This window comes from Budorcas taxicolor, chromosome 21 (assembly GCF_023091745.1).
Source record: "Budorcas taxicolor isolate Tak-1 chromosome 21, Takin1.1, whole genome shotgun sequence".
Classification (NCBI taxonomy): domain Eukaryota; kingdom Metazoa; phylum Chordata; class Mammalia; order Artiodactyla; family Bovidae; genus Budorcas; species Budorcas taxicolor.
The window spans coordinates 53,039,103-53,183,281 of record NC_068930.1 but is presented as its reverse complement, the minus strand read 5'-3'; the positions used below and the strand labels follow the sequence as shown (position 1 = coordinate 53,183,281).

The window sequence follows — 144,179 nt, the reverse complement described above, 5'->3', positions numbered from 1 at the left end:
GTTTATCAGGAGGCAGGTCAGGTGGTCTGGTATTCCCATCTCTTTCAGAATTTTCCACACTTTATTGTGATCCACACAGTCAAAGGCTTTGGCATAGTCAATAAAGCAGAAATAGATGCTTTTCTGGAACTTTCTTGCTTTTTCGATGATCCAGCAGATGTTGGCAATTTGATCTCTGGTTCCTTTGCCCTTCCAAAACCAGCTTGAACATCTGGAAGTTCATGGTTCATGTATTGCTGAAGCCTGGCTTGGAGAATTTTGAGTATTACTTTGCCAGTGTGTGAGATGAGTGCAATTGTGCAGTAGCTTGAGCATTCTTTGGCATTGCCTGTCTTTGGGATTGGAATGAAAACTGACCTTTTCCAGTCCTATGGCCACTGCTGAGTTTTCCAAATTTGCTGGCATATTGACTGAAGCACTTTCACAGCATCATCTTTCAGGATTTGAAATAGCTCCACTGGAATTCCATCACTTCCACCAGCTTTGTTGGTAGTGATGCTTCCTAAGGCCCACTTGACTTCACATTCCAGGATGTCTGGCTCTAGGTGAGGGATCACACCATCCTGATTATCTGGGTCATGAAGATCTTTTTTGTACAGTTCTGTGTATTCTTGCCACCTCTTCTTAATATCTTCTGCTTCTGTTACGTTATACCATTTCTGTCCTTTATCGAGCCCATCTTTCCATGAAATGTTCCCTTGGTATCTCTAGTTTTCTTGAAGAGATCTCTCATCGCTTCCATTCTACTGTTTTCCTCTATTTCTTTGCATTGATCGCTGTGGAAGGCTTTTTTATCTCTCCTTGCTATTCTTTGGAACTCTGCATTGAAATGGGTATATCTTTCCTTTTCACCTTTGCTTTTTCCTTCTCTTCTCTTCACAGCTATTTGTAAGGCCTCCTCAGACAGCCATTTTGCTTTTTTGCATATCTTTTTCTTGGGGATGGTCTTGATCCCTGTCTCCTGTACAATGTCACAAAAATCCTTCCATAGTTCATCAGGCACTCTGTGTATCAGATCTAGTCCCTTAAATCTATTTCTCACTTCTACTGTATAATCATAAAGGATTTGATTTAGGTCATACCTGAATGGTCTAGTGGTTTTCCCCACTTTCTTCAATTTAAGTCTGAATTTGTTATGTATCTTTTACTACCAAAAAAAAAAAAAACTAATTCAGCTCATATATGTACTATAAGCTAAATGCTAATTCTCCAGAAGCAATGATTATATCAATATTCTTTTTAATCCCATGTCTCTGAATTCCTATCACTGTAATTCAGTAACAAGGAAGAAAAGCTGTGATCCAAGATAAAATTGACAAAGGAAAATAGAGAATAAGATAAAACAAGTTTTTTAAATTGAAAATAATTTTTATCAGATTGGATCTAGAAGATCAAGATGGTGGACAGAGTAGGAAGATCCCAAGCTCATCTTCTCCAACGGACCCACACATAGAACTACATATAGAATAACTATCTCTGAAAATGACTTAAAGGCTAGCAGAATACATTTTCTAAAATTAAAGATATAAAATAAAATGGGTAGGAGGGGCACAGAACCCACATCCTAGTACAGCAACCCACAACTAGGAGGGGTATCACAACTGCAGACACTAACCCTGGAGAGTAAGGCATCTGAGCCCCTTGTCAGGCTCCCTAGCTTGGGGCACTAGAACTGGGAAGACAAACCTTCACAAGAAGGATGGACTTAGAGAGTATTATGCTAAGTGAAATAAGTCAGAGAAATCATAAATACCATGCAATTTCACTTATATATGGACTCTACAAACAAGACAAAGGAAAACAAAAGAGAAACAGAGTCAGAGAAACAGATGACAAACTGGTGGACACCAGGGGGAGGTGGGTGGGGGTTGGGTAAAATAGGTAAAGGGGATTCAGAAGTAAAAACCTCCAGCTATCAGACAAATGAGTAACCAAGACGTAATGTTCATCACAAGCAACACAGTTGATAATACTGTCATAAATATGTATGGTGACATTTGGTTAAAAAACTTACAGTTGTAATCAATTCATAATGTATGTGTGCGTTAGTCGCTCAGTCATGTCTGACTCTTTGCGACCCCAAGGACTGCAGCCTGCCAGGCTACTCTGTCCTTGGAATTTTCCAGGCAAGAATGCTGGAGTGGGTTGACATTTCCTTCTCCAGGGGACCTTCCCTACCCAGGGATCAAACCTGTGTCTCCTGCATTGCAGGCAGATTCTTTACCATGTGAGCCACTGGGGAAGCCCATAATGTATATAAATGTCAAATCACTGTTTTCACTTAAAACTAAGATAATATTGTATGTCAACTATATTTCAAGTAAAAAATAAATAAAAGCTTTAAGAGTCAACCCTAATCACAAAAGTAGGAAAACATAAAATGAAACAGTCAGTGTTGAAATTAAGGAATTAAGTCAAATACATACTTGCAAACTTGGAGGACATCCTGGAATTCTTGACAAAGGAACTGTGTGGTAAAGGACAGAAGGATCTTTCCATATCTCAATCCTGAGAAGCAAGAGCTGAAGGGAAAGTCAAGGTAGAACAGTAGAAAAAATATAGGATTTTAACTAAGACTTTTAATAGTTTGGCAAACAGAAACTACAGACTACTGTGGTAGGTGGCTATAAGCAGGTTCAGAACATATAGGGAAATATACATAGTATGGAGAGTAGATTTTTTCATTAATATTTTCACCTTTGTGTTTACTGTGTTCATTCAAAAGTAAAGCTGGCAAGCAACTTTCATGACAGGAGGATTACCAACTGAAAGGGATATCACACTCCTCCAGTGCTGTGTAACTTTCAATGCATCTTCATGATAGTCCTGAAATATAATCAGAGCAGAGTCAAGTAAGATGCTAAGGCTTCTCTTCAGATGCAGCAATTTCCACCCAAAGAATAAATACAAATTCCCTTACTGAAGCTGTGAGTTCCAAACTTACCACCTCAGGATTCTGTGAGATTAAAACTATAAACTAGTCTCATATACTCTGCTAGGACTCTTTTCTCCTTTGTCACCACAGATCATATTATTAATAGCACAACCCTCCTTCATTTATAATCTAAAACCCCGTTATTCCTGCTGGAAATGCCACAGTGCTTTACAACCATCTCTTTCAAAGAGAGATCTCATCTCCTTTGTGAAATCCTCTTCTAATCTCTTCATTGCTAAATAGTCATAATCTTTGCAGTCTAAATTAGTGCTTCTTGGAAATTCCCTGGCAGTCCACAGCACTTTCACTGCCATGACCTGGCTTCAATCCCTGGTGGGGAAACTAAGATCCCACAAGACGCCTAAAATAAACAAGTGCTTCTTTTTTTTTTCTCTACTTGTGGCAAATGGGGGCTACTCTCCAGTTGCAGTGCACTAGCATAGGCTCCAGGCACAGGCGGCAGCAGTGGCGGCATATGGCTCAATAGTTGTGACTCATGGGCTTAGCTGCTCTGCCACATGTGTGATCTCCCAGGACCAGGGATTGAAACAGTCTCCTACACTGACAGGCGGATTCTTTACCACTGAGCCACTAATGAAGCCCCAATAAATGCTTCTTGAACTACCTGTGGTAAAATGCCATTTTTTTTAATTTTCTAATCCTTTGTGGACCGAGCCTTTTATAAAATGAAATTTAAATGAATTACCAGAATTTTTTTAAACATGTAAAATAGAAACCAAATTTTATTATAAATTTGACAGGCATATAATTTCCCTGTCAAATTCCTATAAAAGTTTCTAAAGCTTATTCTTAATTTCTGTACTTATATTTCAGCACAGCAGTAATAGTTCACACACTGCTATCAGTCTGCAGACTGCACTTTGGGTTTTTTCATTTTGCTTTCAAATTTTTATTTTGTATTGGAGCATAGTTGATTAACAATGTTGTGTTAGTTGCAGGTGTTTAGCAAGGTGATTCGGTTATTCTGCTCAATATTTTGCAATAACCTAAATGGGAAAAGAATTTACAGAATGCACTTTGAACAGCATGTGTCTAAACAACTCAGGGTTTAAATTAATGAATATTCATTTATTTGAAAAAAGCTGAAACTTGAATTCAGCATTTGTTTAAGCAGGACTCAGATATGAAAGGGACAGTAACTCTGGAAAGTAGACACTACATATATGTACAAAGGCACGGATGTGAGAAATGACATGGCATGTTACTGACACAATGAACTGAATAGCTCTTACTTGAGGGGCATGTACTGTGAGAGAGGGAACTAAGAGCCAGGTAAGGCTTACAGAGGGAAAGATAAGTGAGGAAAAAGCCCCAACTATTTCTAAAGAAGTACCATGATAGAATCAGTGTCTTTGAAAAAGTAAGCTGGGAGTGGACAGGCTGAGGAGGAACGTTACACTTACAGTGTTATATATTATACCTTTTTTCATGTCCTCCAGAGCCTGGAAAAGTGCTCAGTAGATGATGGATGTAAAGCATCTTCATTAAGTAGCAGGTGTTAAAAAATACTTGAAATTCTGTTAGAGGTACTAATTGAAAATATTCCATATTTACTACACCTGACTTCTAAAAGTTAAAACAAAAAACACTGTGCAGATACTTCACCTGTATAACAGTAAAGAACACTCAGCTTGGAAAGAGTTGATGATTGGCCAGCAAGAGATTTCAATGAATTTCTGAAAGACAAAAACAGACAGGAGTGTATTAACAAATTAAACAGAATAGACTACAATAGGGGGAAGCTGCAACTGAAATGAAAGCCGATCTGCCCCCTGGAACCCCAGAGGGATTCTAGGCTCAGGGATACCCAAGGAGCTGTCTCAAAGGGTCATTAAAGAAGGGAGTAGCTAAGGAGAGACAACCAGAAGACCTTAATACAGAAAAACTGTACCTAGTCAAATACTCCACATCTACCTTCCTCTTCCACCTCTACCCACAAAGCATACATGGAAGCCTAATATTTATCCCTAACCAAAAATTACAAGAGGATAACTCTCCTTTGTGGCAAAGATGTTCAACTATCAACCTATATTAACACACCTCCTTCTATAAGAGAGACTTGTCTCTAAGAAGGAAATGCTTAGCCAAACCACCCACCCCTTCTCAGACCCGTCTTGTATCTAGGTACTACCATATGATTAGTTTTAACCAATGGAATAAAACAGAAGTAATGGGTCATTTCCCTGCCAGGCAATGAAGTGTCTTCTCTATTCTCTCCTTCCCTTCCTTTAGAGGGAGACAGAAAACCACAAGGAATTTTAAGGATAGCAGAATCACAAAAAAAAATTCAGTACACCAAATCACAGGAAGGAAAGTTGCCTGCTGAGAAGACCCTCATTGGACGACTAAAGAAACAAAAAACTAAAATGCTTTTTTGTTAAGCCATTGAATTTTCAGGTTTACTGGTTTCAGCAAATAGCATCCTTACTAACGATAGCCCCTTTTTAAAAAAGGAAATAAGAAAAGGAGGGCACGGGAAAACATCAACAGAAAAATTAAGCTTTGGTTTTAGTGACCCAGAGGCAGGCCTTCCTCTTTGTGGCATGTGGAATATCAGCAGCCTAACAGTCGGCTTTCTATCCACCCACACTAAAGGAAAGCCTGACAGCTGGCATGTTCCATCACACATGCGTATTAAGACAAAGAACTAGGTCACTGGAATGGGAGGGACATGAATGATTATCACCAAGAGGTCAGATGTGGTAGATTAAATTTTTCTTGTAGTACCTTACCCTGTGTGGCCAATAGCAACTAGCACATGCTTTCAACTTTCAGCCAACAAATTTCCTTGTCCAAAACTGCAACTTCATTAGTTAAACTGCCTTCCATGATATCACAGACAACAGTTTTATCAAAAGTTTTGCTACTACATAACACAATTCACCATTTTCCCAGCCTCCTGTAGTGGTTTCCTTGCTAACTAACCACCAACCAGTTTCAAAGCCAATGGTATGTAATTGAAGTTTCTGTTATACCTGCACCCCATCCGAGGTATCCATTTTTAAATTAATCATCCTTTTCAAGCAAAATAGGCAAACACAAAATATCAGTAACATACAAAAATAAGCATATATTTCTCACTTAGAGAAATAAATTATTTAAGTCAATTGGGGCAGTTCTGTTTCAGGCTGTAGATCAAGTTGACATCTTTCCCATGTGTTTCTATCTAGGGCTCTACAGTGGCCAGCAGATGCCTGGGACCTGTTTTATTATGCAAAGATTGGAAACTCCCAGAGTGGCAAGTGGAAACATTAAATAGCTCATAAGGCCTAGGCTCAGAACTGGTGCAGTCTTCTTCCCAAGTTCTTCTGGCCAAGAAGTAAATATCTGCTGAACAATTACCTAATCTGTCACAATTCACTCTCTTGCACACAAAGATGGTGACTACTGCGCAGTAAAAGGTGATTAATATAAGAACCAAGACATTAAACAAAGATTAAATTTTGCAATCTGGTACAACATGGAGGGAACCTGAAGGTATTATGCCAAATGAACAAGCCAAAAAGAAAAAGACAAATACTATATGATTTCACTCACATGTGGAATATTTTTAAAAATAAACTGAACACACACACACACATGGATACAGAAAACAGATTGGTGGTTACCAGAGGGAAAGGGGAGTGGGGAGAAAACAAAATGGATAAAGAGGGTGTATGGTGATGGATGGAAACTAGACTTTTTGGTAGTGAGCACTTTGCTGTGCATGAAGTTGTCAATTATTACGTTGTACACGTATTATAAACCACTATTACAACATATTATAATGTTATAAGCCAATGTTACCTCAATAAATATATATGTAACTGTATGTGCGAATACACACACAAGAAAAAAACTTAAAATTACAATTAACTACCAAATACTGGTAGGAACTGGGGGAGAGAAAAGGAAGTAACTGAACTAAATCTTCATCTTTTATATAAAGTGGAGGAAATAGATGGTGTTTAATCAACCAAGGAGTGTAGGTAAAAGCATAACAATTCAAAGTTTCCTGAAGAACAATAAATTAGTTCAAATGTTTGTTTATGGGGGTAGGCCTAATAACTAGTGGCAAGGAATAGAAACTGTTGCTTTACATCAAAAGTACTGTTGTACTACATTTTTTTGTTGACATGTTCACGTATCACGAAAAAAAGTAATGAATTTCTACTAGAAACTTCTCCCTTAAAGGCTAGATTTTAGAGATGAGAGAATATTCCTATATATAAACTGACTACCATGGAAAAAACTGTATAAGTGAAAGGAAACTTATACTTTCATTGTGGTACACAAGTATGAGTCTCCCCTTTTTATTCAGTATAAGTGCAGAAGTAGTTCACATTGCTAGAGAATGCAGGTAGGCACTAATAAATTTAATATTTAGAAATTTACTTAACATCACTTTTGCCATAAAAAATTCTTAATATGGAAAAATTTACTTATAAAACTTAAGACTTAAGTGATCTGCTGTTACTCACAACATAGAGAACTGATATAAATACCACCCACCAAAAAGCATATAGGTACAACAAAAGGAAGATAGAAAACAAACACTAATAGATTATTTAAACAATAATTAACCCAAACTACAAATAAAACACAGGTCATTCAGGTCAACAATTCTTTCCAACCATGGCAGACATCACAAATCAAACATGGCACTCTGCCCAGTAACACATAGGAACAATCTCCAATTCCAAAATTCATCTCAATACAGTACTCCTCACCCTCCAAAACTGATCAGAGTTGGCAAATCAGTGAAACTTCTTTATCCTAGAACAAAGCAACACTTCAATTAAAGTTTACTACATGAAAATGTTTACTTCATTTCGCCTTTTCAGCATTTAAAAGGCTTAACAGATTTTTCCAAAGGTTAGATATTACATTGAAAATCTTGCCATAATTGAACATTAAGAATGTATTTCTTTATGGCGGAGTCTCGTAGCTACTCAACTAATATAACCTGGAAGTCTGATGGATATTCAAGCAGTAAGGAAAGGCAAAAAGACTGTCCAAACACGTTTCAACAGCTATTTAAAAGATCTGTTGACAGCTTAGAACAATTTTGTTCAATACAGAGTTCCACGCATTTCTGGATCAAAGGTTATTACTGAGCCATGGTATAGAGCAGATGAGCAGATAGATGCTGGCCCACATCTTGTTCTGAACAAAGTTCCTTCCTCTCTTCACCCAAATCCCCACATCCATCTGTCTAAGGCACTCCGCACATTACTATATCATCCTAAATTCAGCTAATTGGACTAGGGCAGGACACTTCACCTTAAAGCAAGCCAATCAAGAGGAATATGGTCAACTTTTTTGTGGCGTATCTTCCAAAATAATCCAGTGAGATCTTCACACGAATTTCAACTGGTGACAAAGAACAAACTTGCAAGTGAAAGTACATACTTGAACTAGAAGACCATGTAAACTAGTCAGGGCCAGCAGCTGGGCCCTATGCAAAAGCAAAGAGCAAAGGACGCCTGCTGAAAAGGAGAGACTGTGGAACAACTGGGCTTCCCTTGTGGCTCAGCTGGTAAAGAATCTGCCCACAATGTGGGAGACCTGAATTCAATTCCCTGGGTTGGGAAGATCCCCTAGAGAAGGGAAAGGCTATCCACTCCAGTATTCTGGCCGGGAGAATTGCATGGACTGTATAGTCCATGGGGTTGCAAAGAGTCGGACAGGACTGAGCGACTTTCACTTCCATGGAACAATTAGTTACTGTTTTTAGTTCTCCATCTAGTTCCGGTGAGGCTCAGGTGTGTTCCAATGTATGCATATGAATGGCCTCAAAACTCCCTAAAGTATCTCTAAAAAAGAAAATGAAAGAAAAAAAAATCCCCTCATTACATAAACTAGTTAAGAAACAAGGAACCCAATTAAAATGACTACTTAGAGACAGCACCCTTGCAGTAACTGTGGGATACTGCCCATACACAATATAAGCTGTACAACTCGTACCAAGATAACTAAAATCAGTCAATTACTGATCTTGACTAGAAGTCAAGGAACCTATTGGTTCTATCAACTTGCATTAAAGATAGCAATATTCAGTTTTTAATTACAAAAGGTACCTATAGAAACATTCAATCTCTTGAATTAAAAGCAAGAAAATAGTAATGCTATAAAAGTAAGACATTCAAGTTAAATCTCTTTTTCTTTCTTTAAACTCTGAAAGGAATGAATGAAAATACATATATATAAAATGGTTCAAGGAGTGGAACTGAAACACAGGAATTAGCTAGCAGGCCCTGCTCTTAGAACACAAAGTGGCTCCAGCCCACACATATAAAAGTTCTTTGGTTAAGAAGTTATAGACCGGCATCCTGCCAGATTTCTGGTTTTGCTTGAATCTGGTTATGTTTGCCCTACAGAATATTTTTAATGTGAAAGCTGAAAATCAAGACATTTCATCTTTTAAAAAGTTAGAATTTTAGTTTCTCCTGAAAAATTAGTAAACCTAGAAACACAGAGCCCAGTTTCCCAATGGGAAAAGCATCCTTTGGTAAGCCACAGTCCTCCGGACTACCTATTATGTTGCTGAGAACCCAGTTCTTCCCCTGTTGCTCCTGACTCCATTAGGATGTGCTGTACTTAGTCACTCAGTCATGTCAGACTCTTTGCTACAGAGTAGCCCACGCAGGTGGTGGCACCCCACTCCAGTACTCTTGCCTGGAGAATTCCAAGGATGAAGGAGCCTGGTGGGCTGCAGTCCATAGGAGTCAGACACGACTGAGCGATTCCACTTTCACTTTTCACTTTCATGCATTGGAGAAGGAAATGGCAACGCACTCCAGTGTCCTTGCCTGAAGAATCCCAGGGACAGGAGAGCCTGGTGGGCTGCCATCTATGGAGTCGCACAGAGTCGGACACGACTGAAGGGACTTAGCAGCAGCAGCAGCAGCCCACCAACCTCCTCTGTCCATGGGGATTCCCCAGGCAAGAATACTGGAGTCGGTCGTCATGCCCTCCCAGGGAATCTTCTCCACCCAGGGATCAAACCCAGTTCTCCCACATTGCAGGTGTATTCTTTACCATCTGAGCCACTAGGGAAGCCCAAGAACACTGGAATGGATAGTCTACCCCTTCCCCAGGGGAATCTTCCCAACCCATGAATAAAACTGGGGTTTCCTGCATTGCAGGCAGATATGAGCCTTTAGGATATGAGCTATCAATCTCTCCACTGATACAGATCTTCCAGTTCACAAACTTACACAATCAACTTGTGAGTGGCTTGGTTAAGATCAGTTCTGACATCAACAACATGGTACAACTATTAACAGGAAAAAAAAAAAAAAAAAGGCTCAGTCCTTTGTCCTGCATCCAGCTTAGCAGTGCAGACTTTTCCTACCCTAAAGTGTCCTTCAGTTCTTCATTTCTTTTTCCTGTAATACGACCATCCCAATCTTCCTCAGACAAGGGTGGAGAGAAAGAATCAAATTCTGTTCTAATCTCCCAGGAGGCTCCTGTGCCTCTAAGTAAACTTATGGATGCAGCTAATAGATAACTGGAAGGAAGTTACATCATCTCTACCAGCCAGCAGCGTCTGAAACTCATACCCTGCTCAGAAAAAAAAAAATTCTTTCAAAAAATGTTTGAATTTAGGCAACTTGCATGTTTACTGGTAGCCTTGAACATCTTTTCATAATGTAATTAAAATTTGTGTCACAGGTTTTTTCTGTATTGAAATTCCAAATGATTCAGTATAAGTTATATTTTCATAACTACTGTTTGGCAATGCAGAGAAAGCTAGATGAAAAATATATTTAATAACCTAATAACCAAACTGGAAAAAGCATTAACTTTAGCATGTTAGAAAAGGAAGAACATAAAAATATTGAATGTTTTTCTCCAGAAAAATACATTAACAAGAATTAAGGTATCTCTACAAAAAAATCAATTGTAATAAACATAACAAGAGAAACAGGACAAACACTTGACCATCAGCAGGCACACATATCACCCCACCAGGGTATATATCCATCTTGATGTTATACTCTTATCCATTATTTGTTGCCTGGGTTTCAAATCCAAATAAGCATGGGTAGTTGCTATAGTGACAATATGCCACTTTTGGAACCAGAAGCTTAGTACTACTGAGTACTTATGGTCTTCATAACGTCAGTACTTCCTCCCACACTTTGAATTATACATCCAACATTACACATTCCGACATTAAAACTTCACAAAATGTGATTTCATTCTGTCCTTTAAAGAAGTCAATTTTGTTACTTTCTCAAAAATAGTTTCCCCAAAATAATTTATAGTTTATGTAGTATAGTAAATGTCAAGAGAAACAACCTAAGTCATATAACATGTTAAGAACATACATACTCAAAACATGCTTAATGGATTAATATTAAAGATTCTGGCTTAATAAAATAAACAAATTGTACATTATTGAAATGTACTTTTTTAAAGAATTTTTTATGTGGACCATTTTCAAAGATGTGGACCAGTCTTTATTGAACATGTTACAATACTGTTTCTTTTTATTTAATGTTTTGGGTTTTTGGCCACAAGGCATGTGAAATATTAGCTCCCTAACCAGCACCCCTCGCACTGGACTACCAGGGAAGTCCCTGAAATATACTGTTTTTTAATCGTAACTGAGCATGATCATATCTTATTAATTCATGTCCTTAGCTCAATGTCATTAATAATAGTATTTCTACCATCGTTCATTTAATATGAAAATTAAAAGATTTTCATATTAAATGAAACTAAAAATTCAAAAGCAACACTAAGAAGCAGCATTTTATTTTATAGCAGATTGATGCAGAGGTCCTTCTTGACTTATAATGGGGTTCTGTTCCAACAAATCCATCATAAATCGAAAATACCATAAGTCAAAAACAATTTAATATACCTAACCTACCAAATATCACAGCTTAGCCTAGGCTACCTTAAACATGCTCAGAACACTTACATTTAGTTGGCTAAGTATCTGACACAAGACTATTTTATAATAAACTGTTTAATATCTCATGTAATTTATTGTACATTGTTCTAAAAGTGAAAAACAATTTTTTTAGAGTATTTGGTTGTTTACCTTGATATCGTGGTGCAACTGGGATATGTGGCTCACTGCCACTGTCTAGCATCATGAGAGAGTATCATACCCATATATTACAAACCTGGAGAAAATCAAACTTAGGTTTCTACTGAATGCACATCACGGTTTCACATCATTGTGAAATTAAAAAATCATAAGCAGAATCACCTACTTTGGAGACTATCTGTATTTTTATTTCCTTTAGGAACTATCCCTAATAATTAAAGATTAATTATTAGTGCTACCTAAGGCCTGTATCCACCTGCCAATGCAAAGGATGCAGTTTTAATCCCTGGGTCAAGAAGATACCTTGGAGGAAAACCCATTCGAGTATTCTTGCCTGAGGAATCTCATACACAGAGGAGTCTTCTGGGCTATAGGCTATGGGGAAGCAAAACAGCCGGACAAAACTTAGCGACTAAACAACAACAAGGAGAGGGTAGTTTGTTGCTAGTAAAACACTAAGAATAAGGAAAAATATCCTTCTCAAATCAATCAGAGAATATCTCCAGATCATCAAAGGGTCAGAGACTGGGAATCCTCATATATTGCTGTTAGGACTGGAAAATGATACAGTCACTATAACAACAGCTTGTAACTTTCTCCAAAAGTTATACATAGAACTATCATACAACCTATCGTTTTCACTTGTAGGTATCAAGACCATATGTCCACAAAAGACGTGCAAATGAATATTTAAAGAAATGGTATTCAAAATAGCCAAAAACTAGAAACCTAAATGTTCACCAGAGAATTCCCTGGCGGTCCAGTGGTTAGGATTTGGTGCTTTCACTACCAGTGCTGGGATTCAATCCCTTATCACGGAACTAAGAGTGGCCATAAATAAGCAAATAATGTTAATCAACTGGTAAATGAATAAACCATAAATAAATGAAATTCTATTCAGCAATAATAAAAGGAATTAATGACACAAGATCAAAAACATTATGCTAAGTCAAAGAAGACAGACATAAGAGATCGTATACTGTATGAGTCCATTCATATCAAATGTTCAGAAAAGTCAAATTACAGAAACGGAAAGTACATTCATAGTTGCCTGGAGATAGAAGTGGGGATTAGCTGTAAATGGGCATGTGGAATCTTATTAAAGAGATGAAAATGTTCTAAAACCGATTTATAGTCTTGGTTGTACCACTTGATAAAATAAATTATTAAGGTGTATGAATTGAATTATATATGAAATTCATGAATTATAGATGAAAAATATATCTCAATAAAATAGGATGTTTTCTTTTTTAAAGTCAGAGAACATTAGAGCTGCAGGGAACCTTGCCAGAACTTATACAAATGAAGAAAGTGAGGCCCCAAAGGGTTAAACACTTGTTTAAATGTTACCCAGCTAGATCCTGACGAAAGTAAAAAAGATCAAAATCCAGCCTTAGCCTCCTACAAAAAATAAAATGCCATGGAACTGTTTAAAATTACAATAATAGTTGCATAGATTTCTTTGTGAGGAGTTCTAGAAGTATCAAAATTTGAGAACCTAAAAGAATGTTTAAAACATAAAAATCCTAAGAATGTGATGTTCAGAAAAAATTTTAAAAAGCTAGAAAAACTCATTTGTCATTCTTTGAGGCTATATAACTTTCAAAATTGGTAATAAAAGAAAAAGAACTAAGCATTTTTTCTGACTGTCCAATAAAAGCTGTATTTCAGGGTAATGAAATGCTGCCAGTTTATGACAGAAAGCTTCTCCAATAGAGAGGAAGAATGCAAATTAATAAATGTAGATGGAATGAAAAAATTATAAATTATCATTTTGAAGCCCATAATAAAATTATGATTCAGGCAAGAATTATCAATTAGTATTAAGGCCATTAAGTGAATGGTTGAAGAGAAAGTTGGACATTTACAGAAAACATCACACCTCACAGATTACTTTGTTTTACAGAGACGTCACCAACCTAATCAAGCGGTTAGCATTAAATGTCCAGGTTTATTAGAACTTCAGGTACTAGAGTAATAAGCTAAACACCAAGAGAAAGTAGTCAAACAATCACAGAAAGGAAGATATTCTCCAGGACAATATGCCTCCTCTTAGCTAATCAGAGAAATTTAAAAAATAAAGTAGGGGTGACTACTCTAGATTGAGATTTTGAAATATCAACAAAAACAGGTGTGGTCCTTAATTGGATCCTGGTTTGGACAAGATGGCTATAAAGAATATTTGGGAGATAACTAGATAAACTTGAAGATAACAGAAGTTATCTTAAGTGTGATAACACTATTTTTGTTATATAGTATTGTTTTCAGAAATACATATTGAAGTACTTACAAGTGGCAGATTCAGATACCCATGGTCCACTTCAAAATATTTCAATGAATTTAAAAAATAAAAAATTCAAGTCCAAGTCTCAACTTCCTAATTCATTGCTGTTTCCATTACTGCTCATTAATTCATTCATAAAATCATTATAAGAATTACATAGAAAAATCTCTTGCAGACAAGAGGTTCAGAGACGTGCTCTACCACGAAGGAAAGCATTTTTTTTGTTGTTAGTTTTTTGTTGTTTTTACTGCTACCGAAAGTAAGACACGTAACTCAGAGGTAACAACTCAGTATCACAGGCAACAAGACACCAAAAGGCATCAAAGCATCACGAATGGAGAATTTTACCCTCAAAGAGCTAAAAACATCTTGTAGAACAGTTTCGTGAAGTTAATTACAAGAAAACTAGGCTGTTTCAAGATCATAGTTAAGGTTCTGAAGCGGCAGCCTCACTAATGCAATCTTCAATTGTTACATAAAATTACCTATTCCCTTCTGACTTCACTACCCTGTACATCCAGTTTACTACTTTCCAAGATGTGGTGAAGTTAACGGACACTCTTTCGAAAATCCCTCTCTCAAGCGAGGGCAGCCAAGCTAAAGAAAACCTTCACCATAACAACCAGCTTCTTTACACCTAGGGCTTCAAAACAGCGAACGCGGAGCCTCCCTCGAAGCCCAGAGAAGACGCCGATTATCAACTAGCAGATCTAACTCATTTGCCTTGTTTTCTCCTCTCTCTCTAAATCCAAAGGGTGGCGCTGTCCTCATTCCTTCCCCACACACCAGGTGAGCGCGCAGGTCCACTTCGAGGTCCGACCGAGGGGTGGCGGTGTCCACTGACGACTTCGGTCCGGCCTCTCCGCCGCCCCGGCCCGCGCGGCTCCTCTCCCTACCCAGCCCCTCCGTGTGAGCCCGCGAAAGCGCCCGCTCGCCTTCTCAGGGGCTCTCTCTCAGAAACTCTCCACAACACTCGGGGCAGGCGGGACGGCTAGGAAGGACACAAGCCAGCACTCTGGCTCTGAGCCCTCAGCCCAGAAACAGAGAAGCGTATAATGAAAAGCGTCGCGACCTCTCGCACCAACGCCAGTTAACGCCACTTCGACCGCCAGAGCCCCCAAGTTAACCGACTTGCAGACTTGACTGGACTGAGTGGTCTCTGAGAGACGGGAGAGGGCGCCCATCTGCCGGGATCACCAGCGCTTCCCGCCCCGCCCCACCGGCCTACGTGCGTCAGGAATCACGTGCCTCGTCTCCCTTCCCTACCGGCAAGCGGGCGCTCCCTTCTTCCGGAAGTCGCGCCCGGTCACGCCCAGTCTCCTCCCACCACCGGTGACGTCAAACTCAGCTCCTACCACTGCTGTGCCTCCGCCTCCAGGCGCGGGGAGGGCTCCCGGTTCCTTAAAATAAATCCTGCCGCTTCCGGGCTCATAACCAGTACAAGGGAGGGTTTTGAAGTTGCGGAGAGCGCAGGCCTCGGACGCGCGTGAGTAAAGTTTGACAGGCCAGAGGCTGGCCATCTGGAGGCCACCCCCGCATAGGCCTTTCCCCCTCTCCGCAACTTGTGCCGCACTTGGTTCCGCCGAGACCCACGACGGTTCCGCCCCCTTCTTCCTTGTCATTGATGTTGTTGTTCTTGTCAGTGCGGCAGCCCCGACCACCGGGAGCCCGAACCCGAGCCGGGGCCGCCCGGGTGGCGCGGTGGCGGCGGCTGCGGCTGCAGCAGCTGCGACGGCTGCGGGGGCTGCTCCGGGGACTGCGGGGGCGGCCGGGGACCGGCAGCCGGCGGCGGGGCCGAATGGCTCTGTGCGGGCAGGCGGCAGGCGCCGCGTCGCTGCCTAGCGAGCTGATCGTGCACATCTTCTCCTTCCTGTCCGCGTCTGACCGGCTCCGGGCCTCGGCCTCCTGCTCGCACTGGCGCGAGTGCCTCTTCTATCCGGCTCTCTGGCCCCAGCTCCGCGTCTGCCTCCGCGTCTCGCCCGCGGAGCAGCCACGGCTCGAATTCCTCATGCGCAAGTGCGGCTGGTTCGTGCGAGAGCTGCGTGTTGAATTCGCCGCGGAGAACTACCTGAGCGGCGGCGGCGGCCCGGGCGATGGAGGCAGCGCGGACGCCGGGACTGGCGGGGACGAAGTCGAAGCCCTGCAGCTCTCAGCCCGTTGGCTGGAAGTGCTGCGCACCTACTTAGAGCTGGTCCTGTGCGTGCTCGTCAGCATCCGGAACAACAGGTAGGCTCTTCGCAGCCCCTCCATTCCTCCTCCTCCCCACCCCCACCCCCGCCTCCACTTCCCGGGGCTCAGGGTCGTCTCCTTCCTCTCACCTCGAAATAGATTCAGTGTGGAAACGCCCCGCCCGCTTCAGCGTTGCTTTTTTCAGTGACTAGGGGTGTCAGTTCTAATCCGGCGATTTGCTTGAGGCGGGAGGACATAACAGGACTCATCCTAATACTTTATAAACAGTGATGGACTTGGTGTTTATCAGACAGCACTCCTGGCGCCTTCCAGGCACTGTCTCATTCATCCTTACGGCAGCAGTGGGATGGAGTTGACAGGCGCGGTCATTCATTTTACAGATGAGAGCTGAAGCTTGGAGGGTGAGGCCTGAGAATGAGTCTGGGGAGAAACAAAACTAATTTGTGTTTTTGTTGTTGTTTTATTCTGAACCTATCAGATCAAAATAGTTCGTGGTGGCAGAGGGAGTAGGTATGCCACAGGTTTCGCATCGGTTCGAGACTCTCCCGGCAAAAAAAGAAATCTTTGACAGCCATTTTCTTACCGGTAATGGCTTTAACTAGGCCAGGCACAAAGAGTAGGAGGAATTTTTTTTTTTTTTAAGGGATCGGGGTACTGCCCGATCATCAGGATTAGAAGGTCCCTCCCTTTTGCACCTCCAGACTCAACTTGTCCCCAGTGATTCACCTAAAAGTAGCACCATACAGCTTGGTGTTTGCGTGTGTTGGGGGAACTGGCCAGTGTCTGCAAAGAGTAAGCCCAAACTGTCCTGATTTTGCATCAAGACTTTACTGTAAATCTGGGGCTAGCTTCCTGTGTTCTGGCCCGTCGTCCTAATCGGTCTTTTCCATTTATCTGTCGCCCTCTCCAGGATCCTATTAACGTAGATTTTCTCTATCTGGACATTCTAACGAAGCTTAAAATTAAACTGTGAGGTAGAGGAAAGTTCATAAGTTCAAAAAAGGAACAACTTAGGTAGCAGTAGTAGTTTAGCAGTTTGCAAGTAGTTTCACATTCAGGATCTTATTTGATCCTTTCAGCCGAACCTGTGAGTTAGGACAGCTGCTATTATCCCTGCTTTATAGAAAGGAAACTGAAACATAACAGGGTCAAATAATTTGCACATTATTTCATACAGCATTGTTTTTCTCTGACAGCAGTGTACTTCCTTTTGCTGTAAATACATTATGTTGAACAGGATGGAGTGAATGAAGGTCCTGGTTATGCTAAGTGAGATGGATATATCTGTATTCCTAATTCTCTGAATCACAAGGGTGGAAAATAAGCATTAGCTGCAAGTTGTATCTGGAGCATGGCTGCATCATCCCAGTATGCTGTGTATTTTCCTAGCTTTTCACACCAAGCCATTTTATTTCCTCACTTTGCTTTTATGTGGCAAAAGAGGCCGTTTAAGGCCATAAGTTGGTCTTGATCATGTTGGAGACTTTCTGTCAGAGTTGGATGTGTGGCTGGAGGCCCAGCTGACCCAGAGATTAGAGTCAGTAGTGAGCACTTACTACTGATGATTCAATGGAGGGTAGAAGTGGGGTGGCTTCTTTATAGAAAGGAAACTGAAACGTAACAGGGTCAAGTAATTTGCCAGTATCAGTTAGATTTTTCTTGAGATTAGATAGCAGTTCTGAGCAGTCATTTAAAAATGCATGTCTTTTGTCCAAGTAAGAACCCACTTTACAAAGTTTTTATCTAGTTCCTTTTAACTGATTGGTTGGTTGGACAGGTAAAGGCAAAATAGTAATATATCACATCTTCCCTTTGTTGTTTAATTTTTCTCCGGCTCCCTTCCTCACCCCTGTCAATTTTTATTTTTTTAGCTGTGTGTGTTGAGGTAAAGTTGACAAATAAAAGTGAACCTACCTCTTCTTTAGCATCTCAATCTACTTGTCTGTAAGACTGCTCTCTAAATAATCTTTATATATTTGGAAAGAAAGTCTCAGCTTTATTTTTGAAAATATTTTGAGATACTCTACTAATATGGGAAGTACTAATAAGGATGTTAAAAATTTAAGTGAAACTAATTTTCTTTAGAGAAATTTGAAGATGTTTTAAACCAAGATGTTTATTTGATAACTCTGATAAAGCCTATTCTTATTTCCTTCATAATCACTTAAACATCAAACTCAGGCTCAATGAAGAATGACTCAAATGCTTTAGTGTTTAGTGTTCTTTGATTTTCTAAAACCATAAAATTCAGTAATTAATGAGAAAAATCAATATTTGACATTGTTCTTTACATTTCCAAGGTAAATGTTACAATGCTCTTGCCTTATGATTTCTACCATTTTTTAGGTAGAAGAAGAGGATATGAACCTACCAAGTCACAAACTTTATGCTTCCTCCTTTATGTTGAATTTCATACAATTCAAACTTTTATTTTGCTGTGTTTCAGTTATTTTCTTGTCTCTGAGTTAAAGAACTAAAACCATAACCTTGAATTGTGGGAACTTTTCAAGGGTACTGTTCTGAGATAATAATTGGCATTTTGTTTTGCTTAATTCCTGGGTATGCACATGTAATCTCAGTGATTGTAGCCACCTTACCAATTTCTTAGGTGTTTGGGACAACTGATGAGTATCAAAGAGGTACAGAAATGCCTCTCATAGTTCACTTCTCCAGAGGAGGCTAGGATACCTGCCTTCTTTATCAACAGTCAGAACGTAAATAAAAAATTAGTATTCAAAATACTAAAAAAGAAAAAAATAAGTACACATTCAACTGTATTGTAAGTTAAATCGGCTGAATTTCTTCTATAGGAAATTGTACTTAGAAGTTCAAAACAACAAATAAAAATATGCATTTTTAGATTTTAACCCGGCTGTCAAGTTGAGTACTACCTATTAAAATGCTGTTTTTCATACTCCTTAGGAAAAATGAGACTTCAGGGACAATAAGATTTATGATAATAGCTAATAGACTCAGTCAATAAAAATACTTATTCTTAATCAGTAAGCATAGGTACATTGTCAACATATGATTTATACTTTCCTGGACTATATAAATATTTTGCCTTTTAAGGCTATATAAATATGAGCCTTTTTGGATGAAATATTAATTGAGGGCAGTACTTTTCTAAAAGATGCAAGCCAGAGAGACTTTGTACAAGAGTGATTTTCTTGTTAAAATCTAACTACATGGGCTGGGGGGGAGGTTCAAGAGGGAAGGGACATATGTATATTTATGGCTGATTCACATTGATTTATGGCAGAAACTAACACAATATTGTAAAGCAGTTATCCTCCAATTTAAAAAAAATCTATCTAGATTGACCAGTTTTTTGACTGTGCCTGCTTATATACCCTCCCAGTAGTAGAACATTTATCAATAATTCTTAGATGGGGTCTGCTGACTTGGCACGTGCAGTCACAGAGAATCTTATCTTAATATTTTTTTCAACATCAGTATGCCAAGACCCAGCAATTGATAAGGCAATCTAAAAATACATCTTAAAATAGATTAAAAATTCTTTGGACATTTCCTATTACTATCCAAGAAGGTAGGAAATTCTTGAAGGTATTATCTCCAGCAACCCTGAGCCTTATTTTTCTTGAAATATTTTTCCCATCACAGAGCAATAAATACATGCAATAATAATATTTCACTTTTGAGAGCTAACTTTTCTTACTTGTTTTAAAACGCCCATTTGGAGAATATGTGTATTAAAATATACTGGGACTCTGACCAGTCCTTGCTGCCCAAGAGATAGTTGCTTTTAGAGAAGAGATACCTTACCTAACAGACTCCTCACCTTAAAACTGACAGATTAAAGTGACTCCGTGGGGATAGCTTCAAGGTCATGGAGCAGAAAGGAGACTAACCTGATGAAGAAACTAATCTCCTTGGAGAGCTGCTGAGAGGAATTAGGGCTCTCTCTAGTCCATAGGCAGAGAAGGCAATGGCATCCCACTCCAGTACTCTTGCCTGGAAAATCCCATGGGTGGAGGAGCCTGGTAGGCTGCAGTCCATGGGGTCGTTGAGGGTCAGACACAACTGAGTGACTTCACTTTCACTTTTCACTTTCATGGCAGTGGAGAAGGAAATGGCAACCCACTCCAGTGTTCTTGCCTGGAGAATCCCAGGGACCCGGGGGAGCCTGGTGGGCTGCCAGCTATGCGGTCGCACAGAGTCAGACACGACTGAAGTGACTTAGCAGCAGCAGCTAGTCAATAGGTATATTCTTCCAGTTACTGAGAACTGAAGATAGAGGATGGGAGATAAAACTCAACAAAAAGGTCATCAAAGTAAAATACTTTCCCTGTGTTACAAGAAGTGACTGAGCAGCTTTTGAGTGAAGGGATTAAGTGATCTCCATTTTAATATTTTAGTTCTGAGGCAGCCTTGGAAGAGCTCACCCAAGTTGTTGAATTTATAGCTGATTTAAGATGATAATTGTTAAAATATGGGGTTTTTTTCCCCCTCCAAATATTGAGAGTATACTATGTGCCAAGCAATGAAGACAAACTCCCTGTTCCCGTGGATTCGACATTCCAGAGGGAAGAGATAGGCAGAAGAAAGTAAACAAATAAAAGAAAGATTATTTCGATTGAGAAAGTAAAAGAGGGCTATGTAATAGTGACTAGGTGGCAACTTGAGATAGATTGGTGAGGGAAAAACCTTCTCTATAAAGGACATTTAAGCTGCTACATGAATAACAAGTCACCCATCTAAAGATTTGAGCAAACAGCATTCCAAGCAGAAAAAAAGAGTAAGCACCAAGGCTTTAGGCCAGCCAAATTTTTGGCTTCTTGCAACAGTAGGAAAGAAAGAAAGGCAGGACCATGTGAAGGGTGAGAGCAGTGTCACAGTGAGCTCTTAAGTATAGAAGGAGGACGGAATGGTGTTTTTTTATGAGAACTTGTGGAATAAAGTTTGGACTATATTCTAAGAATAGAAGTTACTGAAAAAATGTTAAGGGCAAGCATAAGGTGATCTAATTTGCATTTTAAGGCAATCATTCTGGTTACTGTGTAATGAATGAATAATCCTCATAAGAGGTGATGATAGCCTAGAGTATGATGAAAGAAAAGATTTTTTTTTTAAGTGGATGGATATGGAATATATATGTTTGGAAGTCGAGCCAAGAAGACATGCTACTAGGATGTAGAGGAAAGGAAGAATCATTTTTTTTTTTTACCATCTGTCTTTAAAACTCACTCAGTTTTCTTTCTTTCTTTCTTCCTTAGTACTGTTAAAATTGCCTTATAATAATATGTTAAATAACACTTTTAAATGTCAGTTTTATTTAAATAAACCTTTTTTAATTTTGTAACCCCTGGGATTTGAGGATGATGGTAATTCAATAAGTGGGGGCTTCCCTGGTGGCTCAGTGGTAAAGAATCCTCCTGCCAATGCAGGAGATGCATGTTTGGTCCCTGGGTCGGGAATATCTCCTGGAGAAGAAAATGGCAACCCACTCGAGTACTCTTGCTTGGAAAATCCCATGGACATAGAGGGCCTGGCAGGCTACAGTCCACGGGGTCACAAAGAGTTGGACACAACTTAGCGACTAAGCAACTACAACAGTTCAGTAAGTGAATTCATAAAGCAAATTCTGGAAAATTGCTTTTAGTTAATGGATCCTATGAAAGTTGATAAGGAATACTACCATAGGCCTATGACTTAGTTGTAGAATCTCTAAAGCTGTACCAATAGCCACATATAGCTAATCAAATTTTAAATTATTTGGATAAAATTAAAGATTTGGTTTGCTATACTAGACACATTTCAAGTGCTCCTTATGTGGCTGGTGACTACCATTTTGGACACCATAGAACAGAGCATTTCCATCATGGCAGGAAGTTCTGTTAGTCAGCATTTCTCTAAAATATTTGTCTTCTTTGTTTGATTTTGCTGTGGTCATTTATTAACATTTTTGAGAGGAGTAAATATGTTACTAAAAAGTATTATGTAAATGCAGACACATTTGATATCAAACATGAACTAAGAAGATAAGAATTGGTCTGAAAAAATTCATGCAATGATATAGATTAGCTTATTAGGTTAGAAAAGGAAAAAATTGCATTTTGTGACCTCCTGTACATCATTGAGAAAGACTTAACCTTGTTAATAATTGCATCTTTTTAAAGAATCAAGTTTGTATGTAGTCTCCTTTTTCATAGTTAATTAGACTTAGCTGTATTAACTCTAATTTAAGGTTATACTAAATAATCCAAAGAAATCTCAGAGAAAAATGAAGAGTTTTCAGTACTCTGCAGTTAGACCTTGGGGAGTATTTCTTAAGCTCACAGATGGTTAATATTGTTTTCAAAGAATTGCCCAACTAACGCACTGAATCTGTATGTATAGGTTTTTATAATAAGGCTATCAAAAATTGTGTTGATTGTTTGATTCATAGGGAAATTTTTACCCTAAGAAGAAACTAAGATCACTCTTTTCAGTGAAAAATTGTGTGTGGTTGTTTAATTTCTTTTTAAAAATTTTTTATTGATGTATAGTTGATTTAGAATATTATTATTAGCTTTCAGGTATTCAGCAAAGTGATTCACTTACATATTTTTTTTTCAGATTAATTTCATGCCCCTAATTTATCCCTCTCCATCCTCCTTTTCTGCTTTTGTAGCCATAAATTTGTTTTCTATGTGAGTTTGTTTCTGTTTTCTATATAGATATATTTGTATTATTTTTTAGATTTCACAAATGAGTGACCATTTTTTGAATTGATTGGTTTTTCTGATGTTGAGTTATGTGAACTGTTTGTATATTTTGGAGAGTAACCCCTTTGTCAGTCACATCATTTATGAATATTTTCTCCCATTCCATAGATTATCTTTTTAATTTTTATTTCTTTTTAATAGGTGGAAAATTGCTTTACAAAGTTGTGTTGGTTTCTGCCATCCAACAATGCACATGAGCCACTATTATTCATATATCACGTCCCTCCCCTTCCCCTGTCCCACCCCTCTTGGTCATCACAGAGGCCAGGCTGGGCTCCCTGTGTTACATAGCAACTTCTCACCAGCTCTCTTTTATACATGGTAGCATATATATGTTGATGCTGCTTTCTTAATTCGTCCCTCTGTCCTTCCCCTACTGTGTCCACAATTCCATTTTCTGGGTCTCCATTCCTTCCCTGCAAATAAGTTCATCAGTTTCATTTTTCTAGATTCCGTATATATGCATTAATATACGATACTTGTTTTTCTCTTTCTGACTTACTCTGTATGATGGTGGTAGTTTACTTGCTAAGTTGTGTCCAACTCTCGCCATCCTGTAGACTGTAGCCTGCCAGGCTCCTCTATCCATGGGATTTCCCAGGGAAGAGTGCTGAAGCGGGTTACCATTTCCTTCTCCAGGGGATCTTCCCAAGCCAGTGATTGAACCCATGGACCCACGTCTCCTGCATTGCAGGCAGACTCTTTTACCGCTGAGCCACCAGGGAAGCCCTCACTCTGTATAACAGGCTCTAGGTTCATCCACTTCACTAGAACTGATTCAGATTTGTTCTTTTTTATGCCTGAGTAATACTCCATTGTGTATATGTCCTGCATCTTCTTTATCCATTCATCTGTCATTGGACATCTAGGTTGCTTCCATATCCTAGCTATTGTAAATAGTGCTTCTATGGACATTGGGGTACATGTGTTTTTTTCAGTTACGGCTTTCTTAGGGTATACACCCAATAGTGGGATTGTGGGGTCATATGGTAGTTTTATTCCTAGTTTTTAAAGGAGTCTCCATGTTGTTTTCCATAGTAGCTGTATCAATTTACATTCCCACCAACAGTGCTAGAACGTTCCCATTTCTCCAAATCCTCTCCAGCGTTTATTGTTTGTAGATTTTTTGATGATGGCCATATTTCTTTTGCCTTAGGAGACATAGCTAAGAAAGTATTGCTACAGTTTATGTCTGAGAATGTTTTGCTTATGATCCCATCTAAAAGTTTTATGGTGTTATGTCTTATACTTCAGTCTTTAAATCATTTGGGATTTATTTTTATGTACGGTGTGAGGGAGTGTTCTGACTTCAGTTTACATGTAGCTGTCCATTTTGCTCAAGACCACTTATTGAAGAGACTGTCTTTTCTCCATTGTATCACTATATTTTTCTCTCCATTGTCTTAGATTAATGTCCATAAAAATTTTAGGATAATTTGTTCCAGTTCTGTGAAAAGTGTCATGAGTATTTTGATAATTGTTGTTCTTGTTGTGTGTTTAATTTTGTCAAGTGGAACTAATGTATAGCATAACCACATTTATTTAAGAAATTGAAAGCATGGCTTGTCTTTAACCAGTGCTCTGCTCATATAGGCCTTACATAAATTAAAACCAATTTGTCGAATTTCCCCAAAAACTTCCTGGCCTTCCTCATTGCAATCACTTGGATTTTTTTTCTCCTCCTTCACTTTCCTGTTTCATGTAAACCCATTACTCCTTGAAATTTGCTTAAGTCTGACCCACATATAAACTGTAGGTTTAAATTGGTAAGACTAAGTGAAAAGAAGCAGCAAGTATTATGTTGGTGCAAACATAATTGTGGTTTTGGACCATGAATTTTAAATCATTATAACTAGACTCAGACACATCTTTATTAATCAAAATAGGAACCATTACAATCAACACGTCTTTGACAATGAGAAATAAATTTGTTTATTCCTATAGCATAAAAATCCATGCTTCTGGGATTTAGGGAACTCTTGGAAAGCATTTTCTGCCTTCTGCTGGTTGTGGAAGCATTTTCCCTACAAAAAGTTGTTGAGCTACTTGAAGAAGTGGTAGTTACTTGGCTAGAGGTCAGATGAATTGGCAGATGAGGCAAAACTTCATAACCCAGTTCATTCAACTTTTAAAGCATTTGTTGTACAACATGTGGTCAGGCATTGTCATGGAAAACAATTGGGATCAGACTGGCAGCCGACCACCAAACAGTACCAAACAGTGAGCATGACCTTTTTTGGTGCAAATTTGGCTTTGGGAAGTGCTTTGCAGCTTCTCCGTCCAGCCACTGAGCTGGTCATTGGCCAGTTGTCCTATAAAAGCCACTTTTCGTCACATGTCACGATCAGATCAAGAAGTGGTTCCTTCTTGTGTAAAAAAAAGAGAGAAGATGACATTTCAAAAACAATTTTTTTTTTAAATTTTCAGTCAGCTCAGTCAGCTTATGTAGCTTTTTCACCTTTCCAGTTTGCTTCAAATGCCAAACAACTGTAGAATGGTTGACAGTGAGTTCTTCAGCAACTCCTCATATAGTTGTAAGAGGATCAGCTTTGATGATTGCTCTCAATTGGTCATCATCATTCCAATGGCCAGCCACTATGCTCCTCATCTTCAGGGCTCTGGTCTCCTTTGCAAAACTTCGTGAACCGAGACTGTACTGTATGTTGATTATCAATTCCTGGGCCAAGTGCATTGTTGATATTGTGAGTTGTCTCCACTGCTTCATGACCCATTTTAAACCCAAATAAGAAAATTTCTCGAATTCACTTTTTGTCTACATTTCTGTAGTCTAAATATAAAATACACAGCAAATAATTAGTCATAAGCAAAATACATAAAGCGAATAAACTAATGTATGACATAACCACATTTATTTAAGAATGCATTGGAATATCAAATGGCAAAATTCAGCAATGCAAAACTGCTATTACTTTTGCACCAATCTCATAGTACTCTGCATAAGGCTTCTTCCTTTCGTTTGCTCCAAATCACTGGTCTTATCACTGTTAACACTAAGTCAGGTAAATCAGTTCTTCTGTCCAGGAACTTGTCTTGTGTACTCTTCTGTTACATCTCTGAAATGGGCAAGGAAAAGGAAGGAAACTGGGGCCACACTTGAGCCATCTTTTAACCTGGTTAGTTATTCAGATGTTGCTGGTAACTTCCAAAAAGAATCTCATTCTTAGAAACCTCAAAAAATCAACTTTGGTTCAAGGCAAAGGAGAAAGGCACTCACCTGAGGCAAAAAAAACTTTGATCTGTAGCTTAGATCCACCTTCGCAAGCCACACACCTTCTCCATACCAAAGTCCTAGTAGAGTTACCACCGTGGTCATGGGGCTGGGTGAGCCCCAGTCATGTTGCCAGTACTTGCAGAGAGCTGAGGAGTATTTGTGTTCTTGATAGTTTGAAATCCTAAACTAGTTTTCCTAGAAAAACAGCAGTATTCAGCGACCGTTTATCTTTACTGAAGTATTTGAAAGGAAATGCAGTATATAGATGTCATTCATTTTATACTACACACTTCAGTATAAAATTCTGAAAATTATGGACCTATATATACCTTTAGGACTTCCCAGCCGGCACTAATGGTAAAGAACCCACCTGCCAGTGCAGGTAGGTGTGAGATGCAGGTTCAGTCCCTGAGTTGGGAAGATCCCCTGGAGGAGGGCACAACAACCCACTCCAGTATTCTTGCCTGGAAAATCCCCATGTACAGAGGAGCCTGGCAGGCTGCAGTCCATAGTGTTGCACAGAGTCGGACATGGCTGAAGCGACTGAGCACGCAGTACATGTAACCAAAATAACATTAATACACTTAACAAAACTGTCAGTAATTCTTCAGTCTCTCCTGATTTTTTAATTAGCCTTTTTAAAATAAAACCTTTATTTCCACGCCAAGAATCTAAACTCATGTACCTTTGTAACTTAACCACAGTAACTTTTCCTGTAACTGACACAGTACATATCTGATAGTTGAATGAGTAGAGAGTAGGAGAGCAGTCTGTAGCCTCCGTTTCTAAATTATAAATAACAGTCCGACTTCACTCTGGATCTGGATGATGACTTTGTAAAATAGGATAAAAAATGCAGTTAGTTGAAGAATATTATTAATAATACAATATTATTGCAGAATGTTGAGTTCCCTGTGCTATACAATAGGTCCTTATCGATTATTTTATATATAATATTGTGTGTTTATTAATCTCAAGTTGATAATTTATCCTTACTCTCGACATTTCCCATTTGGTAACCATAAGTTTGTTTTTGAAATCTTAGTCTGTTTCTGTTTTATAAATAAGTTCATTTGTATCATTTTTAATTAGATTCTAATACATATTAGATTTTAATACATATAGTAATAGCATATGATATTTGTCTTTCTGTCTTCATTTAGTATGATAATCTACATCCATCCATGTTGCTGCAAATGGTATTATTTCATTCTTTTTATGGCTGAGTAGTATTCCATTGTATATGTATACTTTGTCTTCTTTATCCATTCATCGGTTGATAAGACATCCAGGTTCCTTCCATGTTTGGCTATTATAAATGGTACTGCAGTGAACACTGGGGTTTGTGTATATCTTGGAAGTATGGTTTTCTCCAGATTATGCCCAGGAGTGGAATTGCTGGATCATATGGTAGCTCTATTTTCTAGTTTTTTAATTAACCTCCATACTGTTCTCCATAGTGGTTGCACCAATTTACATCCCCATCAACAGGTATAGGAGGGTTCCCTTTTCTGCACAGCCTCTCCAGCATTTATTATTTGTAGATTTTTTGATGATGGCTATTCTGACTGGTGTGAGGTGATACATCACTGTAGTTTTGATTTGCATGTTTCTAATAATTAGCAATGTTGAGCATCTTTTCATGTGCTCTTGGCCATCTATAGGTCTTCTTAGGAAAATGTTGAGCTGTATGAGCTATTTGCATGCTTGTGGATTGAATCAATTGCAAATATTTTCTCCCATTCTCTGGATTATCTTTTCATTTTATGATTTCCTTTGCTGTACAAAAACTTTTAAGTTTAATTAAGTCCCATTTATTTTTGTTTTTATTTCCATTACTCTAGGAACTGAATCCAAAAAATATTGCTGCAATTTATGTCCAAGAATGTTCTGCCTATGTTTTCCTCTTGAGTTTTACATTATTTGGTCTTATGTTTAGGCCTTTAATCTGTTTTATTTTTTTATATGGTATTAGAGAATGTTCTAATTGCATTCTTTTACATGTAGCTGTCCATTTTCATTTTTTCCCAGCATCACTTACTGAAGAGACTGTCCATTTATTCATTATATATTCTTGCCTCCTTTGTCATCAGTTAGGTCACCATAGGTGCCTGTGTTTATCTCTGGACTGTCTGTCCTATTTCATTGATCTATATTTACATTTTTGTGCCAGTACCATGCTGTTTTGATTATTATAACTTTGTAGTATAGTCTGAAGTTAGGGAACCTGATTCTTCCAGCTCTGTTCTTCTTTCTCAGGATTTCTTGGCAATTCATGATCATTCTTCAAGCTAAGTTTTAGAATCATCAGACTTTTTAGTGAAACTAAGGTTACTAATTTGGGAAAATATGTCATAATATTAAGAAATTATTTTTCATTTACTTAAATCTTTTTATCACTTTTGTGGGTTATACATTTCTTATTATAGTTATCCCAAACTTCTAGTTACAGATGTAATTCTCTAGTGGTTATGTTAAAAAGGAAACAGCAGACCCAAAATGGAGTCAGTTATGCTAAACCCCATGTCACCAAACTAAGACTTAATACCTAGCACAGCTGTGGTTTTAATCTGCCTCAGGCTTGTAACCTTTAATCAGTTAGCCTGGAATTACCAGGTCAGCATTAGTGAGGCAATCTGCCATATAGTCCCTTCAGTTCCCTTTAGGAGGGTGACTATTGCCTGGAATAGTGCATTATTTACTAATAATTTACTTTTTCTGCTTCCTTTCTACTTTGAAAGCCTTTCCTTTTCTGTATCTCTGCAGAGCTCCTTTCTGTTTCTACATAGGATGATGCCCAATTAACAACTCTTTTAATAAAGCTAATTTGATCTTTAAATTTACTCAGTTGAATTTTTGTTGTTTAACCATTATTATTAGCATTTAAGTATTTTTAATCTTCAGAATTTTACTATTTAGAAAAGTGTGTTTTGTAGCTAAAGTTATTTACAGATTTTTATATATTTTTTTTAAATTAACCTCTTAATGGTAAGCTCTATGTTTGATCACAAAACCGGAGGAGGTTCTCTCTATTTTAGTTAAAGAATATTTCTTACTGAGAAGATATCTCCAGGGCAGTGCCCCACCGCAGAACATTTAATGCACTAAGTTAACTGGTTTGGGAAATTTTAACTGGTTGGGAAGATTTTATATTATAGTTAAAATGTATATGAAAAAATATATATGTGAAACTTAGAGCTTGAATGTTCTTTCATATGTCATTTTGTTATTTATTCATCCCTAAACCTTTAAGGTAGGTATTATTATTACTGATAAAGAGTTGAATTCCAGCAACTTTAAGAAGACTTTTCTTTGAGTTCTGAACTACTTGTTATGCTTCATCTTTAAAGCTTATGCTGTTTTCTCCTATATCGCATTGTTTTTCATTGTATGTTAAAAGCAACCTGAAAGTACTTAGTTGGATTCTAAATGAGTTATTAAGGTAGAAACTTCTGTAGAATATCCCTTCTGCATATGTTTACTTTTAATATTTATATTTTTATGTTAATTATAGACAATCATTTTAAATTACTTTTCTTATAGGAACCTCCAGAAGTTTAGCCTTTTTGGAGACATAAGCGTTCTACAACAGCAAGGAAGTTTGTCAAATACATACCTCAGCAAGGTGGACCCTGATGGCAAAAAAATCAAACAGTAAGTTATATAGTTAATGGAAAGGGACTCTATAATAATAAAAATATTTTTCTGAGAGATTTTAAGATACTGTCCAAAGAGTAATGATATTTTTTTCTGAAAAGAACGTGTACCCTGGAAATGCCTTAACAATGAAATAGTGATCAATACGTACCATTCCAATCTTTAAGACAAAGAATTTGCTGTGTAATTATTGCTATTTAAAATTTAACTTCTCTACTTTACTTTTCTATAACATGAATTGTAAATCATCAGTCTTTTCTTCTCTACTGATATAAAATGCTCCTTTACTTGAAAAACATATTTCTATATGGGTAATATAGTTGGTGATGGACAGGGAGGCCTGGTGTGCTGCGATTCATGGGGTCACAGAGTCGGACACGACTGAGCAACTGAACTGAACTGAATATGTATTATATTTTTATGTGAATTTTAATGATAATTCTACTTGTGGGTCAAATGAGTGTACTCAGTTGCTCAGTCACGTCCAACTCTTTGCAACTGCATGGAATGTAGCTTGCCAGGTTCCTCTTGTCCATGGGATTTCCCAGGCAAGAATACTGGAGTGTTACCATTCCTTTCTCCAGGGGATCTTCCCGACCCAGAATTGAACCCATGTCTCCTGCATTGCAGGTGGATTCTGTGGATTCTTTACCATCTGAGCCACCTAGAGCTAAGTCTTAACAAGATTGTGTGGCATGTGCTTTCCTTACAGAATTCAGCAACTGTTTGAAGAAATACTGAGTAATAGTAGGCAACTGAAATGGCTGTCTTGTGGGTTTATGCTGGAAATAGTAACCCCAACATCACTGTCATCTCTCTCAAACACTATTGCCAACACCATGGAGCACCTGAGTTTACTGGACAACAATATTCCTGGTAACAGCACCCTTATCTCCGCAGCAGAACTGGAGCGATTTGTGAATCTGCGCTCACTTGCCCTGGATTTCTGTGACTTTACAGCTGAGATGGCTAGAGTCTTAACCGATAATAACCATGTGCCTTTGCAGCGACTTTCTCTCCTGGTTCACAATGTTTCCGTGATGCACAAGTCTCTGGACAACATGCCAAATGATGAGCATTGGAAAGCCTTGTCAAGAAAGAGCACCAGCCTTCGGGTCTATATTATGGCTTTTGATATCAAGAGTGAAGATATGTTAAAGATTCTGAAACCCAGTATACCACTAGAGAGGATTCATTTTGACAGCTACATCACTTGTGTTTCAGGAGCTATTGTTGATCTTATATCTAGGCAGTACGACAAGTTCCTCACTCATTTTATATTAATGAATGATGTGATTGACACGTCTGGTTTTCCAGATCTTAGTGACAACCGAAATGAAGATCCGTTGGTTTTATTAGCATGGAGGTGCACAAAGCTCTCTCTTCTGGCAATTCATGGTAGGTAACTTTTGTTTGTTATAGTTTGAATTTGTTATTATAGCTAAAACATTTTATACCAATAAAAAGATAGCACTGACATTTAGACTGTCAAAAACTCTTATAACAAGTTGATATGCAGATTTTTTATACTTTCTAACATGACTGAAGCAACTTAGCATTGTATGCACGCAGAAATGGCAACCCACTCCAGTATTCTTGCCTGGAGAATCCCAGGGACGGAGGAGCCTGGTGGGCTACCATCTATGCAGTCACACAGATTCGGACACAACTAAAGCGACTTAGCAGCACCAGCAACATGTGTATAACATGTATAATATATACCATGTATAACATATACCACTTACAAGTGGAAAGACACAGTTCTACCCTATTTTGTTCCAGCTCCCGTATTACTGTTTTTCTTTCACTGTGTGATTAATAGTATTTCACAAAAATGGCATTTGAAATTATCCAAGAAAACACACATATTCACTTGCAGTAGATACAGTTCTTCTTCTTAGAAACATAACACAGAAGGAAGAAGAAAGTATGATTTCTTCCATGCTCACTGCCTCATCTTCTAGATTCTTAGTATCAACATGTGAATTTGTAAACATTTTTTAAATGATGGTTCTGTTGGTTGAGAAGTGCTCTTTTCTTACTGGCAGGCCTTTCATCTGAATGTGAACTAATTTTTCACTTGGACAGAGTTCCTTTTATAAGTTAGAAGAACATATTACTTCTTTTCTGAAACTTGTAAGATATTTAGAAAATATAAAATCTGCATGAACAACTTAAATTTATTATGTTTCATTATTTCGAAAATTAATCTTTTAGCTGCATTTGAGTGTGGGAGTGTATCTTGCTTTTCAAGTTTTGCTTTATAATTTGGCCAGTCATTGGAAGTAATAGCAAAGAATAGATCACTATTGAAGTTAATAAATTAGGATTTTTTTAATAGGATGAAGAAATAGCAAGATATTTAAAATTAAGTTAATCTTTTTAAAGCTCCTTTTATTTCTTTGACTCTGCTCAGAGGCTTCTGGGATCTTAGTTACCCACCAGATATCGAACCCAGGCCCCAGCAGTGAAAGAGCCGAATCCTAACCATTGGGTCAACAGAGAATTTGCTAAAGCTTTTTTCTCTTATTAAGAAGTAAAACGTTATAACTTTGGACTGTGAAGTACTGTGTGTGTGTGTGTGTGTGTGTTTGTGTGTGTGTGTGTGTGTGCGCACGCGCGTGCGTGTACGTACGCATATATGCATGCACACACAGGGTGCTCAGTCACATCTCAACTCTTTGGGACCCCGTAGACTGTATGCTGCCAGGCTTCTCTGTCCATGGAATTTTCCAGGCAGGAATACTGAAGTGTGTTGCCATTTCCTACTCCAGGGGCTCTTCCTGACCCAGGGATCGAACCTGCGACTCCTGCATTAACACAGCAAATTCTTTACCACTGCACTACCTGAGAAGCACCATAGGAGATGACTTTTCCTAATGAAAAATACCAGCTTACTATGTATGGTTAATCAGAAGCTATAAAATTATACTTTAAATGTCTTCAGTTTTACTAAATGTGCTGATATCAGAATACAGTTACAGCACCTATCTTCACCAGCTGCAGTGATGTTCTTAGAGACAATATCAGACTTCCAGTCTTTTTTTTCTCTGAGCTAAACAATTACTGGGGCTTCCCTGGCAGTGGTAAAGAATCCACAAATCTCAGCATATTTTTAAAGGAAAAGGACCCCAAAGTGGTGAGATGCAAATTTGTGGGAAAGACAGATGTATAAAATAGACAAGATAAAATACAAGGAAATGACAGTGCTTGTCTTTTGCTTACTTTTAAGGGTACACAGTGTGGGCACACAACCTCATAGCCATTGCTCGTCTTCGTGGCTCTGACCTAAAAGTACTTGAAGTCACCGAAGAAAGCATCGATTTTGACCAAGGTGAACTGGCCGACCAGGATGTGGATCCAGTGCATAATCTTATTGAGCAGGTATCCCTGGGCCTCGGTCAGCCTTGGCATGCAGTCATGGACATCGAATCACTCAGTGTCTTCACTGAACCAAATCGTCATTTTTACAGAGAGATGCAGAGCTTCAGCGAAGACACTTAGCTTTTTTTTAACGTACAGTTCCTGTGGTTACATTTGCAAGTAGGGCCCTATTATGTTTGTTTGTTTGTTTTTCCAGTAGTGTGAATTAACCCCTTTGTGCTGTGTTTAATCAGTATTAGCTTTATAGAATTATATGTGTATATTCTACTTCTTGATCAAAGAACATAGTCGGGTATTGGTTTAGAAGTTCAAAGTGACCATGTATAGGGCTTTCACGGTTAATGGACTTGTTACCAGACCTTAAGAATATACAACCGAAGGTTGTCTGAGGTTGCTGGCTAACTATTTTTCACTGAGTTACTCTGCCTTTTGATGTTTTTATTCTTTGTGTGTCAGAGCTCAGGAGCCAAAATATTTTTATACATATATAGATATATATCCATAGCCTGGTGGATTTGTATGCAATGCACTGCATTCATTCATTCGGATAGCATTTCATTGATTTGTATTTGAAATGGAAGAAGGGAGGATACTATGATCCCAAATGAGTCATCTTTAACAGAAAAGCCAAGACTTTAACTTTCATTACATATATAATAGTCAATTATCATCAACTACCACTCTGAATTTTATATAGTAGCAGGTTAGACCATTGCTTAATCCTTTTTAAAATGGATTTATGTAAACATGAATACTCAAATTACTGGATTTTTCCTAACCTTATCTGACATAATTTAATTCATCAATTACATTATACATTCAAGTTAGCTTTTTAGCCCAGATTTCAAATAGTGGAGGAAGAAAGAAATAATATTCCAGGGTAAAACCTCCTAAAAGAATATCATCAAATCAGAGTTGTAAACACACATGCTTGCAAACAAACATTAGTCGTGAAATCCCTAGCAACAAGTCACTGGATTTTTCTCTGTCAGCGCACGTGTCAGCTGCCAAAGAATAGACTTAACTGAAGAAGTGCCCACATGCTGGCAGGGGCTGGCCCACTCTGGCCAGCCAGATACTGCTAGATTGTAATATTTAAGGTCGAATTTCGACCTGTGGTACACAGCTGTGCTGTGGCTCAGTCAGCAACCTCAGATCTCTGAAAAAAAAAACACAAAACAAAAAAAAGAAAAAAAAAACCATGCACCTGTTTCACTGTGAATAGTGAATGTAAAGGAAAAAAAGGAAAAACTGAAAGCTTGTTCTATCACAGGTATGAGCTGCTATGATAAATGAAGAACATTCCATGAAGTATGTTTTAAAACCTTGTTATATCTGAGAGGCTTTAAAAGCCGACTTAACTGTTTCAGGGCAACCGCGGTACAGACGTGGTCTCTGTGAGACTTCCACCTGACCCCAGTTTTAAGTGGTACGAATGTTGTGCATTTAATGTTAAAGGACAGTCTGCAATAATAAAGTAAGTAGCCAACGTGGGTGCCCAGCAGTGCTGAGACCTGGCTGCTCTATTGTAAGCTTTGGAAACACAATTTATGCAACAGATGTCCAGATATGATTCTATTTATGGAAAAAGTTTATATGTATTTTACAAATGGTTTTACCATCTTATATTAAAATGACCTTTTGACAGGTGTGCACTGTTTTGTCTCCAGTGAGCACATACCATGCGGATTTTTTATGTACATCAGTAGTGTGAATCCACTGGCACAGGGTGTGTAAATGCCAGATGTGGTGAGATTTTATCTTATAAATGTGATCAGATAAAATAACTCCTGACAGAAACTGTAAGGAAACCAGCTGAATGTTTGATCTGATGACTGATGTTGTATGGTTTATGTTAAATGTATATTCTTTTAATCAATGAATAAAGCATTAAAAAGTGATCATTGTAACATTTTCTTGTTCATGAAGCATGAAAACCTTTAGTGGTAAATAAACTACAGTAATCCTAACAATGTGTATAATCATGTTAGCTCCTGTTGGTAGTCTGGTGCAGCAAAGCTTAAATTTGAACAATTTGGAGACTTTTGATTTTTTTTTAAACTCACTGTGGCAAAATATAAACATAAAAGCAAACAGACTGGTTACCACCAAATCCAAGTGTATCATGTATTTAGAATACATTATTTATAGACTATAGGAGCGTACTTTTAAAAATTCTTCTACTGGATGAAAAGGGGAAAAAAAAAAATTTCAGTATTCCAGTACTAAATAGACCTTAACCTTCTATATTGCTTTAGTTTGGCTTTGTAATCTCCATTCTTGGTTGTTAAGACAAACAGCTGTCATTCCTTCTTCCTCTTCTAATCATTCCAGACACCACTTCTTCCAGGCACTGCCTCATCATGGAATAGTCTGGGGCTCACAAAGAACTGGTATTATACCTATTGCCCCCTCATTTCATGGGCACATCTAACTCCTCTGGGTGAATCAACATGTCTGTGCATTTAAAATACCAAAACAACACCTAAAATGTACGGGAAAAGAAAGTCAGTGAATATATACGTCTGTGCGAAAGTGAAGCTGTAGGCAGTTAAGCACTAGACTGGGGGTGTCGACCTGTTTCCCCCACTCAGCTCTGGCTAATGCTGCATGAGCAGAGCGCAGACTCGAGCCTCAGTTTCCTCATCTGGGATATGAGGGATTTGCCTAAAACTGATTCTTCACTGAAAGTTTCAGCTGCTGGTCTGACAGCTTATAGACAAATATTTATTTTCAAAACACAGCTTTACTAAACTATATGAAATTTGTATATCTAAAATTACTGTCCTATTTCCTCCACCACCCTGGGAATAGAGAAGTCAGGGAGTTGGTAGGGTGGGGCTTGGGAAGGACAGTGTGGTTACGATTGAACACAGAGATTCAACACCTAACTTGCTTGTGGCTTATCCAACAGCATGAACCAGACTGGGTTGTTATGGAGCTAGTAACATTAAATGGCACTAATGGAGTAACATACACTAGGTATAAATAATACCCAACAGTCACACCACATTGTCTGTATCCAAGCTTCCTGAGCTTTTTCATATGTTGACACATAGAAAATATTATGCAGCACACTGGTGTAACAGAAGGAATTGAAGCCCCCCCCAAAAAACACATTGTTTTCACTACATAATTAGAAAAATCCAGAAGGTTGATGGAAATAATTATTTGTATAGAACTTTCAAATAAAATCTTTTCAACTGTTTAACTTATAATCTATTAAAAATTTTAATGTTCCTACCAAGAGGAACACCCCACAAATGGATGATAATTTTTAAACCTTTCCATCCACATCAAACATGTATGCAGTTGAAATTATACTTAAGAAATCTAACAGCTCTAAATGTAATGGTAAGTGTAATGTTGAGCTTTCTTACGTAATATAAATTAATTTTCAAATTCAAGTGATTTTTTTCACTACAGGTTATTTCAAAATAATGATGAAACTCTAATTTGTACATACAGAACTCTGCTGCTAGCTGAGCCACTGTTCACACAGAAATACCTGATTTATACGAAAGCAATTCAAGGCCTGCAGGAAGCCCTGCTCCCACTTCCAGCCCCCAACACCCTCCTCTTCACACTCACCAGCTACGCTTGGAATTTCATACCTGGACTCCCCACCTGCTCTTCAAACACCTGAAGCATACTTCTTTCCCAGCTTCATAGATCCCCATTGTCCGTGTGTGAGCAGCGGAACACTGCATCCGGCAAGGGAGAAGTGGGTGCCTGGGTACAATTACAAGTACACACCACTCTGGTAAATACAATACCAGGGTGATCCCATGCCTACTATCATTCATTTATTTTAAAAATGCAATAAGCTCTTGATCATTTGGAAATTTTACATCATTTTCCCCCTTAAACCTATGTATCATATCAGTTATTAATTTGTTGCCTCAGCTCTGAATGCACCCTTCAATGTATGCTCTCCAATAATAGAACTCCTTTGAGTGACAACACACCTTTAGTCAGAACAGTGCTGTTCAGTAAGGGCCATGGGGGACATGGTAGAAGGCAGTTTATCCTGTAGGTTCCAGGGTAGGCAGCCTGGATGTAAGACTTCGGCATAGGATCGCCCGGCCATGGTCCCTGTGCTACCCTGCAGCCTCAGCCTGACTGTCCTTCACACAGAAGCCAGAGTTGCTGTACAGCTCATAGGCTGTGAAGCATGTGCTTCCTGCCTGCCCTGGACTCCCATTCCCTGCCCTGCATGTCACATGTGGCCCCCACACTGGCTCTGCAGGCCTCTCCATCCCTGGTGTCCACACTCCCACTGCACATGCAGTGCCAGTAGCTGCTGTTGGCCTCCTCCCCACCTGCACCCTGCTAAGCCTATTGCTTGCTGAGCATCTCCAGATTAGCTCAGGCCTTGTGGAACCAGTGATCTCTGCTGTCCTGGGGGCTGAAACATACCTTCACCAAAGCGGACTGAAGCCCTTCTGAGTCTGTCCTACTGTGAGTGGCCCCCTCAGCTTTAAGGGGCCACATACAGTTTCCTCACATTTTACAATTATTATCAGTAATAATCTTTATATTAAACTTTTACTGCTCAAACTACTGTGTGCTTTGTCTTCTGATTTGATCCAGACTGCTACATATATCCTTTTCAACTATGCCACAGCTTTTTATGCAAATCTAGTACTTTTGTCTATTTTCATTTTTATAAACAAGTGGTAAAAAATTTGTTTCACATATATAAGTAGATGAGAAGAGAGTTTTTTTACAGCAATGTCACTCATTCAACTTCTGAGTTTTCAGGACCAAACAAAGCACTGTCCTATTATCAGGTTATTTTATATAGGTCAACAGTTAAAAACAATCAATTATTCACTTACTCACCACTGACAACAATATCTCACTGTGTCTTTAGCTCCATAGGTTTGCACACCTTAGTTGAATGTATCATCATAAGACTAGAAGGTTAAAGGTATGTGCTGCTCATTTCATACATGGGAGAAGGGTTCCCTGCAAAATGAAGGAAAGGAGAACCTGCACCCTGTTCACAAGTTCTTTCTAGGCAGGATCGCAGTTAAGCAGTACATACATGCAAGGTGAATTCTGTGAATTTTCCTGGAAGCATACCTGCGTACCATTTGGAAATATTTTACCATATTCGGGGGGCTGGTGGTGGTGGTTAGCCACTAAGTCGTGTCCGACTCTTTTGCCACCCCATGGACTGTAGACCTCCAGGGCCCGCTCTCTGTCCATGGGATTTCCTAGGCAAAAGTACTGGCGTGGGTTGTCATTCCCTTCAAAGGGTCTTCCTGACCTAGGGATTAAACCTGTGTCTCCCGCATTCGCAGGCCGATTCTTTACCACCAGGGAAGCCGCTCAAGGGGTGTATCCCAGTGTGCAAACTAGCTTCTGTGACAAAAAATATTAACAGGCTGATTTCCACAGTATTTACAATGAAAAGTCAGCAGCAACCTCATGACCATTAATAGAGTTATTATGGCAAAGCCACACAGTGGAATACCACACAGTGGTCAGAATGAACTAACTTGACCTACATTTATTAACATGATGGATCTCAAAATAATGAGGTTAAAAAAAAAAGCCAACTTCTAAAGGATATATATGTGTGTGTGTGTGTATATGTATAAAGATGTTATTGATGTACACTTTTGAAAGGCAGGAAAAATAAACCTATATACTATACATAAACACATTTAACCAGAAAAACAAAAAACCACACTCTTCACGAGAGTACTTACCTCTACAGCATGAGGACAACTGTTATCGAGAACTTTTTTTTTTTCTTGAAAAAAATTAAGGCAAATGTTAAATTTGCTCTCTAGGTAAAGAAGTATTCTTTACATAATTGTTCCAGAAAACAACCTCAGCTATTTGGAGTATGGCCAAGAATCCACAAGTAAATAGAAAAGGTTTGTGGGAGATTATTCCCTGTACTAGAAGGCATCAAATTCAGTAGAGCCACTTGTTTCCTTCCAGCTCATTTGTTCTTATGTTCAGCATAATTCTGATAAGTCTGTTTGTTTCTTGGTCTCCAGTAGATTAGAAGTGGAGAAAACAAATGAGTGTGGAAGGCAGAAGTTTACAATCCTCAAAAAAGAAGATAACTAATTTTAAATCACTGTGAAGGGACTTGAAATAGGCCTAAACAACCCCATAACAAGCTTTAAATACAACATAATGATAAATGCAATGACCCTGAAACAATATAAAAATATATTCAAAATATCTCTGTAGTGAGTTCATAGAACACAATATATCTTGGAAATCTTTTCACACAAGATGGTTAAAATGAATACTTCTGTTTAAAAGAATGGATTTTAATCAAGAAATACTTAAGTGAAATTTTCTAAGAAGACACAGTTATTAGCTAAGAAATATCATGACTGACAGAAAGTGAATATTTACTGTGTACCAAGCATAATTTTAACTACTTCACAATAAAGTATTTTACATAGTTCTCATAGCAACCCTATAAGACAGGGTATTTGGAGACAGGGGAGAAAGGATAATTCTTTAGGGATATATTCCTAAAATATAGAGAAAAGTCCACACAACGACAAAGACCCAGGATGGCCAAAAATAAATAAATAGTTTTTAAAAAAAAAGAGAGATACTAATAGAGGTTTAAATACATTAAAAATTGCAAAAGCAACAATAGAAAACTTTAACTGGGATAAATACCAAACATGAAGAAGAAAGGAAAATGGGGATGAAAATAGTACAAGTACATTAAGTCCCAATTTTTCATCTCAAGGAATCAACACACATACAAATTAATAAATGCAAGTTCATAGATTATATGTATATCTTCTAAAATTCTAAAATCACCAGAATTAAAAAGAAAAAAAAAGTCAAAAGAGAAGAAAATGTCTAGGATGTATAACTGGTCATAAGGAATAAATGGGGAAAACTGAAATTGATCCTTAAATTCTATTATTTGATTTCTTCCCAGTTGTTTATATTACCTTAATAAAATGTATTTTTAAACTAATTATGTTCCTTTATTCTGGAATCCCAAAGTATTTTAGACCACTCAGCCGTATCAAGTCTCCTGCCTTTCACCATGCTCTCATCTGCCCCCTTAGTTTATTACCATTCTCTCTGTTATGTTTGATTTGCTTTCTCCTCTCTCCTGTCTTAAGCCAAGTCAAGTCTTTCCTACCCCAGGGCAAAAAAATTTTATTTACTTGATTAGAACATTCCACATTACTCCTCTTACATTTCTCTTCTTTCCCTTTCCAACTTAAAAAAAAAAAGTCTTTATTTCCTACTGAAGGCTGCCTTTTAATACTGAATATAATGATGCTTTTTGGTTCTCATTCTACTTATTATTTTATCCAAGCCTTTTCACATGGAGCCTTTCTTTTTAGCCTTTTTTCTATGGCAGGGCTAAGAATGGAGAGGGAGTGTAAATGCCTCACAAGGACAGCATTTCAAAGAACATCTGGGGAAATGCTGGTATGAAGTGTTCCAATTATAATGCATCACTGCTTTGCTCAAAAATATTTAATCTTCAGTCTCTTGGCACTGAAGGAAAAAATCCAAGTAAACAACTAAAACCAATCAACTTTTCAACATAAATAGTGTAATATTAGCTATATACTTAACTGCCTTTCCGGTCATAATCATATTAATCTGCAAGATGACTAACAACAGAATACAAACCCGAGTTACAGAGACGTTCTAAAGATACTGAGTTCAAAGCTCAAAATGATACACTGCCTCAATACAGCTATCTGAGAGTAAATCTCAACATTCCCCACTAAAAACAGTAAATATCTTACAAATGAAGAAAAACAAGAAAAAAATAAAGCTGCACAGGAAATCAGTGAATTAACTAAGAATATCCAAATTCTAAAATTTGCCATTAGACAATGTCCTGATTTTAAAATATGATCTTTAAGTGTATTAACTTTTTGCATTGGGTCATTCATGTCTATGTATAAGAAAAGGGCACAGTTTTGGTTAAGATAACTGAATGGAAAAGATCCCAAAAAAGTATTATTTTTAGCCTCAAAGCCATTGGTAGAAGTAAAAGAAACTAACTAATGGAACCATATTTATGAAAAAACTAGCTGATTTTATTATTATCAATGCCAATCAAGTCTTTAAATCAATCAAAATTTATTTAATTAGGCATAAAGTTACTTTCACATTTGTCCGCAACCATAGTAAATACAGTTCTTGGCATAAAGACACACAGCCTTTGGAGTTTAAAATATCCCCAACTGCAAGATTACATATATAAAACTCTCTTTATTGTTTATGTTATAGTGGATGAATTAAATTAAAATAATTATACCACCTAGAACAAAATAAAATGGAAATAATTTACTCATAAGATTCATATTTAAATCATCTTTATTTACAAAATACTATCCTGAGAATTATAATTCCATTAAGCTCCAATTTGAGCAAAAGTATAATCACTTAAGTAACAGCAGTTACTTAAACTGAAAATGAGAGAGAAGTCAAAATTACTTTTGAAGAGAGACCAACAATATGGTCAAATTTCTTGCGGTGGCTCTGGATGCTCAGTAGTAGGCTCATTTGAAGGTGGAATCAGCCCTGATGGGAACTCACTTCTACTTTCAGGATGTGGGGGTGGGGGAAAAAATCCAGCTCTCGGGGGAAGATAATGAGGAAAACCTCTTGGTGGATAGACATTTCTCACTGTTCAAAGAGATTGGTAAAAGACAGGTTTTAACTTTCAGCACCTGCACTGCGGCACCAATAAATCATTTGCTTATAACTTTCAGTACCTATCTTTATTTTCAAAAGATGACACCAGAATAATTATCTGATTTAACAAATGAATTTTTACAACATTGAGAAAAACATATGCTCTTCAACTACACGTGATTAAAGGGAGTATCACTCATTTTAGCTGCAGATTTTTGTCCTATGAAAATCTAACATCTTAACACTTTTTAAAAAGGAGAATTATTTCAAAATAGAGTAACTTACTCTCAAAAAACTTTCATGTAATGTAATTTTCACCAGACTTAAAATTAAGATCAGTAATTCCCAAATCTGACAGTATCCTAAAATATTTACAGTTATATAAAAAACTGTCTTGAAATTCCTCAAATAAAATTCATTTTGGTTCACTCTAAACTTTAAAGAGGAGGAATGAGGAAAAGAATGACTATCAGGCAAATGATAGGCTTTTTCCTAGTGTTTGTTAACCATGTATTTATTCTGCTGAAACCTGTAGTTCTAAATGGAAACAGATAGTCATAAAAGCAATAATTATTTCTTTTCTCAAATGTGAAGCTATGAGGAATTTTAATAAATTCAACAATTAGTCCAAACAGGATGATAAACACATTCTAGGTTTTAAATAAGTAGGACTACATGGGAGCTAATTATGAAAAAAAGATTTTAAAAGATTTTTTTTAATACTTTAGCCAGTCATTTTAATGCAAAAATATAAACTAATTATTTTTACTAATTGACCCAATTTCTGTCTAATAAGAAAAAATAATTTTAGTCTTAACATAAGACTGTTGCAAAAAGCCAATGATTTTCCTGATTACTGAAACACAGAAATAATTCTACATCTATTAAGATGAATCAAGTTGAAGCCTCATTACAGATGAGACCTCATTACTGATGGCTGGCAATCTTTCCAATTTGGAAAAATAATGCTATCCTTACAGAAGATGAGAAAAACTTTCCTCCATTGTATTACTACATGAATAGAAAGTAAAATGAACGTTTCTGATCTACTCTGTAAGACATATATAAAGCTTTATAAAGCATACTTGCGAATGGCGGAGGTGGTGGGCCAGGGAAATCCCTTGGTGGAAAATAATCTCGGGGAGCTCCATACATGCTTCCTGGAGGAGGTGGAGGAAAAGGAGGCCCTCTTCTTATGAAAGGACCCCTTGTATCCACTGGAAACAATGGAACTCTGACTAGAGGACGAGGTGGAGGAACAAAACCAGGTCCAGCTGCTTCATTTTCAGTGGGAACAGATGAATCAGGAACATTTAAATTCTACAACAAATTGACATAAGGCAGTCACTGCAATAGCAAAGTTTGCAATAGCTTTCCTTATAAATTTAGGCTTAGAAGAAGGCATCTAGGCACCTTGGCAGAAAGCAGTCTGTGATACCATAAAAGGCTCCAGAGAAAGATTCTGTTTTCTACATCAGATGGATTTTAGCTATCATGAATATTTTATTAACTTAACAGAAAACAGCTTTAACCAACAAAGCAATTGTCCAATTAAAAATAAAACATAAGAATGGCCCAAGAGTACCAAAATATACATTCTTTTATTAAGCATATACTAAAAAAAACTGCTTATGTTAATATTTTCAAGGTGACCAAAAACCAAGATTGTAAGCACAGTGAACAAAAAACATACTTTAAAACAGTCCTGGATTTAAAATGAAAGTCCAAGAGGGAATTCAAGTTCTTGTTTAACTATATAAACTAAATCAAGCCTTGAGTCTGTACATTGTACTTTATCACCATGGGGTACAATCGGAAAGGAAATAGCTATAATGAAAAGCATGAAGTACATTTGTCAAAAAGAAAGCAGCAGCTTTTAATCAAAAAACCAGATGCTGGCTAAATTACTATTCTAGTAAACCAACAGATTAGAAAGATCCTGAATACATGGATACAATTCCACTTTCAATACTTACACCAAGATCATCTCTGCTTTCATTCCTACTGGATTCCATTTCTGAAGATACTCCCCCATCTAAAATTAAAAGTTAAATCATGAAAAATACATGGTTTATCACACCGTTCTTACAACTTCAGATCACAAAGGACATTGATATCCCTACTCCCCTTGTCGGCACACAAGCCAGCTTGACACCAGCATCCTGCATCAGTGCCACAAGGACAGCTTGAGGTCCATGGAACTTCCGGCAGACTCAGAGTTCTGGAAAGGCATGTGTTTGTAGTTTCCCCACCACGTGCCTAGACAATCCTGCAAGCTGCATCATTAAGGAAGCTTCCAGGAGACAGCATTCCTCTCCCTCTCCCCACTTCCTTTTCCTCCTGCCTTGCTTTCCTTTCTTCCTCCCTTCTCTCTCATCTTTCCTTCCTTATTCCTCCATCACATAACACAGACTAGCAATTGAATTAGCCACTGTTTCTAAATAAATGTGCCTGGGCTTTATTATCAAGAACTGCACAGGCTCTGAGAACATAAATTTAAACAACCCTCTCTCTGACCACAACCACCTGTCCCCTCCCAGCCTTTTCATTACTCTCACTATACTTGTCCTTGGGTATCACTGAAGCTTCCAGTCCTCTGATCTCTCAATTTCCTCCTTTCCTCATTTCCTTCCCTAATTAGCTGATCTTGGAGACTCCATTGCTAACAGCCAGTCACTAGCATCTTTGTCCTATTGGCCATTTTTCACCTGCCTAGGATTCTTCTAGACAATCTAAGAGCCTGATTCTGTACTCAGAGTCCCCTGCCTCAAAGAGCTTCTGCTGGGATCTTCCATTCTGTTTCCTCCCTCCACCCTTTCTGCTAGACCTATCCTATCGGCAAGTCTCTCCCAACTACTGCTTTAAAATTAGATAGAAAAAGAGAACCCCCTTACAGCTATCGCTCCCCTTCACAGTCAAAAGTTCTTCTTTAAAAAAAAAAAAAAAAAGTTTTTCTATATATATTATTCAGAATTCCTCCCATTTTGTCTCTCAATTGTAACTCAATCTATGTGCAGCATAGAAATTACACTGAAATTACATCCCCCAAGATAAAATGTCTTTTTTTCCCCCTCAATTAAAATAGAACTTTCAGTTCTTATTGAATGTAGTTTCTCACACTGTTGACTATTCGCTCCCTCTTTCAACCCTCTCAGCCTTCAGCTTCCGGGAGGGCACCTTCCCTACCTCTCCTTTCTAGCTGTGCCTTCTCAGTCTCTTCAGTGGGCTCCACGACCCCTCAGGGGTGATCTTTTCAGAGCTCCACCCTCAGCCTCCTCTCCTCTCATTCTCTCCTTGAGAAATTTCACCCATTCTACAGCTCAAATTTGATGTGAACTACTACTGTACTTCCAGACGTTTAAGTCAGATCTAGATATTTCTCCCAGGACTTCTGAGTTTGAAGTGCCTTGCAGCTGTATCACAGGCGCAGCTAATTTAAGTTCAAAGTTAACTTAAAATATTTCCCATGAAACATTATACTGCTTCTTTCTTGCTCCTTGTCTCAGAACAATGAATGGCCCACATGCCTTAGCCAAGAAGCCAGCATCAGCCAAGACTCCCCCTCCTCCCTCATTCCATTCAATCTGAAGTCCTCCCAATTATATTATCTCTGTGTCTCTTCACATCTTTCTGTCTGCTCAGCTAAGTCACCACCATCATCCATGTAGATTTCTGTCACACTGTTCTAAAACGTTACCCTCTCTCCAATCTCAACTGCTCCCTCTAATCTATTTCCCATAACACAACCAGAATAATTTCTCCAAAATGCAGGTCTGATTTGATTATTCTCCATTTAAAACCCTTTAACGTGTTCCCATTATCCCACAAGTAGGTCCAAAATTTCTGAACAGGTTTGCAAGGCCTTGTAAACTATGCGCTGCTTACTTCTACACGACTTGTTTCAATATTCTGACTTCCACTCCATGCTACAGCCATATTTACAAGGCATTCCACCCTGTGTCTTTACATATGCTATTCTCTCCTCCCAGAACATTATCAAACATCATTCTGGCCCAGCTAATTCCAACTTTAATTCTCAGCTTATCCATCATTTCCTCCAAAAAGACTTCCTCGACAACCCCACATTCAAAACATCACCACCTCTCATCTAGGTTCGTGGCTCGTGGCCCATAAGCTCCCGTAACATTTTGCGCTTGTTACTTTTGTCACTATATAGTGCAACTGCCTACAGACCACAGGTATAAGGAATGCTGACCTCCTATTCACTGAAACACAGCAGCTACCACAGTGCCTGCCAAACGGTAAACAGTCTACAGATATTCAGTGCATCAGTGGCAGGGCTGAGGCACTAAACTGATCCACTAGCCTCTCATTTCAGTAAAGCCTAAGGATCAAGACCATGGCTCTGGAGTCAGACAGGGTATCAAATCCTAGCTCTAACAGTTCCTACCTGAGCTCTTTAGCACCTTTTTGAGCCTTGGTTTCTTCATCTGTAAAATAAGGGTAATACTATCTACTTTACAGGTTTATTGCAAAGATGAAATGAGGTCATTCACTTCATTCAATAAATGTTTACTGGTGTTTACTAGTGTTACTTAATGTATTTCTACCATTTCACACCACTTTCCTTCATGTAAATACCATACACTGATAAACCAATAACAAAACATTACATATATCTAAAAATTTTTCAGCTTATAAAATACTTTCACACACATTAACTGATTTAACCCTCATAAGATCAAGGGATTCATATCTCAGTTTTACAGGCATTACCCATCAATAACTCATGCTCTTTTCTTTGTTTTTGCTTATACTCTTCATTATTACTGGCACAGACCTTTACCTTTTAACTAAATTTTCAGATTCCCTAAAAGCAGCTCAAATGCCACCTCTTTCACAGAGTTTTCCCTGATCCTTCAACTATATGGGCATTTTCACTTTCTGTGAACATAATCTATTCTCTAATGGGACTTATCATTCTGACTAGTATCAGTCAAGCATATATATCTGTCTTTCTCCTCTATTAGTAATTATTAGCTCCTTAGAACTAAAAACTATACCTTACTATAATTGTATTGTCTACCATGTCATGCAGTGTACCTTCTAAAGTGAAAGAACTTAAAAATTACTTGCTAAATTGAATATTGTTCAATTGAAAAAAAATGAACAAAAATGTGAAAATTTTTAAATAGCATTAGTTTAGAATTAGATATTTAATCACACATACTTTCATTCACATTAAGCTTGAATTAATGGGGAGAACAATTTTAAACACCAAACAGAAATAATTATAATAACAGAAAACCAGGCCACAGGTCTCCTTCTTTGCTTATTATTCAGAGAAGAATGATTTTTCAACATAATACATATTCCAACTGGATAATTTCCCTCTCCTAAAATATACACCCTTTCCTGAGGAAATCTTTTACCCAGAAATTTTTCATTTTCTACTTTTAATCTTTTGTTATGTATTTCTAAAATACATTGGGTGTATGTAATTCCCAACTTCAATGGGTTACTCTGAGGTGGTTTAATAAAATGAGCCCCAGACAAATTGTTGGTTGCTCAGTAAATGTTAAATCTACCTAAGCATGAAAAATTTAAACAAGGTAACTGATTAACCCATCAACAGAGCATGCACTCAAATTATTTCTCTGATTTTCACATATCATTCACACAGCCTAATTTCTCTGATTACTACACAGGATTTGTGTAAAGTGGACTGGAAAAACTAGAAAATTAATCATAGAACACAGTAAAATTCACCACCATAGGTACACAGAATAAAGTCATTGCAATAGTGCTCAAACCAAGCACCAACACATGTGCAGATGCCACGGATGTGTACAAAACAGCAAGAAACATAAAACCAGGAAGCTCTCAGGAAAGAAACTGTGGCCTTAAGAGCTAAGCAGAAATCACAATTACATTAGTCCTTTATGCAGCTTCCAGTTCTTTAGTATGCCATCGTTACTAAAAAACACATATACAACACAGAATATTTCTTACCTGTTTTATCCAAAGAAGGCATATTAAAACTTCTGAGTTCTGCTGGTCCAGAAAGTCTACCAGAATTAGAATAAAATCCATCTTGCCTTTGTGGAAGAAGAACTAGATCAGGATATGGCTGGCCTAAAAAACATGTTTTTAAAATATCTTCATTAAAGATAAAAATCAAGTTTCCTTAAATTTAATACATTGAACATAGAATTTTTCTCTCTAAAAGACTTTGACACATATTCTTGGTAGACGATAGTAAACAATTTTAGGAAAACTACACACTTTACTTAAAGCAATAATTTTGCTTTTTAGTAAACACAAATATGACGACACCTTGGAGTTTGAAAGTTTCCATTACTACATATGCATCAGAATATATGAACAGAATTTAGTTACATATATATATTTATAGATAGATTTAACTTTAATTTTAATAATAGTGGAAGGAAGTAGATACATCAATAAATCAAAAAAAGGCTTCAAGGAGCTATCTACTAGTAAACAAAGAAAAGAGAGAATATGCTGTAAACATAGTAAGAAATAACAGAACTGATAATGATAAAAGAAATGGTCACCAGAGCAGAAACAGCATCAGTGAGGTCATCAAGTAATTAAATTTTCAGTAACTTCAACATTTTAGAATTTAGCATCCCTCCAAAACTACAGGGAAACATCTCTGACTCAACAGATGAATGGAAGGTTCACAATGCCCAAATTAAGGACATTTGGGCAGACACAAATTTAGGCACAGACTCTGACCCAAGTGCTTCTACAGTCAGCCTCCTTTGTCATTTATGATGACAAAATGGTAATAATTCATGGGTCCTTGTGTAACTCATCATTCTTGAAAAAATATAAGTAGTCTAACTCATCTCTGTTAGGTGACGGTAGACTTTGATTAAGGATGCTTTTGCCAATCTTCAAAAATACGGAAGAGAACATGACCAGCATCTGCCCATTTCTTCATCCCCAACCCCTGGTGGCCATTGGTCTACTCTCTTTCTACATGTTCCACATTTTCAGATGCCCACGTATAAGTGAGGTCCTGCAGTATCTGTCTTCCTCTATCTGAATAATTAGGGGTGGAAGTTCTTAAAGACACTGCTATGGTGGGAGGGAAGGGCCAGAAGTTTCCTTAAGTAACCAGATTCTGGCAAAAGTTAATACGTAATAATACTATTAAAAAAATATGGCAGAGGACAAAGGGGATAACTTTTTTTTAGCCTGTTTCACTCTCCCATTCTAATAGATACGGTCTCATACTACCTTCCATGACTCTCCTAGGTGAATATAATGTGAACTGCATACATACTTGTTATATGACTCAGTTCCTCGGGACCTTACAGACACATCTTTCCCACAAAAAGCCAAGGATACCATCTGACATCAACTGGAGTCAATGAAGAAAATTATATTTAATGAGTTCTCAAGGGTCAAGTGGAGAAAGAAATGGCAACCCACTCTAGTATTCTCGCCTAGAGAATCCCGTGGACAGAGGAGCCTGGTGGGCTGCGATCTATGGGGTCGCAAAGAGTCAGACACGACTGAAGCAACTTAGCATGCACGCATGCATTGTAGAAGGAAATGGCAACCCTCTCCAGTATTCTTGCCTGGAGAATCCCAGGGACAGAGGAGCCTGGTGGGCTGTAGTCTATGGGGTCACACAGAGTCGGACAAAACTGAAGTGACTTAGCAGCAGCAGCAGCAGCAGCAAGGGTCAAGGGATGTGACTTAGGAAAGAAAGATTCAGAGAGTCATAAAGGCTCATTTCCTCCCTCTTTCAGGGTTGTTGTAACCATCTGAATTAGCCCCATGGGAGAAAAGGCCAATACCAACCACAGGTCTAAACTGAGTTTTCCCTACTTTAAACACGGAATTAACTAAACGGCAGAATTTCCAACTCTTTCTTAAAACCAGGTCTCAAGAGACCATATCATCATTTTGCTTCTAAAATACATCCCCACAATATCAGTAACCTGAGAAATACAAGATTTTGCTCTAAGTATTCTGTTTTACTGACCATATGTTATACATTGTGCTCCTCTAGGAAAATAATCCACTCTTTAAATCTACCAGCTCTTATTATGTGCCAGGCATTAGTGATACAAAGTTGGTTTTAATACAATCTGTGTCCTTATGGTGATGAAACAAAAACAAATCATGTCTTAAATAAAAGGGCATACAAATCATATGAGAGATGGTCTATCTAATTCTGACTGGAGGAGTCAGAAACGGTGCCACAGAGGCGGCAAAGCTTGCCCCGAAAGAAAAATAAGAAACGACCAACAAATAAACAATGACATTCTAGTCAAATTCAAATGTACATATACATGTATAGTACATACATAAACACACACATATGCTCAATGTATTAAGATAAAGCTACATGGAAAGCATATGACCAATGAAAGACTAAAATACAAATAATTACATGAAGGGTTCCTTTCTCTTTTGCCTGCTTACCTTTGTTTTCTACCACCCTTCTCAGAGAAGGGATGATTAAAAAGAAAGAATGGGAGAAGGAAAAGAATCAGGGGAAAAAAAAAAAAAACAAATAAAAACGGAGGAAGAACCATGCAGAGCACAGTGAAGCAATTTCATAAAATAAAGATTACAATAAAATTCACAATGTCTAGTTTAAACAAAAATGTTATTCATCTCTTTTCATTCCAAAACAAATCTCAGCTTATAATAGTTCCTTCAGCAGCTTTAATAACTGGGGGTCTATCACATAACAAGAACATTAATGTGGTTGAGAAGAGAATTATACATATGGATAAAGGAGTTGCCTTTTTTAATTTCAATACTATTCACTAATCAAGTACAATAAGCATCTTTACTCAGAATGTGAAGAAATAATTTAATTTAATGATTAAGGAACTAATGGAAAGTAAAACTTCCAGAAAGTAGCTGATAAAACCAACAATATGGATAGATTACGCTCTGGAATAAAGAGGCCAATGGTACAGAAAAAATGTCTAAGAAACATACTTATGCAAATATGGACATTTAAGATAAAAGTAATATTTCAAATGGATAAATATACAGTATTAAAACAACTGTCTACCCATGGTGGGGAAAAACTCTTCAACTAAACACTAAAACCAAAATAAAATCCATATTAAAAACTTAAAAAAACAAAATTTTACATTTTTAGAAGAAAACAGTATCTTTTTGATATTGACAGGTTCTAAAGAAAAAAAATTCAGTAAAAATAAAAATGGATTAACTTCTCTTAAAAAAATAGAAAACTTTTGGTTTTTTATATATAACAATAACATACATAACAATAAACCAAGAAACTATTTATAAAAGATAGAAGATTAGCATCCAAAGGATACTAAGAATTCCTATTAAGCAAAAGAGAAATGGATCAGGCAATCTACAGAAGTAAATACAAATGATCAATAAACATAAAAAGAGGCTCAAGCTCACTAATAATGAAGGAACTGTAAAAAAATCAATCAAAGAAAAATGAGAAAAAATTTAACGCATATAGCTGGAAATACTTTTTAAAAGTTTTACATCAGGTATTGAAGAAACAGCTACTCTCAAATACTTCACACATAACCACTCTTGAAGACCAAGGGCAACATCTATTAAAACTGAAACTGTGTGTATCTTACTTCCCAGCAATTTCATAACTTGGACTCATCTCTAAAGAACATATGTGCAAAAATCAAGTGTTAACTTCAGCACTGTTAGTAATGGTGAAACACTGAAAACACCCTGAATGTTCATCAGAGGAAAATGGATAAGACTGGATATATATATTGTGATTTATTCATATACTTAAATACAGCAATTTAATAATAAATTTTTTATTAAAATGGAAAGAAATCAGGAACATGCTGACAAAAACTTGATAAAATAGAAATTTTAAAAAAATCATATTTAGACTATAAATTTACAAACATTAAACTGATGAGTGATTGTCTCTGGGAAAGAAGGTTGACCTTGGGAAAGGAAACAGAAGACTCCCTGGTGGTTCAGAGGGTAAACAGTCTACCTGCTGTGAAGGAAACAGAATAGACTTCAACTCATATAGTGTGCTGTTTATATTTGTTTTATTTACCCATTCTCTTTCTCTGACACACAGCTACACACACACACACACACACACACACACATATGTATATGTATATGAAACAAATATTAATATGTAAATTCTGGTAGGTGATAGGATTATGCTATTTTTTAACTTCTTGGTTTTTTTTTCTTTACCTGTAAAATGGGAATAGTAAATTTAAGAGTGTTAGAATGATTAATATAAAGCTCTTAACATATGGCACAAAGTATGCATCCCAAAGTAGATGTAATGATAAATTAAATTTTTTATAATTACAAACTATATTAAAAAATAGTATTGACTTGTATGCTTAGTCGCATACAACTCTATGCAACTGCATGGACTGTAGCCCAGGTTCCTCTGTCCATGGGATTTTCAAATGGAATGAGTTGCCATTTCTTCCTCCAGGGAATCTTCCTAACAAAGGGGTCGAACTCATGTCCCTTGAATCTCCTGCATTGGCAGGCAGATTCTTTACCACTAGCGCTACCTGGCAAGCCTATAGTATTGACTGCTGCTGCTGCTAAGTCACTTCAGTCGTGTCCGACTCTGTGTGACCCCATAGACGGCAGCCCACCAAGCTCCCCCGCCGCGTCCCTGGGATTCTCCAGGCAAGAACACTGGAGTGGGTTGCCATTTCCTTCTCCAATGCATGAAAGCGAAAAGTGAAAGGGAAGTCGCTCAGTCGTGTCCGACTCTTAGCTGGTCTCTTTCAAATCTATGATCATAAACTTCAACTGGATACTCAACATTGCCCTGTAATCATACCACATTTCACTGACATGTAAATTCTTTCACTCTCCTAAATGGCTACTGTGTACCTTTTTCTCCCTCCAAATCTCTGACAATCTCCTCCCTTTCTCTCCTATCCCAACTTAATGATCTTACACATCAAGGAACTTGATGCAACTAAATACACTCACTTACCCTCACCCAGCCTCCACATCTGTACCCAGTTGTTCCGCCTTCCTTCTACAAAGTTATTCAAACACTATCTAATTTCTTAATTACCCTCTGGATCCCACTCTTTTTGTATACTTTTATACCCTCTCCCATACATCATCAATTTCTCCTCTGATCTTAGATTATTCCCATCAGCAAATAAACATGTTGTAATGTTTTCTATCTTTAAAAACAAAAACATTGCTCCATCCAATTACCACCTCATCTCTCATTTTTATTAAAAGCAAATTTTTTCAAAAATTGTTTACATTTGTCCCCATATCTTAATCTTTCCTCTATCTACTCTCTTCAGGAAGACTGCAAAATTAAACATAGATTTTTCAAGTTTATATAACTACATATACCAGTAAGTTAGTAACCAAATGCTAATCATTAGAATTTAAAAAGGATCATTACACAAGAAAGTTGAAGTGCCACAAGAAATATATACTCCCCAAAAAGTGAGAGCCTCAAAATTTGGAAATAACTTTAAAGTAAATCTCATCCTTTAAGAGTAGAAAAGCATCACTATGGGTTTTAGTACACTTTTTCAGCTTATGAAAACTCCAAAATCTCAACAGGGAAATCAAAGTGAACCTAACTGAAGACAAACTATAATTCTATCAAATGCATCTTATCTGAAAGAATGTTTGCAATGCAGGGCAATGGTCTACACAAACATCTACAGATCACAGCCAGTAATGTAAAAATCTATGCCTGTATTCTTCAAACCGTTCTGATAAAGCTCTCCCAATTGTTCTGATCTGTTTAGCCTACTTTTCTCTCTCAAGGTAAAATTTAGAACTGTCCTCTTCAAGTTGGCTGTATATGTCTTCTGTTTAGCTCTTTAAAAAAAGAGAGATAAAAAGCAAGTTTTTAAACATGTAACACTGAAGACCACACTTAATTCATGATAAAACCACCAAGAAATAGCAGCTAAGTCTCTTTGCTACCCCTTACATAAAATATATTATCTAAATCAGTTAAAGATAAGCAGTGGCCAAAGAAAAAATGGAATACATACATACAAACATATTCCCTGCTCTTTGCCAAAGCTCAGAAAAGTACAAGGAGGAAAAATTATATAATTCACTATTAATGCATATCTCTCGAGTAGCACAAGATCTGCTGAGAATTAAGATTCTTATTCTTCTCTGCTACTTCTCTATTCCTGGAAAAAGAAATTGTGAGGCAACATAGAGGAATAAAAGGACCCTGAAGCTGGAGCACTGAAAGATCAAGAGGGGCACTGAGAGATTAAGAATACCAGAAAGTGGAAAAAAAAAAAAAGATAAAAACTGAAACTTTGTTTCATTAAAGTATCTGTGGTTTTATTTTCTTAATTTAAAATTTTACCAAAATATTTACATGAACTTAGACACAATTGCTATCTGTCTTGTTAGATTCATGAATATAACCATGTACATATGATGAATCATTACTGTGATTAATACCTGTACTATAAATTACTTAAAGATGTAATTCTCAAGGATCAGTTAAAAGACTAAAAGCCAAGAATCCTGCAGATTCATACCCTGACAGTCAAAAAGCTATCATTTAAATTTTAGCATTTCTTTTCTTATTTCAATTATGTTACTAGTACCGTAGAAACACACAGTTACTAATTACAGTTTACAAAAAGCATAAGAACATTTTAATAAGCATGTCTCTCAAAATGTATTAATAACTACTAAATGTGGGAGCAAAAGATGCAGAAGATATGGGTTCAATCCCTAGGTTGGGAAAATCCACTGGAATAGCAAATGGCAACCCACTACAGTATTCTCACCTAGAAAATTCCATGGACAGAGGATCCTGGTGGGTTACAGTCCATGGCGTTGCAAATAATCGGACATGACTGAGTGACTCAGCACGCACACATGCGGGAGTCAGATCATATTTTAAGACTTTCTAAAAACTTGTCAAGATTGCTTACTATGCACAGCTTTGTAAATAAGAGCAACTACAAAGAAAACAAGACAATTACTTAGGAAGAACTTAACAGAAAAACCATATATTTCTTTCTTCCAAAAAGTAATTTTAAAATTTTAAAATTATATTACCTAAATACAGTTTTAAAAACTAGTTATATAATAAGTGAAAATATGTCACAATAGTATTAATATAATCCCTCTGCCTAGATTCTATTCATGACCTCAATTATTTACCTTTCCTTGTATCCTTGTCCTTAAGAGGTAGAATACCTATCCTGCCCAATGATTCCAAATTCTGCTTTGTCAATCAAATGTCAGCTGTTGTGATTCAGAGAGGCTTCAAAAAGCATTTTGATGTTTTTGCTTTTCTACTCCTGAACTTCAAGGATGAGATCCTCACAGAATAAAGTTGTACTTCTTACACAATAAAACACTGAGCAAGGTAAGGAACACTGATGAAATTCATGTTGCAGTTAAATATTTATTAAGAATTTATAATGGGTTTGTTAATTACAGGACATCTTGTTAACATTTTAACTCTGATTACTTATGATGTGATATTCCTATCTAAATTCATAAAATGAACAAAAATAAACTGAAAATGGTTTCTTAACCTGAATGCTGGCTTACAGGTGTGCTCAAATTTTGAAACAATCATCAGGTTATATGCATAAAAATACTTTCACTTTATACGCACTGTATCCAGATAAGTTTTTTTTTTTAACTGTTGACTTTAAAATAAAGATTCCCAGAGAGCTGCAAAAATAATGCAGAAAGTTCCTGCATACCCTTTACCCAGTTTCCCCAAATGTTTACATTTTTCATAACTATAGTTCAATGTAATAACAGGAAAGGAAAGTGAAAGTGAAGTTGCTCAGTCGTGTCCGACTCTTTGCAACCCCATGGACTGTAGCCTACCAGGCTCCTCTGTCCATGGGATTTTCCAGGCAATAGTACTGGAGTGGATTGTCATTTCCTTCTCCAGTGGATCTTCCCGACCCAGGGATGGAACCCAGGTCTCCCGCATTGTAGACAGACGCTTTACCATCTGAGCCACCACATATTACTAACGTCTATAGTTCTTGCCATGGATAGATTTTATCATGAATAGATTTATGAAACCACCACCACATTCAAGATACAGAACTATTCCATTACCAAAAGGATCTCTCTCAGGCTTCCCTTTAATCACATCCACTCTCCTCCCTCTACCATCCCTAACTCACTGCATCCACTAATCTGTTTTCTAGTTCTATAATTTTGTCATTTCAAGGATGTTATATACATGAAGTCATATATTATCTGACCTTCTGAGGTATTTTTTTCAGTCAACATTATGGCTTTATGTTAGTCACTCAGTTGTGTCTGTCTCTTTGAGACCCCATGTATTGTAGCCCTCCAGGCTCCTCTGTTAATGGAGCTTCCAGGCAAGAATACTGGAGTGGGGTAGCCACTCCCTTCTACAGGGGACTTCCCATGCCAGGGATCCAACCCGGCTCTCCTGCGTTGCAGGCAGATTCTTAACCATCTAAGATCTATTCAAATTGTTGCATGTATCAATAATTCAACCTAGTTTGATTCCACCATAACCAGAGAACACACGATATGATTTCAATTCTTTTAGATTTGTTAAACGTTGTTTCATGACCCAGGATATGATCTATCTTGGGAAATGTTTCCTTGGGGCTTGAGAAGCAGGTCTATTCCGATGACAATTTATCTGATCCAAAACATTCCTCAGTATATCTCTTTAAGAAGACTTCTTAGTGGTTGCTCTAAGTATTACATAACTTACTGCTGTCAACATTTACCAGTTTGATTAAACGGTAGCTTGACCTAGAACAGGAAGTCCCTCAATTAAGTTTTTAAAATGAAAAAGGTGTGTTCACAATTGGATTTCGAAAAGAATGCTGTAAATAGTCTTCGGTTTTACTAACCTAGAACAGGAAGTCCCTCAATTAAGTTTTTAAAATGAAAAAGGCGTGTTCACAATTGGATTTCGAAAAGAATGCTGTAAATAGTCTTCGGTTTTACTAACATTGTATATTATATTATTTGCTCTATCAACTAGATTGAACATTATCTAGAATATCTCAACATTAACTATTAATACCGAACTAAATGTTCTATTACTCAGATAAACAGATTACACAGATCACTCAGTTCATCTCTCTCACTGTATAAAAGGACTGAGGTCCAAAGAGATAAAAACAAATTTGAAAAATCACATAAAAAGATTAAAGAGTGAAGATCAGTAATCAAATTTCTTAATTTCCAATCCAAATACTTTTTCACCTGCAGAATTCTGGACAGAGGCTATAGTCCATGGGGTTGGTTAGCTGCTCAATCGTGTCCAACTCTTTGTGATCCTGTGGACTGTAGCCTGCCAGGCCCCTTGGACTACGGGATTTCCCAAGAATGCTGGAGTGGGTTGCCACTTCCTTCTCCAGGGGATCTTCCCGACCCAGAGATCAAATCCATGTATCCTGTATTGGCAGGCAGATTCTTTACCGCTAAGCCGCCAGCAAAGCCCCAAATGTACCAGATGGGCTTAACAGCAGAATGGAAGTAACACTGGAAAGAGTCAGTAAACTTAAAGATAGATCAACAGAAAGTATTCAACCAAAAAAGTTCCAGCCTCAGCTCCTCACCTGGCTAACTGTTCTAACCTAAGACTGTCAGGGAAAATCCCTCTTCTGGGACTCAGTTCCCTTCTCTCCAGTAAGGGCACTGGATAAATTAGTGGTTTTTAAATTGAGCTATTCCTCAGAACCTCCTAGAGAGGTTTTTTTGGGAAATACAGATCTTACCTCCAGAGATCATGTTTAGAAGGTGTAATGACAACATCATAAGTCAACTATACTTCAATGAAATTTACAGAAAAACAAGGGCAGGGGAATGCGGTGAAACCCAGGTATTTGCATTTTTTTAAGTCCCCTCGATTATTTCTGATGATAAGCCAAGTTTGAGCATCACCACACTAGATAATGCTTGGGGGGAGAGGCAGAGCATGTGACAGGGACTCTTGGTACTGACAGCTTGTAAATTCTCAAAAGGAACATCCTTTACAAAAATATGAGATTTCCCTGGTGGTTCAGTGGTTAAGAATCCACCTTGCAATGCAGCGGACATGAGTTTGATCCTTGATCGGGGAACTAAGATCCCACATGCCTTGGAGCAACTGAGCCCATGCACCACAACTAGAGAGTCCATGAGCCATAAAGAAAGATCCCGCTAAGACCTAATGCTCCCAAACAAAACACTTTAAATATACATACATATGTGTGTGTATATATATATATGAAAGTGAAGTCACTCAGTCATGTCTGACTTTTGCAACCCCATGGACTGTAGCCCACCAGGTTCCTCCATCCATGGGATTCTGCAGGCAAGAATACTGGAGTGGGCTGCCATTTCCTTCTCCCAGGGACTGAACCCAGCAGAGGCTTTAACCTCTGAGCCACCAGGGAAGCGCACATGCACACGCACACGCACACACACACACACACGCACACGCACACGCACACGCACGCACGCACGCACGCACACACACACACACACACACAGAAAATATACACCAAAAGCTTGAATTCAAACTCCTTAAGAAAGGGGCTGTAAATTATTCACCTTTATTTTTATCACATCTGAAGTTTAAAATGAATGCTACTCAAGAAAAAAATCCTTGAAAGGAGGATTTCTATGCCACCTATTAACAGATTCTTAAGTTTGAAAGTCATAGCATATATATTTCTAAATATAAAAACAGTAAGAAAACTATTCAGCTTTCTTAGAATTATTTGGGTATTCATTCATTCAACAAATATTTACTGGGCAAATACTACAGGCTCAGCATTGTTCTAGGTTCTGGAGATATAGCAGTGAACTAAAGTGACACAAATCTCTGTTTTCATGAAGCTGATACTCTAATGATATCAAACAAAAGAAAGTAACCTCAAACCAAAGAAATTACCACTTCATACCACACACACACACTAACAAAGCAAAGGCTAATTGGAATTAAATGTTTTTTTAACCATAATATTCTTCCTTCTCCAACTCCTCAAGAAGCAATCTGAACTAGTATATTTTTTTAAATGTAACTAATTTATGCAAAGCAGGCATAGCTTGCTCTACGTAACAGTGTCTGTCCCTGAAACACTGTGCATAAATAAAAGTTTAGCAAACTGAATAATTTTAATAACGTTCCTTGGGCAAATAGAGGCTATAAGGGAATAACAGTTATTGCCTTACTTCAAAATATTCTACTGTGAGTCTTCCAGTAAATATATTTATCTTGACAATTAATCTAAGATATATTGTTCAAGGGTAAAAAGACAGTTATAAGAAGGTGAATAGCATAACTGCACAGCAGTAATGAAGGAATGGGTATACCTATGTTTATGAAAACGTATCAAAAAAGAACTCCCTAAAAGATATAAAACTACATTCTGGGAGGGGCATGCTTAAGATGACAAGGGGGATTTTTTTCACTTTCCTAATTATACATTTCTCCATTGTTCAAATTTTCTAACATAAATATAAACATGTATCACTTCTATGAGCACCAAAAACTAAAGACATTGCATGGTGGGGGTGGAGGGAGGACAGTTTTCTATAATGTGAATAATTATCCCTAATTATTCTCTTTGGAAATTTGTGTTACTACTGTTTTCTAATATGTATCATGGTTCTTCTTCAGACAGGGCACACATGTACTTCTCTATTCTTTCATTCCTGTATGTTGCACATACTGGCTGCCTTTCAAATATACACACTAACTATACTCATTCCATACCTGATGGAGGAATCATCATCCTACGATCTTGTTCCCAGGGTGGTGAAAGGGAACCAGTGTCAGACGATGCTCTGTGAGGATCAGTTAACCTATCAGAATTTGATTCTCCTCTTTCATTGGTAATTGGATGGTCCAGAGGATTCCCTGGGCCTCTTGAGCCTAATTAAAGAAGAAAGATACAACTGTTTTATCTAAAAAAGTATTATAAGATTTCTCATCAAATAAAATCCAGGCCTTTTTTGAAAGGCAAAACAATCAGATTCCAACCAAGTTTTCCTAAGACACATTAGACTATAATTCTATCCTACGAAAGCCATTTCTAAAACAAAAGGAAATATTTTGTCATATACATAAATACTTGCCTATAAAACTCATTCTTAAATGTTATTACTATCATTATTTACATATAAAGCCAGTGGTTAAATTGGAAATTATAAATACTAAGTCTGAAAAATAAGAGTAGAAAGTAAATAGCAAAGTAAAGGATTTCTATATCAGATGTAATAATTATGAGTTTTTGTTAATTAAACTAATATGCTAATAGTCAAAGGGTATGAAGCCCTTAAAAGAGTCATCTTAGAGGCTATATATCTATTTTAATAATTCTGCAACTACTCAAAGTATCTTTTAGAAATGTATTCATATTAACTTAAGAGCCGCTCAAGAAATGGCATCTTACTATTGTAATAAGTAGAGGCATGACTCTTCATGACTTCTGCCTCAGAAATGATTTTAACCAGTCTGATTACAAAATTTATATATGCCAAATAAATTTGGCTTTAAGTGGCTTCTGCTGCTAAGTCACTTCAGTCGTGTCTGACTCTGTGCGACCCCATAGACAACAACCCACCAGGCTCTGCCAACCCTGGGATTCTCCAAGCAAGAACACTGGAGTGGGTTGCCATTTCCTGGCTTCTACCAATTTTTAAATATCAAGTTCACCTCCAAAGAGAGCTCACAACTCTGAAAGCAAGTCTAAAATAAAGAGTTCCAAAAGCAGCGGCACTGTTGAAATAAACACTCTGAACAAGATAACACTCATTTGGATAAGAAAATCTAACATGCTGACATTTATAAAGAAAGAGAATCATTCCAAAGTTCCCTTCCTATGACCACAGAATGAATGGCACCTCAACTAATAATCCATACTCAATTAAAGTGAAAAACACAAATATAAAAAGTTTTAATATTAAATAACAAAATTTATTAATATTTCATCTGCCATTGAAGGGGGAATGAGGTCTCCTCAAAATTATATTGCCCAGAAAACAAAAGCTTATTTAACTTATCAAAGAACAACTTTAAAAAACAATTATTTTAATAGAAATCATTCTAAAATGCTCCCCACATTTCAGTACTTCCTTTAAGAAATAAAAGTAATCTGATAAGTAATATGGTAACTTGTACCAATCAGTATAAGCATTCTTTTTTTTTTAATTTTAGTAATTTTTAAAATTGTTCTATCTACTCTTGTTGTCAGGAAGCCAACTGACTTTTATGTCAGAAGGTCAACTTTTCCTTATTCCTTCTAGTTTGTTCATCCTTCTAGTCAGTTCATCAGAAGGAAAAAAAAAAAGGCTGGGAGAGCAGAAAATTAAATCAGTGAAAAATGTGCAAGAGTCAATTAGGCTGAGGTTGTCTAGAGTGAAAAATGGATCTTTAAAGGAGACATTTAAAGACTTTCTCCTGATTGCTTACTTCCAGAGGAAAAAAGTACAGGCCAAGTGACTATTTTAGGTGAAAAACTGCCAACATGAACATGCTAAAGGTCAAGGTTTTTCATTCAGTCCACAAGTTACATACAATTTACTCTAAACAGAAATTATTTTCCTTACACTCAACCTTACTCAAACATGTATCTCATCCAAACTTTCAAAAAAAAAAAAACAACAACAACAAGATAAGAGGAAGGAAAAGAAAGGTCATTCTTCTTTTGTGGGTCATAGAAACTTTCAGTTCAAAGCAACTCTTTTAAGACCTGCTGATAACTTACCTAAAACTTCTGTAGCTTTTCTAACAAACAATAAAACATCCTTGCAAATGATCTAATCACACTGTATCTTGAAAGTTATTTAAAAAGAAAGGAAAGTAATTTAAATAGGAGAGGCGAAATCAAAGGTAATTTTTACTGTTATTTCAAATTTTCAATTAACTACAAGCAATCCTTGACTTTTGTCATTCAACTTCTAGTGATTCACATTGGCAATTGAGCTAGTTTATACCCTTACTTTTAGGGCATTGTTTTTCAGACTGTTGGCTGCAACCCATTGTGGTGTATGAAGTTAATCTTAACTAGTATTCTTTCTTAATGAAATGGAATAGAACTGAATAGAAGTTATCAGAAAGCATCATAGATAGTAAGGGTAGTACTATTTCATGTGACTGGCTTCAATAACACTTATGTTCATGCGTAATATGACATGATATAAACACAAATTCAGGGCTAAAAACCTAAAGCTCTTGATTTTGGAATAAATATGTTTGAATTTTGCCACAACGCAAGGAAAAGTTTTAAAATAACTTGACAAACAAAATATAGTTGAGAGATCAAAAGAGGAAAACTCCAGATCAAAAGAAGTATACAGGTAACATCAGTGCTGATGAGGTAACTGCAGAAAGATGAATAGCTCATGCTTGGGCTTGAATGGCCCTGGAAATTCTCAAAAACACATAAGGGGGTAACAAAGCACACAATCTTGGGTCAGTTTCTCAAAGTATTAGCAAATGAAAAAAGGTTCCCAACAAAACTATGCCTACAAGAGAGCACTTCTGAATTCCTTATTTCTTAAAAAAAAAAATAGCTCTTTCACTTTTTGATTTTCTACAATAAAAAGATCATGATAATGAAGTAAAAACAGATTTTTTTAAAATTCTGTATTCCAATAATGCTTAATTAAAATACAATTTTATGCTGTTACACTGTTACTGTATTTCATGTATACTTTTATAAAATTATATATTATGTAGCAAAGGATACAGTTTTTAAAAAGATTTTAAAAGATGATATATCAACTCCCTGACCAAAATGTAATCCATTAGAAACAGGTTTCTAAGGGAAAAATATATTCAAATTAGATGTCACAGAGTTCCTTTTCCAAACAAAAAGTAACCCAAAGTAAGTGCAAGGAATGCCTGTATTTTTCAAAGGTTTACTTTAAAGATCATTTTAAAGATAAGTTGAGATGAAAATATAAAGTAAGGAAGAAATCTAGAGTAATAAAGATGTTTAAACAATATACCTCTTCCTCCTCCCCCTGGAAGCAAAGGTGAGAGTCTGAGTGGACCCTCCAACAAAGTTGGAGGGGAGAGAAAAGCTCTCATTTCAGGTGAAGGTCGACCCAATGGTGAGGGACCATATGGGGAATGCTCTGGAATAATTAAAACAGCATATTTAAATTCATAGTTTCAATTACCTACACTATAGATTAGAATCCTATCTCAGCAGTTACCATCGGGTCATTCTATTGCCAATTTAAATTTAATCTCTGTCCTAAATACTGAACGTGCCTTGAGTTTAGCTAATATGGGATAGAGCTATACATAGAACCATGTGTTTAAGTCTATCTACCAAACAGACACTTCAGTCAATAAAAACATCACTCTTCTGGTAACTAATACACTTGAATGATCATACACTATTAAGCAAAGGACACCATATTTTAGAGTTATAAGAGGATTTGAGGGGCATGAAGTTTGTTTGGTTTGGTTTGGTTTTGAATGGCAGTATGCTTCCAGATATTTCAGCTGGTGAGGGTTGTACCAATAGATGGGCTCTGTTTAAATCAGGGCCAGATAGGGCCTGTATTGGACTATGAATTATCCGAGTAAAGTTCAGATTTTCAAAAGCTGAAAAAAAACCCCACAAAATACTCTGAAGCATCAGAAATGATTTCTGATTTATCACCAGTGAAAACTCAGTTTTACACATCAAATAAATCACTTTATCTATAAACCATATGACCAAAAGTCTGATCATTTTACAAACTTCACCATTCTCAAATAATGGTTATACTTCCAAAGATCAAAAATCAACATTATCAAAAAACAAACAAACTTTAATGCCACCCAAAATAATACTTTTCAAAACATGCTAAATTTTATTATGTAGCTTATATAATATTCAAACGTAGTTATAACAAAAGATCAAAGCATTATTTACCCTGAGACATTTTTGCATTTGATTCAGATAAAAATTCTTTCTGTATAACTCCCTCAACTCCAGATGTTGTTCCTATTTGAAATTCATAACAATCTGCTATTTCTTAACATAGAAATACTTAATGAAACTGGACTGTCAAAGTGATTTTTATAACTTTTCAACAGTTATTCAAAGAGCAGTCTACCTACAGAAGATAGGTTTGTTTTTACTACCCTAGAAGCTTAATTCCAATTCAACCAAAATTATTTTGAAAAATGTAATAAACTATTTGGAATAGTATGAGATCATAAAGATGCTAACTCACTAATGAATGGACAGAAATATTAAATACATCTTCCAAATAACTGGTTCTTCTGGGGGTAATTAAAGCAATCAAAACTCAGATTAATACAGTTTTCCCACCTTTTTAATGAAGTTTTACATTATTTCAAACCAGCTGTTTTAATTCTTATTTTTAAAATTCAAGCAAATTCCAAAGAATGGTTAATATATAAACAGTCACAATGCTATTCCATTTAAACAATCTTTACCCATTCACTCTCTAAAAAAACAATGAGCACCTTACTATGTACCAAGCACTTTGCTTCCCAAGGAGCTCAAGGTACTAAACATATATCATCCTACAAAATGCCACTGAGAAAGCCATTATTCACAGTATTGCTAGAGAACAAAACTCAGAAACTTGGGAGACCACAAGAGAACTCAGATTTGAACCCTAACTCCAAAATCTAAAAAATTCATAAGGAGTAGTGTTAATTCACACTAATATAAACGGTATGTACAAAATATAATAAGTATTTTTTTAATGAGGGGTTAAAAAAAAAAAACTACCTCTGCCAAATGCTGTATTTGGAACATCAAGTGCATAAGGATCTTTTTCTAAAAGTTCAATTTTAAATTCTGTGTCAGTTAATCTGCAAATAAAGAACAAACATCGCTAAGTTACTTATCTAAGAGAAGCACTCACATTTCAAGAAAAATGCCACTATTATAAACTACTTTTTATTATCTCAATATCTACATAAAAGAAGCAGTTCCCTTAAAATTATTCTGATAGAAATACCTTTATATATCCCCCACTATTTATTTTAGGGTAACAGGTTCCTTTTGCCTCATGATAGTGATGTTTTGTTGAGGTTTGGAATTGTTTTGTTCTCTTTCAAAACTAGGCTACAAAGAATACTGTATCACAGAATCCAACTTTTAGAAAGATGAAGGGCCCTCCAAGGTCAGTGAGTTCAAAACTATTATTTTACAACTAAGGAAAGTGAAGTTAGGAGTTCAAATGATTTATGCAAAATTAAAGTACCAGGGTTAAAACTCAAGGCTCCCAGCTCTGAGTCATATAAGCTTTCCATTGTAGTGTTCCCCATACAATTTCAATCATAACATAAAACTGGAATCTGATTAATTCATCCTACTATTTTATTCCTTTCCAAACCTTTTGTCTGAAAAATATGACATTTTAAAAGAATCTTATTTCTAGCTCTATACCATTAGATCTGAAATAAAACATTTAATCATATGGCTTTAATTTTTGAGTAAAGACAAGAGACTAAAACTAATACTGGATAATGTTGATAGTACATTCTGTCAAGAAATTATGGGAAGACTTTTACAGTCTTCATAGAAAACCATTTACTCTTCCCTTCAATCGAACACTGTACTCTTTTATCCTCTCTTTCACTTTGTTATTGTAAAGCAATGCCATCCAATAGAATAAAATCGTGGAAAAAGAAAAATAAACATTCTATCCACTTATTCATTAAAGATGTTAATACTCTGCGAATTACCATGTCAAAGAGATTTATCCTTTCTATCTCCATCTCTTATAACCTCCTTCTACCCACCCCGGTTTAAACAAAAATTTTAAAGTTATACTTTTTACAAAAAAATCTATGAAAAGTTTCATTCTGTTACAGTAACCTCTAAGACAAGTGTTTCAAACAAAAAATCTAGTAAACTCTAATAGAACTAAGGTGTACTTTATTACTAGATATGTTCACTGAAAGTCTGTTTATCCTTATAGAAATATTAACTACTTAATAAAATAACAACTAAGAATAAAAGTCATAAGCAAAGTTTTTAAAGTATTCCTACTAAGATACTTACTTTTGTCTGTTGTGAGCATTTTCTTTCCTTAAATCATTGAGGTTTCTTTCAGCAGTCCGAGCTGCCAACTTAAGGAAAATAATATAAGCATACATAAATATCTCAATAATTGCATACAAATATACAAAAATTGCATACAATCACTTAAGTATGCAAGTATGCATTTCAGTAAACTCAATGTAAAAAAAATTTAATTTAGAAAATTATATCAAAAAGGAATGAGTTTCATACAACCAGATGAGCCTAAGGCTGGAGTTTAATCATGTACTTGCCAAGAAATGCTTTCAGCTAGATGTGAAGTCAAGGATTAGAATTACTTGGTGTTGTAAATATCCAAATAACATGACAAGAGCAATGGAAGAGGACCCAAGCTTAGGAATGGAGACTCAGAATTATTATGCGTGGCAACACTGGCAGTGGGACAAAGTAACTGTCTCTGAAAAGAAATCACTGTAATTCTGTGAAACCCTAAAGGTCTAAAAATGCTGGTAAAGGCCATTTTTTTAAATGGCTGAATATAATCAAAGCATGTTGCATGTTTATTAAGTACACAGCACTGTAGAGATATATTCCTTAGTCTTTTACATTTACTTAGAGACATTTTCATTTAATAAAAATCAGTACCGATACATATGTTACAAGAAAAAAAAGCTTATACCAAGAATATGCAATAAACCCAAATAGCTGTGGGTAAAATTAAGCTTGCATAGAATACTACATGTTTCCCTGTTATTCTGTGGACTCTCCAGAGTAGAAGCAGCGGAGTGTGGAACATCACACTTGCCAGATTAGTGCAGTTCACTATCCCATGGACGGAGGAGCCTGGAAGGCTGCAGTCCATGGGGTCGCTGAGGGTCGGACACGACTGAGGGACTTCACTTTCACTTTTCACTTTCATGCATTGGAGAAGGAAATGGCAACCCACTCCAGTGTTCTTGCCTGGAGAATCTCAGGGACGGGGGAGCCTGGTGGGCTGTCGTCTATGGGGTCACACAGAGTCGGACACGACTGAAGTGACTTAGCAGCAGCAGAGCAAATGTGAGTCACCAAAAGGTAGGTAAATTAACTCAGTCTATAATTTTGAACTGTACCTGAGTATTGACTTTAACTGGGCAAATATTCACCAAAAATATAGCTTAACCACATGTTAGCACTCAATGTCAAAGATTCCAGGTGTAAATCTTTTTCCGAATTATATAATCAACTTTGTACTAACAAAAAAGAACACCACTGTAACAATTTTTGTTAACAAAATACCAGTTCATTTAACTTTTAATGATGCAGAACTAAAATCATTTCTAAATGTTTGCTAATGTGTAACATATTTACTCTTAAACATATGGCACAAAAATGTGTAAAGTCAAAAGTAAGTTCTACTCTGTTTATAGTATAGTATATATTAAAGATATACCTACAACAAAGAAATATAAAAATAGACTGATGACAGTGATTCACACTTGAAAAATTTAAACCCAGAAGTTAGCAAAACTGTAATTTTAGTAAATAACCAACCATATTGTATTCTAAAACATTTATATTCAGATATTGAACACTTACAATATGCAAAAAAGATTCTATTAGGTACAGATGTTAAGAAGGAAAGCAAAACAGTCCCTCTAAGCTTAAATCTGTGGTAAGAACAAATACAAATAACCACAGTACTTGCCACAGGATACCAAAAAAAAAAAAAGAAAAACAAAGTACTATGACAATTCAAAGGAAGAGTAAATCTAACAGGATGGAGCAAAGAAATGCTCAACAGAGAAAGTAACACCTAAAATTAAGAAATTATTTATTACAGTAAAACAGTGGAAGCAAACTAAGAGTCTATAAAATGAAGAACTTCATAGAAAATATAAAACTTCATAAAAATATCTATGATATATTAAGATGTTATAAAACATTAATATGTGATCTTATTTTTTTAAACATATAATTATGTGCTTTATGTCTCAATGTATCTATGAAAGCATGGAATAAATTAAAGTACTACTGCTAATTACTTCTTTGTACTTTTCTACCTAGTATAAATTTTTGTTCAATGAGTATATATTATTTTTATAAAATATCTGTTTAGTTTGAGACATGAAGGGCATATTGTTTGCATGTTTTAATTTAAGGTCAATGTCATTATTTACTAAACAAGAATCTCAATGTATTGAAAAGAAAAAGTATAAGATTTGGAATCTAAAAAAAAAACCTATAAGACTTAGAATCTAAAAGGTCAATGTTTCAATCTCCAATCTTAACTCTCTAATCACATGACCGAGGGCTGTTTCCTTATCAGGAAGACCTGAATTACATTTATTGTGTGGACTGAGTAATATATGTAAAATGCCTTAGAGTACAGTACCTAGAATATATGCAATACTAATAAACATCAGTTCCTCTCCATCTTTAAAAAATAATTTGCATTTGAGCATTTAGAAAGGGGTGAAGAAGACTAAATTCATTTCCAAGACCAGCGTATTATTTCAATAACAAATCTTCACTTGAACCCTCATTTCAGAAGCATACAAAAGCTCAAAATTGGGAAGGATCCTGATATTCAACTTATCTAATTTCTTACTCTAAGCTGAAATCTCCATTCCAAGAAACATCCATGCCTAAAAATAAAAATATCTTCCAAGCTTCAGTACAACAGTGAAAATTTAACAGTTAACATTTACTGAATGCCTACTATATGTCAGGTACTTGGCTATCAGAATCATCTTATTTAATGTCATCACAATAACTCTGAAATAGATACTAATAATATCTGTCTTTAGGTAAGGAACAGGTGGTAGGTGATAGAACCAGGATATCAACCAAAACAAGCTGACTCCGGACCCCATATTCACCTACTGTGCAAATCGCTTCCCCTTGAAGACTTTGAGGGGCAAGTCTTTCAAAGGCCAGCTGTTAACAACAGTTCTTCATGTTAGAGAGACCACCCTGAGCATTACTCAAAATCTATATAGTTATCACTTCCTCATACAGTTCCTCCACAGCACTGACATGTCATTTCTCATGATGGTCTTTTTCTTACTGTGTAACAGGTAATTAAAAATCAGAAAATCAGATACCTAAATTATATTAATATAATTTTTAGAACTAGGATGGGCTTTAGATTATTACTTCAGCTAATCCCACTGTTTTACAGATGAGTAAACAAGCCTAGAGAATTTTAAAAATTTGTCCACAAGTAATTAGCTGGCAATCCACTGCCTGAAACAAGTCCATGAACATTGCCTCACCTCCCCCAGAGTATAAGCCCCAAAGAGTAAAGCTCCTTGCAAAGAAGTAATATGCTAAAAGCAGAGAAGGAAAAATCAGATTCTGTGAATAACTGTATCATAACAAAGTATTTAGTTCATAAGGGATGTAATTCCACTACTGGTGAAATTAAAAGAAACTGATTTTTTTAAACACTACCTTTTTTTCTCAGTTATAAAAGTGTACCTTTACACTGCGCATCTAAATTAGGAAAAAGAACAATTTGACAAAAAAGCCTAAGAAAATTTAAAACTTACCCAATTATCATGTGCTTTTTTCTCATGAGAAATAACCTAAAAAAGAAAAGTCATTAAAATACTACTAATAACTATTTTTTTTCTGTAAAAAACATTCATACCTACCACTATGATTTAATGTAAAACTCATAAACTCAAAAATTACTCAATCATCTCTAAAAAGTCAGCAAGTATTATTTTAAAGCAAATTTTCATATACATATGATCTACTCTATTATAGTTCTAAAAGAAAAACAAGGTAAAGACAACTGAAATTTTTGTCTGGTACATTTCTGTTTTACACAATAATCAATTACAATAGGAGGTACCAATTAAGAGACAACTAGCCAGACTGGTTATATATATATAGGACCCTAATGCTGCCACATGTTTATTTCTTTATGCAACTCAAATTCCCAAATCAGCAGTAGTTCAAATAGCAACTTTAAACAATGTCTCTTGGCCCAGAATCTTTGCTCCCTAGAAATGTTCCGCCACATGTGCAAAACCTCAAGAGACTAACTACATTCCTGCATCAAAACAGGTATGAATTCAAACAAATCACCACCGTTTTAAGTTACACACACACACGTACCTGTCCTTTATAAGAATGAACAGTTCTCTCCAACTCTTCCTCTAGATCTTTGGCTCGCTTTCTATAAAGAACAAGCAATTATTCTACTTAACATAAACTAAGAAATGACAAAACACACTATGTCTACTGAAAATATTAATTAATTTAATACCTAGACTGCTTTGTTTCATGGAACGCTAGAACTCCACATGTTCATCACCTTTGGTGGTGCTGGTTTAGTTGCAAGGTTCTAAAGCATATTTTTTTCCTGATATAATTTAAACATTAGGCAAGCTTTAGGAATACTACTACTTGAGTTTACCTAAGATTTAGATGGAATACTGGCTCATTTTCATTTTTAAGAAGCATACGGGGAGATGTATTCAGATGTCTATAGTCTTAATAGAACTCTAGGAAATTAAAGATCTGTGAGAAAGAAAATGCTATTACCTTTATAAGACTAAAAAGACTTAAAGTTCATAAAACTATAAAAAGACCTTATAAGACTAAAAACTTCTTTTGGATAAAATTCAAGCTTGCTCTTCCTAATGCAAAATGAAGTATCACAACTATTTGGAGTACTGCTGAATCTTGTCACTTATTTTCTCTAGGTTTTTATTATTTCTATTATTTTAGGATCGACTATTTCAGTAAGGATTGAGCTAAGGTAAAAACTAGATTTATGGTCTTATAAACACTTCTTCATAACTTTAATTAAGGCTTATTCTTCTTTTTGCAGCATACTTCTCAAATTGATTAATATTATATACATTCTTCCCCATGTGAACCAAAGAGGAAAGACCTTAAAATTAGTCACATTCATAAAATTCTTAACTTTAACATAATATAGGATTGCCCATATTCAAATCCAACTAATCTAAGAGATTTTGAATTACATAGAGTAAAAGAAAAACTTTTTTTTTCCTTTTTATATTTTCTGTATAATCACATAAGAGCAAGACATCTAAAGGAAAAATAATTAAATTAAGGGCGATTTTTTTTTTATTGCTCTATTATTTTTTTCTGCTTTTGGGCTTTTGTATGGATACTCTTCCTACCTCAAAAAGAAAGGGGTGAAATATATTCATACCTATAGGTCTCCAGCTCTTCAGCTGCATGGTTGATCTTTTCATCAGCTTTGGAAAGTTTCTCCTCTTTTTCTAATCGGTAATTTTCCTCCATTGTCAATTTCCTTAAAACAAAAAGTGTTTTATTTCTGTTATTGTATGTCATAAAATAATCAAAGGTATATTTTTAATTATATCATAACTGGTGATTTATTCTACTGCTTCCCATAAAGCAACCTGCAAATATCAATAAAGACATCACATGTAAGAAAAAAACAAATGTACCTGAGTGTGGAATTTAATATTATAGACTCAAATTGTAAAGCACATTATCCAATACAGTACTACTAATACAGAAGCTTTAAGAGTTCACCATTATCATTTATATTTTTATCACTGAAGAAAAAATGTTTCAAAATCAAATAACTTTCTTAAAATAAACTGATGAAATGCAACCCAATCATAAATTAAGAACTTTGAATAACCACATAGTGAAAGTGAAAGTTGCTCAGTCATGTCCGACTCTTGACCCCATGGACTATACAGTTCGTGGAATTCTCTAGGCCAAAATACTGGAGTGGGTAGCCTTTCCCTTCTCCAGGGGATCTTCCCAACCCAGGGATCAAACCCAAGTCTCCCACATTGCAGGTGGATTCTTTACCAGCTGAGCCACAAGGGAAGCCTAAATAATCACATAAGCTGAATGCAAAACATTTTTAAGCTTTTTTATTTGCCACTCAATGGAGTGACCAACATAATTTATTACCTGTGAAGTATCATCTCATTTTCTTGATATAGTTCAGTCATTACTTTAAGTTTCTGCTGAAGTTTTTGAGTTTCACTTTCGAACTCTGTATTTTCTGACTGTAAAGATGCTTGTTCAGTCTGGAGATTTTTAATACACTCTACAGAAAAATTTTTTTAATCGCAATTAAGGGAGCAAATATTTTGAGATATACATTAATATTTTATAAAAATAAAAATTACAAAAACTAATTATTAATAAACTAAATTCTTTCCAACAGAAAATCGATAAGATATTTTGTTCGCTTTAACATGTTAAGAACTATATAAATTATTATAACTTTTTTTATTATTTAAGGATTTCCTAAAAAATAATTCTAGAACCTTGAGTACTCTTTAATTCTAGCATCTAATTTTCAGTCTAGTAAACAAAGTCACTAAAATTCTCAAAGTTTTGGTGATGAGGATTTTGACGGCAAATACTTTAGCTTAATATTTCCTGTGAATCTCTCCTACATGATTAATAATGCATCTTTTTTTCCCTAATAAAAAGTTGTTTACCAATTAATACTTCTACCCAGCCTCTTTTTAAGCCAAAATTTTTATACATGTTAAAAATCAAGCCAGAAATTTGGATCTTCTGATAATGAATACCCCAAAGTCCTGCTGGCTTACACCAAATCAAGACTGGAAAAGAAAATACCAATTTTAGCTTTGTTTCAACCTAAAAGAATCATCAATGAAAATTAAAATAAACAATTCTAATTAATTATTATTATAAAATAATTAGTGGATGCACTAATTAGATAAATTATTTCTCTTTCAACATAACATAATTCAACTCCTCTAAGACTAAGGTGACATCTCCCCAGAAAATGGGTATGAATCACGACCATACCACAAATCTTGAAACAAGGCAAAATTCACTCTGCCTAAACAGGACAATTCCAAAATCATACTAACAATCATTAGAATTTTATTGATTTATGTAATGTTATATAATTATTCTAAAACATCTACTAATTAAATATACACACCAAAAAGATTGTTTAATACCTTAACATTAAATGATTAAATGTGCAAGAAATTGTCCACAGCTTGTCTTTCCAAGAAATTTTTAAATCTAGATCAGTAAAGTTTGTTGACCTTTGGCCTTAAGCCATTGCCATGTCATCTTAACAATTCTTAACAAGCCATTGTTAAGTCACTTAACTGACATTCATGTTGGACATTACTTCTTTTAAAATTGGATCATCTCTATTTAAAAAAAAAATTAAACCAACATTTAAACCTTCATTATATTTTTTCACTTCTACCTTAACTAATTTGTTTCAAATCCTCTGTATCTTAAAATAACACTGTAAATGATTACCAAAAACGGCAGGGTCAGAGGAGAAACAATTCAGAAGAAAACCTTTCTGTTCTGAATAGAAGATCAATTATAGAAATTTATCTTTCATGACTCCCTAAAATAAGAAAGATTTGCAAGAAGGGACACAAAGTCTCCAAATACTAGTTTTAGAAAATTAGTAATTTGCCAAGATACCATATTAAGTGATGGGGTAACTGGTGAGCAAATTCATTACTATCCTAGCACTTACTACAAGTTCCTCACTGAAAGCCTGTTAATGTACTACAATAGGGCTTCCTTGAAAGTAGGCTTCATATCTTTTCCTCTTGTAAATCTCCCATATAGGAGATTTTAGTACTCCCATATAGGAGTACTAAAAGTATAGGCTTTTAGTACTATACATTAGCAAAACTTTAAGTTAATATTAATGATTTTCAAAATTCAAAAATAACCCAACTACCAGTACCATGTGAATAGGGCAATGATAATTTTTCAAATAATCTGTACCTTTGGTGGTTCAACCTTTTCAAAAGATGTCTTATTATAAACACAGTTTACCTATTTTAGAAATTTTTGGAAATATAGATAAGTAAAAAGAAAACAGAAATCTGTCCATGATCCCATATTCAAAGAGAATCATGGCTGACATTTGAGAATGTCCTTCCATCATTTTTTTTGCTAACAGTTATGCTGATTTTTTTTTTTTTTTTTACAAAATGGAATGTTACTTACATCAACTTTTAAAATTTTGGAACATAACAGTATTTGTTCACTTTAGGAAAAAAAATGCTATCAGCAAAATTAAAAAACAAATCTTTTCAATGATAAAAAACATCAGTTCTACAGGTCTAACATCATTCCCATATATGTTAATATACTATGCAAGGACATTAGAGGAAAAAGCTGTACCAGAAAAAGATCTATGAAATATAGAAGTACCACTACTAAAAATCAAATTTGCAATTAACAAAGATTTTTTAATTAAGTTTTAATTTGCTACTTTTAAACAACTAAAACCATACCAAATATTTGACACTGAAATTAAAAGTACAGCTTTACATGTTTTTTTTTTAAATAATGCCATTGATTTTATATAAATATGGAGGAAACGATATGGCTTTACCAACAATAAAAACTCAGACTAACTTTTCACAAATAACCAACAAAAGTAAAAGTAAAAAAAAAAAAATCAAATTGTATCTCCCCATAATTGATTCAATTAATGTTCTGTTCTCTATAAGGAGACATATTTATTTAGAGAAACTTTGTAAATCTATAGATTATCTACCTGTAAGCTCTTCTTTTGTTTTATCAACTTCAGATAATTGAGTGTAAATTTGGTTTCTTTCTCCTTCTAGGGTTTTTAAAGAAGCTCTTAACTTCAAAGAATGGGAGAAGGAGAAGAAAAAAAGCAACATTAAACAATTATACCAAAACAAACAAAAATCTCAATATACCATCCTAATCCTTTGAAGCTCTTTTACACTCCAATGAAATTACTGCCCAGACTACACAAGCCAACAATGGAGTTTCCATCTTAGAAAGTTAGCAAAGTCATCAACACATGTAAATCTCAAAACAGGAATAAAGAAGCCAGTGATTAATGTTTGAACAGCAGCTGTTTGCTTTCAGCACATAAATTTTGATCAAAGCACCCTTCAAACTACATTACTGAAACTTCACATAGATCAATAAAGATCAGGATACCACTACCAGAATGAAAGAGAATAGGGATAAACCACAAGAAAACGAATCTAGTACATACTTCTTAAGATAAGATACGGGGCAACAGAATATTAGAAAACATGAGACCTGAGAATGAAGAACATCCAAAGAGGAAAGTATGGGAAAACATGTCGCAAACATTAATACAGTCCTTATCCAAAGAAATGAGTGCACACCTTGAAAATTTTTATTATAATAAATTCTAAAACCTAACAATATGGATATCTAGTTACCATAAAAAAAATAAAAAGCAACTGAAGAAAATTCTGATCACTTCTAAAACTTCTATCACTTATATGGTAACTATAAAATAGACATTTAAAACAGTTACTAGGATATATGGATTTAATCCATGCTTTAGTCGTTTCTCTATATTCTTATGTAGTAATGCAAACCTTAGCAGCATGAACCAGTTTCTTCAAAGCTCCTTTTGGTTGATTATCTATAATGAAAAACAAAATCATAATAACTTGATAAAACAGTACAATGCCACAACAAACAGCCAAATGATTTTATTAGTTCACTCAACTAGAGCTTTATAATCCCTTGTTACAATAAAGAATTTAACATAAGGCACAACGGGCTCAGACCTGCTCCCAGGAAGCTAAACCAAAAGAGCAAGGGAATTATCATAGTATCGTGTAACACGGTTCTTCACCACTAACTCCAAAAACAGAGTTAAAATAAGCATTTGGTAGTCACCTAAATCTAGCCCCCAGTTTCGATTATTCTTAGAATTCCTCATCAGACAAAATATGAGCAGAATTATATTCCAAATTAAAATAACATTAAGCATGTTTTCTCATAATAATTAATTACAAGATAAAGCAGAAGTAAAAAAAAGTACAAACAGAACTATATGTCTTTACTTTGGAGCATACTTTTCTTCCAAGACATTAATGTTATCATCAAAGAAAATCTTTAAAAAAATCACACCTTCTCCTTAACACATTTTTTACTGATATAAAGGACGGAGGGAGAGAAAAGAGAAAGGTTACAAAAGTCAGAGAAACTATCATTGGGGGAAACTCAATGAAGATACCTGAGACCTCTTTTGTACTGTTCTTACAATCAAAACAAGATGTTCTTTTTTAAAGTCAAAAGAACTGTTCTGAAAATATACTAAGTGGCTATAGAGAACCTAACTTTTGCTGAGTTTTCATACTGCAACCAGCAACGGCAATAGACTTTGGGATGGTCACAATTAAAGTACTGTCACCATATGAAGAATCTAAAAAAATGCATCCTAAGGCGTTCATTTATATAACACTCAATTTTCCAACTACTCACCCATCCATTTGATCAGCTTACAGTACAGGGGAAAACAGGCATGGAAAGAATTATGATGCAGTATGAAGACTGCTATGGTCGTGGTGGTGGTTTAGTCGCTAAGTCATGTCCGACTCGTGCGACCCCTTGGACTGTAGCCCGCCAGGCTCCTCTGTCCATGGGATTTCCCAGGCAAGAATACTGGAGTGGGTTGCCATTTCCTTCTCCAGGGGATCTTCCTGAACCAGGGATCAAACATGCGTATCCTGCATTGCAGGTGGGTCCCCACATTGCAGGCGGATTCTTTACCACTGAGCCACCAGGGAAGCCAAAGACTGCTATGATGTACAACACACAAAAAGAACAGAGGTGAGGAAGGCTGAGAGTCCATCTATCTGAGGCGCTGAAGACAGATTTACTGAAATGGAGCTATCCTAGCTGACACAACCACGAGGGATAGTGAGAGAGGAAAAGAATGTTACACAAGTATATAAAGAGTATTACAATAGCACATGGGAAACTAAAAGGATATACCAGAGCCAGTCATCATTTTCAGTAAAAGAAGATGAGCTATGACTTAATACCTAGGTACGCATCATTTTCTGAGTCACTCTTCATTTCCAATTCCAAGTTATCATCGTCTGCAATGTCTTCACCAAGTACAGCAGTCCAGTCTTTCATCTTTCGTAAGCGCTCTGTCAGAGACTTGACATTTACCAAAGGGGGAAACAAAAGAGGGTAATGCCTTATGCTGGCTTTACAACCTCTGAATGCACAACTGTAGTCTAAAAATCAATCCACATAGATAAAAGTACATGAGCTCTTACTCTCTACGCAGCATAAAATATGTAAATACTCTCAGAAACTAACATTTATTTACTATTAAGGTCTACAAGTTAAAAATAACAACTGGTTACTCTTAAATCAAACATGATGAGTGAAAACTGAAAGTGTCAGTCACTCAGTCAGGTCCGACTCTTCGTGACCCCATGGACTGTAATTCTCTAGGCAACAATACTGGAGTGGGTAGCCATTCATTTCTCTAGTGATCTTCCAACTCAGGTCTCCTGCATTGCAGGTGGATTCCTTACCGTCTGAGCTATGAAGAAAGCCCAAATCAAATAAATATAATACCTAGTAATGGCCCATTTTTTCTAAACGTATCACATGACTATACAGTAACAAAATATTTCTTACATGGTATTTCTCACCTGCCACAGTAAGAGTAGTCATTAACGTGAGAGTAAATTTTGTGTGAAGTTAAACAAATCCCCAAGTAACGTACATGATATATAAAAAAAGAGATTTCACAGATTCAATTTATTCAAGTAAACAACTAGTGGAGGAGATCAACTGACACAACTGACAAATAGAAAAAGAAATTGAAAACAGAATCTGAGTTGGAACATCAGAGGTTTTGCTACAGTACTTTTTGAATTTTCTTAGAGAGGCTCCTCTGTCCATGGGATTCTCTAGGCAAGAATACTGGAATGGGTTGCCATGCCCTCCTCCAGGGGACTGTCCCAACCCAGGGATCGAGCCCAGGTCTCCTGCACTGGCAGGTGGATGCTTTACTGTTGAGACACTGAGGAAGCCCCAAAAACATCCTTAGTAGTGAAGTAAATAGAGTAAATGTATAGCTTTCAAGATGACATCATCCACTTCACTGTGCAGGTTACAGAATGTTAACTGTACATCTTATTAGTTAATATAATAAACAATACTTGAGTATCTATTAAGATTTAAAAGTGTAGGCAGGAAAAACTGGTAGAAGGGAGAGATAAGAAGTAGGAAAAAAAATCAATAAATCTTAACAGTAATACCAATTATCTTATTCCTAATGGAGTTAAAGTACAATTAGATTTACTTAAAATATTCATCTCTGTGAAAGTACATATACCAGTTAATCTAGGCATTAAAGATATTCATATTTATATTCAATGCATATAATTTCATTTGTCCAATTTATAAAATTCTTTCCAACTCTTCTCATTAAGAAAAAAGATGGCAATCTTAAGATAAAAGCCAAAATCCAAAATCTTTTGTCTTTCTTCATTAAATATCTAGGCTAAAACAGAAGAGAGAAGAAAAAAGGACACAGAGAATGTGTGTGTGTGTGTGTATGTGTGTATACACACTACAAATCTACAAGTTTTCAAAGAACATTTGGCAACACGGATAAAAACACAGTGCAACTAGTAATGTTTGCCAAAAAGTACATCTCCTCAAAATAAAAGCTGCTAAAAACAAAATTTTTTATATTTCACAATTAGTATAAAGTTCTAGCTTAACTCAGTCATTAAACTAGCAGGGCTGTTTACCTTAATCTGATTTTCTTTATCACACAGAACTTGTTCCATATGTACTTTGGAGTCTTCAAATGTTATTTTCTGTTTATTAAGCTCATTCACTTGTTCTCTCCATTCTTCAGCTTCTTGTAAAAGCTAAAATTTAAACCCCAAAGAAAAAGAAAAGCAACTCTTATTATCTCATCATATTTATATGCAGGTACACTTATTCATGGGCTTCTCTTGTGGCTCAGCTGGTAAAGAATACACCTGCAAAGCGGGAGATCTGTGTTCCATTCCTGGGTTGGGAAGATCCCCTGGAGAAGGGAAAGGTTACCTACTCCAGTATTCTGGCCTGGAGAATTCCATGGACTATACAGTCCATGGGGTCACAAAGAGTCGGACACAACTGAGCAACTTTCACTTTCACACTTATGTATATAAGGTGTATCATTAAAAGAACCTCACAAAAAGAAGTAATTCATATTATTGTATCAAACTCAGGTGCAGATGCACTTATTTATATATACCTAGGTGCACCACTAATAAATAGGCTTCCCTGGTGGCTCAGTGGTAAAGAATTTGCCTGCCAGTGAAGGAGACCTGGGTTTGGTCCCTGGGTTGGGAAGATCCCTTGGCGACAGAAATGGCAACCCACTCCAATATTCTTGCCTGGGAAATGCCATGGACAGAAGAGCCTGGTGGGCTAGAGTCCATGGAGTTCCAAAGAGTCCAACACAACTTAGCAACTGAGCATGCATGCACCACTAATAAATATTATACAACACAGTGTGTTGCTAGGAAGGGTGAGAAAAAAATGAGGTGGTGGGGAAGAAGGAGTGTCATGAAGAAAGGAGGGAAGGAAGGAAGGGCTCCTTTTTTCAAAGAACTTTTAAAACGTGGGTTTTAAAGTAAAATAACAGACTTTAACATTCTTCAACTACTTACATGATAAATGTATATCAAATTAAAAGCTTTCTGAGACACATTTGTTAGATTTGGCCATTTCTTGCCATTCTTTATATCCCATATAACATGTCATACCTTATTTATATTAAAATTTATTTTTTAATCATGTGCTATTTTATGGCTAACTAACCTTCAGAAATAGCCTAATCTAGAATAGATCAAATTCTGCATAAACAATCTTTTACTATATAGACTTTTACAGAGGAGAACTTTCTCAACACGAATAAAAGGTAAAGACTGTCATAAAAGATAAACTTAACTACATAATGCTTAAAGTTTTACAAATCAAAAAATAACAGAAATAAAATTTAAAATTTAAAAACAAGCAAGTGACTAGAAAGAAATATTTATATATATCACAGGGTTAATAACTGTAATATGCAAAAAGCTTTTAGAAGTCAATAAGAAAAATAGGTCTCCTCCCTCAAAAACAGAACCAGCAAGTGATTTATAAAAGAATCAGCCGATATATATATATATGGAAAAAAGGCCAATTTTATTTAATCTTTAAAACTCTATTCTATTAAATAGTAATTACTGGGTTTCCCGGGAAAATCAAGGCTTCATCAGCATATTCCCTGGCACACAAAAAACTAGTCCTTCTCCACATATGTTAGTAAAATAAGACAATTTTGACAGATTAAAAATAAATAAGAATTGAAGACTAAAAGTTGGATTTGGTGACTGGCTGATCTTTAGTGAGTTACTAAGGAGACTGCATACATAGCAAGCAGTCTTATAAGGTTAAAGAAGGAATGTGTTAAAACATGGAGTCAGTGCATACAGAATAGTTTATTTCAAAAACTCTGATGACCAAAAGGAGTTAGATTAAAGCAGCTATAAAGAGTAAGGCAATCTAGATGAAATATTTTCAGTGTACAGAAGGTCACCTTTGACTATATTGGTAACAGCAAAAGTAACACAGGATGTATTGATACCAGCCACTTTCACCTGAAATCTACTAAGATGACAGTAAAAAGGTTTAAGGGGGAAAAAAAGCATAAACCCACAAGGAAAAAGACAAAATGTGATGAAGAAAAAGATAGTTCCAGAAGTGGAAAGTGATGGAAGCATGGTAAAAGACCAGACAATTCAAATCTAAGGCAGAAGATGGTTGAGTCTAAAAGTAGCGTTGACTTGATACAAACCAGGAAGGCTCATGATTTGGAGGTACAAGTACTAGTTTCTAAATGGAATGAAAAGAGAAGGACTACTCAAAAGTCTGTATGAAAACTAGTTAGAGAAAACCCCATGATCTCCCCACACATACATATACAAACACTCTAATTCTCAGGCCATCCCTCTCTCCCTCTGTCTTTTACATGCACAAACACAGGCATGTGCACACACACTTACACACACACACACACTTCTGGCCAAAGCCTGGAAGGTTATTCTCTGGAGAGCTAGAATCTGAAACTCTGGGACACCTGACCCAGGTAAAGGTGTGAGTAATAAGCTGTAAACATAATAGCATTAAGTGAAAACTGACTTACTGAATAGTGAGATACCAGACCTCCTTATTTCACTAAGCTGCTTACCTCAATGTTCACAAACAACCCTATACTTCCCCAAACAGGAACTGTGGAGGATTCATTCCTGTGGAAAATGGTATTTGAATACCAAAATGGATATACCCTAGGATATATGAAATACCCTAGCCAGATTACTGTGTAGCAAGGCCCACAAGAAACACACACAGGGCTTTCAACTAGATTTGGAGAGCCCTACTATTAAATAAACAGACACCCATGAATCACCAAACATCTTAGACAAAAGACATAGACTAAAGCAGACACAAAAGAACTTTAAGGAAACAAGGCAACTCAGGAAAAAAAAAAAATCAAAAAAGAGTGGGGAAAAAAAACATGACATCCTCAGCAAAGTAAGACATTGCATCCATGAAATCAGTAAAAAGTATAAGCAAAATAACAAAGAATTCTCACAAGTAGAAAATATCAGAGAACAAGTGAACAAAAGTTTCATAGTCATAAAGAAACCAAAAAAGACATTTTCAAATAATTTCATACATCATACAAAATACACCCCAAGTTGAACAAAATAATTCATGTAAATTTCCCAGAACTGAATCAAGAGCAAGAGTTTCCAGACACAGTGTAACCAACAAACATATGGGAAAAGACCCACACTAAGCCATATCATTGTGAAATTTCAGAGAACTGGAAGTAATGAAAGATACTAAAATTTTCCACAGGGGAAAAGAGTAGGTAACAAAAAAGGTTCAATAATCCAAACAGCACTTGACTTCTCACAAGTAAGTCTGGAAAATGAAGACAATAGAGCAATAATGTCAAAATTTCAAGGAAAAAAAAAATTGCAACTCAGAAGATATCCAACCAAAATGTTAACAGTATGAGAGAAGACACTGTAAGTCATGAAACTTCTTAAAAAGTTTCCTCCTATGCTTTTTCTCAGGAAGATAATCAAGGGAATTTACCACACAAAGTACACGCATGACACAGGAAATGGAAGATCCAACACAGAAGAAAGACAAGTCAAAGGATAGGGGTGAAGTGAAATCTCAGAACGGCAGAAATATAACAGACCTAGAGAACAAGTTCCTACTGAACCAGGAGGATGGAAGGCCCCAGAAAGTACTGCTTCAAGGGAAAAATGAAATTAGATTAACCAAAGCCTTTGCACACACAAAATATTTACATAATCTCTAAAAGAGACATTTATGATTGAAATACAGATAAATTACAGATAGGTATAAAACAAGACCATTATTAACTCTATGGCAAATAAAAAGTTGAGTGAAACAGAACACATAATCAGAGCACATCATGTGACTCAGCTGTGAACAATGTTTAGAAAATTATAAATAATGTTATCATTAAAAAAATTTCCCACTGAAAAATTCTAACTGTATTGGGAGAATAGTTGGAGAGCAAATATGTTTGGGTATGTGGCAGTGTCTACATATGTGAGGAGGAAGAAGACAAAAGTTAAATCCTTACTATATCTGCCACCACAACCGCTTCTGCCTTTAGGCCCCTAGCTGCAATAACTCTCATGGTATTCTCTGCTCTCCTACAACCTGGCTTTGAAGCTTTGTGCTAAATGCTATTTGCTATTATTATCAAAATGGTGAGTGTCCAGGCTTACTTTCACTCCTGGGGGAAGAGGGTTCCAGGAATATAGACCTTTGTATCCTATACAAAAGAGACACCATAGGATACATAGGAGATTGCCTTGCTCTTGTGGTTTCCGGAAATAGCCCACTTTTGCCCCTAGCATGAGTCAGTCATGAGTATGCCCAGAACATTTATAATTATATACTCACAAGTTGAGGAGTCCCTTCACAGTACAAACCTGTTTCTGGCTTTCTTGAAGCTGAGAATTTTCACTCAGAGCATCTTTTATAGCTATCTTAAGTCGTTCTTCATTCATCTGAAATATTTTGAAGGTTGTTTTGGCCTAAGTAAAATACAACATAATGAGATTACAAGAATTAGTTTAACAGCCCTTTTTTATACACACTCCTTGAAACATGGAATTAAAGTTTAAAACGTGACAGTATTAATAGGAGAGGCAGCATGCTATAGCAGAAAAAAGGCTGGCTTAAACTCAAGGTCTAGTCACTCAAGGCCTAGCTGCTCTGCCACTAACTTGCCACATGACTTTGGACAAATGATTTAACCTCTCATAACCTTCTATGTACTACCTGGCAACTTTAATTAACTTTCTATTGTCTCTTTTACTAGAACTTAAAATCCACAAGAGCCTTTCTGTCCATTTTGTCTACTAATATTAAGTGCCAATCACCTTCAACAGTGAACAGTATATACAGCTATGGCTCAATAAATATTACTCAATGAAAAAAATGAACTTTCCTCAGATACTCTGTATTTTACAGCTGTATCTAGCGCTTCCCTGGTGGCTCAGTGGTAAAGAATCTGCCTGTCAATGCAAGAGACACAGGTTCAATTCCACATGTCAAGGAGCAACTAAGCCCGTTTGCTACAACTATTGAGCCTATACTCTAGAGCCCAGGAGCCACAGCTACTGAGTCGACGTACGGCAACTTCTGAGCCTCATGCACCCAGAACCTGTGCTCTCCAGCAAGAGAAGCCACTGCACTGAGAGGCCCTTGCATAGCTCCTAGAGAATTAGCCCCCACTGTCCACATCTAGAGAAAAAGCCCACATAGCAGCAAAGACACAGCACAGCCAAAAATAAATAAAATTTTTTTAAACTACTTTTTAAAGTAGTTTAAAAATAAACTAAATTTTATTTAAAATTTTACACCTGTGGCGGATTCATGTTGATGTATGGCAAAACCAATACAATACTGTAAAGTAATTATCCTCCAATTAAAATAAATAAATTTAAATTAAAAAATAATAAAATGAAATACATTTTTAAAAAACTGTATCTAAATTCTAATATTTAATTCTTTAATCATAAAAGTAATAGCAAAATGTAAGTGATTTTTAAAGCAATAGCCCTATTAAAATAACTCAACTTACTTCAGCTACTTGTGATTTGAGGGACTTGGATTCATCTTCTAGGGACTGGATCCTTTTTGAAATGTCTGACATCTAAAAAGACAGTATCAATCAACAAGTATTTACTGAACTCCTCCAGTTTTCAAGATGCCATTTCTATCAAGTATATTATTAACCTAACGCTTTTGCTCCAAAAGTGAGAATTCAGATTAAGAAAACTTCACAGCTATATGTTTAAAGGGATTTTATATGAAAGTTATATAACAACAGTATTTCAACTCATCTTTAATATTTCTTAACACTTAAGTTATATATAAGAAGGCTACTAGCATTATATCTTACTAAATAATCTCACACACATTAAGACCATCCTTAAGACAGATTTTAAAATAAAGACAAATAAAGGGAATTTTAAGTTCCTAAAACACTTTCAGAGTAATAAAAAACCAAAACCACTATGTATGTGATTATTCAACTTAAATGATTTATGTGAGCTATTCCATAGTGCAAATAGAAAATTTCTGTAAGACTATGCAAGAAATGTAACATAATAATGTTAACTCTAACAAATGAAAAGAGCTAGAGGATCCAGAAAATTTTACTCTCCACTTTATAGCCTTCTGTATTCTTTGGACTTTTTTCTTTTTACAGTGCATGTAATGCTTTAACCGATATCATATAATTTTTTTTAACTCAATAACTTTCTTTTTCCTACAGTCTCCTCAAACACAAAAGTCCTACCAACTCATCTTGCTTCAAATGTTTAGATTTCTCTTCCTTTAACTCTTTTTCTAGAATGAGTATTTCATCTTCAAGTTCAGATTTGGACCCGGTCAGCTTTTCATAGAATGCCTGAAAGAGGAAGAAAACTTCATAAGACAGTCATAGGAATATTTGGTGAAGATAAGTCAGATAAATGTAATCAAATACACACACTGTAAGTTAAATAAGTCTAGTTTATATATTTGTTCATTTTTATAACACTGAAATAACAGCAATACTAGCAGGTGTTAGCAAACTTTTTCTATAAAGAGACAGTAAATATTTTAGGCTTGAAAGCCATGCAGTTTCTGTTCCGACTAAAGTCATATACATAAGTAGTGAGAAAGCAGAGACAACACATAAATGAATGAACATGGCTATGTTTCAGTAAGATTTTATTTACAACAACAGGTGGAGAGCTCAGAGCCTAGTTTGCCAGCTTCTGCTCTAAAACATTATAAAAGCAGCAATGAGAAAAAGTCCAATTTCATATAATTCAATACATAAAATCAAAAATAAACTCAAAAGACAATCAAGATAATATTCTACACTGAATTAAGACATATTTTCTGTGGCCTTTTTAATTTTAAATGATTAGTTATTGGATTATCCAATTGGAATTTAAATACTGAAATAAACATACCTCTGATATTTGTGATCCTTCAACAAACTTGTTAAAAGAAAAATAAACCAAAAGAATCAAAGAACTTAATGCAGGCCAAAATAAAAGTAAAATAAGTACATATTATATCATACTGGTTAAAAAGCATATTTACATATATTCATATATATATATAGTAAAAAAATATATATGCATGTATTTCCCCAAATTTGACTACCTGATTGTATGAGTTCTCTTACTTGAATCAAAATTACCCTGCTATTTGGATTTTATCTACAGATTCAAACAGCCATTTTTGTAACTGTACCACATTATAGTTTACATTCAACTATGTTTACCAGTCTTGAAAATAAACACCGTATGTTTCAAAAAACTACTAAAATTAGAGAAAAACTTCCAAAATATTCATTTTAAAGTAAAAATTCAATGCCTAAGAATAAATTGGTGTGCTGTATTTTATCCACAACGTTGCAAAGCTTAAGTAAACATATTTGCGCTTCAGTTTTTGTTCTTTTGTTAGCATATTAAATTCCTTGTGAAATTCTATTTTATTCAATCTAATAAATTACAAATTAAATAAATAAAATGTAGTAATTTCAACAAGTTCTTGAGAATATTAATCGGTAACATAAAGAAAAAAAAGGTTAAGAATTCAATTTTATTTGGAATTCAATTTATGACTTCCTTTGGACTCTACTAGGAAATTCTGATCCATATGCTTTGATGATTATAGACATCAGTGATGGAGAACGCCAAGCTAAACTGAACACATATACCGAAGATACGAAGTCCATCATTTTCTATTTTAATATTACTATGCTTTTTTACAACACTTACATCTCTAAATAGTAGCATGACACTCCTATTACAAACCCTCATCCGTCATAACTTAGCTAAATGACAGATTATCACACTTTGCTTCCTTATTATTAGCCAAATCAAACCTGGCTCAGAGAGACCCAACTTTGTATTTCTTCCAAACTGCACATTCAGTGGCATCATGTTGGTACCTTAAAATTGGTCATGGTAGGAGTATTTACACAACAGAACTCAGCAGGTATTACAAATAACGGCTCCTACTTTTTAGATACCAGCACATCATTGTATGTAACATTCTAGTCAGCTCCTAACCCTTTGATGAGGGAAAGGCAAGAACTGCCTCAACTTACATAATTATTATTTCAAACTATTCCTAAATTTATGAAAGTAAATTCTATTTTTCCTTCCTGGAGCAAACTGAGCCAAAAAAAGAATGATTATCTTAATATATTTCCCAGAAATGAAGAATTAAGAGCTTCTATATAACTCTAGATGACAGTCAACCGAATACGCTTCACTCAAAACAAATCATCAACAAAGGCTCAAAATTTTAAAATACCTTATGCTACTTATAACATTTTATTTCTTATATTTAACTTAAATTTCTTTAAGTTTTAATACCCAAGAAATGTGAGTTTTGAGAAGATACATGACTTTTAAAGTTTATGTCATTTAGAAAGAACCTTTCCTTTAACTTTTATAAGTATCTATTTGTTCTTACCTCCAAACTTTGTGCTTCTGTTGACTCCTTCTCATAGCTGGCATCCTTTAAAGATGACTCTAAGCTTTCATACTGAAAGAAAGCAACACTGTAAGTAAAAGTACTATAAATTTTATTCCAAACTATACCTGCCCCCTGACCCACCAATTCCATGAAAAGCAACACTAAAACCTCACTGCAGAAAGACAGCATCATCCACAGCTTCAAATTTACCACAATAATTTATATTATAATATTATTGATACTCAACATGGAAAAATCCGGCATTCAAGAAAACAAGATCTGAGTGAGAATGAAGAGAAAAAATGAAGAGAAAAAGACAGTCTTAGAGGGTTCAAGTAACAGAGTTCTCCTTCAGACAACAAAATAAGTAAGCTTAATATATAAGAGGAACTAAAAGACAATCATTGAGCCAAAGAAAAAGAACTACAAAACGAGCCACACAACCTTTAGAACCAAAAAAGGCAACAGATGAAATTAAGAAGGTTTAAAAGGTGATTGGGCATAGGTGACGGAGAAGGCAATGGCACCCCACTCCAGTACTCTTGCCTGGAAAATCCCATGGACGGACGAGCCTGGTAGGCTGCAGTCCATGGGGTCACTAAGAATCAGACACAACTGAGCGACTTCACTTTCACTTTTCACTTTCCGGCATTGGAGAAGGAAAAGGCAACCCACTCCAGTGTTCTTGCTTGGAGAATCCCAGGGACGGGGGAGCCTGGTGGGCTGCCATCTATGGGGTCGCACAGAGTCGGACACAACTGAAGCAACTTAGCAGCAGCAGCAGCAGGCATAGGTGAAGACAATCAGTAAGATGGAAGCTAGATCAGAAGAAAATATCCAGACTGAAGTGTGAACAAAAAGATAAGAAATCCAGAAAAGAAATAAGAGATATGTGGGATATAGTAAAAAGCTAAAATACAAGTATCTGGAATCCCAGGAAGAGAAGAAAAAACAGCAAAAACAGTATTTGAAAAAGTTATGATCAAGAGAATTCCAAAACAAATAAGACATTAAGCCACAGATTCTGGAACATCATGAAGCCCAGGGATGAATAAGGGAAGACACCACATCCATACAGCTAGTAACACTGTTGAAAATCAAAGATAAAGAGAAAATCATAAAAATAGGCACACAGTTTCTTATAAAGTTATATACTTCCTGCCATATGACCCACCAATTCTAAGATACTTACAGAAGAGAAATAAAAACATATACCCACACACAAAAAAAGGTAAAATGATCATAGCAACTTTTTTCATAATAGCCAAAAGATGGAAATAACCACATTCAGAGGTAAAGGGATAAAAGAAAATGTGGTATGTTGATATAATGCAAATTTACTTTCAAGTTAAAAAAAAAAACTACTATATGCAACCTAGTGAATCTCAAAAATACAGTACTATCTGAAAAAAAGCCAGACACAAAAAAGTATGATTTCATTTACAGAAACTTTAACATAGACAAAAACTAATTTATGGAGATAGAAATATAAACAGTGGTTGCTGGCAGGGGTATGGGACTGAATGAAAATGAGGACAAGGGAAATACAAAGGTGATAGAAATGTTTTATGTATCAATGAGGGAGGTAGATTCCTGGGTGAATACGCCTGTGAAAATAAAAAGAACTGCATATTTAAGAATGTCCATTTAACTACTGAAAACTATACTTCAAGTTTTGAAATTGAAAGAGAAAAATAATTCAAAAAAAGACATAACACTAAATTTCAATAAAACTTATAGCTGACTTTGACCCACAAACAACATGTCAAGAAAAAAAAAGTAAAATGAGGTGTCCCCAAAGTGCTTAAAGAAAATAACTGCCAACTCAGACTTCTATAAAGAACATTATACAAAACAGAGAAATAAAGACATGGTCAGACAAAAACTAAGAGTTATCGACAGTATGTTACAGAAAAAGAGAACAGGAGGTCCTTCTATCCTTTAAGAGGAAAAAAATCACCTCAGAGGGAAGCTGGAAAGGAAGGGAAGAATGAAAAGTAATGGAAAGAATAAATGTGTGGATAAATCCAAATGAATCTTGACTGTCTCAAAGAATAATAAAATTATTTGGGGGTTTATATAAACATAAAGGCAAAATATAATGCAAAAGGCAAAATATAATAGATAAAAGGGGGCAAGTGGAATTAAAGCATTCTAAGATCTTTGCACTATTCATTAAGCAGTATTATAATAGCATAAATTTATATTAGAACTCAATAATTTAAAAATATACACTACAATCTCAAACATAACCATTAAAAAAATAAAATCCATAACTAACAAACCCACTGATGTAGAAAATACTGAATTAGTTTAAAACTGTTTCAATCCAAAAATAGAAGAGAAAAAGGCATGTGGGACAGATGGGTCAAATAGAAAAATAGTTAAGACGGTAGATTTGACCTCTAATAAATTAGAAATTATATTAAATGCAAATGAACTAAATAGTCTAAATAAAAAGATTTTTTAGACGGATTAAAAAAAGAAAAACCTATTTGTATGATGTTCAAATCACTAGCTATGAGGGAAATGCACATTCAAACCTCACTGAACAACACTATAAAGTCAACCATACTTCAATAAAATTTAAAAAAACAAACACTTCATTGAGACAACACTTCACATCTGTTAGTATGGATATAATCAAAAAGACATAATAACAAGTATTGGGAAAGATGTAGAGAAAATGGAACACTCACAAGCTGCTGGTGGAAATATAAACTAGCACGGCCACTGTGAAACACAATACGGCAGTTCTTCAAAAAGTTAAATATAGATCCAACAGTTCTACTCCTAGGTATATACCCAAAATAACTTAAAATGTATATTCACACAAAAATTTGTACAAGAATGTCCATAGCAGCATCATTTATAACAGCCAAAAAGTACAATAACCCAAATGACCATCAATTGAAAAATGGATATGTCAATTGTGGTAAGGAATATTACTTGGCAAAAAAAGATATATACAGCATTGATATTTACTACAACATGGATGAGTCTTGGAAACATTATGTTAGGTTTAAAAAGCTAGTCACAACGAAGCACATGTTATATATATCATTCCATTTATGTGAAATGGAATCCAGAGTTGGCAAGTATAGAAACAGAAAGTGGGTAAGCGGTCTAGAGTTCGGGAATAGGGGAGATTGGGTGAAGGGTGACAGCTAAGAGGTGCAGGGCTCCTTTAGGGTGTACAAAGTATGTTCAAAAACATTTTGTTTTTGTATTTTTTTGGTTAGTAAATAAACTAAAAGTATACTAAATATACTAAAGTATACTAAAATATACTAATTATATAAATATTCATTTGTATAATTTAAATTGGTGAACAGTATAGTATGTGAGTTATATCCCAACAGAGCTGTTTAAAAAACTACTATAATAGTTTCAAAACCCTCAGATACCAGGGAATAAATCTAAGAAAAGATGTGCAAGACCTCAACACAAAAATGTATAAACAACACTGAGAATTTTAAAAAGGCATAATTAGAGGGATATACCATGGTCCATCAATAAATACTCAACATTATAAAAATGTAAATTCTTTTCAAAGTAATCTATATAGTCAATGTAATCCCAAATTCCTAGCAGGCTATGTGCATGTATAAACTGATGAAGTGATTGAAAATTTATATGAAAAGACACAATCTCGAAAAAGAAGTCTGGTGATTTACACTGTCAGATAGCAAGACAAGCTAGGTAGCTTTTAAAAAGCATGGTATTGGTGCAAAGATATAGACATATATGCTGCTGCTGCTGCTAAGTTGCTTCAGTCGTGTCCGACTCTGTGCGACCCCAGAGACAGCAGCCCACCAAGCTGCCTCGTCCCTGGGATTCTCCAGGCAAGAATACAGAAGTGGGTTGCTATTTCCTTCGCCAATGCATGAAAGTAAAAAGTGAAAGTGAAGTCCCTCAGTTGTTGTCCGACTCCTAGTGACCCCGTGGACTGCAGCCTACCAGGCTCCTCCATCCATGGGATTTTCCAGGCAAGAGTACTGGAGTGGGGTGCCATTGCCTTCTCTGATATAAATATATATGTGTGTATAGATGCATATAAAATAGACCAACAGAACAGAAAATATTATAAAAACAGACTCAGATATACACAGTCGCAAGATTTAAGACAACAACACTATAGGGGAAAGATGGCCTTTTAATCAATGGTACTCGTATATTCAGCAGCCATATGAAAAATATGAAATACTAACCACTAAATCATACATCAGAGACGCAATTCTAGATGGATTAGAGACTGAGTAATTTGGGGTTGAACTGAGTTTCGCCTCAATATGTGTTTGTTGAAGCCCGAATACGTCAAAATGTGACTGTATTTGAAGACAGGCTTTTCAAAGGGCATTAAGTTAAAATCAGCCCGTAGTATTAAGATAGGCTCCCATCCAGTCTGACTGGTACCCTTACAAGTGAAGGAAATTTGGACACAGAGAGACATCAGAAACGCGCACCTGCACAGAGAAAAGACAATGAGAAGAGGCTAAGAGGCTGGCGGTTATGTCAAGACGACAGGCCTCAGCACAAACCACACCAGTCACCACCTTGATCCTGGACTTCGAACCTCCAGAACCGTGAAAAACTTAATTTTTATGTAAGTCATCCAGTCCGTGGTATTGTGTTATAACAGTCCTATCAAACTAATAAAAAGACTAAGTAAGAAAAGTAAAAAAAAAAATAGTTTCTGAAAGATAACACAGATGAATATCTTCATATTCTTGAGTAGGCCAAAAAAAAGAAAAAATTTTAAGTAGGAAACAAACAGCAGTCATCATAAAGAAAAGATTGACAAATTAGACTGTTACAAATAAGAACTTCTGCTTACCAAGACACCACTTGAAATATAAAGGCAAACCACCGAGTAGAAGATATTTGTAATACATATATCTGACAAAGGACTTGTATCCAAAATATAGGAAAAATATATATACCAAAAGGAAAAAGATAACCAAAGATTTTCAAAAGATAAAAGATAATTTTTAAAATGTGAAAAAAAATTAACTGGGCAACATGAAACAAAAAGGATATATCCAAATGGTCAATAAAACATCAAAGGGTGCTCAACCTCATCAGTCTGGGAAACAAAAACCGAAATCACAATGAGACATCACTATGCACCAATCACAATGGTTACAATTTAGACTGGTTATATGAAAGCAACTGAAGTCTCATACTTTGCAAACAAAGCATTAATAATCTTAAACTTACACAAAAATACCTGCACTGTAAAGTAAGGATCCTAGAGGATCCTAACATGAATGTCAACATTTTCAAAAATGTCTTACCTCCTTTTGAACAATGCTAAATTTTTCAAGCAGTTTACATTTTTCTTCAATCAGTGTAGAAAGTTCTACAGCAAGCTTTTTCTCTCTCCCTAAAAAAGAGTTAACGTTATCATGTTTTTAAGTTTATTTAATTACAAACAACAATGATGTGATCTAAAATAGAAAAAAGAGCTTACCCACATAAATCCGGCTTCTAACCTGAAACAAATTTTTAACAAAAATTACATTAAAACAAACATACATTCAGGCAAATATAACTTATTTAACTGCTACTGACAACTTAAAGTGTTTCTTATTACTTTTAGTATAAACATAAGCTACCCAAAAAGTGTTCTATTTCCATTGAGAAAATAATGCTACATATTAAGTCCCCCCATTGAAGATTCACATTTATTAGCATAATAAAGGCTCTGAAATAACTCTACCTTAAAAATACCTGTTTCATTTCATTTAGCCCACTGCTCCTCAAACATATTTGACCCCAAAACAAACTACTTAAAGAAGCCCCTATCATCTCCCCTAGTACTAATATCTAAAATAACACAATTTGAAAAATGTTACCATGGGGCCATGGATCTGCTGACTATAAAGTAAAAAAACTTTTTTCTTCTTTAACCTCTCTTTCAAACAATGAAGGGAAAATTTCAATTTATAAGAGGGTCAGGCTTAGGACTAAAAACAATGGGGACATGCCTGCTCCCCCTTCACTGCCCAAATGGCCCACAAGGGCCAGAATAAACAAGTGCTGCCGCTGCTGCTGCTGCTGCTGCTAAGTCACTTCAGTCGTGTCCAACTCTGTGCGACCCCACAGACAGCAGCCCACCAGGCTCCCCCTCCCTGGGATACTCGAGGCAAGAACACTGGAGTGGGTTGCCATTTCAGTACTGAGAAAAAAAAGCAATGGGGACTTAGATAATCTACACAAGATATACAAGAATAAAATTAAATGAAACAAGATTTAAAAGTCAAGGTACAGTATAATTAGTTAGATGAGGAACAACTAGTGAACTGAAACAGATTCAGAAACTATCTCAAAAAGTAACAGGAGGAGAAGGAGACGGCGGCGATGAATCTCTTATAAATGGTGCCAAAGCAGGACCCGAAGCCTTAATTCCAGGAGGTGAGAGAGTGCTGTGCTTTCATGGGCCTCTTCTTTATGAAGCAAAGTGTGTAAAAGTTGCCATAAAGGATAAACAAGTAAAATACTTTATACATTACAGGGGTTGGAATAAAAATTGGGGTGAATGGGTTCCAGAAAGCAGAGTACTCAAGTACGTGGATACCAATGTGCAGAAACAACGAGAACTTCAAAAAAGCCAATCAAAAGCAGTATGCAGAGGGGAAGATGTGAGGGCCTGCCCCTGGAAAGAAGACTGCTGGGCTGCAGCAGAAAAACGCTGACGTGAAAACAAAAAGAACAAACAGAAGACATCTGGAAATGGAGCTGGTGGCAGCACTGGGGAGACACCTCAGCCTCCCTGCAAGAAAAGGGCTCGAGTAGATCCTACTGTTGAAAACCAGGAAACATTCATGAGCAGAGCTGAAGTTAAAGATTCCTCAGGAACTGAAACCATGGCTTGTTGATGACTGGGACTTAATTACTCAGCAAAAACAGCTCTTTTCTCTTCCTGCCAAGAAGAATGTGGATTCCATTTTAGAGGATTATGCAAATTACAAGAAATCTCGAGGAAACACAGACCAGATAATAAGGAGTATGCAGTCAATGAGGTTGTGGCTGGGAAAAAGGAGTACCTCCGTGTGAGGCTGGGCACTCAATGCTCTACGAATCTGAGGCGCCGCAGTACGCCGAGATCCTTGCGGACCACCCTGATGCACCCAGGTGTACGGAGCGCCACGTCTCCTGAGACTGTAAGAATTGGAGCAATGTTGGCCTATACACCTCTGGATGAAAACAGCATTGCCTTATTACTGAATTATCTTCACAGTTTCCTAAAATACCCAGCAAAGAACTCCGCAACTCTGTTTCGTGCCAGCCATTATGAAGCGGCTCCCCTGAGGACCATCGGAAAGCCGTGTGAGGCACCTGCACCCACCCACATTTGATCTCTATGAACACCTCTTTGTTTCTTAGTCCTTCTCTTGTACAAACAATGTACTTTGGAAATGTTCGTGCATAACAAAATTGATGTCTGTTTTCTGTTTGATTTTAAACAGAGAAAATAAAAGGAGTTACAGCTCCTTTTTTCTTTCCTTTTTTTCATTTCAACGTTGCTGCCAGTGTATTCAGTGATGGACAAGAGAGAGACATACTGTAGAGTGTTTTATTGCTTAGTTGACAAAGCTGCTTTTGAACACTGGTGGTTTCTATTCCTCTGACACTACGCACCTTTATAATATGTGTTAACGCTATATGACACAAATGCTCTGATTCCTAGTGCCAAAGGCTCAATTCAGTGTACATAACTGAAAACACTCATCCATTTGTGCTCCCCTTTTTTTTATGGTGCTTAAAGTAAAGAGCCCATCCTTTGTGAGTTATCCATCCATATTGTTCTCTAGGCATTTTATCTTTGCTCAATTGCTGAAGAACGGTGGCTTGTTTCATGGTTTTTGTATTTGTGTCTAATGCACGTTTTAACATGATAGACTCAATGCATTGTGTAGCTACAGTTTTCTGGAAAAGTTAATCTTTTAGAAATTATTTTTCAGATCTTCAATAAACTTTTTCTTTAAAATTAAAAAAAAAAAAGTAACAGTAAACCATTTTAAAAAAATGGAGAAAATATTGTTAAAGAGATAGGGAAGTGAGAAGAGCCAACATCTTAAACAGCAATAGTCCCAAAGAGAAGAAAAAAAAAACATGTATAATGCAGAAAAAACTTCTCAGAATTAAAAAATATAAAAGATTTCATATTTAAATATTTAAGATAATTCAAAGAAGAAATAAGAAAACAGTCAAGCCTAAACAAATTATATTGAAATAAGGATATCAAAAGCCTCTTACAAATGAATAAGAATCACACTGACAAGAGACCTTTCAATAAGTAACATTAGATATAAAAAGACAAGGAAGTAAAGGATTTTAAAGTATTAACAGGATGAAAATTTAGACCCAGAATGCTTAACTCAAACAAATTGCTGTTCCAGCATAAGAACTTAATTCAAACATCCTCAAGCATACAAAAGTTTTACCATACAAAGACCAATACTAAACACAATATAGAAAGAAGTATCCAAATATGAGAAGAATTAAATCCAGGAGACCCTACAAGAGATACATCAATTATTGATGATCAAATATCTTGGTAATATTTATTGTTGTCTTCAAGGATGGAGAAGGGGTGGAGAGGAAAGTAAAAAGAAAAGAGAAATATTTTTAGAACTAAAATTCAAGATTATACCAACATGAAAGTAGTCTGGAAAGTGAAAGAGACCAAGGGATGTGAGAGTATGCTAAATAAGGTTCTTGTCTTCTCACTAGGAAAATTTACTTTATGAATGCAGAAAGAACTGAAAAGAAATATATAAAAAGTGGAATACATTAATAAAGTATGCTAGGAGAAAGTGGTCCAAATACATCAGTAATCAATAATCATAACATGTAGATACAGTAAACTCAGTGAAAACACAGAGATTTTTTGGATTAAATATTGTTAAAAATTCATACAGAACTGAATCACTTTGCTGTATGCCTGAAATTAACACAACATAGTAAATCAACTATACTCCAATAAAATAGAGAAATCCGTAGAGTACATACATTAAGTAAAAGACCACAGAAAGACTGGAAAATATAAGGATGGAAAAAGACACAATAAATATTACCAGAAAGAAAACTGGTCTAGCTGTATTAACATCAGATAAGAAACTTAAGACAAAAGCATCAGTAGAGTTACAGAGGGTCACTAAATATTGACTAAACAGTTAACCCACCAAGAAGAGATATAGCAATTCTAAACATATACCCACCTAAAACAATATTCTCAAAGTACGTAAAGAAAGAATTGAAAAAACTATAGAAAGTAACTGATAAATCCATCATGACAGTGGAATTCAGCCAACTTCTCTCTATTCTTGATAATGAAGGAAACAACAACAAAAAGAGCAAGAATATGTGATACATGAATTATCAAATTAGTCAGTTAGCAAGACTGACTTAATAATGGATGGATATGGAATGATACACATGTACTTGTTTTCAATAATACTCCGTGGAATAGAAAAAAGAGCACAGAAAAGGTCTACATCCACGTGGCACTCTCATACACAGCATGGCAGAAAAATGGGAAAAGGAAAGACTATTCAATAAACAAAGCCGGGAAAAAGGTTATTTGAGGGGTAGGGTGAGGAGGATGGGGAATTACAGACTCGCTACCCTACACCAACCAGAAAATTAACTCAAAATGGATCAAGCACTTCTGTGCTAAATGGAAATTGTTTTCATTAAGAATTTCTACTCATCAGAAAACATCTTAAGAACAATGAAAAGATGTTTCATACTGGGACATCTGTAATAGACATAATCAACAAGGATATCATCAAGAATACATAAGGAGGGGATGGGAAGAAGGCTGAAGAGGGAGGAGATATATGTGTACTTATAACTGATTCACTTTGCTATACAGCAGAAACCAACACAACAGTGTAAAGCAATCAAACTCCAATTTTAAAAAGTTTTTTTAAAGAATACATAAGAAATTCCTACAAATGAAAAGAACAAACTACTCAAAATAAAAAGGGGCATAAGATATAAACAAAATATTTCCCTGAAGAACAAATACATATGGCCAGTAAATAAAGTTTTCAATCTCCTTAGTGATCAAAGAATACATCAGAACCATGGTAAGATACCATTCAAATGGCAAAAATAAAGAATTTCAACGATAATAACTGTTGGAAAGGACAGAGATCAAATGGATCTCTAGGACCTCTTATATATTGCTGTTGGGAGTATAAACTAGTACAGACAACTGGAAAAGAATTTAGCATTAGCTTTTAAAAGTAGAACCTCCAGCATGCACTACACCAAGTAAATCTCAGACCCAGTATATTCCCAAGAGAAACTTACAAATACACAATAGGAGACAAGTATAAGAATTTATACAGCAGCATGATTTGTAATAGAAAAAACCTGGAAACAACTCAAAGGCCCAAGACCATAAAAAATATAAATTAACTGTAGTATATTCTCTCGATGTAATATTAAAACAATCAAAATGAACCAAAAATATGGATGAATCTTAGCAAAATAGGATGGAGTAAAAAAGTTCCAAACCATGATATTTGGCATGAAACTAAGCAAAATTACTATACTTCGGAAGGATATATGTATTTAATACATGAGACCAAGATAAATTTTTTTTGAGGCATTGGAATATCAACACAGGATCTTGAACAGGATTACCTCTACTTCAGGGAGGCAGGGGGATGAAATGAGGAGGATCATCTAAATATAAGTGACGGTCAACGTCTTTGATTCCAGTTGGGTGGTTTAATCACAGATGTTTAGTAGACTCTTAAAAATAAACACCACCCCAAATAATAAGTAAGAAATAAAGGCAGGGTTTTAGTATTAGTATGGAATACTCATGTAAAGGAATTTTTTAAAATTTCAGCACTTTAAAAAATTCCTCTAGGGATTTCTCTGGCAGTCCAGTGGTTAAGACTCCACGCTTCCACTGCAGGGGAGCATAGGTTCTATCCCTGGTCAGGGAACTAAGATCCTGCATGCGGCATGGTGCAGTCGAAAAATGAAATTAAAAAAAATTCCTTAAAATCTATACTCAGTTTCTAGCAGCCACACATTAACACAAGTAGCCCACAAAATGATAACCTGTTTCCTTAAAACAAAAGATACATTTCTCATATTACTTATTCAACATGAAGACTGAATGTTCTCTTAGTATACCTAGCATTGATTACTTACCGACCGAAAACTTCTCCATAAAAACAAGAGAACAGCAAAAAATCCAACAATAGTTGCACATATCACCAATTCCCATGGAAAACCATACAAATTGGATTGTCTCATATCTTCAGGCAATGCTGCCACAGCCTTCAAGACAAAGAAAATTAACTTGTTAAAAAGTTTTGATTACAACACACCAGATCTTCAGCACCTTTATCATGGTGTTCCCAGCCCCTAGAACTATGATGAAAATGTTTGTTAAGTCACTCGGTCTACAGCATTTTTGTTAGAGCAGCCCTGTCAGACTAAGACATAAACATAAATACAAGTTTACATGTAAACACTAACAAAACCTGTATCATAAAATTATCTGTTATTAACCACTATCACCAAGAGATGAAGGAAAACAGTAGGGTGAAATGTAATGATTTTTAAACCAGAGTTCTACAGAGATGCCTGAAAGTGAGAGTAAGAGGCGAGAAGGCCAAAGAAAGAAGCTGAATCCGATGCTCTTATCCTGATTCAATCAGTTTAGGTTTTTTCCATAGAGTATGGTGAAGTCGCTCAGTCGTGTCCAACTCTTTGAGACCCCATGGACTGTAGCCTACCAGGCTCCTCAGTCCATGGGATTTTCCAGGCAAGAACACTGGAGTGGGTTGCCATTTCCTTCTCCAGGGGATCTTCCTGACCCCAGGGATCAAACCTGGGTCTTCGGCATTGTAGGCAGACGCTTTACCGTCTGAGCTAAGAGCATTATTTCTTAAAAGAAACCGCAGAATTAGAATCCCAATTCCCCGTCCAGGCTTAGATGTCCTTTCAAGCAACGCGAAGTTTCAGCACTTAAAAGGAACTGATTTCACAGGATCAGTCCTCAAGTTTCTCACAGTCGGGGAAACCACGTGTCACCAAAATAAATAACATGACCGAAAGGCTAATTCATTTTAGAAAATTCACCTTTCTAAAGTCCTGCTAAGCATAAGCAAATGCTCTCTTCACCTTCCGGATCTCCAGGTCTCCCTACACCGCATCAGAACCCGCCCAAGCACCCTAGGACCTAGCTACTGCCCTGGACACAGGCCGCAGCCCCCCGGCAGCTGAGAACTGGCTTCAGGACCTCCGACCACTGCGGCTCAGACCCCCAGAGTCTGCAGCTTCCTTCCCCGGGAGGCACCCGCGACCCCTGGGCCAAGTAACCCTGATCGCGCCTGGACTCACCCAGCGAAGCTTTGCCAGGACCAGCCCCAGGTACGGCTGAGGGGCACTCCCGGGCCCCGCCATAGCGCCAAGGCTGCTCTGGCAAGCAGAGCCGTATCCAGGGCCTGCCCGAACCACAACAAATGAACAGAACACGCAGCGTTCGGTCCGGAACCCAAACCTGCACCGGGCAACCGGATCAGACCACTGCGGAGCCAGCTACAGGGGGGTGCTGGAGATGAATGGCGCCGCCGTGCCTCGAGCACCCAGAGGTTTAAACCCACCCGGGCGAGTCTGCGATCTGCACTCTCCTTGCCACCCTACCCCGCGGTTTGCTTTATTGGCTTCCATGTAAGATTTATCTAGGCCCGGGGGGGAGTGGGGGGGGGGGAATGGATCTGCTGCTTTATTAAAGTTTAAGAACTACTGATGAAACCATGGCTTTAGAATCTGAATCCCTCTACCATACCTCTATGGCTCCCTTCTCTTATCTGTAATGGGAATAATGCTGTTTAAACATGGAGGGCAGATGTTCAATAGAGGTAACTGTTTCTACTATTCCTCTTTCAAGGAGCATGATACTATAATCACTGCCTTTCCACATTACTTCTTTCCCTAGCAAGTCTTCAGCACAAAACAGCTGAAGGCTTTTGCAGCTGCTTCTGTATTTTACCTTACTCGGGGTCAATTCATCTTCACTGTCATCGAATGAGGTTATTTTTTGTTACCAGGCCCCACATATCAGTCAATCACATAAAAAGATAAAAGGGGACTTCCCTAATGGTTGAATGGTGAAGAATCTGTCTGCCAATGCCAGGGTCACAGGTTCAATCCCTGGTCCTGGAAGATTCTACATGCCATGGGGCAACTAACCTCATTGTGCCACAACTACTGAGCCAGATCACCTAGAGGTCTTGCTCCACAACAAGGGAAGCCACCACAGGGTGAAACCTGCTCACAATGAAGAGAAGTCCCTGCTCACTGCAACTAGGGAAAGCCATTACATAGAAATGAACATTGAGGGCAGTCAAAAATAAAGTTTTTTTTTTTTTAGGTAAAAGGTAGGGGAATAGTAGAAAAATATCCTTTTTTTAAGAACAACCAGAAGTTTGATCAGGTTTGAGTCTTTCCAGAGTTAATTCCAAAACCTCTATTGGCAAATCTTTCTTTTTTCGGCCATTTCTATCTAGAAAAATGCCCTTTTATATCTATTCTCCTTTTTAAAATCATTTTTATAACTCTGATCCATATATGCTATCTACAGATCATTAAGCTGTATTATAAATAAACCTTATACCTTTTCTATAAAACTCAACATTCAGAAAACGAAGATCATGGCATCTGGTCCCATCACTTCATGGGAAATAGATGGGGAAACAGTGGAAACAGTGACAGACTTTATTTTGGGGGCCTCCAAAATCACTGCAGATGGTGACTGCAGCCATGAAATTAAAAGACGCTTACTCCTTGGAAGAAAATTATGACCAACCTAGATAGCATATTCAAAAGCAGAGACGTTACTTTGCCGACTAAGGTCCGTCTAGTCAAGGCTATGGTTTTTCCTGTGGTCATGTATGGATGTGAGAGTTGGACTGTGAAGAAGGCTGAGCGCCGAAGAATTGATGCTTTTGAACTGTGGTGTTGGAGAAGACTCTTGAGAGTCCCTTGCACTGCAAGGAGATCCAACCAGTCCATTCTGAAGGAGATCAGCCCTGGGAATGATGCTAAAGCTGAAACTCCAGTACTTCGGCCACCTCATGCGAAGAGTTGACTCATTGGAAAAGACTCTGATGCTGGGAGGGATTGGGGGCAGGAGGAGAAGGGGACGAGAGAGGATGAAATGGCTGGATGGCATCACCAACTCGACAGACATTCGTTTGAGTGAACTCTGGAGTTGGTGATGGACAGGGAGGCCTGGCATGCTGCGATTCATGAGGTTGCAAAGAGTAGGACACGACTGAGCAACTGAACTGAACTGATAACTTTTCTAAAAAAAAAAAAATACCCTTTACCCTGATCTCTACCTCTGCCTTTCCCTACATTACCCGTTACCAGATAACAGAATTGTGATATCACTATACATAACTAATGGTAATTTTTTAAAATTATTTCTGTTTCTGAGAAAAAGGAGTATTTGGACACACAATACTGGGAAGAAATGGATACATGTATATGTATGGCCAAGTTCTTTCTCACTGTACACCTGGAAACTCTCATAATATTGTTAATCAGCTATACCTCGATACAAAATAAAATCTTTAAAAAAAATTTTTAAAAGAACATGTAATGTATACACACACACATACACACACACACAATGGAATGTTATCCATTCATAAAAAAGAATAAAATGTTGCTATTTGCAATATGAGTAATTAGCGAAATCAGCGAGACAAAGAAAGACACAGGACATTTTCACTATATGCGGGATCTAAGAAATAAAACAAACTAATGCAACAAAACAGAAAGAGAATCAAGGTTATAAAGAACAAATCTGTGGTTACCAGTGGGGAGAGGGTAGGGGGAAGAGGCAAGATAAGGGGAGGCAGGTAAGAGGTACAAACTACTATGCATAAAGTAAACGACAAGCGGAAGATATTAAGAAGAGGTGGCAAGAATACAACAGAAGAACTACACAAAAGAGATCTTCATGAACCAGACAATCACCATGGTGTGATCACTCTCACTCACCTAGAGCCAGACATCCTGGAATGTGAAGTCAAGAGGGCCTTAGGAAGCATCACTACAAACAAAGCTAGTGGAGGTGATGGAATTCCAGTTCAGCTAATTTCAAATTCTAAAAGATGATGTGAAAGTGCAGCACTCAATATGTCAGCAAATTTGGAAAATTCATCAGTGGCCACACGACTGGAAAAGGTTAGTTTTCATTCCACTCCCAAAGAAACGCAATGCCAAAAATTGCTCAAACTCCTGCACAACTGCACTCATCTCACACGCTAGTAAGTGAAGTGAAGTGAAAGTCGCTCAGTCGTGTCTGACTCTTTGCGACCCCATGGACAGTAGCCAAACAGGCTCCTCCGTCCATGGGATTTTCCAGGCAAGAATACTGGAGTGGGTTGCCATTTAAAGTTGCTCAAAATTCTCCAAGCCAGGCTTCAGCAATACGTGAACCGTGAACTTCCAGATGTTAAAACTGGTTTGTAAAAGGCGGGGGAACCAGAGATCAAATTGCCAACATCCCCTGGATCATTGAAAAAGCAAGAGAGTTCCAGAAAAACATCTATTTCTGCTTTATTGACTATGCCAAAGCCTTTGACTGTGTGGACCACAATAAACTGTGGAAAATTCTGAAAGAGATGGGAATACCAGACCACCTGATCTGCCTTTTGAAAAACCTGTAGGCAGGTCAGGAAGCAACAGTTAACTGGACATGAAACAACAAACTGGTTCCAAATAGGTAAAGGAGTATGTCAAGCCCGTATACTGTCACCCTGCTTATTTAACTTTTATGGAGAGACATCATGAGAAACGCTGAGCTGGATGAAGCACAAGCTGGAATCAAGATTGCCAGGAGAAATATCAATAACCTCAGATATGCAGATGACACCACGCTTATGGCAGAAAGTGAAGAATTAAAGAGCCTCCTGATGAAAGTGAAAGAGGAGAGTGAAAAACCCAGCTTAATACTCAACATTCAGAAAACTAAGATCACGGCATCTGGTCTCATTCAGTTCAATTCAGTTCAGTTGCTCAGTCGTGTCCGACTCTTTGCAACCCCATGAATCGCAGCACGCCAGGCCTCCCTGTCCATCACCAACTCCCAGAGTTCACTCAAACTCGCGTCCATCGAGTCAGTGATGCCATCCAGCCATCTCATCCTCTGTCGTCCCCTTCTCCTACTGTCCCCAATCCCTCCCAGCATCAGAGTCTTTTCTAATGAGTCAACTCTTCGCATGAGGTGGCCAAAGTACTGGAGTTTCAGCTTCAGCATCATTCCTTCCAAAGAAATCCCAGGGCTGATCTCCTTCAGAATGGACTGGTTGGATCTCCTTGCAGTCCAAGGGACTCTCGAGAGTCTTCTCCAACACCACAGTTCAAAAGCATCAATTCTTCGGCGCTCAGCCTTCTTCACAGTCCAACTCTCACATCCATACATGACCACAGGAAAAACCATAGCCTTGACTAGACAGACCTTAGTCGGCAAAGTAACGTCTCTGCTTTTGAATATGCTATCTAGGTTGGTCATGATTTTTCTTCCAAGGAGTAAGCATCTTTTAATTTCATGGCTGCAGTCACCATCTGCAGTGATTTTGGAAGCCCCCAAAATAAAGTCTGACACTGTTTCCACTGTTTCCCCATCTATTTCCCATGAAGTGATGGGGCCAGATGCCATGATCTTTGTTTTCTAAATGTTGAGCTTTAAGCCAACTTTTTCACTCTCCTCTTTCACTTTCATCAAGAGGCTTTTGAGTTCCTCTTCACTTTCTGCCATAAGGGTGGTGTCATCTGCATATCTGAGGTTATTGATATTTCTCCCAGCAATCTTGATTCCAGCTTGTGTTTCTTCCAGTCCAGCGTTTCTCATGATGTACTCTGCATAGAAGTTAAATAAGCAGGGTGACAATGTACAGCCTTGACATACTCCTTTTCCTATTTGGAACCAGTCTGTTGTTCCATATCCAGTTCTAACTGCTGCTTCCTGACCTGCATACAGATTTCTCAAGAGGCAGGTCAGGTGGTCTGGTATTCCCATCTCTTTCAGAATTTTCCACACTTTATTGTGATCCACACAGTCAAATGCTTTGGTATAGTCAATCAAGCAGAAATAGATCTTTTTCTGGAACTCTCTCGCTTTTTCCATGATCCAGTGGATGTTGGCAATTTGATCTCTGGTTCCTCTGCCTTTTCTAAAACCAGCTTGAACATCTGGAAGTTCACGGTTCACGTATTGCTGAAGGCTGGCTTGGAGAATTTTGAGCATTACTTTACTAGCATGTGAGATGAGTGCAATTGTGCGGTAGTTTGAGCATTCTTTGGCATTGCCTTTCTTTGGGATTGGAATGAAAACTGATCTTTTCCAGTCCTGTGGCCACTGCTGAGTTTTCCAAATTTGCTGGCATGTTGAGTGCAGCACTTTCACAGCATCATCATTCAGGATTTGAAATAGCTCAATAGGAATTCCATCACCTCCACTAGCTCTGTTCATAGTGATGCTTTCTATGGCCCAGTTGACTTCACATTCCAGGATGTCTGGCTCTAGATCAGTATCACACCATCGTGATTATCTGGGTCGTGAAGATCTTTCTTGTACAGATCTTCTGTGTATTCTTGCCACCTCTTCTTAATATCTTCTGCTTCTGTTACGTCCATACCATTTCTGTCCTTTATCGAGCCCATCTTTGCATGAAATGTTCCCTTGGTATCTCTAATTTTCTTGAAGAGATCTCTAGTCTTTCCCATTCTGTTGTTTTCCTCTATTTCTTTGCATTGATCACTGAAGAAGGCTTTCTTATCTCTTCTTGCTATTCTGTGGAACTCTGCATTCAGATGCTTATATCGTTCCTTTTCTCCTTTGCTCTTTGCTTCTCTTCTTTTCACAGCTATTTGTAAGGCCTCCCCAGACAGCCATTTTGCTTTTTTGCATTTCTTTTCCATGGGGATGGTCTTGATCCCTGTCTCCTGTACAATGTCATGAACCTCATTCCATATCATCAGGTACTCTACCTATCAGATCTAGGCCCTTGAATCTATTTCTCACTTGTACTGTATATATAATCATAAGGGAATTGATTTAGGTCATACCTGAATGGTCTAGCAGTTTTCCGTACTTTCTGCAATTTAAGTCTGAATTTGGTAATAAGGAGTTCATGATCTGAGCCACAGTCAGCTCCTGGTCTTGTTTTTGTTGACTGTATAGAGCTTCTCCATCTTTGGCCACATAGAATATAATCAGTCTGATTTCGGTGTTGACCATCTGGTGATGTCCATGTGTAGAGTCTTCTCTTGTGTTGTTGGAAGACGGTGTTTGCTATGACCAGTGCATTTTCTTGGCAAAACTCTATTAGTCTTTGCCTTGTTTCATTCCACATCCCAAGGCCAAATTTGCCTGTTACTCCAGGTGTTTCTTGACTTCCTACTTTTGCATTCCAGTCCCCTATAATGAAAAGGACATCTTTTTTGGGTGTTAGTTCTAAAAGGTCTTGTAGGTCTTCATAGAACCGTTCAACTTCAGCTTCTTTAGCATTACTGGTTGGGGCATAGACTTGGATTACTGTAATATTAAATGGCTTGCCTTGGAAACGAACAGAGATCATTCTGTCATTTTTGAGACTGCATCCAAGTACTGCATTTCGGACTCTTTTGTTGACCATGATGGCTACTCCATTTCTTCTGAGGGATTCCTGCCCACAGTAGTAGATATAATGGTCATCTGAGTTAAATTCACCCATTCCGGTCCATTTTAGTTTGCTGATTCCTAGAATGTCGACATTCACTCTTGCCATCTCTTGTCTGACCACTTCCAATTTGCCTTGATTCATGGACCTGACATTCCAGGTTCCTATGCAATATTGCTCTTTACAGCATCAGACCTTGCTTTTATCACCAGTCACATCCACAGCTGGGTACTGTTTTTGCTTTGGCTCCATCCCTTCATTCTTTCTGGATTTATTTCTCCACTGATCTCCAGTAGCATGTTGGGCACCTACTGACCTGGGGAGTTCCTCTTTCAGTATCCTATCATTTTGGCTTTTCATACTGTTCATGGGGTTCTCAAGGCAAGAATACTGAAGTGGTTTGCCATTCCCTTCTCCAGAGGACCACATTCTGTCAGACCTCTCGACCATGACCCACCCGTCTTGGCTTGCCCCGTGGGCTTGGCTTAGTTTCATTGATTTAAGACAAGGCTGTGGTCCTAGTGTGATTAGATTCACTAGTTTTCTGTGAGTATGGTTTCAGTGTGTCTGCCCTCTGATGCCCTCTTGCAACACCTACCATCTTACTTGGGTTTCTCTTACCTTGGGCATGGGGTATCTCTTCACGGGCTGCTCCAGCAAAGCTCAGCCGCTGCTCCTTACCTTGGACGAGCGGTATCTCCTCACTGCCGCCCTTCCTGACTTTCAGTGTGGGATAGCTCCTCGAGGCACTCCTGTGCCCGCGCAGCCACCGCTCCTTGGATGTGGGGTTGCTCCTCCCAGCTGCTGCCCCTGGCCTCGGGCGCAGGGTGACTCCTCTCGGCCGCCGCCCCTGAACTCGGACACCAGGTAGCTCCTCTTGGCAAAGAGGAGTTACCCCATGTCCAAGGTCAGGGGCGGTGGCCGAGAGTGCCAGGCTGTGACGCCACAGGAACAGCCGAGAGGAGCTACCTAAGTCCGAGGTCAGGGGCGGCGGCCGGGAGGAGCTACCTCGCATCTGGTCTCATTACTCCATGGCAAATGGATGGGGAAACAGTGTAAACAGTGACAGACTTTATTTTGGGGGGCTCCAAAATCACTGCAGATGGTGATTGCAGCCATGAAATTAAAAGACGCTTACTTCTTGGAAGGAAAGTTATGACCAACTTAGATAGCATATTCAAAAGCAGAGACATTACTTTGTCAACAAAGGTCCATCTAGTCAAGGCTATGGTTTTTCCAGTAGTCATTATGGATGTGAGAGTTGGACTATAAAGAAAGCTGAGTGCTGAAGAATTGATGCTTTTGAACTGTGGTGTTGGAGAAGACTCTTGAGAGTCCCTTGGACTGCAAGGAGATCCAACCAGTCCATCCTAAAGCAGATCAGTCCTGGGTGTTCCTTGGAAGGACTGATGCTATACTATATCCAATACTTTGGCCACCTGATGTGAAGAGCTGATTCACTGGAAAAGACCCTGATGCTAGGAAAGATTGAGGGCAGGAGGAGAAGGGGACAACAGAGGATGACATGGTTGGATGGCATCACCGACTCAATGGTCATGGGTTTGGGTGGACTCTAGGAGTTGGCGATGGACAGGGAGTCCTGGCATGCTGTGCTTCATAGGGTCGCAAAGAGTCAGACACAACTGAGCAATAGAACTGAACTGAAATGAAACTACAAAGATATACTGCACAGGGAATATAGCCAATATTTTATAATAACTTTAAGTGGAATATAATCTATAGAAGTTCTGAATCACTGTATTTTACACCTGAAACTAATATTATCAGTGAATCTCATCTCAGTAAAAAAATTTATGGTCAGTTGAATTTTAACAGCAGTACCTATACAAAATCAATGAGGAAAGAGGGTCTTTTCAACAAATGATTTTGGGACTAGTGAATATCCACTTGCAAACAAATGAAACGAAACCTATACTTTATATTACATATAAATATTAATTTAAAATATATCACAGACCAAAATGTAAGAGCTAAAACTCTTAGAAGGAAGCACTGACGTAAATCTTTGTGACCTTATGTTAAGCAATCATTTCCTGGATATGACACCAAAAGCATATAGCACCAACGGGAAAAAAAATAAACTAGATTTCATCAAAGTTTAAAACTTCGTGTTTCAAAGGTCACCATCAAAAAAGTGAAAATATAATCCACAAAATGGGAGAAAACATTTGCCAGTCATGTACCTGATGAGGAAGGTTCTAATATTGTGAATGTATAAAGACCTCTTATGACTTCAACCGTAAAAAGACAAATAATCCAATGTTTTAAATGGTTAAAAAAAAAAAAAACTGAATAGATATTTCTACAAAGAAGATAATGGTCAATAAGTACATGTGAGGTTGTTCAACATTATTAGTCATTAGATGACTGCAAATCAAAACCACAAGGTACCACTTTACACTGTTGTTAGTTGCTAAGTCACGTTCGACTCTTTTGTGACACCATGGACTGTAGGACTGTAGCCCGCCAGGCTCCTCTGCCCATGGGACTTCCTGGACAAGAATACTAGAGTGGGTTGCCATGCCCTCCTCCAGGGGATCTTCCCAACCAAGGGATCAAACCCACATCTCCTGCACTGCAGGCAGATTCTTTACCACTGAGCCACCAGGGATGCCCACACTCATCATTAGGGTGGTTGTATAGGAAGGGAAAAAACATATTGGAGAGAATGTGTGAAATTCAGCTCTCATAAACTGCGGGTAGGAATGCAAAATGGTACATCATCTGTGGAAAACAATTTGGCAGTTCTTCCAAAAGTTAAACATACAGTAAATATGGCCCAGTAATTCCACTCCTAGGTATACACTCAAAAGAACTGAAAATATTCATTTAAAAAGCTTGTACATGAATTTCCACAGCAGCATAATTCATAACAGTCAAAAAGCACAAACAACTCAAATATCCATTAAACTATGAACATTCAAAATATTATATGTCTAGTGCAACATGGATGAATTTTGAAAGTGTGATAAGTAAATGAAGCCAGACACAAAAGGCCACATACTATATGATTTAATTTACATGAAATGTCCAGAATAGACAAATTCATAGGGATATAAAGTAGATTAGTGTTGGCCAAGGTATGAAGTAGGGATTAAAGATGAGGTAGTAATTGAACAAAGTAGGGAAAAACCACTAGACCATTCAGATATGACCTAAATCAAATCCCTTACTATTATACAGCGGAAGTGACAAAGAATAAGAAGCGGTAGCAAGAATACACAGAAGAACTATACGAAAAAGATCTTCATGACCCAGATAATCATGATGGTGTGATCACTCACCTAGAGCCAGACATCCTAGAATGTGAAGTCAAGCGAGCCTTAGGAAGTATCACTATGAACAAAGCTAGTGATGGAATTCCAAATTTGATGAGCTATTTCAAATCCTAAAAGATGATGCTGTTAAAGTGCTGCACTCAATGGACCAGTCAATTTGGAAAACTCACCAGTGGCCATAGGACTGGAAAAGGTCAGTTTTCATTCCAATCCCAAAGAAAAGCAAAGCCATGATGAAGATAGAAGCGAGGAACAATCTCGATTATGGTGAAGGTCAGTCGTGTCCGACTCTTTGCGACCCCATGGACTGTAGCCTACCAGGCTCCTCAGTCCATGGGATTTTTCAGGCAAGAACACTGGAGTGGGTTGCCATTTCCTTCTCCAGGGGATCTTCCTGAGCCAGGGATCAAACCTGGGTCTTCGGCATTGTAGGCAGACGCTTTACCGTCTGAGCTAAGAGCATTATTTCTTAAAAGAAACCGCAGAATTAGAATCCCAATTCCCCGTCCAGGCTTAGATGTCCTTTCAAGCAACGCGAAGTTTCAGCACTTAAAAGGAACTGATTTCACAGGATCAGTCCTCAAGTTTCTCACAGTCGGGGAAACCACGTGTCACCAAAATAAATAACATGACCGAAAGGCTAATTCATTTTAGGAAACTCACCTTTCTAAAGTCCTGCTAAGCATAAGCAAATGCTCTCTTCACCTTCCGGATCTCCAGGTCTCCCTACACCACATCAGAACCCGCCCAAGCACCCTAGGACCTAGCTACTGCCCTGGACACAGGCCGCAGCCCCCCGGCAGCTGAGAACTGGCTTCAGGACCTCCGACCACTGCGGCTCAGACCCCCAGAGTCTGCAGCTTCCTTCCCCGGGAGGCACCCGCGACCCCTGGGCCAAGTAACCCTGATCGCGCCTGGACTCACCCAGCGAAGCTTTGCCAGGACCAGCCCCAGGTACGGCTGAGGGGCACTCCCGGGCCCCGCCATAGCGCCAAGGCTGCTCTGGCAAGCAGAGCCGTATCCAGGGCCTGCCCGAACCACAACAAATGAACAGAACACGCAGCGTTCGGTCCGGAACCCAAACCTGCACCGGGCAACCGGATCAGACCACTGCGGAGCCGGCTACAGGGGGGTGCTGGAGATGAATGGCGCCGCCGTGCCTCCAGCGTCCGTGCTGACCACCCGGGGAGCTTCGCCACCCACCCCAGGTTACGCTTTGCGTCCCTAAGATCCGAAGGTTCAAACCCGCCCGCGCGAGTCTGCGATCTGCACTAGCCTTGCCACCAGTTTTCATTCCAATCCCAAAGAAAGGCAAAGCCAAAGAATGTTCAAATTACCTCACAATTGCATTCATCTCACACTCTAGCGAAGTAATGCTCAAAATTCTCCAAGCCAGGCTTCAACAGTACGTGAACCTTGAACTTCCAGATGTTCAAGCTGGATTTAGAAAAGGCAGAGGAACCAGAGATCAAATTGCCAACATCCGCTGGATCATGGAAAAAGCAAGAGAGTTCCAGAAAAAATCTATTTCTGCTTCATTGACTACACCAAAGCCTTTGACTGTTTGGATCACAACAAACTGTGGAAAATTCTGAAAGAGATGGGAATACCAGACCACCTGACCTGCCTCTTGAGAAATCTGTATGCAGGTCAAGAAGCAACAGTTAAAACTGGACATGGAACAACAGACTAATTTCAAAAAGGGAAAGGAGTACCTCAAGGCTGTATGTTGTCACCCTGCTTATTTAACTTATAAGCATCAGGAGAAATGCTGGGCTGGATGAAGCACAGGCTGGAATCAAGATTGCCAGGAGAAATATCAACAACCTCAGATATGCAGATGACACCACCCTTATGGCAGAAAGTGAAGAAGAACTAAAGAGCCTCTTGATGAAAGTGAAAGAGGAGAGTGAATAAGTTGGCTTAAAGCTCACATTCAGAAAACTAAGATCATGGCATCTGGTCTCATCACTTCAAGGCAAATAGATGGGGAAAAAATCAAAACAGCTAGAGATTTTATTTTTGGGGGTTCCAAAATCACTGCAGATGGTGATTGCAGCCATGAAATTAAAAGATGCTTGCTCCTTGGAAGAAAAGCTATGAACAACCTTGACAGCATATTAAAAAGCAGAGATACTACCAACAAAGGTCCATCTAGTTAAAGCTATGGCTTTTCCAGTAGTCACATATGGTTGTGAGAGTTGGACTATAAAGAAAGCTGAGCACTGAAGAACTGATGCTTTTGAACTGTGGTGTTTGAGAAGACTCTTGAGAGTCCCTTGGACTGCAAGGAGATCCAACCAGTCCATCCTAAAGGAAATCAGTCTTGAATATTCATGGGAAGCACTGATAAAGCTGAAACTCCAGTACTTTGGCCAACTGATACGAAGAACGGACTCATTTGAAAACACTCTGATGCTGGGAAAGATTGAAGGCAAGAGAAGGGGATGACAGAGGATGACATGGTTGGATGGCATCACCGACTTGATGGACATGAGTTTGAGCAAGTTCCAGGAGTTGGTGATGGAAGGGAAGCCTGGCGTGCTGCAGTCCATGGGGTCGCAAAGAGTTGGACACAACTGAGTGAACTGAACTGAACTGAAGGGATGACGTGAGGCAAGAATTGGGACTGATTACTAATAAGGACAGGGTTTCTTTTTAGAATGATAAAAGTATTCCAAAATTGTGGTGATGGTTGCACAACGCAGTGAACATACACCAAAAAAAATCACTGAATTCAGCATTAAAAATGGGTAAATTATGTTATCTGATTATATCTCAATAAATTATTTATCTAAAAAATTAAAAAGTAGAGCTGCTGCTAAGTCGCTTCAGTTGTGTCCGACTCTGTGCGACCCCATATACGGCAGCCCACCAGGCTCCTCCGTCCCTGGGATTCTCCAGGCAAGAACACTGGAGTGGGTTGCCATTTCCTTCTCCAATGGATGAAAGTGAAAAGTGAAAGTGAAGTCACTCAGTCCAGTTCGATTCTTAGCAACCCCATCGACTGCAGCCTACCAGGCTTCTCCGTCCATGGGATTTTCCAGGCAAGAGTACTGGAGTGGGGTGCCATTGCCTTCTCTGAAAAAGTAGAGCAATGTTGTGCAATCCTAGGCCCCAGGCTAGTTTTGTGAGAATAGTGTATTTAGCCAAAAAAAATCATCCAGGTGAAGATATTGTTCACACAGTAGAACAACTTGCACAAAATTTGGCTACCCTCGTATTTCCCATTCAGTATCCTCTTCTCTGCTTCCCAGGTGTCTCAGTGGTAAAGAATCCGCCTACCAGTACAGGAGATGCAGGTTCAGTCCCTGGGCCGGGAAGATCATCTGGAGAAGGAAATGTAACCCACTCCAGTATTCTTAACCTGGGAAATCCGGTGGACAGAGGAGCCTGGCAGCTTATAGTCTATAGCGTCACAAAGAGGCAGACACAACTGAGCACGAGCACACCCTCTTCTCTATCCTATAAGCCAAGTCTGTCACCTCTCCCTTACACTGTGCTCCTTGTTTTGTTGTTCTTACATCTAACCTACATCCTTCTATCAGGAAGATCTATTTAACCCAAAAGTCTAACCACTGAAATACTTTGAAGGCTCTCCAGCACCTACATCACTTGGAATCTACTTATGTCTCCAACAAGCATCATTGCTATTGCTCTCTGAGCCCGCTTTACCATGCTGTTTTCATTGCTTGCTTAGGCTATTCACTCAGTCTGCAGAGGCTTTCATAATCACTCAAGAAAATGTGCTCTCTCCCACCCCTCAATTTCCTCAGCACTTTGTATGTATGCTTCAGTAAGCACTTTCTCCATTTCTACCTTGTACTGTTTCTGTCTTCTCTCCCTTAACTGACAGGATGACAGCAGTGGCCCAGACTATGTCTTAGTCTATTTAGACTCTCCATATAACTATCATCTGTATTTACATTTATACATATACAGACACTAGACACACTAATGAGTAACTGAATACCAAGGCAACGGAACTGTTTAATTTACATAAGAAACAAAAAATTGTAACTGCCCCAATATTTAAAGGGGCTTTTGACATTTCTAGAGCAAATAGTTTTTTTAAAAAAAATACGGTGACATAAATGCCCCTAAACATGTCAACAAAGACACTTGTAAACAGTTACTGAGAAAAATCCCTGCAACCTGATTATAAACTGAACCTTAAAAAACGAAAAAGAAATTGTGAACACTGGGAGCTCAATATCTCCAGATCTTGACGTTAACACGACCGTTTACATTAACAAGATAGAAAGAAGCGACGAACAATCTCGCTTATGGTGAAGTCACTCAGTCGTGTCCGACTCTTTGCGACCCCATGGACTGTAGCCTACCAGGCTCCTCAGTCCATGGGATTTTTCAGGCAAGAACACTGGAGTGGGTTGCCATTTCCTTCTCCAGGGGATCTTCCTGAGCCAGGGATCAAACCTGGGTCTTCGGCATTGTAGGCAGACGCTTTACCGTCTGAGCTAAGAGCATTATTTCTTAAAAGAAACCGCAGAATTAGAATCCCAATTCCCCGTCCAGGCTTAGATGTCCTTTCAAGCAACGCGAAGTTTCAGCACTTAAAAGGAACTGATTTCACAGGATCAGTCCTCAAGTTTCTCACAGTCGGGGAAACCACGTGTCACCAAAATAAATAACATGACCGAAAGGCTAATTCATTTTAGGAAACTCACCTTTCTAAAGTCCTGCTAAGCATAAGCAAATGCTCTCTTCACCTTCCGGATCTCCAGGTCTCCCTACACCACATCAGAACCCGCCCAAGCACCCTAGGAACCTAGCTACTGCCCTGGACACAGGCCGCAGCCCCCCGGCAGCTGAGAACTGGCTTCAGGACCTCCGACCACTGCGGCTCAGACCCCCAGAGTCTGCAGCTTCCTTCCCCGGGAGGCACCCGCGACCCCTGGGCCAAGTAACCCTGATCGCGCCTGGACTCACCCAGCGAAGCTTTGCCAGGACCAGCCCCAGGTACGGCTGAGGGGCACTCCCGGGCCCCGCCATAGCGCCAAGGCTGCTCTGGCAAGCAGAGCCGTATCCAGGGCCTGCCCGAACCACAACAAATGAACAGAACACGCAGCGTTCGGTCCGGAACCCAAACCTGCACCGGGCAACCGGATCAGACCACTGCGGAGCCGGCTACAGGGGGGTGCTGGAGATGAATGGCGCCGCCGTGCCTCCAGCGTCCGTGCTGACCACCCGGGGAGCTTCGCCACCCACCCCAGGTTACGCTTTGCGTCCCTAAGATCCGAAGGTTCAAACCCGCCCGCGCGAGTCTGCGATCTGCACTAGCCTTGCCACCAGTTTTCATTCCAATCCCAAAGAAAGGCAAAGCCAAAGAATGTTCAAATTACCTCACAATTGCATTCATCTCACACTCTAGCGAAGTAATGCTCAAAATTCTCCAAGCCAGGCTTCAACAGTACGTGAACCTTGAACTTCCAGATGTTCAAGCTGGATTTAGAAAAGGCAGAGGAACCAGAGATCAAATTGCCAACATCCGCTGGATCATGGAAAAAGCAAGAGAGTTCCAGAAAAAATCTATTTCTGCTTCATTGACTACACCAAAGCCTTTGACTGTTTGGATCACAACAAACTGTGGAAAATTCTGAAAGAGATGGGAATACCAGACCACCTGACCTGCCTCTTGAGAAATCTGTATGCAGGTCAAGAAGCAACAGTTAAAACTGGACATGGAACAACAGACTAATTTCAAAAAGGGAAAGGAGTACCTCAAGGCTGTATGTTGTCACCCTGCTTATTTAACTTATAAGCATCAGGAGAAATGCTGGGCTGGATGAAGCACAGGCTGGAATCAAGATTGCCAGGAGAAATATCAACAACCTCAGATATGCAGATGACACCACCCTTATGGCAGAAAGTGAAGAAGAACTAAAGAGCCTCTTGATGAAAGTGAAAGAGGAGAGTGAATAAGTTGGCTTAAAGCTCACATTCAGAAAACTAAGATCATGGCATCTGGTCTCATCACTTCAAGGCAAATAGATGGGGAAAAAATCAAAACAGCTAGAGATTTTATTTTTGGGGGTTCCAAAATCACTGCAGATGGTGATTGCAGCCATGAAATTAAAAGATGCTTGCTCCTTGGAAGAAAAGCTATGAACAACCTTGACAGCATATTAAAAAGCAGAGATACTACCAACAAAGGTCCATCTAGTTAAAGCTATGGCTTTTCCAGTAGTCACATATGGTTGTGAGAGTTGGACTATAAAGAAAGCTGAGCACTGAAGAACTGATGCTTTTGAACTGTGGTGTTTGAGAAGACTCTTGAGAGTCCCTTGGACTGCAAGGAGATCCAACCAGTCCATCCTAAAGGAAATCAGTCTTGAATATTCATGGGAAGCACTGATAAAGCTGAAACTCCAGTACTTTGGCCAACTGATACGAAGAACGGACTCATTTGAAAACACTCTGATGCTGGGAAAGATTGAAGGCAAGAGAAGGGGATGACAGAGGATGACATGGTTGGATGGCATCACCGACTTGATGGACATGAGTTTGAGCAAGTTCCAGGAGTTGGTGATGGAAGGGAAGCCTGGCGTGCTGCAGTCCATGGGGTCGCAAAGAGTTGGACACAACTGAGTGAACTGAACTGAACTGAAGGGATGACGTGAGGCAAGAATTGGGACTGATTACTAATAAGGACAGGGTTTCTTTTTAGAATGATAAAAGTATTCCAAAATTGTGGTGATGGTTGCACAACGCAGTGAACATACACCAAAAAAAATCACTGAATTCAGCATTAAAAATGGGTAAATTATGTTATCTGATTATATCTCAATAAATTATTTATCTAAAAAATTAAAAAGTAGAGCTGCTGCTAAGTCGCTTCAGTTGTGTCCGACTCTGTGCGACCCCATATACGGCAGCCCACCAGGCTCCTCCGTCCCTGGGATTCTCCAGGCAAGAACACTGGAGTGGGTTGCCATTTCCTTCTCCAATGGATGAAAGTGAAAAGTGAAAGTGAAGTCACTCAGTCCAGTTCGATTCTTAGCAACCCCATCGACTGCAGCCTACCAGGCTTCTCCGTCCATGGGATTTTCCAGGCAAGAGTACTGGAGTGGGGTGCCATTGCCTTCTCTGAAAAAGTAGAGCAATGTTGTGCAATCCTAGGCCCCAGGCTAGTTTTGTGAGAATAGTGTATTTAGCCAAAAAAAATCATCCAGGTGAAGATATTGTTCACACAGTAGAACAACTTGCACAAAATTTGGCTACCCTCGTATTTCCCATTCAGTATCCTCTTCTCTGCTTCCCAGGTGTCTCAGTGGTAAAGAATCCGCCTACCAGTACAGGAGATGCAGGTTCAGTCCCTGGGCCGGGAAGATCATCTGGAGAAGGAAATGTAACCCACTCCAGTATTCTTAACCTGGGAAATCCGGTGGACAGAGGAGCCTGGCAGCTTATAGTCTATAGCGTCACAAAGAGGCAGACACAACTGAGCACGAGCACACCCTCTTCTCTATCCTATAAGCCAAGTCTGTCACCTCTCCCTTACACTGTGCTCCTTGTTTTGTTGTTCTTACATCTAACCTACATCCTTCTATCAGGAAGATCTATTTAACCCAAAAGTCTAACCACTGAAATACTTTGAAGGCTCTCCAGCACCTACATCACTTGGAATCTACTTATGTCTCCAACAAGCATCATTGCTATTGCTCTCTGAGCCCGCTTTACCATGCTGTTTTCATTGCTTGCTTAGGCTATTCACTCAGTCTGCAGAGGCTTTCATAATCACTCAAGAAAATGTGCTCTCTCCCACCCCTCAATTTCCTCAGCACTTTGTATGTATGCTTCAGTAAGCACTTTCTCCATTTCTACCTTGTACTGTTTCTGTCTTCTCTCCCTTAACTGACAGGATGACAGCAGTGGCCCAGACTATGTCTTAGTCTATTTAGACTCTCCATATAACTATCATCTGTATTTACATTTATACATATACAGACACTAGACACACTAATGAGTAACTGAATACCAAGGCAACGGAACTGTTTAATTTACATAAGAAACAAAAAATTGTAACTGCCCCAATATTTAAAGGGGCTTTTGACATTTCTAGAGCAAATAGTTTTTTTAAAAAAAATACGGTGACATAAATGCCCCTAAACATGTCAACAAAGACACTTGTAAACAGTTACTGAGAAAAATCCCTGCAACCTGATTATAAACTGAACCTTAAAAAACGAAAAAGAAATTGTGAACACTGGGAGCTCAATATCTCCAGATCTTGACGTTAACACGACCGTTTACATTAACAAGATAGAAAGAAGCGACGAACAATCTCGCTTATGGTGAAGTCACTCAGTCGTGTCCGACTCTTTGCGACCCCATGGACTGTAGCCTACCAGGCTCCTCAGTCCATGGGATTTTTCAGGCAAGAACACTGGAGTGGGTTGCCATTTCCTTCTCCAGGGGATCTTCCTGAGCCAGGGATCAAACCTGGGTCTTCGGCATTGTAGGCAGACGCTTTACCGTCTGAGCTAAGAGCATTATTTCTTAAAAGAAACCGCAGAATTAGAATCCCAATTCCCCGTCCAGGCTTAGATGTCCTTTCAAGCAACGCGAAGTTTCAGCACTTAAAAGGAACTGATTTCACAGGATCAGTCCTCAAGTTTCTCACAGTCGGGGAAACCACGTGTCACCAAAATAAATAACATGACCGAAAGGCTAATTCATTTTAGGAAACTCACCTTTCTAAAGTCCTGCTAAGCATAAGCAAATGCTCTCTTCACCTTCCGGATCTCCAGGTCTCCCTACACCACATCAGAACCCGCCCAAGCACCCTAGGAACCTAGCTACTGCCCTGGACACAGGCCGCAGCCCCCCGGCAGCTGAGAACTGGCTTCAGGACCTCCGACCACTGCGGCTCAGACCCCCAGAGTCTGCAGCTTCCTTCCCCGGGAGGCACCCGCGACCCCTGGGCCAAGTAACCCTGATCGCGCCTGGACTCACCCAGCGAAGCTTTGCCAGGACCAGCCCCAGGTACGGCTGAGGGGCACTCCCGGGCCCCGCCATAGCGCCAAGGCTGCTCTGGCAAGCAGAGCCGTATCCAGGGCCTGCCCGAACCACAACAAATGAACAGAACACGCAGCGTTCGGTCCGGAACCCAAACCTGCACCGGGCAACCGGATCAGACCACTGCGGAGCCGGCTACGGGGGGGTGCTGGAGATGAATGGCGCCGCCGTGCCTCCAGCGTCCGTGCTGACCACCCGGGGAGCTTCGCCACCCACCCCAGGTTACGCTTTGCGTCCCTAAGATCCGAAGGTTCAAACCCGCCCGCGCGAGTCTGCGATCTGCACTCTCCTTGCCACCCTACCCCGCGGTTTGGTTTCGGCCAGGCCGCGGCGGGGAGGCGGGGTCGCGGGGGGACTCAGTTAATTTCCCTTCCTTCTTCGCGCGAGGTTCGTAGACGTGTCCCTGTCTTTCTCTCTTAAAGGGGCCGGCCCTCTACCTAGAAAGGCTACCCATCCTTGGAAATCGAGGTGCTCGGGGCTGAGAGAGAAAGATTCGGCCTCCGGCCCTGAGTTGTAGCGCGAGCCGCAGACATCCCCAGCGAAGGTCAACACCACGGCCCAGAAATCCCCACCATCGGGCTGGCGGCTGCTAGACTTCTCCCGGAGGCCCCTCCGGGTCGCCCGGCTGGGTGAGCGCGACGCGCCTCTGCCCGGCTGCCGGCGCCGGGCCCAAGCCCAGCCCCCAACGCTTTCATCTCGCAGCCCCGCAAGAGCCTGCTGTCCGCACCCCACAGAAGCCTTGATGGCGTCGTACCCCGGCGGAGCCCGCCGGCCCAGGGAATCCGGCCGCCGTCTTCATTCCAGTCACAAAATGGCTTGCGGGGCCCGGGCCTCTGCGTCCTGCCAACCATGTCCGGACTTTGGACAGGAAGGCGCTTTGGGTCAGCTGTGATCTGGGCAAAGTTTAACCTCTCCCACGCAAGAGAATATCTATCGGGCTTTCGGTGCCCAGCGGAGGGTTCCAGGGGCTTACTCACTTTTACCTGAGTTACCTGGGCACTTGCTGTGCAAAACTCTTAAAACTCCATGAGCTCCTAGTTACCCAGACGCCAAATCAAACCCGTATGAACCTCAGCTGGCCGCGTGTTCTCTGAAAAGGGGAGCTAAAAGTAGCACCTTGCCCTCTAAATTTAGGACCCTATATTTAGGTCTGTTGAATAAAATGCCCAGGGATGGACCTGTTCTTAGAGATGGGTTTTATAACGCATCTCTGCATTTTCCAACTGAAGTCCTCGTTGAAGCAACCAGAAAAGGAAGGAACGGGTACGTCTTCCTTAACAAATCACCTGAGAGAACTCAGCAGTTGAACAATATGTTAGTTCCTTAGAAAACTTCCCTAATGTTAAGGTCCAGCAGCAACAAAAGCATTGTGCCATAAAGAATCCAAAAATGGTCCAATTCACGGTGGAAGATTTTCGGAACCAAAAATGCCGCCTAGATTTTCGGAACTCTCATTTGCCACATCAGCCTAAGGAGTTTCAGGAACTATCAGTAGCAAAGAACAGCAGAAATTGCTTAATAATTCTCCATATTTAAGGTATTACACAACCTTCATATGTGTTGGACAGTATATACTCTAAACTATGTGTATAGCTTATTAAGTCAAACAGAAGCCAAACTAAAATTCTGTCTTTAAAATTTAAAAGAATCTTAGAACAAAGTATGCCTCTAAACATTGTATTACTGAATGAAAATTCTTCAGTAAATCTGAACATTTTCTGTGAACTCCAGAATTACTTTCAGCTTTCAGGACTTATTTACAACCTAAAACATTTTTTCTTAAGTCCCTTTGCTCTCCCAGACACAGTCTGTGCTCTTTTCTAATTTAACAGTAATTACCATTACAAATAGTAAAAACGTAGATCAGGGACAAAAGGATAAATGAAATTTTTTTAAAATCTACAAATTTCCGCATGGCAAAAACAGTAAACCTTAAACTCAATGCCAGATCCAAACCTAATTTCTGGACGCACTTAATAGTCATGTTGAAACTTACCTCTTCCTCTAGATCTTTCAGTTCCATTTTTTAAAAAGTTCATGTTAAAATATCCTAATATGTAAGTGAAATTCTAATAAGTACCGCATATCTTTGAGAAAGATTTCAGGTGCTAATACATCCTGCACTTTTCTGTTTCTACAATGACTGTGATCCTGTTTTGACACTTGTGTGGTAAAGGGGTGCTATAGGTGGACTTGTGACTACCAACCCATAATCTAATTTCATGGACAAAACTCCTTGTCAATTTTTGTCTTTAAATATCATGCAAGTACTACTCTCTTAAAATCTACAATTGAAAAGAGAAATCCTGGATTAGGTAACTGATAAAAATAAAACTTTTAACATATACAGTATATGATTTTTTACCATATTTACATTCAAAGTTTGTTCTCCTTAAAGTAGATATGGGATTTTGCCACTTATATAGGCCTACCTAAAAGGAAATGGAGAACATACGCAGTTAGTGTCTGTGACAGCTACAAGAACCCATACAAGAACATTGGAAACATGCTAACCAGTAAACTTGGTCCACAATCCAGAAACTGATTTCCCTTATAAAGGGCCCTGTTGCTAAACTATAAATACTAGTTACTCCCTTTTAATTAAACAGCCAGTGTCACTGGATATAAGATCTAGTCTTTCAAAAGAAAGTCAAACATGCTGAGCCACATCCTCATTCTCTAATGATGTAAGAGTTTGTACTCAAAACGTGTTAAATCAGGAGCTACCTGTTGAACAAGAGTTGGGTAATTTCCATTGTTTATTCCATATATATAAATGGAGCATTCTAGTTAAGAATATATAAATGTTAGAACTCAAAGAGCCTCTTCAATTTTAAAATAAAGTAGATAAAAGTGGTGTTGATTCCTATTACTTAATTTTTTTAAAAGCTTTTTTTTTTTTTTTACAAAATCTAACTGAACTTATCAACAAATAGAAACAATTTAGGCAAGAAAAAAAGGAAACCCTTTCACCTAAATTTATGGGTGCTTATTAGACACATTAAGATTGTTAAAATTCCTGGTCTGGCAGGAACTCTTCAGAATATTTAGTCCAAACGTTATGAACTTAAAGCCATATAGAGGCCAAACAGTTGAAATAAGTGTAGGGAAATGAAAAATGCATGTCTACTCAATACAAGCACTATTCAGCTTGAACTTCTTGTTGCTGTAGAAGAATGGGAGACTATTACAGTCTTCTACTTTTTCAACAGAATGCAGAAATCCAGATTTTTGTATGAATGCACATTTTAAATGCAGGCAACTGATTCATGTTTTACACAAAGCTCAAGCCAGTCTATGACGTGCCAAGCCTGTCATACAATCTCTGATATTAGAGTTTTAAATTGAGACTTCCCCAGAGAATAAGTGACTTTCCAGGGTCACAAGATAATTAATACATTTAAAGTCAAAATTTTCATGTCTAAAGAATTTCAAACAAGATGTTCATATAAAATGTATTTGACAAAATTTACTGAGTCCACAAAAGTAAGTGTACTTAGCACAGCATATATTAAATAAGCACTTAACTATATATGAAAGGTTAATATGGTATAGCAATAAATTATTTTTTTAATTTAGTAACTTCACTGGTATAATTTATGGGGAGATGACAAGTAAGGGCTATGTCAGTAGGACATACTAATAAGTAGAATTAAATACGCAGTTGAAAGTTTTATTATAACTATTTTAGAAACTTCATCATCATTAGTTTTTATTCTCTCCTATGCTAGAGCAGATTTCTAAGTAATGTTTTTAACCAACATCTTCAACACCAAATCATACTGAGTAAATTAATCATTTCTCTGAGCTTATTTACTAGGTAATGTCAACTCTCCGAAACCCACCAAAGAAAGTGAGGAGGAAGCCTCTGAAAGCAAAACAAGTTGTGTCATTAAGCCTAGTTTTCACAAATACTCTTACAGTCAGTGGCACCTGGTCACCTTAGCTAGAAATCTGATAAATTTTCCTATGTTTTCCATTTTCTCCTTGCTACTTTCAATCAATCACAAAATCCAGTGAATTCTATCTGCAAAAGATCTAACTAGTTTGTTCTTCCAATCATTTTAATAACCACTATCAGACACTTGCTGCTGCTAAGTCGCATCAGTCGTGCCCAACTCTATGTGACCCCATAGACAGCAGCCCACCAGACTCCACTGTCCCTGGGATTCTCCAAGCAAGAACCCTGGAGTGGGTTGCCATTTCCTTCTCCAATGCATGAAAGCAGAAAGTGAAAATTGAAAGTGAAGTCATTCAGTCGTGTCTGACTCTCAGATACTTAGTCAGAGGTTAAAAAATATGGCTAATAGGCCAAACTCAACCCACAGAACATTTTATCTGACCTGCATGGTATTTTTTTTAGTCTGAATATTTGCCAGCAACTAAAAATTGGGAGATTTCAAGCTTCCCTGGTGGCTCAGTGGTAAAGAATCCACCTGCCATTTTTCACAGAACTAGAACAAAAAAATCTCACAATTCATATGGAAACACAAAAAAATAGCCAAAGCAATTGTGAGAAAGAAGAATGCAGCTAGAGGAATCAACTTTCCTGACTTCAGACTATATTACAAAGCTATAGTCATCAAGAAGACAGTATGATACTGGCACAAAAACAGAAATATAGACCAATTGAAGAAGATAAAAAGCCCAGAGATAAACCCATGCACCTATGGATACCTTATTTTTAACAAAGGAGGCAAAAATACACAATGGGGCAAAGATAGCTTCTTCAATAAGTGGTGCTGGGAAAACTGGACACCTACACGTAAAAGAATGAAAGTAGAACACTTCCTCACACCATCTTAAGTCTCTTCAGTCATGTTCGACTCTTTGAGACCCCATGGACTATGGCCCACCAGGCTCCTCTGCCCATGGGGATATTCCAGGCAAGAATACTGGAGTGGGTTGCCTGCGCCCTCCTCCAGGGGATCTTCCTGACCAAGGGACTGAACCCACATCCGTAATACCATACACAAAGATAAACTCAAAATGGATTAAAGACCTAAATGTAAGACCAAAAACTATAATACTCTTAGAGGAAAACATAGGCAGAACACTCTATGACATAAATCACAGCAAGATCCTCTATGACCCACATCCTAGAGTAGAGGAAATAAAAACAAAAATAAACAAGTGGGACCTAATTAAACTTAAAAAGTTCACACAGCAAAGGAAATTATAAACAAGGTGAAAAGACACCCCTCAGAATGAGAAAAAATAATAGCAAATGAAACAACTGACAAAGGATTCCTTTCCAAAATAAACAAGCAGCTCATATAAGTAAATATCAGAAAAACAGCCCAATCAAAAAGTGGGGAAGACCTAAATAGACATTTCTCCAAAGAAGACATACAGATGACTAACAGACCATGAAAAGATGCTCAACATTGCTCAATATTAGAGAAATGCAAATCAAACCTATAAGATATCACCTCACACCAGTCAGAATGGCTGTCATTAAAATGTCTACAAACAAATGCTGGAGAAGGTGTGGAGCAAACAGAACCCTCTTACATTGCTGGTGGGAATGTAAATTGATACAGTCATGATGGAAGAGAGGGTGGAGATTGTTTAAAAAAAAAAAACAACTGGGAATAAAAACCTCCATGTATGTGCTTTGCTAAGTTGCTTTAGTTGTGTCCAAGTCTGCAACCCTATGGACTATAGCCCACCAGGCTCCTCTGTCCATGGGATTTCCCAGGCAAGAGAACTGGAGTGAGTTGCCATTCCCTTCTCCAAAACCATCATATGACTCAGCAATCCCACTACTAGGTATATACACTGAGGAAACTGAAATTGAAAAAGATACATGTACCCCAATGTTCACTGCAGTACTATTTACAATAGCTAGGACATGGAAGCAACCTAGATGTCCATCATCAGATGAACGTATAAAGAAGCCATGGTAGATATATACAATAGAAGATTACTCAACCATAAAAAGGAGCACATTTGAGTCAGTTCTAATAAGACAGATGAACCTAGAGCCTATTACACAGAGTGCAGTAAATCAGAAAAAGAAGCAAATATCGTATACTAACACATATATATGGAATCTATAAAGATAGTGCTGATAAAATTATTTGCAGGACAGCAATGGAAACACAGACTTAAAGAACAGACTTATGGACACAGTGCAGGGAAGGAACGAGAGGGTAGGATGTATGGAGAGAATAACATGGAAACATACATTACAATATATAAAATAGATAGCTAGTAATAATTTGCTATCTGACTCAGGGAACTCAAACCAGGACTCTGTAACAACCTAGAGGGGTGGGATAGGGAGGGAGGTGGGAGGGAGGTACAAGAGGGAGGGGCCACATGTATACCTATTGCCGACTCTTGTTGATGTTTGGCAGAAACCAACACAATGCTGTAAAGTAATTATGCTTCAACTAAAAATAAATCCATTAAAAAAAAAAAAAGAATCCACCTGCCAATGCAGGAGACACAGTTTCAATCTCTGGTCAGAGAAGATCCTATATGCCGAAGAGCAACTAAGCCCGAGTGCAACAACTACTGAGCCCCTGCTCTAGGGCCCTCAAGTCACAACACTGAGCCCGTGTACTGTAACTACTGAAGCCCCTGCACCCTGGAGCCGGTGCTCCTTAACAGGAGGAGCCACTGCAATGAGAAGCCCTTGCACCACAACTGGAGAGTACCCTTCATTGAAACTAGAAAAAGCCTGTGCAGCAACGGAGACCCAACACAGCCATAAATAAATAAACATTTTTAAAAATTATTTTTAAAAAACAGGTTCTTTTTTAAAAATGGGAGATTTCACACACACAAAATCTAAATTTCCAACTTTTCTTGAAATATCAGAAGATCTGGGGAAAAAAAAAAAAAAACTGAAGAACTTATATCCTTTGGAGAAGGCATATACTCTCTAGCTGGCTACAGTTCTCTCTTTTACCTGGGCTTCACTCATTTCATTTGAGTTTATAAACCCTAATTTAGACCTTTACAATTTATTTCCTGAATTCAAGTGATAACTTCTTGATTGGGCTCCCTTCCTCTGGTCTTCAGTCAATTCTTATTAATATTGACAATGTTGATTGACAGACTTCATACATGAAACTTTTTCACTTTACTTAAAGCAATTATCCTCCAATTAAAAATAAATTTAAAAAATAGTGCCCCGTTATTGAAAAGATAGAGTTCAACTTCCTATCACAAATGCAAAGCTAACCTTCCTCTTTAATCCCAGTATTCAACTTCAATCCCAATATTCAATCGGACTGAATTATTTATAAATTGCTTATAAATTTATTGGTTGAAAATTCAATCAGACTGAATTACTTAGAAATGCCAGAATCTCTCCCACTTCTGTACTTTTTAAAATGCACTCTCAACCTAGACTGTTCCTCCTTTCTTGCCTGGCTAACTCCTACTCTTTCTTCAAGATCAGCTCAAGTAAGATCTCTTCTGGGACATTTTCCCAGGCTCCTCCTCTCTACTCTCTCTACCTACCATTTCCAGTCAGTCTACCAGGCAGCTCCTCCTGTGTATCAGTAGCATCCTGTGGCCATTACAGCATGTACAATTATTGCTTTTTTTACTGTGTCCAACTAGAATGAACTCCTTGAAGGTAACCACTGTTAAGTTTCATCTTAAAATGTAAATGAAAAGATAAAAGTGCTTCCTCAATTATTTCTATAACAGCAGTAAATGAGAAAAGGAACAGACACTTATGTGCCAAATACTACAGCTAGATCCTTTTGTAATATTTCATTTACAATAAATGAGATAGAATTTAATAGAAGTTACAATAAATGAAAAAGCAGACAGATTTTAGAATTTTAGTTATGACTTGGTTAAATTTTGAAGTACTAGTTGTTTTTGCAAGATTCTCACATTACATCATTTTGAGGTCACAGCTGTCATTCAAATATTAATAATTTCCTTAAGATTAAATTTTAGTTAATATTATTTCTGAGTTAAATCTTAGTATGATTTCCTCTGATTTAAAAAAAGGAGAAGGAAAAAACTGTATGCTCAAGATCAACAAAGCTTAAGGAAAGGTTTTTAAAAATATCTTTAAGAACATCCATGCAACAAAATATTCATATAAGGGAAAAGCTTCATATAAGATTTTATGCAAAGAGAAATATTATGCATCAATAATATTTACATAGGGAGGATTCACTCAAACATAATTTTCAGCTATTCCTATATTTAGTAAAATAGGTAAAATTATTGGGTGGCGCTAGTGATAAAGAACCCACCTGCCAATGCAAGAGACATAGAAATTCAGGTTTGATCCCTTGGTCAGGAAGATCCCCTGGAGAAGGAAATGGCAACCTACTCCAATATTCTTGCCTACATCATCCCATGATGTAGACCTGGCAGGCTGCAGTTTATAGCCTCGCAAAGAGTCAGACACAACTGACTCAACTTAGCACACACATAAAGTATTGGAAAATATCTAAAAGGTCAACTTACCCTTTCTATCAGAATTACAATTGGTGAAAATGCAGAATTCAGGAAATCATAAACATCAATTTGAAATAAATATTCCAGAAGCTGAGGCCAAGAAGCATCTTCTGTCAAATTATAAATTAAACTGTTAATACTTGATAAGATACAAATTTTGAGTTTAATTTCTTCCTTAATTGCTGCATTAGAGAACAAATAACTTGTTTCTTACCTTTTATAGCAATGTAATTTTGAGAAGATAAAAAGTAATCAGTTAAAAGGATCTGACTGTTTGACAGGGTATTTTCCATAGATGTGTCCATTTCCACCTGAGTAGGCCTTTCAGTGTCTAGTGATATTTTTAACTTTTCATCACTATTTTCAGAAGATAGAGTTTTGAAATGAGCTTCTTCATGAATTCTCATAGGAAACCCTATTTCAGAGTCCATATCTGCAAACAGAGAGAAATGTTTAGGGTTTTTAATAATGTTTACTTTGTTGTAGGCTTCCTATTTTTTTCTAAGCAGGTCATCCTTTGAATCTTTGTGGGCATTGTGATACTTCATTATGGAAAGAATTCATTGAAACAAATTTATCGTCTGTATTAGTTCCTACTGCAGATATAAATTAACACACACTTGATGGCTTAAACAACACAAATATATTTCTGGAAATCAGAAATCCTAAAACCAAGGCTTTGGCAGGGCTCTATTCCTTTTGGAGGTCTAGAGGAGAATTCATTTCCTTTTTCTACCTTCTAGAGGCCATCTGCATCCTTTGGCTCATGGCCCTGTGCTGCTAACTGCTGCTAAGTCGCTTCAGTCGTGTCTGACTCCGTGCAACCCCAGAGATGGCAGCCCACCAGGCTCCTCCATCCCTGGGATTCTCCAGGCAAGAACACTGGAGTGGGTTGCCATTTCCTTCTCCAACATGAAAGTGAAAAGTGCAAGTGAAGTCGCTCAGTCGTGTCCGACCCTTATCGACCCCATGGACTGTAGCCCACCAGGCTCCTCCGTCCATGGGATTTTCCAGGCAAGAGTACTGGAGTGGGGTGCCATTACCATATGAAGATATATATACATATATATATATATGCACATCTCAAGAAAATTCACTTTAAAAAGGATTGTTGTCATTGTTGTTTAGTCACTAAGTTGTGTCCAACTTTTGTGATCCCATGGAATGTAGCCCCCCAGGCTCCTCTGTCCATGGGATTTTCCAGGCAAGACTATTGGAGCAGATTGCCATTTCCTTCTTCAGGGGCTCTTCAGAACCCAGGGAGTACCCGACATGCATTGGCAAGCAGATTCTTTACCACTTATCCATCTGGGAAGCCTTTAAAAAGGACTACCCATCTCCAAAATTAAGAAAAAAATTTAATTAGAAATATATGTGTTATAATTTTCCACATTTGTAATGTTGCACCATATATTTATGTGCATGCCATGTCACACAGCCATCAATTCAATTTTAAAATATAGTTTAAACTGATCGCTTGATTCAATGAATTAATCAAACAGGATTTTTTTTAAAAAATGTTCTAATTAGTCCTAGCCTGAGGTATAGTAGTCAAGTAAATTGTGGGATTTATTTCTCAGTTACTCTTTAAGACAAGGATAGAAAAGTATCATTGCAGTCCTGAAAAACAATATTAAACAATAGTCCTAACTGAATTATTCAATATCTAACTTCGCTCTTTGAGTTATGAACGTAACATATCACTTTCATGCTGTCACTTACTTAGTCACCATCGTTTAAAAGATGAAAGTCCCAAGTGAGCAAACAGATACCTGTAATTTAATAATGCCACATGTGGACTTTAAAATTTAAAATGAACAATCAATTCAGGAGTTTGAATATAATTGGACTATTGTAAATACAGGACTCAAATAGTGATCTACAATGATGTTTGATGGCATAAGAGGAAAAAAAGACTTATTCAACAATTAATTTCACAAAATTTATGTGTTCCTAGATTGATTCTTTTTAAAATATTTTCTTATACTGCACTTGAAATAAGTATATGTAAAAAAATGAAAACTTCCTATATTATTTTCATATTTAATTATACTTCTGAGGTATTATTTTTACATTACTTAAACATAAGCCTTAGGATTTACATTAGAAGCCAAAGCAATCTTGAAATTGAAGAATACTGAATCCTGGAAAAGAAGAATAGAGCTTGAGTAATCATACTCCCTGACTTCAGCCTATACTACAAAGCTACAATCTTGAAAACAGTATGGTACTGAAACAAAAATAGACACATGGATCAATGGAATAGTCTAGAGAGCCTATAAATAGGCCCACACACTTATGGTCAATTAATCTACAGCAAAGGAGATAAGGATATACAATATAGAAAAGATAGTTTCTTCAAAAAGTGGTACAGGGAAAACTAGACAGCAACATGTAAAAGAATGAAATTAGAACATTCTCTAATACCATACACAAAAAATTTAAAAACCTAACTATAAGACTGGATACTATAAAATTCCTGGAGGAAAACAATGGTAGAACACTTTTTGATATAAATCACAGCAATATTTTGGGCAATCTGTCTCCTAGAGTAAAGAAAACAAAACCAAAAATAAATGGGACCTAATTAAACTAAAAATCTTTGCACAGCAAAAGAAACCATAAACAAAACAAAAAGATAACCTATGAAGTGGGAGAAAATATTTGCAAATGATGCGATGGACAAGGGATTGATTTCCAAAATATACAAACAGCTCATACAGGTCAATTTCAAAAGGCAAACAACTCAATCAAAACTGAGTGGAAGACCTAAACAGATGTTTCTTCAAAGAAGACATCCAGATGGCTAAGAAGAAGCACATCGCTAATTATTAGAGAAATGTAAATCAAACCTACAGTGAGGTATCACACCAGCCAGAATGGCCATCATCAAAAAGTCGACGAATAATGAATACTGAAAAGGGTGTGGAGGAAAGGAAAGCCTTCTGTACTTTGGTGGGAACATAAACTGGTGCAGCCACTAGGGAGAACAGCATGGAGGTCCCTTAAAAAACTAAAAATAGAACTTCCATAGGATCCAACAACCCCACACTTGGCCATATACTGGGAGAAAAGTATAATTTGAAAACATGCATGCATTATTTACAATAGCTAAGACATGGAAGTAATCTAAATGTCTATCAACAGATGAACAGAAAAAGAAGATTGTATGTATTCAATACATACAATGGACTATAGGCCATAAAAAAGAATGAAATAATGCTATTTGCAGCATTGGATAGACATAGAGATTATCATACTAGATGAAGTCAGATAGTGAATGACAAATATCATATGATATCACTTACATGTGGAATCTAGAAAGATTATACAAATGAACTTATTTACGAAACAGAAATAGACTCACAGACAGAAAACAAGCATAGTTACCAAAGGGAAAGAAAGGGAGAGATAAATTAAGAATTTGGGATTAACATTTATATACTACTGTATATAAAATAAACAACAAGGTCCTAATAATAGCACAGGAAACTATATTCAATATCTTATAATAACCTATAAGTGAAAACAATCTGAAAATATATATTCTTATCTGTATATTCATATATGTCCTTATATGTATATATATTTTTATATATATAACTGAATCACTTTGCTGTATATCTTTCCAGTTACTCTTATCTGCTTTTTCACAAATATCTCTTTAGGATCTAACAAGCTTAGAATAAAATAATTTCCTCTAGCCTTTGAAAATGTAGGTCTCTAATGTTTTCAGTCATGAAAATCATCATATCTAAATCTTTCTTATTTAGAAAAGCGTTAGAGATGGCTCAGATGGTAAAGAATCTGCCTGCAATGCAGGAGACCCAAGTTCAATCCCTGGGTCAGGAAGATCCCCTAGAGAAGGGAATGGCTACCCACTCTAGTATTCTTGGCTGGAGAGTTCCATGAACAGAAGAGCCTAGCTGGCTACAGTCCGTGGGGTCTCAAAGAGTCTGACATGACTGAGCGACTAATACTTTCACTTCACTTAGAATCTAAAGTCTATATTCTGGTTAGAGGATGTTGATCAAGTAAAGAACTCACATTTTGTAGAATATTAAGAGTTCTTCTGGAAATTCAAGAAAATCAACTAGCTCCAGTGAAATGTGTTTCTTTCTGAGTCTGCAACATTATTGATCTCTTCTTGTGAAAATTTTTCTGTCATTCTAAGGTTCAATCGTTTCTGTATTATTGGCCAATATTTGTTGAGTTTCTAGTCTATCCATCAAAAAGACATCAGAATGGAGATGTGAGAAAGCCATGTTACATAACTCTACTTAAAATATAATCCACATGTTTTTAATCATAGGAGTCACTGATGCCTGGACACCTAGAAGTCTCCTCTGCTACTCTGCTCTCTTCTGTTGCCTTCTGTTGAGCTCCCAGAATTGAGAGACTTGAGGGAGAATGTGGAAAACTTTTTACATTGTTTTTGCTTGAGTTTCCATATTATCTTGTACACTTAAAGAAAACACTTGTTATCACACATCTTCTTAGTGGGGAGGTGACGAACTATAGATCTAGAATAAAATATAATTTAGAAACCGAGACTAAAAAACTAATGAAAGGTGTTTTTATAATAACCTAATAAGCAAAAATTATCACCTAATAGAACAGGAAGTCAATGGACATTATCTAAAATAGGTTAATCAAAGAAGAACAATATAAATATTTTATTTAGAAAATAGATAAATACTAAAAGAAATATTCTCTAAAAAATAAAAGAAATTATTATCCTTGGGAGAGAGGTGGAAGTAGAGATGGACAAAGGGAACAGAAATCGCTTTTGTTTAGGAAAAAAAGAAAAGCCTTAGCACTACATATATTTTTAAACCTGTCTACATATAGCAGTTTGATTAAAACTTATTGTAAAATACCTAGAGATCTCCCTGAAATAGCCATATACATCCAATCATTCCTTGTCCCTTGAGATTTTATGATATTAAGATCTACTAAGCACTTCCCTGGTGGCTCAGACAGTAAAGAATCCACCTGCAATGTGGGAGACCTGGGTTTGAATCCTGAGTTGGGAAGATCCCTTGGAGAATGGAATGGCAACCCACTCCAGTATTCTTGCCTGGAGAATTCCATGAACAGAGGAGGCTGGCAGGCCCCAGTCCATGGGGTTGCAAAAAGTTGGACATGACTGACTGACTTTCACTTCACTTCAAGATCTACTAAGTCCCAGAGCAAACCAGATATATTGATAAAAGGGTGATTGACAAGGTTGTTGCTAATTATTATTTATTTAGAAAAATAAGGATTCCTGGATTTTTCATGTGATTTGTACTTTTAAAAATAGGCTCATACTGTAAAGACTCTGCCCATAACGTGGCAGACCTGGGTTCGACTCCTAGGTTGGGCAGATCCCCTGAAAAAGAGAATGGCTACCCACTCCAATATTCTGGCCTGGAGAATTCATGGACAGAAGAGCCTGGCAGGCTACAGTCCATGGCACCTCAAAAAGTCAGACACGGCTGAGCAACTAGCAATTTCACTTTTTCCTATGTTTAAAAAAGAAATCACATTATAGATATTTTTATACTAACCTGGCTGACTGTAACCACTTTTTAACATATCTTCTATATTATCTGTGGGGTACTTTTCAGCTGAAAATTCTTCTGTTTTATCATTTTCACCTACATTACTTTCATCCAGAGTCTGTTTGGGAAATGTCAATTCTGTTTCCTTTGGAGTGTTCTGGAACCTCCAGCGGTTGTCAAAATTATACAATAACTTTTTAAAATATGGTACAGTATCATAATCATCTGTTTTCTCTAAGACCGTTTCCTTGCCTATTTGATTTTCAGTTTCCGTAATTTTTATTAGTTTTATTTCTTGTTCCTTATCAGGGTCAAATTCACTTGTTGAAGGATGTCTATGTTTCTCTCTCTCACCTCCTTCTTCATTTTTTCCATCATCTGATATCATTTTATCTTCATTAGCATATGCAAAGCCTAGCATACCAAAACCAAAATCAAACCAACTTGGCTTGAGAATTGAGCTGTCATTAGTGATTACATCTTCTTTTTCTGTTAATGTTTCCATACACGGAACAGTGGGTTCTTCCTCAGAGGATATGGAACTAGGAACATCTTCTAACGGTGGGTTGCTTTCTTTGGATGATAACTCAAGTTCTGTATCCTCACCTCCAAAACCCAAATAACTTGTAAATCCACCACCAAACCAACCAGCGTCTTGAGGATTGAGAATGTGCTCTGACTCAGATACTAGTTCAGATTGTTCCTTTGGCACTGAATCAAACTCTAATTCAAGTTCTTGCTTATGTTCTGTTTGGGGCTCACCACTGTTTAATTTCTCTGGGTCATTCCCATCTTCCACTGCTATTTGTCTACTTCGAAATGAGCTTTCCTCTTGAGGTTCAATAACTGATTCAAAAGTCTTTTCTTCAGCTTGGTCCTTTCCAAATCCAAACCATCCTTTCACTTCAGGGACAGCTGAAGATGGTGGGGCATGATCCCCTTCTGGAACAAGATACTGTTCCATACTTCCAGCTTCTGCTTCCCAATCTTCTGATTCACTAGTACTTCTGGTATCTTCAGGAGCCTCTGAAGCTGGAAATTGGTCTTCAAACAAACTACTTTCAGAAGTTGAATAAAAGCCAGGTTCTATCTGAAAATCACTTTCATATACACTAGATTTGGGGTCATTATCTTCTTCATATGGATACATATTTTCACTATTATCACTGTTTAACTCACTAGCTTCATTTTCAAATATGTAGCTTATTCCAAGAAGACAGAAAAAGTCAGATTCCTGAAAGGAAAAATATATATATGATTGACATTAACATACTGAAACCCCTTGTTTGTCCAAAATTGTTCCAAATGAGTGTCATTTTCCCAAGGCCACACAACTAGCTCAATAGCTGAGCAAAAACTCCTAATCATAAACACTTGTATCATAACTGACTTTTCGGGGTTAGTGATATAAACCTCAGTGAGATCCACTTGCATTAGGATTTGTTCACTTTCACTTTTCACTTTGATGCATTGGAGAAGGAAATGGCAACCCACTCCAGTGTTCTTGCCTGGAGAATCCCAGGGGGAGCCTGGTGGGCTGCCGTCTCTGGGGTCACACAGAGTCAGACACAACTGAAGCGACTTAGCAGCAGCAGCAGTTGAAGAACTTTAGAAGAAAAGGCAATCTAGTACTGAGTATATTCTGCAAAGAAACTCTAACGAAAAGGCGTACATGGCCACAAAATCTTGCTCCTTGTGAGGGTACACTGAATGGACACATGGAGCTGTGCAGTGGTTTCAGAGTGGAATTTACAGCACATGATCACAGCTCAGAAAAACCAGACTCTAAAGCATGATGGCCTGGCTAGAAGCTACACTAAAACACTTAGGCTTCTTTAATTGAGTTACTGTAAGCCACCAGTGGAGGCAGGGATCCCCTTGCTCATCTCACAGAGCAACCAAATTTTCAAGTATAAAATGGTAAAAGCTATTTTTTTTAATCTGAAGGTATGAGACACTGATATGCACTGCTCTTTGGTTATCACCATTATAAAATAAGAATAAAACTCAGAATTTTACAAAAAATAAACTTCAGAATTGCAATTTTTACAGTATAATTTTGGCACTGCAACACTGTAGGTGATTAATAGACGTTGGAGCCAAACACTATGGATTGAAATCTTAATCCCACTGTTTACTAGCTCTGTGACCTTGGGTGAATTAGATGACCTTTCTATGCCTCAGTCTCTTCATTTGTAAAATGAGAAAAATAATACCTTATAGGGCTGTTGTGAAAGATTAAATGAATCAAATACTTAAAACAGCAACTGTCTCTAGTAAATACTAGCCTAATGTAGCCCAAGGTTATACTACCCTAGATGAGCCAGCTGTGCAAGGATAAAAAGGCCCAACCCCTTGCCTCTATTCAGAACAAATCTGAAAGGCCATCCCAGCTTCTAAGTTCCTTATAGAATCACCTGAAATCATTGCTGCAACTGCGTCATAGTTCAGCTTCTCTGTCTGTCCAGTCCTGCTTTTTCTGATGTTTCCTTACAAGTGCTATTCCCAAGAGTACCCCCCAGTACACTTCTTGGATGCACAAGTCCATCTATTTCCCAGGGGACTTGACCTAAGAATTTGGGCCTCCTATATGGCTACTAGGTGCTCTGCTCTGTGCCAAGTACTGAAATTCTACAGTAAATGATAGAAACAATAAATAATAGATTGTGATAAGTGCTATGCAGGAAATAAACAGGAAGTTGTGGTTGAGAAGCAGTAATTCCTTTAGAACCATCATGAAAGAGCTCTCTGAGGCACTGATGTTTAAGCTGCGACCTACAGCTTAACGACTAAACAACAACAGATACGATTTAACGACTAAACAATAACAAAAGGATAAGGAGGAACTAACCAGATGAAGAATTTAGCGAAAGCATTTCAAACAAAGGGAATGACCTATTTGGGTTTTTAGGCAGGGAAAGGGCTTGGCATGGTCTAAGAACTGTCAATAGGCCAGCATGGCTAGGAGCATAGTGGGGGCCAGAAGAAGGGCATAAGACAGGGTCAGCAGAGGGCAGGAACAGATTATGCAGAGCCAGATAAGGAGTCAAGGCTTGATTATGACAAGATCTGATTTTTTGGATTTTGATTCATGACTATAAGATTCGTGTTTAGGGAATGAATTGGGAGAGGGCAAAAGTCAAGGTAAAAAGACCAGTTAGAAATCTACTGCAGGTTCTACTCAGGAGGTAATTATGCCTTGAGTCAGAGCTCTAGGGAGAGTAAAAAGGAAGAGAAGACAGATAGATGTATTTTGGAGACAGAACTGGCAGGACTGATAGTTACACAGTGAATAGACAGTTAATCCCAGAATTTGTGGTGGGAAAGAGCCAAATAATAGACAGTTTACTTAACCAGGCAGAACTGACTTCACACTGACCTCATTTAAGGTAAATTGGCTTAACCTGCGTGTGTGTGTGCGCTAAGTTGCTTCAGTTGTGTCCAACTCTTTGTGATCCTATGGACCGTAGCCTGCCAGGCTCCTCTGTCCACGGGATTTTCCAGGCAAGAGTTCTGGAGTGGGTGGCCATACTCTCCTCCAGAGGATCTTGCTGATCCAGGGATCGAACGCAGAATCTGAATTAAATGCACTAGTCAAATTCACGTATTGAAGAGTCACTTTCTCATTCCCTTTCTCACTATCAAGCCCAGCATTGTCAAACTCAGTTAAAAATCCAACAGCAAAAGAGGTTTACAGATTGGAGACCTAGAGAGGATGATGGGAAATAAACTCTGTCTCAGGACAATAACATTAGTAATAATATATAACATTTACATAGCACTTAGTAAATGCTGTTTTATGTGCTTTCATATGCTCTTGTTTCCTCAATACATTCATGAGGTAAGTTTATAATCATCATCCTCATTTTATAAATAAGAAAAAAAGGCACAAATACCACATGACAACTAAGTGGCTAAGTCAGGCTTTGAACCCAGCCCATCTCCAGAATTGATGCTCTAAACCACTGTATTCTACTGCCTGCTAATCAGTAAGCAAAATCTTTGTCATTAACCCTGTCTTAACCTGATATTATTCACATACTCAAACTATTCCTAGCGTTAGTTCTTAAGCCTATTTTATGTATCCACTATATAAGATGTATAACCAATGGGCACTTACACCACAGAAAACTGTGTTAATCAAGAAATTTTAAATTCAACTAATAACCGTTAAGGGAATGGCAACCCCATCCAATATTCTTGCCTTGAGAATACCATGGACAGAGGATCCTGGTGGGCCACTGTCCAAAGGGGTCACAAAGAGTCAGACATGAATGAATGACTAACACACACACACAGAACAACTGTACTCCAATATCAATTAATTTAAAAATAAATTAAATAAAGAATACATTCATTAAGAGGAGAAAGAAGAAAAGGAAAACTGGTAATTGGAAAAGAGAATTATTGGGTATTTATAATTATTTCTTTTGTTAGAGAAAAAAATATATACATTTACTTTAAAAAAAAATCAGTGCAATTAAGAACCAAAATCTGTTTACTCACTTTTGTTGGTATTTGAACTTCCTCAGATATGAATACTTCTTCAATCTGCACTGCATCTCTGGGAAAATATCCAAAGTCCTTTCCTTTCTATCAAAATGAAGAATAAATATTAGCAAGTAAGAGTGATCAAAGCAATAGCTATTGAGCCTAATTTTGTTCCATGTCCTTGACTTTCATGTATTTCAAATCACAAATAGTAATTGGTTTTCATTTCCTATCTAAAAGAAAGTCCAATGAAATCATATTCCGTTTGCTACTCAACAGAACAGGGTTAATTTGAGGGAACAAAGGGGCAAGCTATAAAATGGCACTTTTTCACATTTCAGAGGGAAAACCACTCATTTTCTTCCTCTTTCTGTTTTTAATGACCTTTCTTGCCTAGTGGACCACAGCTTTATACTAATAAACCTGGAATATCAAAAAACAAGGGAATGGTGACAGTAGCCAAGCTAGATGGAGCTGTGACATAGTCAGCATTTTCAGGATGTCAGAATAAGATAAGATGTTTAAACTCTGAAGAGCCAAGACGGATTCATCAAGATAGTAAAGATCTACAAGTCCTCCTGAGGGAACTGGGTTCCATTCAACTCCTCTGGTGGCTCAGACGGTAAAATGTCTGTCTAAAATGTGGGAGACCAGGGTTCAATCTCTGGTTTGGGAACATCCCCTGGAGAAGGAAATGGCACCCCACTCCAGTACTATTGCCTGGAAAATCCCATGGACAGAGGAGCCGGGTAGGCTACAGTCCATGGGGTTGCAAAGAGTCGGACACGACTGAGCGACTTCACTTTCACTTTCACTTTCAACTTCTGTACCTTGGTGACAGAGATCCTCTCAATCTTGTTTAAGTGCCTTCAAGATGTCCCCCAAGAGTGAAGGCTTCACACGGCCACTCTCAGCCCATTTCCTACCCCTGTCCAAGTTTAAAGAGTGTATTTCTTTTGGCCCTTTGATTTAGCACTATTACACCTCAGTTCTGATTTTTCCAGCTCTTCAGTTGCTGCAACTATTTGAAAACTGACAAAGTGAGCTCCACAATGTGGCTTATTTTCTATGGTCGCAAAACCTGGTTTGCAGGATCTTAGTTCTTTGACCAGGGATTGAACCCAGGCCCTCGGCAACGTAAAGCCCAGAGTCTTAATCACACCATGTAGATTCTTTTAATTTTATTTATTTACTTATTTTTGGCTATGCTGTGTCTTTGTTGCTATGCAGGCTTTTCTCTAGTTGCAGCGAGCAAGGCCTGTTCTCTAGTTGCCGCGAGCAGGCTTCTCATTGCAGTGGCTTCTCTTGTTGCAGGGCATGGGCTCTAGGGCACATGGGCTCTAGGGCACATGGGCTCAGTAGTTGTGGCTCCTAGGCTCTCGAGTGTGGGTTCAATAACTGTGGTCCACGGTCTCAGTTGCTTGGCAGCATGCGGGATTTTCCCAGATCAGAGATCAAACCCATGTCTCCTGCACTGGCGGGTGGATTCTTTACCATTGAGACACCAGGGAAGCCCACAGGGAGACTTCTTAAATGGCTATCTGCCTGGACCAGACACCTAAAGCACAAAACTAAGTGTGCTTGAAACTTCACCCTGGCTCCACACATTACATGTTGCTTTGTGTGGAACTATCATTTTCACACATAGTAGACAAGAAAAAATGGTTTCTTTTCTTCTTATGATACCTACTGTTTAATTTTTCTTATAGTTGCCTTGGATACCTCCTGTGCGTTCAAGGCAGAGAAATAGTGTGTTTAAAGAACCATAAGCAGTAAGCAGTCTAGGGAGCTGCAAAGTCCAGGTAAACAATTCTGGTCAATGATGTCTGAGGTTCAGTCATATAGCCTCTAATGCTAAGAAGCAGGATTGACCCACATAGAATCTGCTCCTTCAAATAAAGATCAGAGGCTTCCCATGTAGATGCTAAACAAGGAAGAGATCTTATGCATATGCTATATGGAAATGATGTATGTATCAGGTTGGTCATGCTTGCTCAGCTTGGGAATAAAATCATGTGTCACAGTATGATTTCATTCTAAAATAATAATGATGATATAATCTAAGATACCAATCTCTTTTCAACTGAAAATATTAATCATTAATTTGTCTGTGTTATATATTCAGAGAGATGATTCAGGCATCTAGGAATTTCAGTGTAATAGGACTTTGGGCCAAATAAAGTATCTCAGTTATTCTTTTTTTCCTTGAAAAATTCGTATATCTCATTTCCTTAGGCTACTAATCTTTCAGAGGACCTCTTCAATAGTAACTCAGTCCTTTATTTGCTCAGAAAGACATGTCTGTTTTTATTTTTTTGGCTAAGTGAGATCTCAGTTTTCCCAGTTAGGAAATGGAACTGCACCCTTGGCAGTGAAAGGTGATAGCATGGAGCTCTAACCACTGGACTGCCAGGGAAGTCCCAAGACATGTCTTTTAATTTGATTAACTAAAACTTCCCAGTCTCTCTTAAACTTGGCCGTTGGTAGCAACAGGGGATGGCTGGGCTTACCTAGTTACCCGGTAATCTCCATCAGTACCTCTAAGGTCTCTCCAAACAAATATAAAAGTTAAGTTCAAAAACTATGCATGCTATGTAAAATAACTTCAAGGCACTCTTAAGCCTTCATCCCAATCAGACTGGCTTTCCCAAAGCTACTTTTATAGAAATTCTGGAACCAACAGTGAACATGTCCATGTTTGTTTGCTTAAATATGTCAAAGGTTTTATATATATAAAGGTTTACATATATATATAGATAGTACTTCGAAATGTTTAAAGTTCTTTTAGAGATGAAAAGCAGTCTGCTTCGTCTAAGCTGGTCATTTATTCTGTATTCGATTTATAAAATTAGATACTTACACTTCCTGCCCACAAGTCTTCCCTTTTTCCTAAGAGTTTAACATAAACTGATATCTCTTCTCCCTTAGTGAAGTTCAGGTATCGACAGTCAGGTCCTCTGTAATCTCTTATGGCGAAGACTCTGCTTATTAAAGCTATGTAACACGCAAAGTAGAGAAGGGAAGGAAAAGATAATTAGTTTTCTTCCTGGCACCTACTATATTCCAGGCATCATGATAAGCTCTTTCATACCTTTTATCATTGTTATTATGAAATTCTCAAAACAGCCTATGAGGTAAATAATCTCATCTTAGACTAACAAATGAGCCTTTAATTAAGTCTCAAACAGATGGTCACACACCTGATAAATAGTAGAGCCAGATCTGAACTGACTTTCTTTTCACTGCAACATCCACCTTCTATATTCTGAGCTTTTCTTTCTGTTTTTCCCTAAACCTTTCTACAAATCCATCAGTCTCTCTTAATGGACAACTCATATCCTACTTCTTATATAAGATATCCCTAATTGGTCCAGCCTACTCTGCCCCTTCTCTGAATTTCAAAATTACCTATTATTCTTATGTTGTATCCCTATCTACTATTTCATATTTCATATTGACCTGTCTTATCATCATTTACTAGAATGAAAATCCCTGGAGGAACAGAAAGTTATCTTACATTTCATTTCACTTAGATACACACCCCTGATCTTCCAGACCCAGCACATAACAGACCCTTAGTAACTATGAACGATTATATCCACATATGCTAGATTAGCCCTTCAACATGTAAAGTAATATACATACCATATTAACCATTATAATTATACTGACATATGTAAAACATTTTGATTAAGTTGTACAATTAAAGTTAAAATAACTTTTATCAATTACTATAAATGTGAATGTTCTGTTTACATGATATGTGCCTAACCCTAAGGCAACTAAAATGAGGTTGTAAAAAGGAAAAAAATTGTTTTATTATTATATAATTAGATAATAATGTAATTATATAATGGTTATATAATAATAATATTATTATCACTAGTAAACATTCTCTCTATATTAAATTACATATCCAAATTATTAAGGAAAATGTTGACACATAAAAATTTACTTTTAAATTATTTATGTTAATATTAATAATATTTTGCATTTTTAATTTCCATGTTGCAAATTAGAAATAATTCTCACATACTGGAGGGATAGAAGGTTTAAAGCAATTATAGTATATTGGGATGAAAGATGCTATTCATTTTGTACCATAATGCCAATTTCAGAAAATAAGTTCTTAAAGAACAAAATGAAAATTAATTTATCATTGTAGAAGAAAGCTTAATATTCAAAGACATAAGTAAAATTTTCAACTCCTAAAACTGATTTCAGTATTTTTACATAATAAATTATGCAAAAATGATTAATGTTTGATAAAGTTTTAGACAATAAATCATGATAGTATGAAATAAAAACAGTCTTAGAAAACTCAAGAGAGTCAGAAACTTCTGATTGTGAAACAGAAACTAAAAAATGTAAGAGCTTCATAAAAATAGCTATCAAATGGCCTGATTTTTTAAAAAAATATAAATCATTTACATTTATCTTAAAAAGTTGTAAAAGTGCTAATTTGTTTTTGAAAGCTAGATTAATATCCTTATAATTTCTGATATATTTATATATAAGGTTATCCTTACTCCTTTATATTTACATTAAAAACTATCACAAAATGTTTTGGTTCTAGCATATCCTTTTTATAGTGGACTATACCTTATAACTACAAACATTTCCCAGTGATATTAATGTTCATTTTTTTATCATACATGTCCACAACAACATTTTATATCATTTCAGAGCCTTAGTTTAAGAGGAAAAAAAGAAAAGCAACTTACTTTCACATTCCAGGTCACCACACTTTTTTAAGTCTGCCAGCAGTTTTGTGCTCTCCAAACACTTTGTCAGAGAAATAACCAAAAGGAAGATCCTGTGAATTTTAAGATCCGCCATGCTAAAATAAGCAGGAATCCCAAACAAGGTTTAAACTGATCGTTTAGGCAGTAGTTATGCCAGCCAAAACAGGAGATAACCCAGCCTATTTTCTAAATGTAAGAGGGAAAGGTTTGAGGTTTTTCAACCCCTTCATAACTACTTTTCTCTATCGGTGTTTAGGCTTAACTTGAGAGACAAACACTCTCTGTTCTCAATCTTCAGTATCTGCAGTGTCAGGTATCCAGATTATACATAAGGGTTTAATAATTAACAGGGATTTTTAGCTGGAGTCATGTCTTATAAAGCCAGCCCATGGAAAACTCTCCTGCTTAAAGGCACCTTGTGTTCCACAGAACAATTTTTAAATGGCCTCCACAAAAGGTAGTTCATCTCTGTCTGTTAAAGTCTTCAGGTAGATTAGTCAATAAGTATATAGTATTTGCTGCATGTAAATACCAGCGTCAGGGAAGGTATAGTTAAATGTAGAAGCAACAAAAATTTATATTAAAAGCATGGTTCAGGATTATCATGATGAAAGTTATTTGAAAAAATATCCCACTTTCATATTGTAACAACCTTCCATGTTACTCTGAAGTTGAAACTTGTATTTAGTTAAGATAGTTAAAATGTATTAAGTACTTACTATGATCCAGGTACTATCTTAATCAATTACACGATCTGATTTTACTTTCACATCAACTGTCTAAGTACGTAATATTATCATCCCTTTTTTGCATTATGAGGAAACTGAGGTACATGGAGACGGGTTAACTCACTTGCCCAATGTCACATAGTGCATGGAGAAGAAATTTAAACCTAGGTCCCGTGACTCGTCCTTCTCACAACTACAGAAAGATGTCTACTCCATCTGCGACAATACCATTGCAGAAACAGAAGGCACAGTTTCATACAATACATACATACAGTGTCATTTCATGTATTTAAAATCATACGCATATTTCTGTATGGTGAGGGTGAATGAGAGAGACGTCTGAAAGACTCTTCCCCCACAATGGTGGGAATATATCGTTTGAGTTCCAGTTGTTTTCACTTCCTCTTTGTACTTTTCTATATTGTTTGACTTTCTTCTTAAAAATAAGTAAGCATATATTTTTAAACAACAGTAAGGTTATGGAAATTAAATTATTTGAATGACTTGTGTAGTCACTAAGTCACATCTGACTCTTTTTGCGACCCCATGGAGTGTAGCCCTCCACACTCCTCTGTCCATGGCATTTCCCAGGTACAAATACTGAAGTAGGTGGCCATTTCTTTCTCCAAATTGAATGATATTGTCCCTTAAAGGAGATCAGATCCCTATATTGGGAATTTTTGTGTAAAACACTAGGTCAAAGTAGACTTTTGCAAACTAAGTTTGTCCTATTTCAACCTTAGGGAAATATTTCCTTAGTCCTTCTTTGCTGTGCCTTTTCCCAGTGTCTGGCATGCGAGCATATGCGCACTTTGCAAGATGCAGCACTTGCAGCACTTGGATGGGACCACACTCCCCTCTAGCGCCTAAGCAAGCTAAAGTGAAAGTCCGTTGCATTCAAAGTCCTAAAAAAAAAAGGATGTGTGTTCTCTATTTGTTTCCCAGAACCAATAATTAGTAGGAAACCTGTTATCTGAGATTAAAGATTTTTGCCTCTTTAGAAAGAATCTGACAGAGCATGAGTTTGAGGATCCTTTGGTTCACAATTAGAGCACTGCATAGCTGTACATGTGCACACTCAAAAGGGTGTAGGTTTGTTTCTTGAATACCTTTGCAAATCTGTAAACTATGTTTGTCAAAGATACTAAAGAAGCTCTTCAGCTTCAAATTTTGGCACTGAATTACTTACATAGTCTATAGTATCAAATCAAGAATGTTCAGTAATTAATGTACTTCATCCTTTTGCATATTCAGTATTAAAACTGTTAAAGCTAAATTCTTAACTAGGTAATTTAATTGTGCTCTGCATTATGAGACAGATGAACCCAGAGAAATTTGTCTATTCATTTGAGTCCAGAAAAACAAGAGAAAAATCCTTGCCTAAGATACCACCTTGCAGAGATTTGCTCTTGCTAGAAATGCTCCCACTTTCTTACTACTTAATGCACTGAAATGATTTCATTTTATGTTCAAACCATTATTCAAATATATTTTAACAAGAAATCTGAAAATGTGGTAGCATAATGTCAACTGTCTCTAACAGATCCAGATGAAGAGGTGGTATATGAAAAGGATGAGAACATTTAAAGAAACTGAAGTATCAATTTTCACTGCAAAAATAGTTGTATTAACTTAGCCAGACATTGTATAATGGCTGATGCGTTTTGCAGCTCAAGTGTTTTGTCAATATTAAAATATAATACTGCTTCTGAGGAGGATTTCATAGTACGAGTCAGGAAAACTGATTTGGAAGGCCTATCTTCCAAAAGATAGGCCTTTGGAAGGCTTTCTTTCAAATCAGTATTGGAATCAGCTTGCCAACAAAGGTCTGTATAGTCAAAGCTATTGTTTTTCCAGTAATCATGTACAGATATAAGAACTGGATCATAAAAAATGCTGAACACCGAAGAATTGATTCTTTTGAATTGTGGTGTTGGAGAAAGCACTTGAGAGTCCCTTGGACTGCAAGGAAGTCAACCCAGTCAATCCTAAAGGAAATCAACCCTGAATATTCATTGGAAGGACTGATTCTAAAGCTCCAATACTTTGGCCACCTGGTGCGAAGAGCTGACTCATGGAAAAGACCCTGATGCTAGAAAAGATTGAGGGCAGGAGAAGGGGGCAGCAGAGGATGAGATGGTTAGATACGTATCACTCAGTCCACGGACATGAATTTGAATAAC

General features: G+C 37.4%; 2 protein-coding genes, 1 long non-coding RNA gene and 1 pseudogene across 3 annotated transcripts; 2 read left to right on the top strand and 2 right to left on the bottom strand.

Moving 5' to 3' along the window:
* Positions 1 to 2,701: 2,701 nt before the first annotated feature.
* On the bottom strand, positions 2,702 to 15,282 carry LOC128066885 (uncharacterized). Its single transcript, XR_008201258.1, has 3 exons — positions 15,073 to 15,282; positions 4,562 to 4,632; positions 2,702 to 2,826 (listed from the first exon to the last, which is right to left on the bottom strand). It is a non-coding gene; the product is annotated as an uncharacterized LOC128066885 (long non-coding RNA).
* Positions 15,283 to 15,809: 527 nt separating this feature from the next.
* On the top strand, positions 15,810 to 34,171 carry FBXO33 (F-box protein 33). The gene is made up of 4 exons (XM_052659954.1): positions 15,810 to 16,512; positions 29,980 to 30,090; positions 30,806 to 31,491; positions 33,326 to 34,171. The coding sequence occupies exons 1-4, from the start codon at positions 15,911 to 15,913 to the stop codon at positions 33,595 to 33,597; spliced, it is 1,671 nt and encodes a 556-aa protein (XP_052515914.1). The 5' UTR covers positions 15,810 to 15,910; the 3' UTR covers positions 33,598 to 34,171.
* A 7,794-nt stretch (positions 34,172 to 41,965) lies between these two features.
* Positions 41,966 to 141,362, bottom strand: MIA2 (MIA SH3 domain ER export factor 2). The gene is made up of 30 exons (XM_052660143.1): positions 141,248 to 141,362; positions 139,384 to 139,517; positions 136,539 to 136,625; positions 132,039 to 133,266; positions 126,701 to 126,919; positions 126,496 to 126,596; positions 98,178 to 98,306; positions 92,467 to 92,488; positions 92,291 to 92,379; positions 86,991 to 87,062; positions 85,472 to 85,498; positions 84,808 to 84,918; positions 84,088 to 84,159; positions 82,931 to 83,035; positions 78,659 to 78,781; positions 76,922 to 77,042; positions 75,464 to 75,510; positions 74,632 to 74,722; positions 72,015 to 72,153; positions 71,272 to 71,373; positions 70,203 to 70,263; positions 69,629 to 69,664; positions 66,117 to 66,184; positions 64,836 to 64,918; positions 63,085 to 63,213; positions 59,846 to 60,004; positions 48,115 to 48,237; positions 44,118 to 44,176; positions 43,227 to 43,461; positions 41,966 to 42,132 (listed from the first exon to the last, which is right to left on the bottom strand). The coding sequence occupies exons 1-30, from the start codon at positions 141,360 to 141,362 to the stop codon at positions 41,966 to 41,968; spliced, it is 4,254 nt and encodes a 1,417-aa protein (XP_052516103.1).
* LOC128067018 (mortality factor 4-like protein 1) lies at positions 93,372 to 94,329 on the top strand (annotated as a pseudogene).
* Positions 141,363 to 144,179: the final 2,817 nt, after the last annotated feature.

Coding starts and splice junctions, on each gene's coding strand:
- MIA2 (XM_052660143.1), bottom strand. CDS start 141,362: ATGGCGGATCTTAAAATTCACAGGATCTTCCTTTTGGTTATTTCTCTG. Junction 136,626..139,383: donor AAGACTTGTGGGCAGGAAGT/GTAAGTATCTAA, acceptor TCATTTTGATAG/AAAGGAAAGGACTTTGGATA. Junction 42,133..43,226: donor ACCACCTCCGCCATTCGCAA/GTATGCTTTATA, acceptor CTCTTTGAACAG/TGAGAAATGTCTATCCACCA.
- FBXO33 (XM_052659954.1), top strand. CDS start 15,911: ATGTTGTTGTTCTTGTCAGTGCGGCAGCCCCGACCACCGGGAGCCCGA. Junction 16,513..29,979: donor GTCAGCATCCGGAACAACAG/GTAGGCTCTTCG, acceptor CTTTTCTTATAG/GAACCTCCAGAAGTTTAGCC. Junction 31,492..33,325: donor CTCTCTTCTGGCAATTCATG/GTAGGTAACTTT, acceptor CTTACTTTTAAG/GGTACACAGTGTGGGCACAC.